Below are 141,142 nucleotides of genomic sequence, written 5' to 3' on the forward strand. Positions count from 1 at the left end.
AGCTCACTACTTCATAAGCAATAATCCCCCTTTCTCCCTCTCTCCCACTCCTGGTAATATAGATTTTTTTTTTTAATGGAGCACCATACTCAGAGATACTATCCTTTGTTTTGTGTTCCAATCTGTTATTTCACTAAAAGATGACATCAAGGGATAGTTTTGGTTCAAGTTTTTTTTTTTTTTAATTAATTTTTATTGTGCTTTAAGTGAAAGTTTACAAATCAGGAGAGTCTCTCATACAAAAATTTACATACACCTTGCTATACATTCCTAATTGCCCCCCCACAATGAGACAGCACAGCTCTTCCCTCCACTCTCTCTCCTCATGTCCATTCAGGTAGCATCTAGCCCCCTCTGCCCTCTCATCTCCCCTCCAGACAGGAGATGCCAACATAGTCTCATGTGTCTACTTGATCCAAGAAGCTCATTCTTCACCAGTATCATTTTCCATCCCATATTCCAGTCTAATCCCTGTCTGAAGAGTTGGCTTTGGGAATGGTTCCTGTCTCAGGCTAACCGAAGGTCTGGGGACCATAACCTCTGGGGTCCTTCCAGTCCCAGTCTGACCATTAAGTCTCATCTTTTTTTTTTTTTTTTTAATTTTTATTGTGCTTTAAGTGAAAGCTTACAAATCAAGTCAGTCTCTCACACAAAAACCCATATACACCTTGCTACACACGCCCAATTTCTCTCCCCCTAATGAGACAGCCTGCTCTTTCCCTCCACTCTCTCTTTTCGTGTCTATTTTGCCAGCTTCTAACCTCCCCCCACCCTCTCATCTCCCCTCCAGGCAGGAGATACCAACATAGCCTCAAGTGTCCACCTGATCCAAGAAGCTCACTCCTCACCAGCATCCCTCTCCAATCCATTGCCCAGTCCAATCCATGTCTGAAGAGTTGGCTTCAGGAATGCTTCCTGTCCTGGGCCAACAGAAGGTCTGGGGGCCATGACCACCGGGGTCCTTCTAGTCTCAGTCAGACCATTAAGTTTGGTCTTATGAGAATTTGGGGTCTGCATCCCACTGATCTTTGGCTCCCTCTGTTGTGTTCCCTGTCAGGGCAGTCATCGGTTGTAGCCAGGCACCATCTAGTTCTGGTCTCAGGGTGATGTATTCTCTGGTTCATGTGGCCCTTTCTGTCTCTTGGGCTTGTAATTGCCTTGTGTCCTTGGCGTTCTTCATTCTCCTTTGATCCAGGTGGGTTGAAGGTCTCGTCTTTTTACAAGAATTTGGGGTCTGCATTCCCCTGCTCTCCTGCTCCCTTGGCGGTTCTCCATTGTGTTCCCTGTCAGGGCAGTCATCGGTTGTGGTCGGGCACCATCCAGTTCTTCTGGTCTCAGGCCGATGTAGTCTCTGGTTTATGTAGTCCTTTCTGTCTCTTAGGCTCATAATTACCTTGTGTCTTTGGTGTTCATTCTTCCTTGCTCCAGGTGGGTTGAGACCAATTGATGAATCTTAGATGGCCACTTGCTAGCGTTTAAGACCCCAGACACCACTCTCCAAAGTGGGATGCAGAATGTTTTCTTAATAGATTTTATTATGCCAATTGACTTAGATGTCCCCTGAATCAGTTCAAGGTTTAAAGAGTATCTCTGGGCCATAGTCTCAGGGAGTCCTCAAGTCTCAACTAGTCCCGTAAGTCTGGACTTTTTAAGAATTTGAGTTTTATTCTGTGTTTTTCTCCCACTGTATCAGCATCCCTGATCAGAACAGTTGGTAGTGGTAGCCAGGTACCATATAGTTCTTGCGGTGTCAAGGTAGATGAGGCCATCGCTCGTGAAGGCTATTAGCCCTGCAGACTAGTTTCTTCTTTGAGATTTTGGTTTCCTTCTTTCTCTTTTGCTCCTAACAAGTAGAGACTAATAGTTGTATCTTAGACCAGCTGTATATTTTCGTAGATGCCATTTATTAGGTTAAGGAAGTTTCTTTCTGTTCTTAGTTTACTAAGAGGTTTTTGTTTTTTTTTTTAATATAAATGGATATGGAATTTTGTCAAATGATTTGCCTGCTTATAATGAGATCATCACATGGTTTTCCTACTTTAGTCTATGTGATGAATTACACTGATTGATTTTTGAATGTTGAATCAGCCTTGCATCTCTGGAATTTACCTCACTTGGTAGTGGTTATTCTTTTCTACATTACTAGATTCAATTTGCTTTTATTTTATTGAGAGGTTTTTCGGACTTGGTCTATGTTTTTCAGGAATATTTGTCCATGGTTTTCTTTTTTCCTAATGTCTTTTTCTGGTTTGTATATCAGGGTAATGCTGGCCTCATAAAATGAACTGGAAAGTGTTCCCTTCTATACTATTTTCTGGAAGAGGTTGTGTAGAATTGGAATTCTTTCTTAAATATTTGGTAGAATTTGGTAGTGAGACTGTCCTGGAGTTTTCTTTCTCAGAAGGTTTTAAACTAGGAATTCACTTCTTTAATATATATAGGACTATCCAGATTATCTATTTCTTCTTGGATGAGTTTTGGTAGTTTGTATATTTCAAGGAATTGGTTTATTTAATCTAAGTTGTCTAATTTGTGGGTACAGAGTTGCTAGTAGGATTCCATTATTACCTTTGTAATGATTATAGGGGCAATAGTTACGTACCCACTTTCATCCCTGATATTGGTAATTTGTGTCTTCTCCTTTTTTCCTCGATCAATCTGACTAGAGATTTATCAATTTTATTGATTTTTTCCAAAAAACCAACTTTTGGTTTCATTTAATTTCTTTCTATTGTTTTTTTGTTTTCAATATCACTGATTTCTGTTCTTTATTCTTTCTTTCTACTTGCCTTGGCTTAATTCGCTCTTCCTTTTCAAGTTTCTAAAGGTGGAAGCTTGTATTGTTGATTTGAGACCTTTATTATTTTCTAATATAAGCATTTAAAGCTATAAAACTTTCTCTTAGCTCTCTTTTAGCTGCATTTCACAAATTTTCATATATTGTACATTAATTTTCATTCAGTTCAAAGTATTTTCTAACTTATCTTGAGACTTCTCTGATCCATGGGTTATTTAGAAGTGTATTGTTTAGTTTACAAATATTTGGGGATTTTCCAGCTATCTTTCAGTTCTTGATTTCTAGTTTAATGCAGTTGTGATCAGAGAACACACTTTGTATGATTTAAATTTGTAAACATTTGTTAGGGACTTTTTTATGGCCCAGAATGTGGTCTGTCTTGGTGATCTTCCCATGTCAACTGTACATTTTCTGATTGCCTTAGGTTAAAGCCAGAAGATAAAGGAAAAAACTTACCAGGAAACTCACCACTGCTCTACTGGTTGTTCTTCAAGTTTGGACTTCCCATCTCAATCTGCTTGCTATCATTTATGTCTCACAGTCCTTAAATAGTTGCTTTTTGTTACTTGTTGAGAGTTTTTAGTTGTAATCACTGGGATAGGCTACAGCAGCCTTACTCTAGCTTGGCTCTCAGTATCTTTTTTTTTTTTTTTATAATTTTAGATTTACAAAAGAGTTGCAAAAATAGTACAGTGTTCCTGTATGCCCTTCACCCAGCTTCCTCTTTTGTTAACATCTTACATAAAGATGGAACACTTATCAAAACTAGGAAATTAACCTTGGCACATCATTATTAACTGAAGTACAGATGTTATATGGATTTCATCAGTTTTCCCACTAATATCCTTTTCCTATTCTGGGATCCAATCCAGGATCCCACATTACATTTACTTGTCACGTCTCCTTAATCTTCTCAGTCTGTAGCAGTTCCTCAGCCTTTCCTTGTTTCCCATGACTCTGACACTTTTGAAGAGCACCAGTCAGTTATTTTGTGGAATGTCTGTCAATTTGGGTTTGTCTGAGGGTTTCTTGTGATCAGATCGAGGTTATTGGGGAAAATATCAGAGAAGTGAGGTCGTGCCTTTCTCAGTGCATCCTATCAGGGGTACCTGATGTCAGTGTGTGTGACTAGTGGTGTTAACCCCGATCACTTGTCTAAGGTGGTATCTGCTGACTTTCGCCTCCGTAAGCTTCCTATTTTACCCTTTGTAGTTATTAAATATTTTGAGGGAGATACTTTGAAAGTATGAAAATATTCTGTTCCTGCTTAAAGTTTAACCCACTTATTTTAGCATCCATTTCAAAAAAAAGAAAAGAAAACCAAACCTATTGCCATTGAGTTGATTCTGATTCACAGTGACCCTGAAGGACAGAGTAGAACTGCTCCATAGGGTTTCCAAGGAGCGGGCTGGTGGATTCGAACCGCTGATCTTTTGGTTTGCTGCCATATCTCTTAACCACTGCACCACCAGGGCAGTGCTTAATAGATTATAGTTATAAGGATGATGATGACCGTGAATTGGATCCCAGAAGAGCACTTGTCAGCCATGTACCCTGGAACTAATTATTTTCTCTTGGAGCCTCACATTTATTGTTCATAAAATGGGGTAATTATATGTCTGCCCTCACTGGGTTATGAAGGTTTTGAAATGAGATGCTGGCAGCAAAACACCCAGCTCATAGTAGGTGTCTTGGGATGGAGCTGTCACGTTACAGGACTGAATTGTGGGATAGAGGACTCTGTGTGCAGGGTGGGAAGTGGCAAGATGTGGCAAGGCAGTGCTCTGAGAGTGCTGGGTAGGAGTAGTCTTAGAGGAATACCTGCAATTGTCTGCCATCAAGAAGCTGGGGGAGGGGTTGTCCCTGGGTTCAGGAAGGGTGTCTAGAAAAATTTTCAAAGTGGCCCAGCTTTCTGGAAGAGATGACTTCAGATAACGCAGCCTTAGAAGACATCATCGGAAGGAACTTGGGGAAAGTGTGGTGGCTGGAACTCAGAAGGGAGGTCATGCAGTTAGGGGCTTACTAGAGGGGCCCTGATGCCGTGGTAGGCTTTGGTGACCACAGCCATGCTTCCAGGCCTGGAGACTGGGCTACCAGGGCATGGCAGGGGGCCTGGATGCCCCTTTTCCTAATGCAAAGGTGTCTGCAGGATTATTCCAGAAACCCTGCCTGGCTGGGTGAAAGGAGCAGGACCCTAGAGTGTGGTGCACGTACATCTATTCTTTCACTCTCTCACTGATTCAGCAAATATTTACTGAATCTCTGCATCAGGCTCTGTGCTAGGCAGTGGGGATATAGGAGAGAACAAAGCAGCTCATGGAGCCCCCAGTCCAGTGAAAGGAGACACAAGAAACAAGTAACCAAATAAACAGGATTGTTCTGGCTATATATTATTACCTAACAACCCCAAAACTTAGTGGGTTAAAACAACAGCCATTTTATTATATCTAATGGATTCTATGGGTCAGGAATCCAGGCAGGGCTTGGTTGGGCAATTCTTCCGCTCTCTGTGGCATCAACTGGGGTCACTCAGTGGGACTGAGCTGGCCAATGGGTGGGTCTTCATTCACATGTGGATGAGAGAAAGGCTGAGCTCGGCTGGAACTGTCAGCCAGAGCGCCTACACATGGCTTTTCCAGCATGGTGGTCTCAGGGTTGTCAGGTACGTTTCATGGTGGCTGCTTCCCCCAGAGCAAGCACCCCAAGAAAACCAGGCAGAGGCTGTATGACCTAGCTTTGGAAGTCACGTAGCCTCACTTGTGCCATCATCTGTTGGTCAGAGTAGTCACAAAAACCCACTCAGTTTCATAAGGAGGGGACACTGACCAATCTTTTGATGGCAGGAGTGTCAAAGAATTTGTGGCCATTTAAAAAAACTGTCACAAGGATAATAAGCTGTTGTAAGTACAACAGGTTCAGAAATGCTAAGAAACTCACCAAAGAACAATTACAAATGTGAATGGTGCTGAGGAGGAGATAAAAAACACATTGAAAGAGAGTGAATGGAGATGGGATAGTCAGATAAGACCTCGGAGGAGGTGACATTTGGCTGAAACCTAATGAAAAGGAGATTTGTGGGGTGTTGAGTTTCATGCAGCAGACACAGCACATGCAAAGGCCCCCAGTCAGGATGACTTGCTAATCCTCAAAATGGGAAGGAAGTATGTTCTCATTCCCCACCCCCAAAATCACCTCCTGGGCTATGACCTTAGCCTAGGAGGCCAGGGCTGAGGGACTATGGGCAAGTCATTTAACCTTTCTGGGCTTCCCTTTTTTTATCTTTACAACCAGAAGGTTGGGTTAAGTGGTATCTAAGGGACCTCCCAAGGAGCCCTGGTGGTACAATGGTTAAGCGCTTGGCTGCTAACTGAAAGGCCGGCAATTTGAACTCACTGGCCGCTCCATGGGAGAAAGATGTGGCAATCTGCTCCTGTAAAGATTATAAAAAAAATACAGACTAGGAAATTCTACGGGGCAGTTCTACTCTGTCATATAGGGTGGTTATGAGTCAGAATTGACTTAACAACATACAACAACGGCAACAACAAGGGATCTCCCAGTCAAACCCTCCTGCTAAATTTTAGAAGCCTCTAGTCCAACCCTGGTAGCATAGTGGTTAAGAGCTACGGCTGCTAACCAAAAGGTAGGCAGTTTGAATCCACCAGGTGCTCCTTGGAAACCATATGGGTCAGTTCCACTCTGTCGTATAGGGTTGCTATGAGTCGGAATCGACTCGACGGCGAAGGTTAAGTCCGACTTAGTAAAAAAAAAATTTTTCTAAATTTTATTTAGTTTATTGTTGTTGAGAATATACACAGCAAAACATACACCAATGCAACAGTTTCCACATGTACAATTTGGTGACATTGATTACATTCGTCGAGTTGTGCAACCATTCTCACCCTCCTTTTCTGAGTTGTTCCTCCTTCACTAAATAAACTCACTGACCTCTAAGGCTCCTATGTAATCTTTTAAGTTGTTGTTGTTGTCAATTTGATCCATATAGATAGTTCTTAAAAGAGCATAATGCTGAACGCAGACATTTTTTACTAGTTAGGCTAAACTATTTGGTTTTAAGATGACTTCAGGGGACATTTTTGCTTTAAGGTTTAAAGATGATCTCAGAGCAACAGTTTCAGGGGTTCAACCACTCTCCCTGGCTCCAGAATGTCTAGAGTCCATGAGAAATTGAAATTCTGTATTTTTCCCCTTTTGATCAGGATTCGGAATCTTTGATCAAAACGTTCAGTAATGGTAGGCAGGCACCATCCAGTTCTTCTGGTCTCATGGCAAAGGAGGCAGCTGTTCATGGAGGCAGTTAGCCACACATTCCATATCCTCCTTTTAGTCCTGACCTTTCTTTCTCTCTTGCTCGAGGTGGAGAGACCAACTATGCCTTGGACAGCTGCTTGGAAGCTTTAAAGACAGGGCCATGTTTCTCGCCAGCGCTAGAGCAGTTCCGGCTCTCCCCGGAAGAGGGCGCCAGTGACCAGAGGAAGGCCGGGGCCAGCACCGTCCGCAAGTGCTGGTGTATGAGGGTGCTCAACTGCCCTGCAGCTCTCCGGTCCACCCAGCTCTTCCCTGCCGCTAGCAGATCCCTGGGCCTTGAGCAAAAGAAAGAAACAGCACCCCAGCATCCCTAGACATAACTCTTCTCTGCCTCCTGTAGCAGTGCCTTTAAGCTGGGACCCTCCACATCCCCTCTGTGTATTCTGGAGTGAATCCAGGTTTTGTGAGGCCTCTAAGTAAAAAGCTTTCGCAAATTTTACAAAAACATATGATTATATGAACACATTGCTAGGGCCCTTTCCAGAGGAGGAGCCTTGAAACTTAAGTTTCAGGATAGGTCGACCTCAGGTTATAATATGCATATTTACGTATTTACTGCCTGTCTTCTTCTATTAGAATGTAAGCTCCAATAGGGCATGGATTTTTATATGAATTGTTATCTCCTGCAGCCCTGACTCCTGCACATAGTGGGAGCTTTATAACTATGTGTTGAGTGAGCTCATTGGGGCTGGTACAGCTTACCAGGTAGAGATGACGGTGGTCTGGCCTGGGGCTGGAGTGGATGGATTCAGGGTAATATCACTGAGTCCTCAACCCATTTTAAAGCTGGAGGTGCCGAGGGGTCAGGGCGGTGAAGCAAGCAGCCCAATTAGAACCTGGGTCTGCCTCCCTCGCTCCCCCTTGGCCTGCAGTTGCCTCCTTCCCCCCACTCCCCTTGCACAAGGGCCTGACGCAACCCTGCACCGGCCTGGGGCGCCCCTCTCCGGGGCAGCGCCAGGAAGGAGGCTTTGCAGGAGGCGATTTTGCAAGAGTGGGGCAGGAAGCGCCAGCTGGGCGGTTCCCGGAAAGATAAGGGCGCCCCCACCCCCGACGCTCCTCCTGGCCTTCAGATTTCCCCTTCCCTTCCCTTTCCCGGACAGCGGTGCCCGGACCCCGGTCCCAGCCTCGCCCAGCCCCGAGCGTGACTCACCTCCTTTCGCTCCTGGCAGCCAGGCTGGGATCTGAGGCACCGCCTGTCGCTGGGGCCTGCCACTGAGAAGCCACGCTGTAGGGGACCTCGGGTAGTGGGGGTGGGGGGCGTCTGGCGGGCAGCTTCTGAGGCTCAATAAAAGTGGCTGGCGTGAAAAAGGCACCTAGAGCTCCCAGAAGGCCAAGTGGGGGGTGCCCCAGCAGCACCCTCTATCAAACCAACTTTGAGGTCTGAGGTGACAAATTGGCTGGTCTAAGGGAGGGTGTGTGTGTGTGTTTGAAGCATCCTTGGCCCTTGGAGTGGGGGGCTCCAGAAATCTGCTCCTGGTGACTCCTGAGACCCCAGAGCAGAATCAGATCTTTCCACAGAGTTTGGTCCCCATCTGGTTCAAGACCTCTGCCTAGCTGTGTGACCATCCTCTCAGAAACAGGGTCTGGCCAAGGACCTCTTAGTGTAGAGAGCCTGGGCTATTTTCATCTTTTCAGATTCTAACCACACCAATCTCTTTGCCATCAAGTCAATTCCAGCTCATAGGAACCCTATAGGACAAAGAACTGCCCCATAGGGTTTCCAAGGCTGTAATCTTTAAAGAAGCAGACTACCACATGTGTCTTCCATGGAGTGGCCAGTATGTTCAAACCCATGACCTTTCAATTAGCAGTCGAGCACTTAATCACTGCGCCATGAGGGCTCCTTTTAAAAAATTCTAGTTACATTTAAAATTAAGCAATGCCAGAATGTGGGTTACAAAAATCATGATATGTGTTGTTTTGCATTTATAGTTTATGCATATGTCTATGTACATATATATTCGTATGTATGTATAAATATAGACTAGACGGCTGCCTTCGAATTGACTCAGACTCATGGTGTCCTTATGTATGACAGAAGGAAATGCTTCCTGGTCCTACATCATCCTCACAATTACATGTTCCAGTCCATCGTTGGGACTGTTGTGCAGTCCATCTCACTGAGGGTTTCTACCACTTCGATGGTCCTCTACTTCACCAAATGTGATGTTTTCCTCTAATAAGTGATCCCTCCAGATGACATGTCCAAAGCAAGCAAGCTGGACAGTGTCCTGTTGTGGTCCATTAGGTTTTTAATGGTTAATTTTCGGAAGTAGGTCACAAGGCCTTCTTAATCTGTTTTAGTCTGGAAGCTCCAGTGAAACCTGTCCACCATGGGTGACCCTGCTGGTAAATATCTGAGGTATGATTTCAGTTGGAGATAAGGTGAAAGACTACATTGAACACTCTCTGGGAACATGAGACCCCTTATAAGCCTGGTTTTTGATAAGCTGAGTCTATGTCCCAGTATGGCCTTGGATGGGTCACCTCACCTCTTTGATGCCTCCCTTTTCTCATCTGATAAGTGGGAATAGCAATGGGCCCACCCTCCTTAAAGGGCTGTTGAGACAATCACCTTAGTAAGGGCTCAAAATGTTTTACTAAATGTCTACTAGGAGCTACCCATGGTGCTAAGTTTTTTATGTACACCGGTTCAATTGATCCTTGAGGTGGAGGTTGACTTTATTCTGAAGCCCATGGTCGGTCAAGACTAAATTCAGAGACTGGGTTCTACCTGACTCCCTACTAAAATGTTAGCTTATTATTATTACATTATTAAAATGACATATAATAGCACCACCCCATAGGGTTGTGAGGATTAAATGAGTTGATAGAGCTTAGTACAGTGTCTAGCACATAAAAGCGCTATATAAATGTTCAATAAAATAAAAAATACGCAGGTGTCTGGCCCACAGCCCTGGAGAGGCAGAGTCCAGTCCTCAGGAAACTTGGTTCTGTTGTTTCTCTGGGTCTCGTGGCCCAGGCCCCGAGGCACCCTGTCCAGAAGGGGTTAAGGTCCTAAAGATTTCCCAAGCAGCGGTTGAAAGGAGCAGGGTTTTGTGACAGACACACACACACAAACACACACAGCCTCTTTCCTCCCTCCCTCGGCGCGTCCTGGAGCCTCTTGTGCAAGCGGCGAGCGCCCGCCCGTTCCCAGGCCCGGCTGCAGCTGCGGGCGGAGGGGCAGGGCGGGGGCGGCGCGCTGTTTGTCTAGCGCGGCGGTGCCAAAGGCGGCGGGTCCCAGACAGCGCGGCGCCTCCGTACACCTGGGGATGCTCAGGTTAAATAGCTCCGCATTCCTCGGGCCCAGCTGATGGAAAAGCTCCCAGGCCGCCGCCGTGCCGGCCTCCAGATGGGCTGGGTCCGGGCCAAAGGGGAAAAGAGGGAAACGTGGAATCCAGAGTGCAACCGAATGGCGTTGGGGAGGTGGCCCAGGCCCCTGCCGCAGCCCCTTCCTCCCCTGGAAAAAGGCCCTACAGTGGAGGAGTACACGCGGGGGGCACGCCCACGTCCCCGTCGTGGGCTTGCAGACCGGACCCACGCGTGGGGCGGGGTGCACACGTGTGCCTCCGAGAACACTCCAAGGACGCACAGACCACAATTAATAACAATAATAATAATTTGTAACTATCAAACATTTCCTGTTAGGCACTGTGCTAAGCGTTTCACTTACTTGGTAAAAAGATCCTATGAGGTTAATTGTATAAAACGGCGGGAGAGAGGAAGAGGAGAGGAGGCAGCACGGGATGTAGGTTACCTACAAATACTGCGTTCTTTGATAAAGTCCGTAAATTGCTTGGGAGGGTGGTGGTATCTGGCTTAATGTTAAAAAATTAGAGTTCAATAAATGATATTATTTTGATCATGGCCTCTTTAGCCTGTTTCATCTGTTGTCAAAAAAAAAAAAACGGGCATCAAAATCCTACCTTTAACCCCACAGGGATCCTTTGGGTAAAGGGTTGAGCCTAGAGTCAGGCTCATGGCGCTAGTTGCTATTTTATTTATTGACAAAATGTAATAATCCTTGCTCTCTGGAAAAAGTTCTTGGCTCTTGCCAGAACTCCGTTTCCTCGTGTAGTACAAGGAAATCGACGTGGCAGGGATAGTTGGTGTCCCCCCCGGGCCTAACATTTGCCGAGACTTGGTATTTCCAACTTTTGAGGAAGGCTTTGCCTGAACACAGCTGCCTCAGGCCTTCTGCCTCCTTCTTCTACCAGCAGAGGTCCAGAAGGGCCCATCTGCAGGACAATTACACACATGGAAACCCTCATGCGTGGGGTTCTGTGGCCCCCAGATGCACAAACCCATCTATGGAGCTAGACCCATTAGGAGATGCCCGCAGCGCGCATTTAGGCAGAACACACAAGCCCAAACAGCTAGAGGTTGTGCACTTACTGCAGAACACACGTGCTCACATTCACCCTTCTGCATACACTTCTATGAGTATCCTCATCCACAATCCCAGGGCTGTACACCAACAGATGACCCAGCCCCAGAGGGGTAACAACCAGTTCACTCACGTCACACAGGCCCAGACACTCAAATGCACACCCCCATGAGTATGCACGCACACACATGTCCAGGCAGATAGGCCCTTGTCAATAGGCCCTTGTCAATGACAACTTTTTCCTGCTGAGGGGCTGGGTATGGGACCAGCCCACCCCTCCTCAGAGCCCACACAGGAACCCCGGGTGAGGGGAGGGGGGGAGAAGAAGGTTGAGCAGCTGGCAGCCAGGCCAGGGTGAGGGGCTGAGCTGGACCCAGAGCAGGTGGCCCAGCAGCTGGGCCCAGTCTGGCCTTGCCAACTTGCTCATTCACTTGGACAAGCTGGGAACCCTAGGGCAGCCTGGGTAAGGCACCTCCTACTGGGGAATGTGACCCTGGGCAAGTCCCTTCTCCCTTGGGTCTTGTTTCCCCCATCTTGGCAAGATAGCAGGTGGTCCACTGACCTGGTTCTCCAACTTAAATGGCGTGTTGAGTACTCCCCAAAGCCACAGGGAGACTTGGCAGGCTAATTTGCATTTTAACAACCTCCCCAGGTGACCCAGATGGCCCAAGGACCACTTTGAGAAATTCTAGAGGATTTAATTTTATGACACTGGGGAGCAGGGAAATGGCCAGTTATACGGGAAAGAATAGACTTTAAAAGACACCGGAAACGCTCATTCAGGTCGCTAAAAAAAAAAAAAAAGTCCAGATGTGGCCCTCCCCATTTCCCTCCCAGACACCAGCGGCAAGGGGGGGTCAGCGGCCAGCCCCCTAGCCCAGGGCCCTCCCCACTCAATTCAAGAAGACAACACAACTTTGTTATCATCTAAAGTGTTTAATTAAAAAAACACCCCCCCACAGAACTATTGTAAAACAATATTCTCAGTCGGTGATCATTGTAATATACAATACAAGCAATAAATTTCCTCAGAAATCTGAGAAGCACCAAACGTGACCATTTTTTAAAATGTCTGCTTTTCAAAAAATAGAAACACACGGGGCGGGAAATTCCATCTCCCCAACGAGTTCCGAGTCTCTGGTGGTTGACAGGCACGGGGGAAAGTTAGCCTGCCCTCTCCGGTCCCCCAGCCCTGGGCCCGACCCAGCAAGCACCGGAGAGCCGCCGATCTCAACCTGGTCCTCCTCTCCAGCTCCGGCGAGGCGCTTAGCGGGGGGACCAGAGAGCACGTCCCCTCTCGCCCTCCGGGGCTGGGGGTCCGCCGCTCCGAGGCGGCGCTTCAGCGACACAAGATGCGATCGTCCGCTGGGACACAGGCAGCCTGCGTAAACGAGAGCGAAGAGGTGAGAAGGGCGGGTTCGAGGGGAAAAGGCTGCAACCGCCGCAGGTCCCTCCCCTTTCCCAGTTCCCGGGGAATCACGCTGTCTGTGCTCTCTTCGGGCACCCCTGCAGCCAGGTTCCCAACAGGAAGGGTGGTCACGGGGCAAGTCCCCGCTCCCTCTGCAGGCCTCGTTTCTCGGTCTCTAGGAGGGGGACGGTCTAGGGCTCCAACTCAGAAGCCTCACCTCGGCCGCCAGGGCGCTCATCTCGCCGTTGAGGGTGCTGAGCGGAGCCCGGGCGGGCAGACCCCGACTTCCGGGGACCCCGACGGCGGACTGCGAGTCCAGCTCCAGCTGCAGGTCCCAGATGTAGTCGATGACGTGCTGGAGGATCTCCACCTTGCTCACCTTGCGGTTCTGGGGCAGGGTGGGCACCAGCTCCTTGAGACGCGAGTAGCAGCCGTTCATGTCGTACAGCAGCACGTTCACCTGCTGCTCGTCCAGCAGGGCGGGGAGGCGCCCCCCAGCGCCGCCGGCGCAGCGCGAGATGGCCACGCTCTGTTCCGACAGGCAGCGAACCACCTCGCCCGCGCCGCCCGCTGCCTTGCCTGCTTTCAGGGCGCAGCTGGGGCCCGCGGCCGCCGAGGCGCTGCCACTGGCGACCTTCATGATCCTGGCGTTGGGCTACGGAGGCAGGGAGGGAGGGAGCGAGCGTGACAGGCTCCGAGCGCGCCGCAGGACGCCGTAGAACGCGAGGCTCCAGCCCCGCCGTCTGGTTTTTATAAAGACACCGCGGCCTCCGGAGGGGCGGGGCCCCGCGTTCAAAAGCAGCCAATGGGAGTCTGGGGGCGTGGCCCCGCGGGCGCTCCTGGGTCCCGCCTCCTGCCCAACGAGTGCACCCTGCGGTGCGCGTTAAAGGGACCCGAGTCCTAAGGCGCGAGCGAGTGGGGAGGGCAGGGCGGCTAATGGAGGCGAAGGCTGCCTTGGGCTCCTTGGGAAGGAGGCAAGACAGGTGAAACATATATTTCGGATAACGATAAAGATCTCAGGAACAATTTTTCCCGTGTTCATTTTTCTCACCTCTTCAACTCAGTTTTATAGATGAGGGAAACTGAGGCTCGGACGGAGAAGTTCGCTCAGCGAGCCCAACAGTAGAGCCCTAGCTTCTGAACCCTCTTGGAAGATTACCTCTCGGACCCTGATCTCCCGCAGATCCGGACCGAAGTTTAAAGTGCCCTCTGCTCCCCGGGGCTGGTCTCCCTTCCCAATTCCCAGAGAAAGTGGCTGCCTAAAGTTCCCCGGGCCAGGACGGCCTACCCAGGTGTTTCGAGGTGGGAGCAATTAATTCCGGAAAGTGTTCCTCCTGGGTTGGGACCCGGCTTCCAGGACCCGAACTAGATGGAAGATAGCGCTCAGTGGAGTGAGGCTCTACCTCCGGGATTCTACCTTGAATTTGCAGCCCCCTGCCAAAAATTCTCTCGATCTGCAGCAACTAATGATTTTTTATTTTTTTCTGTCTTTTTTGCCTGGGATTTTTTTTTTTTTTTTCCTCCAAAGACCTCAGAGCAGGGTCTCCCTCCCACGGCGCAGCAGCTGCAGAGCTCGAGGGCCCCCTCCCCCGTCCGGCTTTCCAGGGCCGGCCTGTATCAGCGTCTAAACAAGCGGCTCAGACCGTTAGACGCCAGGCCTGTGACGTCACCCATTCATAAAACCCGGACGGGCTGTCAGGCTGGCGCCGCGCGGGCGGTCGTCATGGAAACGGCAAACAGGCTCGCAAGTCCCCCCCACCCGGCCCTCCTCACCTGCGGACCCGGCCTACGGCCTGGGAATGTGCTGTTCGCGAGCGCGGCCGCCAGGCAGGGGCCACCTCACCTCCGCGCCCCACACCTGCGACTCTCCCCCACCCTGCCCCACAGCTTGGGCCGCTTGGCCAGTTTCTGCATAGCCCCTTCACGACTCCCCTTGGACCTGGTGTAAAGGGCCCAAGTAATATTCCAGCTCTGCTGCTGGGTAAACTTAGGTGAGTCGTGGACCCTCTCTGAACCCAAAGATCTGCTACCTGATTTTTAGATAATAATACTCATAAATGCGACAATTTCTTGAGTGCGAAACATTTGCCTTTATCATCTCCTGTAATCAGTCCTTCCCACAAGTCTAGCTGTTTGGTCTCCTTATAACAAAGGAAACAGGCTCAAAAATCTGCCAAGAGCTGGAGCTGCTGCAATGCAGTGCACTATTATAACCAAACCAGTTACCAGTGGTGTCTGTTCAGACTCCTGGCGACCCCGCATGTGCCAGAGGAGAACTCTGCTCCACAGGGTTTGCAATGGGTGATTTTTCAGAAGTAGATTACCAGGCCCTTCTTCTGAGGCCCCTTGGGGTGGACTCACCTCCTACCCTCTGGTTAGAGGGACTTTTGCACCACCCAGGGACTTCATTATTGTAATGCTGCCCCTGAGGTATCTGATGGAAGGCAGGCAGTCTGACTACAGCCCTAGACATGCCACAGGTGGGTAACAGATTCAGAGTAGTCATCCAAGGCCACACAGTGTTAGTGGGGGTAAAATACTGTGCTCACAAATGAGAGGGTGATGTTATGGTCTCCTTCTTCCCGCCGCCCCCCCGCCTCAAGCAGTTAATTCACTGGGTATCAGCAGTTTCCATTTTCTCACAAAAGTTTGGGAGAGGGGATAATAAACCAGCCATTGCCTCTACCTCAAACCAGTAAAACCAGTTGCTGTCTAGTAGATTCCAACTCATGGCAACCCATGCGTGCCAGGTCTTCAATGGCTGGTTTTTCAGAAATAGATTGCCAGGCCTCTCTTCTGAAGCACCTCCGGGTAGACTTGAACCTCCAACTTTTAGCGGTGGAGTATGTTAATCATCTGCACTTCCCGGGGACTCCACCTCAAGAAACTTGGAAAACTGGTAAGTGAAACCAGCTTGAAAGGAGAGAGACATCATTAATGAATTAGCTACACTCCCTACCCCCTTACCACACACCCCAAAACTCTCCAAACTCCCCAGGCCTTGTTTAGCAATCCTCTAATGGTGAGAGAGAACGTTTTGTTGTGCAGAAGAATTGCTAAAGAATTGAAAGGACATTGGTCAGCCAGAGGAAATTAGAATACTAATTCATTACCAAGTGTTTATCAATTGACCCAACAATTCTGTTTCCTCTAATAGATTCCAGAGAAACCATTAAAGGCAGGCACAAAGATGTCTGCTCATTGTGGTGCTATTTGCAAGAGGAAAAGTTAAAAACCTAGATGCCGGTGGCATTTATAGACTATGAATGGAATACTAATGTTGTGGATGGCTATGCAGCGGATTGGGAATATGGCTCTGAGAGATACCTAAATCCTACTGTTTGTGAAAAGCTAGCGACAGGCTGGGAGGCACACTAGGACCTCTTGTATGCAAAAAAGCAAACATACTTCTGAGTACATGTGTGTCTGAGAATGAATTTTTAAATGACAAGAGAGAATTATTCTGCAGAAAAGAATCCAAACACAATACTGTGTGATTCCTCTTATATGAAGTTCTAGGACGGGAAAAACTAATTTATGGTGAAAGAAATCAGAGTGGTGGTTGTCTTTGGGAGTGGAAGGTGGGAGTTGCCAGGGAGGGGGAGTGAGAGGGATCTTTCTGGAGTGATGGAGATGTACCATATCATGCTGAGGTGTTGTTTACGTAAGTATATGAGTTAGTTACAACTCATTGAATTGTGTATTTTTGTGCATTTCTTTGTATGTTACTTGAACCTCAATAAAAAATACCAGAAGGCAAAGAATTTCACTTTTATCTTCACATAGGTATTTCATTCTTGTTTTTTAAAAACAGCTTCACCCACTGCCACCTAGTCGATTCTGACTCACAGCTTGAGGTATAATTGACATTCAATAAACCACACATATTTAAAACTGTACAGTTTTATAAATTTTCACATACGAATACACACATGAAACCATCACCAGAATCAAGAAAATGAACATATATTCCATTACTCCCAAAAGTTTCCTTCTACCCCTTTGCAATTCTTTCCCACCTCCCCGCCCCCACAGCCATTGATCTGCTTTCTTTGTAGATTAGTTTGCATTTTCTATAATTTTATATAAATGGCACCATGAAGTATGTACTCTTTTTTTGTAGCCTTTCGAGCTTGGTTTCTTTCACATGACATGATTATTTTGAGATTTACCTATGTTCTGTATATCAATATTCTTTTTATTGCCGAGTAGTATTCCAGTGTATGGATATACCACAATTTGTTATCCATTCACCTGTTGATGGACATTGGGGTTTACAGTTTTTGATGAGTCCAAATAAGGCTGTACAGGTGTACAGGTGTTTATTTGAACCTATGCTTTAATTTCTCTTGGATAAATACCTAGTAGTAGAGTGACTGGGTCATATACAGGTAGTAGGTGTTTGTATAACTTTGGAGTCCCTGGGTGGTGCAAATGATAACACACTCAGCTGCTAACCAAAAAGTTAGAGAGGTTCAAGTCCACCCAGAGGCATCTCAGAAGAAAAGCCTGGTGATCTAAAAAAAAAAAAAAAAATTAGCCGTTGAAAACCTTATGGAGCTGAGACCAGAGGGACCCTGACGGTCATGGTCCCCAGACCCTTTGTTAGCCCAAGATTGGAACCATTCCCAAAATCAACTCTACAGACAGGGATTGGCCTGGACTATAGGATAGACAACGATGCTAGTGAGGAGTGAACTTCATGGCTCGAGTAGACACATGAGACTATGTGGGTGACTCCTGTCTGATGGCGAGATAAGAAGGAAGAGGGGAACAGGAGCTGGCTGAATGGACACGGCAGATACAGGGTGGAGAGGAGTAAGGTGCTGTCTCGTTAAGAGGAGAGCAGCTAGTAGTGCATAGCAAGGTGTGTATAAGTTTTTATATGAGAGACTGGCTTGATTTGTAAATGTTCACCTAAAGCACAATTTAAAAAAAAAACCTTACAGAGCACCAGAAGAACTAGATGGTGCCCAGTTACCACTTCTAACTTCTGATCAGGGCCACAATAGATGGACCCTGACAGAATTGGAGAAAAAAGTGGAACAGAGCTCAAATTATTACAAAGTCCAAACTTACTGGACTAGTTGAAACTAGAGGACTCCCTGAGACTATCGCCCTGAGATACTCTTTAAACCTGGAACCAAAACTATCCCCTGAGGCCACCTTTTAGTGAAATAACAGATTGGCACTCAAAATAAAAGTATTATTCATGAGGATGGTTCTCCATTAAAAAACTATCTATATGAGACCAAAAGGTCAACAATTACTCTAAAGCAAAGATAAGAAGATAAAGGGACAGGGAAACTAGAGCACTGGAAACGGAACAACCAGACACAATTAAAGAGAACGATGACACATTGTCCAAAATGTAACTAATGTCACTGAACAATTTGTATTAAAAATTGTCAAATGAGAATCTAATTGCCTGTGTAAACTTTCACTGAAAACACAGTAAAATATTATTTTAAAAAACTTCATGGAGCACAGTTCTACTCTGACACACACAGGGCCATCATGAGTCAGAATCGGCTTGATGGCAACTGTTCAGTTCTGTGCAGTTTTATCGTATGTGTAGATTTGTGTGACCACCACCATAGTAGTCCAGATACCAAACAGTTCCATCACAATGACCCCTTTTATCTTTTGCCCATTTTTAAAGTTGGATTGTTTGTTTCTTATTATTGAGTTTTGAGAGTTCTTTATATATTCTGAATACAAGTTCTTTATCAGATATATGATTTAAAAAAATATTTTTTCCCAATCTGTATAGTCTTCTCATTCTCTTAGGAGCGTCTTTCAAAAAGCAGACGTTTTTAATTTTGATGTTCAATTTATCAAATTTTTATTGATTTATCTATTTTTTGATGACCTATCTGAGGAATCTTTGCCTAACCTAAGATTACAAAGATTTTCACCTATGTTTTTTAGAAGGCTTATAGTTTTAGGTCTTATACTGAAGTCTATGATTGTTTACATGTAGGTATTTATTGAACGTATTTTTAAACAGAAGTTTATTCACATACTACTTGTGTACTAAAAAGCCAGCTCTATGTGTTTATTATACCTCCCTCTGGACTTGTCTGCTTGCCAGAATGAGGTGGAATGCCAAGGACACTTTTCAGACAAATGTGGAAGAAAGTCAAGAGACAATTAGAGCCCCAAATAGTTAAATGCTGAGATTCCATGTGAAACATTTATGAGCATTCACCCTGTGCCAGGTCCTGTACTAGATACTGGGGAGGCAGAGAGGAATTATTCTCACATGGGAACTATACTGTGAAATTTTCCGGTTAGGTGTCTTACAAACACAAAGAAGGGATGAGTTCTGCCTTAGAGGAAACCAAGGAGGCTTCCTAGAGGAGGTGACTCATTCTCTGGGCGTTCTGTGTGGGAAAGGTACAAAGAGAAATGCCCTGAATGGAGGCCTGTGGCAGGCATGGATGGCTGGACAAATGTAAAGCTTTGATAATTTGGTAAGAAACTGTTGGTTGTGGAATTGTGGAAAGATCTGGGCCTTACGGTCCAACAGCTCAAGATTCAAATCCTTGGTGTCCCATGCACCCTGAAGCAAGACCCTTCAGCTCTCTGAGCCTCTGCGTCCTTTTTGGTAGAAGTTCCTGCCTCCCTAGGTTACTGCAAGGAGTTGATTAGATTAGGTTCCCAAATCACCTACTACGGTCTTGGCACATAGTAGGTGCTCACTAAATAGTGGGCATCTGGTCAAGTCTAACCCAGACCCCTGAGACCCAATTGGTTGTGGCTTTACTTCCAGATGTTTTTACTGAGCCCTGGGGGGGACAAGCTTACACACTCCCTGAAAAGTTCTCTTCCTTGTGTGCGCCCCTCAAACTTCCCAACTGAAACATACCCATCCCAGGCCTATGGGAAAAGGCTGGCCTTGTTTCAGTCCAGAAATTTTTAGTACTCCCAGACACTGCTTTTTATCGCTTACATTTTCAAGGCCTGACAAAGAGTTTAAAAAAGACAGCCTGTTTATGTTGCCAAAAGGGGCATCTTTCTGGCCCGCTCCTTGTAGTGTGAATGGAATGAGCATATTCCTCCTGCCCAGGCCAGCTCAGGAAAACAGACCCCTCTTTTGGTGGCCAGGAAGTTGGGAGGGCTCCTGACCCAGGATTCGTGTTAGTCACCTGTTAGGAAGCCCTTTTCAGATACCTGCCTGATTTTCACAGCTGCTCCCTGGGGCTGGCAGCAGCTATGTTACAATAATGCCCCATTTCACAGATGGGACTACTGGGGCCCAGAGAGGAGAAGGGACTAGCCCTTCATCCCTTTAAATCTTGGCTCTGCCACTGACTGTGCCATAGTTTCCTCATCTATAAACTGGAGCGGATGCTTATCCTTCTTCTTTAGGGTGGTTTCGAGAGTGAAATGTGCCATGCCAAGAGCTGACTGCAGCACCTGGTGGTGAGTGGAAATGACTTTTCCTTGTTTTTTTGTCACCACACACCCCTCTACCTTCTTGGGTGCCTCCTCCTGCCTCCAGGGCTCAGTGCTTAGTCTGTGTCAGGCATGGCTCCAAGTATGAACCCAAGACGGTGAGCTCGAGAGGGCTGGGACCACGGCTGTCTTGTTCGGTGCTGTAACCCAGGGTCTAGTGCGTGCAGGAGGTCCTCAGCAAATATTTGTTGAATAAGAAAAAAAAAAAAAATCCCCTGAAATAAGTAGTAATATTATATCCTCTTTATAGCTGAGGCCACTGAGGCCCAGAGAGGTTGAGTGACGTGCCTCAGATCACACAGCTGGGAGGTGGCCTTGAACCCAGGCAGTCTGGCTTCTAAGGCAGGGGCTGTACGGGGCTAGGAGGCTTGTGTGCATGCCTGGCTACACTGCAGAGTGCCTCCCTGTCAACACATGTTCGTGTCCGACATCTTCCCACTGCCCGGGAGTCTTGGCCTTACAGGCTTCAGGGCGGACCCCCTGTGCCACGTGACCTGCTCTGGCCCTGGCCCGGCAGCTGCTCCCCAGATGTGCCCACAGTGCGGTCTTCCAGCCGCCAGGCCGGCGCCTCTGGGCTGGGGCCGCCTGAGCTGCGGGGGAGAGACCTTTGCCTCTGCCTGTCTCCGCCTCCCCCCTGTAACAGGAGACCACAAGCACTCCCCCTTCTACACTCTGCCCCCAGCACAGTGTGCAGTGTGCCCGGCCTACACTGCACCTCTGCCCATAGCACAGAGAATAAAATCCAAACTCCTCCCCTTGCCCGGGGCCCCTGCCTGGGGCCCCTGCTCACCACCAGCTGCACCTCCTGCCTCCTCTCTCTCCCTCACCTGCCACATGGCTTCCTTTACTAAACCAGCACAGTCCTGCCTCAAGACCTTTGCCCTTGCTGTTCCCTCTGCCTAGAGCACCTATCATCCAGGTCTTTGCAGGACTAGCTGCTTCTCATTCTTCAAGTCTCAGGCCAAATGTCACCTCTTTAGATGCCTTCTCAGACCCCTTTTGGACGTGGCCATTCACTTTGTCTCACACATCCGGGTCTTAACTGTTCAGTGAATTTATGCCATCTGACATGATCTTTTTTTGTGTGTGTCTTGTCCATCTCCCAGGCTTTGAGCTCTAGGAGGGCAGGGGGCATCTCTCTCTTGGTAACTGCTGTGTCCCTAGAGTGAGCACAGGCCTGACCCAGAGAGGGCAAGCGACTTGCCTAAGGTCACACAGCATAGTACTTGGAATAGAGTATTTAGAGTAATACCTGTTGAATTTATGAATTTGTTGCCTTATGGCTCTCAGTATCCTCAGGTACAAAATAGAGACATGTGAACTTAACCCACAGCATTATGAGACTTCAGTACTTAGCACATGGTTATTGTTGTTAGGTGCTGTCAAGTCAGTCTTGACTCATAGCGACCCTTTGTACAACAGAATGAAAACACCGCCCAGTCCTGAGCCATCCTCACAGTTATTATGCTTGAGTCCATCGATGGAAACCCTGGTGGTGTAGTGGGTAAGTGCTACAGCTGCTAACCAAAGGACTGGCAGTTCGAATCTACCAGGTGCTCCCTGGAAACTCTATGGGGCAGTTCTACTCTGTCCTACAGGGTCGCTATGAGTTGGAATCGACTTGATGGCACTGGGTTTGGTTTGGTTTTTTTGAGTCCATCAATGCAGCCACTGTGTCAGTCCATCTCACCGAAGGTCTTCCTTTTTTTCGCTGATCCTCTACTTTACCAAGCATGATGTCCTTCTCCATGGGCTGGTCCCTGTTGATAACATGACCAAAGTACATGAGACAAAGTCTCACCATCCTGTGGGAGCCAGAAAAGACAGCTTTATGTCCTTCCAGGGGTCTCCTTTTCCTGTCCCGTAAACCCAGCAGGAGGCTGTGGATGGGCACATGAAGGTGTGGGGATTTCAAGCTCTCTGCCCCTCACAGGCTGTAAAACCTCTGTCAAGTCCCTTTCCCCTTCTGGACCTCAGTTTCCGCATCTGCAAAATGGGGACTGTTGCCAGCCCTGCATCCCAGTATCTGTGCTGGGCTCCTGAGTTGTTCAGGGGGCATGGAGGCCCAGGCCTGGGCTCACCTCTCGCCTCTCGTCCTGTTTTCCAAAGAGGCCCCAGAACAACAGATGGGAGGCTACAGCCATGGCCATCCAGTCTGGGCTCCTCCCTGGGTCCCCTGCAGATGGAGCAGGGGGGTTGCTTCCTGTGCCTGAACAAAGGGCCACTGCTGCTCAGGGGTCTCATGAGGCCAAAGGAGGGGCAGAGTCAGGGCCCAGGGAGCTCCCTCAGGCCACTCGGCACAGGTGAAACCTGCAGGGCAACACGCTGCTACACACAAATGCACATACGCACACAACCAACAAACCACTTCCATGCAGAGCTGACACAGTGACACAACACGTTAGTACATGCACCCGACAGAACAACATGCTAAAACGTACAACACGGCAACACATCATTATGTAAAGTCAACACACTGACCTCAGCGCACACAACAAAAAACAAATCTGCACAACCAACACACGAACAAAAATAGGGAGCCCAAGGATGTAATACACCAACCAAAGCACCCAATCGTCACACCTAACAGAACCACACCTAAGCAACACACCAACACAATCCCTTTAACAAACATAGATGCATACTCTACACTGCAACACTCAGATATTCACCTAACACAGCACACACTTCTCCTGTGTCCACATTGCTTACACCAAAACACCTGCCACATCAAGACACTGACACACAATGGCCACATCCTTAGAGAAAACAGCCAACATGCAAATCGATACAACTAGCTTTCCCTACACACCACCACAATGCACATAGCCAACCAACACCCACCTTACACCAGTTCAAAGACCCCATAATTCCTCCCACCACCCCCAAAGTCGTTTTAGATGTAGACAAACCTCCTCCCCCCTCAAGAGACACACACAGTTCAGAACCTTGCCTAAGTCCCACGGACACACAACCACACCCACCCAGAATCTGGACCTCTCACACCCACAAACGGGGCAGGGCTCTGCCCAGGGGCATGTGTGGGAGCTGCTCTGACCCCGGCAACCTGAGAAGCTGGTGCTGGAAGCCGGGAATGCCCTGAGGTCCACCGGCTGCACCCTTGGCCAAGACCCACCAAGCCTCAGCTGCAAGGCCTGTGTAGGACCCCTGAGGTGGAGCAAGGGACGCTGGGGCAAGAGGGCTCCAGGCAGGGAGTTTCGGTTTCATATCTCACTGGGAGACAGATGGGCGTTCCAGAGATCCCTCCCAGGAGCAGCCCCCTCCCCTGCCCCTGCAGTGCCCAGCCTAGCCCAGCCTCTTCAGCCCTCTGACTCACCTGCCTCCTGCACACCTGGCTAAGCTCCCCTGCCCCAGGGCCCTGGAACCCGGGGAACCTGCTGAGAGCTCTTCTTTCAGGGCTCCGCCCAGCTCTCTGCTCACCCTGCGGAGCCTGGGGCAGCCCCCACCCGCTAAATTCATCCCAATCCAACATATCCTGTCACCGGTGAGCAGCACCTCCAGCTGCGCCCTCACCTCAGGCTGCAGGTGGGTCTACACTCTTCGAATCCTGTGACTCATGAAAATCTCTTCTTAAATCTTTTTTTTTTTTATTTAAGTATTATTGTTTTTTGCTGACACGAAAGTAGTGTGCTAGTTAAAAGGAAGTTTAGATAGCCCAGAAACACTTAAGGAAGAAAGGGACTCTTCTGGAGAGAGAGCAGAGTGAGGACATGCTGAGAGCCAAAGAGCCCTGGGTTAGCATCCTGGCTCCACAGCTCAGTGATGTGTGTGTGAGTGCCAGTCGCTTCGTCTCCTCATGTCTCAGTTTCCCCATTTGTAATAGCGGGGATGGTAAGGGGCCCCATCTCTATGAAGATTAAATGAGTTAAATCACATAAAGAGCTTAGAGCAGTGGCTGACACAGCACTCAGCCAACGCTAGTCATGGTTACTCTCCGCCCCTCCTGGTAGTGCCAAGCCAGTAGCTGCGGAGTCAGTTCTGACTGGGACGACCCCATGTTTGTCGGGGTAGAACTGTACTCCATCGGGTTTTCAGTGGCTGCTTTTTCAGAAGTAGACCTCCAGGCTTTTCTTCCAAGGCGCCTCTGGGTAGCCTCAAACCTCCAGCCTTTTGTTAGCAGTCAAGGGCATTAACCATTCACACCACCCAGGGACTCCTTTCTAGAGGTTGTTAATTGCTCTCCAGTTCATTTGTGTAGGACAGAGTAGAACTACCCCAGAGGGTTTCCTAGGCTGTAATCACTTTTTTTTTTTTTTAAATCTTTATGGGAGCAGTTCATCAGGTCTTTTCTCCCATGGAGGCTGGTGAGTTCGAACCACTGACCTTTTGATTAGCAGTGAAGAGCTTAACCGTTGCGCCACCAGGGTTCCCTGTTAAATAATTGAATGTATGTTCCACCACTGAATTACAGAACTTTAGAATGATGAAATGCCAACCATTCATCCCATAAACAAGTAATGCCCACCTACTTTGTCCTGAGCACAGTAGGGAAAGAAAGAACAAGAAGCAGGTTTGTACTTTCAAGGAGTCTCAGTTAGCTGGGGTATAACCAAATGGGAATAAACACAGCAGCCATGCACCTCATGGCTGCTGTGTCTGCATGCTGGGGACCCAGAGATGCAGGGGCAAATTAACCAGTGAACAAGGTACACAAGGGCTTGTGTTTACTTATTAATCTATAGTGCACAATTTGACATGGTGAAACAAGTGAAATTGTGCACTACAGATTGGTAAGGAAACACAAGTACACCTGTGTGTACCTTGCTTGTTGGGTGATCCATCCCGGCAGAGATGCCACCAACGTGCAGGTGGCTGCCAGCCCAAGGGGCGCTTTGTAGGACTTAGAAATTGCAACCCCATACTTTGGGTGGATGCAGCCCTCTATGACACTATCTGTAACATTTTTGTGCTGCATACAATCTGCTCGATGGCCCTGCAAACGTGTTCTGAGCCTGGGGAGCTCAGTGTGGTGGGGGAGACAGACTGTAATCAGGCAATCACCTCTGACGAGTACCACTGCTGTGGTAGGGAAGCACAGTAGTGGGAGATGTGGCCCCGGGGAGAGACTACAGGTCAGCTAAGGGAGGTCGGGGAGGTCTTCCTGCAGGAAGAGGCAATATGCCAGCTGAGATGAAAAAAGACACAGAACGGCAAGGCAGATGTTCTTGAGTCCCAGCATTTGCACATCTGGGATGTATGCAAGAGACAACGACATATTAACCTGCAAAAACCTTTAAAGCCTGATAATATAAAATGTTGGTCGAAGATATGGGAAAACAGAAACTTCCCACGGGTGTGTAAACTGGTATGATCACTTGGGAGCTCAATTTGGCAATATTGAGTAAAAGTGAACATTTGAACACCCTATGACCCAGCAATTCACTTCCATGGCCATACCCTGAAAGCCCTGCACACAAAATGCAGAAGAGGTGGGCAAGTGGCTGCCGTACAATAGCAACAAATTGGAAGTACTTATTTGTCCAATAAGAGAAATAAAACGACAGTGGAACAGTATACAACTGTTAATAGAAATAAACTAGACCCATACATATTCTGCTAGATGGAGAATGATAAAAAGGTGTAAATTTTACGACATACACACAAACGATACTATATGTTGTTCATGAATACATTTATTTGTAGTAAAAAAAAAAAAAAGTGCCTCTGAGTCGATTCCGACTCATAGTGACCCTAAAGGACAGAGTAGAACTGCGCCATAGCATTTCCAAGGAGTGGCTGATGGATTTGAAATGCTGACCTTTTGGTTGGCAGCCCAACTACTAACTGCTGTGCCATTAAGGCTCCATTTGTAGAAAACGCACTAAAAAAGAAACGGAAAAAAACATGGCCTGTAAAAAAACATGCCCAAGTCATATTAATAGGGGTGGTGAATTGTTTTGGAGAAAAGGGAAAGGAATCTGGTTAAAAGGAAGACTAGCATTATCCTTAACGTTTTATTCTTTAAAAAAAGGGGTGATAGAGCAAATACAGCAAACTGTCCACAGCTGTCAGCTCTGGGCAGCCGGAATATGGTATTTCTAACACAAATCGCTATATTTCTCTATAATTTTTAAATTTCACAAAATAAAAAGTTAGGCGAGCACCGGGGGCCTTCCAGGCAGAAGGGCCTTCACACAGGTTTGAGGGGTAGAGATGGATGAGGTGCGCAGGGGAACCCCGAAGTGTTCCGAATTGGAGGAAGAGGTGGAGGGTGGTAGGTTCGCAAACTGGCCCTTGAGAGGAGTGGGGTGGGCAGAGCGCCATGGCCGCCCTTTGCTCCAGCAGCCTCGGGCTGTGACTTCGGGCCAAGCCGGGCGGGAGAGGCCCCGAACCCCGGGCTTTGTTCGGGGTCCTCACGGGCCTGAAAGGCGTTCCTGTGCACGGTGCCCCGCCCCTTGGGGGACGCCTTGGGCCGGACCCGCGCCTGCGGCAGATGGGCCGCTCCTGCTTCCCGCGCTCGACCCGTGGGAACCTAGCCAGGACGGCGGGGGCGGGGGCGCCGGGAGCCGCCCCGGGGGACCCTCGCACAGATGGGCCGGGGGCGGCGGCAGATGGGTGCGAGGCCGGCCCAGGGCCGGTAGACAACGGCCGCAGGCAGATGTTCGAGGCCAGATGTTCGCGGGAGGGGGGCCTGGGAAAAACCAGCCCTCTTTACCGCCGCCCTGCCCCTGCGGCTGCTCAGGGCTGGCTGCGAGGAAGGTGAGGCTCGCGTGGCCACCAGCAGGGCCAACTGGAGAGGGGGACCCTGAAGGCAGGGTCTAGGGGTTTCTCTGGTGGGAGTTGTTTTCGTCCTGCCGCCCCTCCCCCAACCTCGACCTTCTGCCATCAGTATCACCATCATCGCAGCAGCAATGCTGGCTGACATTTATGAAGCATTCACCAAGGCTTTACATCATGATCTTATTTAATTCCCGAGGTCACCTCCTGCAGACGGTGCTCTAAGTATCACCTCCAATTTGAGGGACTATGAAAGTGGAGGTCCTGAGCCAGAGGCGACCTGCTCAAAGTCACACAGCAAGTATATATGTGGCAGAGCTGGCTAGGGGCCCAGGATTCTCTCAAAGGCTGTAGGTTCCTGTACACCCTTCCTCCTTTAGCTTCCTGAGTGCTAAACCCTTTACACACCTTCTTCATTCAACAAACATTTGCTGACCACCTACTGTGGGCCTGGCTCTGGGCCAGGGCCGAGAAATTAGTGAAGAGAACAGGTGGAAGTCCATGTCCTGCAGTTTCCACCCTGGGAAGGAGGTGGGCACACAATGAACAGGGTACGTGCAATACGTGTGATTTCATGTAGTCATCAATATTATGGAGAAAAATAAGTCAAGAAAGGGGGTAGGTGGGTTGCAACCTTAAATGGGGAGGGGGAAGTCAGCAAAGGCCTCCCTGAGAAGGTGTTATTTCAATAAATAACTCATTCCTTCACTTCTTTTAGCTATTGGGGAAGGAATATTACAGGCAGAAGGCACAGCCTGTGCAAAGGTACTGAGGCACAGGTGTACCTGGCATGTTCAAGGAGACCTGTATGACAGCAGCCAGGCGAGCAAGGCTGAGGGGAAAGGAAGTGAGGTCAGGGACATGTTGGGTGGGGTGGGGTGAGGGGGCTGGATTATGTAGGGCTACGTAGGCCAAGGTCAAGTCTTTGGCTTTTAGTCTGGATGAGACAGGAGCCATGGGAAGGTTTGGAGCAGAGGAACGTTGTGACCTGACTTGTCGCACTCAGTCTCGACAACCCTGACCCAACTGAGGCAAGGTTATTATCCTTGCTGTGTGTGGGACACTGCCCTTGCCCTCTCAGATCTTGTGTTTCTCCATTGGCACAATGACTACTGTGGTTTAGATCATAGTTTATCTTTGAGTCTCTTGGGTGGGTTTCAAAATTGGGTGAATATGATGCATTTTTCTAGGGAAAGAATCTACATCATCTAACAGGTTGCCAAAAGGACCTGGGAGGGATGTCCAAAGATGTTCATAGCAGCAGTGTTTGTAAGAGCTAACGATTAGAAATTACCTAAATATCCTCCAACAGGAAAATGGTTAAATAAACTATGAAGTACCATGTGGTCGTGGGAATTCCTGAGACAGCAGTTCCACCTTCAGGAAGGTAGCCTAAGGATATACTCCAACACGTGGAAAATGATGTGTGCGCTGGAACGGCAGCTGAGAAGCAACCTGTGAGTTCATCACTAGGGGCTTGGTTGTACGAAGGATGTTCTGTCCACACAAGGAAGTATAAACAGCTGTAAAAGCTAATGAGGAAGCTACCTGGATCCGTACCAGTCACGTGCCAATGCCAAGATTTCCAAAGCATATTGTTAAGTGGGAAAAGAGAAGTTGCAGAGTATAGACTGCTACCACTTGTATTTAAAAAGAAGACGACACTGTATGCATTTGCTTGGATCTGCCCATTCTCTCTAGGAAACTGGTCACAATGGCTGCGTCTGAGGGGGAAGAAGGGAGACTTTAGTACATTTTGAATTTTGTACTATGAGCATGTATTTTCTATTAAAAAAATGAAGGGAGAACACTATGTCCCTGGGAATTTCTCCCACTCTGAGATTCTGTACTTTGGAGACATCTGCAAACAATGAGTTTGTTACTGGGTGGAAACCCCAGCTCCACATGACTCATACTGGGCCGAGGAACGAGAGACTGAGGTGGGAGAACAGGGAAGGCACCTTTATTTCGTTGTACAAGGAAATGGAGTCAGTCGGAGCTGCTGCTGTCAAGACTGCTCGCCAAGGGTGGGCAGACAAGTTACTTTTAAAGGGGTTTACAAGTAGGGAGTTCATCAGCAACATGCTTAATCATACCATGGAGGCGCAACGGGGTTTACGTATAACCTCCCTGCAAAAGCAGGATTCAAATGCAAAGCTGGGGGCAGGGGTGGGAAGCCCAGCAAAGGAAGCAATTTTTCAATACAACACTGTAGGGGAGGAAGCCAGGTAAAGAATACAGCACTGTGGGGGCTCTGTCTCAAGTGGACAAAACTCACCTGGGTGCATGATTGGGCCTGAGCACAGTTACAGCCACCTGGAAGTAGGACAGGCAGGCTTTGAGGTCCTGTCACGGGGCTAGGGGATCAGAGATGGGAGCATTTCCAGAATTCACCTTTTTTCTTTAATAGCTTTATTGAGCTATAATCCACCTATACAATTTACCCATTTAAAGTGTAAAATTCAGCGGTTTTTACTATATTCAGAGTTGTGCAACCATCACCACAATCAATTTTAGAACATTTTCATCACCTCCAGCTGAAACCCCATACCCATCAGCAGACACTCCCCGTTTCCCTCCAGCCTCCCCCTACCCAGCCCCTAAAAAAAAAAAAGCGACCATTAATCTACTTTGTCTCCGTAGATTTGATTGTTCTGGAAATTTCATTTAAATGGTATAGAGTACCATAGAGTCCTCTTTAGTGATTGGCTTCTTTCACTTAGCATAATGTTTTCAAGATTCACCAAAAATTTGCATTTAAATGCACAGAGATGCCAGCAAGCTGAAGTAGTGCTTAACTCTGGGGTTGGGGTGTGGGATCACATGGGGGACTCAGATTGAAGGTGCGCCTTCCTTTTGTTGTTTGACCTTCTGTATCGTTTGCCTTTTCATAATTGTATTCCTTGTATTAAAGGGATTAAAATGGTAACATCATTATAGAGAATTTGGAAATACAGATAAGCCCCAAACAAAATAAAAATCACTCTTAATCCCATAATATGCAGAGGAAAACCCCTGTTTGAATATTTAAGTGCAGAAAGGGGGGGGGGGGCGGGGGCTGGGCCTGGGCAAGGGTGCAGGGAAGGCAGTGGGTGCACTGGGAGCAGGATTTCCAAGATTCCATTTGGGAGGCAATGATTTTGATTCCCTGTTATTTTCTGTAATTGGTAATTGTCCCCTCCTCCCAGAGGTCGGCTGTGAATGCCCTCCCCTCCCCATCCCTTCAGTTATCACCAGGTAAAGGTCATTATTTCTGTATTTACTTGGGAAGTCATTTAGTTCATGGGCATGTTGGTTCCTGGGAGGTATAAACCAAACGGCAGTAATAATTCCAGTGTCAATCAGTTAAGTGCAAGCACAGTGCCTGGCACACAGTAGGTGCTTTACAGAATGCAATAAATACGCAAACTCCATAACTCAAAGAATAAAGATGAGTGCTTAAAATAATGGGTGCTGCATTCATTAATTCATTCCTGAGTTATTTCATTCATTCAATCCAGTTATTAAGTACCTAGTGTCTGCCAGGCTCTGGCCAAGTCCTGGGGAAACAGAGATGAGTAACATTTGGGTCTCGTTCCCTTCCTAGCTTCCTTAGCTAGGGTCATTATCAAATTCAATAATTGTGATGATGATGACAATGATAGAATGTAGTTAAGATTTCAGGCTCCAGGGTGAGGCAACACTGGGTTCAGGTCCTGGGTTTTCTGCTTTTGAGGCTGTGGTGCTTTGTGCAAACAGTAGATTCCTACGCTTCAGTGTTCTGCAGACAGGACCCTAGCAGTGCTGCTCCAAACAGTTGTGGTAGGGGTGCCCTGGACGAGACACCGTGCTCCACCCTGCCTGGTCCAGTGTAAGCCAGAATTGGTGGTGTACCTGAGAGTCCCTTACTAATCCCGCTCTCCATTGTCCAGTACCCCACAGTTCCCCGAGCCAGTTGCAACGTTCCCATGGGAATCCTTTCGGCCACGCTGTGACTCAGGTACCATCACCTCCATTTTGAGGATGAAGAAACTGAGGGTGCAGATTGCTGAGGACAAACAGGGAGTCTGAGGGCGTGGGTGTGATAGCTGTCTGACTCCCAGGACCAAGACGCAAATGGGGCTGGGAGGAGGGACTCTTCTTCCCTCCTTTCCCTGGGAAAATCCAACAGGTGGTGGGGCCAGAGCACTGGGGGCCATTGTGCTGGGCCTGGGAGGGTCGGGAGGCCCAGTGTGTGTCTGGGAGAAGATGGATGTCTTCATTACCATGTGAATCCTGGGAAGCCCGTGACCGGGCTGGGTGGTGGGTGGGCGTGGGCCCTGGGCGGGGGGCTTAGCATTCTCAGGCCAGGACCACACAGCGGCTGGGAAGGGGGTCCCCATGGAATCCTGAGGGATCCCTTTTTTTTTAAACAACAGATAATAGTATTTCCCCTCTTGTTTAAGTTCTTATTTTAGGACATCTCCATCCTGTGGGGCTTGAAGAGACAGATTGAAAACAGTCTTTTTTCCTTCTCAGTTGCAGCTTTCCCACTGATTCCGCCTCAACAGTTGAGTCTGGGCCTTTCACAGCAGAGTGCAAAAATCAGCATCTGCGGGGGTCATTTTTCAGATTCCCTGAATGGCCTTCCATTCACATAAAGTATTTCCTAAGTAAATGTAGGGTGATGAGTGAATAAGTAGCTAAGCAAATTGGGAGGAAAAGGTTTTAGGCTTAAAAATAGAGGCGCATCAGTTTGGCTGGTGCAGAGAGGACTGACAGGTGTTTGGGAAAGAGACTCCACGGTAGACAGAACAATAGTCATCAGCATGACGACAACTACACCAGTGAGTGTGAGTGCTCCATGCGTGCCAGCCACTGTTCTACAGGTTTTATCTCCCATTGACCTCGTGAAGTGGGGTGCTGTTGTTATTCCATTTTCCAGGTGGGGAAACTGAGGCTTCGAATAAGTTGGCTAAGGCTATAGGGCAAGACAATGACAGAGTCAGAATTCCAAACCCAGAGCGTCTCTTTCTGCAGTTTCTCCATGATGCCAGGGAGGCTGGTGGAGACATGGAGGCTGGGGAAGATCCAGGCAGAGAGCACAGACCACCTAACAAGGTCTGGCGTGCGCGCACGCGCGAACACACACACACACACACAAACACACGAACAGAAAGGTCGACAAACAAAGCCTTTGTAAACACAAATGCGATCTCTCTGTCTCCCACACACACATACACATTCATAATTGCACAGATAGAAACTGCTTAAGAGACAGGAGTCGTGCAGAAAGTTGCTCAGCCCCATCCCCGCTTCTCGACATCACACTTTACAAACCCATGCACTGTGTGCAGGAATACACACACACTTCATGGGCGCATTTCCATACTCATACCTCCAACAACTCACTCACAAACACACTTTGAAAACCCATGATCCTAAACACACCATCACCTCACACCCCAACACACATGTTCCTTCTGTCTGACACACGCCCATTGCAGGCACTCGCTCACAGATGTTCTCGTAAATACACATTCTTAAACACACCAAGATAGACACAAATTCATAAGCAGGTGTTCACAAACACAACCAGGTGGAAACACATCTACGACACTGTCGCACTTAAGATCCAACACCCTCACACTTACCCACATGCTTGTATGAAACCAAACACTTCAGAAGATTCTTACAAGACACACTCTCATAAAACTGTAATCATAATCCCACAGAGAACCTCTCAAGCAGAAAGGGTTCAGGTCAGACAAAAAGGGGCTCAGCCCCACCCCCAACTCCACGCCTGAGCGCCTGCATTCCAGCCTTGCCCCCCTGGGTTTTCTCTACCCACCCCACCATCTGTGACATGTGTGTTCTGTGCCTCTGTCTCCCCTCCCCTGCCCTACCAGCAAGGTAGGGCACCTGCCTAAGGTGGACCTTGAATACTGGAGCCTCAGCTGGATCCCCTCCCCTTGCTACCAGGGCAGATCCCAGGGACACAGCTTTGGCGAGGCCCGGGGAAGGAGGGGAGGAAGAGCCCATCACAGACCCCAGCGGGCCCCATCCGCCACGGCGGGGGTCGGCCTTCACATGCAGATGCCTGCTTGGCTCACCTGTTCAGCCTTAAAATGACAAAGAGGTAGGATGCTGTCTGGGTCTTAGGTGGGATGACTACTGATCGAAATGGGAAAAAAGGTTGTTAACTGTGGAAACAGTAGGTTTAAAATAGTTGGCACAGTAGATCTTATTTGGGTTTAAAAAAGCACATAATAAGCATATAAAAAATCTGAACATACCTATGTTTAGGTGTTAATAACAGGAATTCTAGTTTCTGGGAATATGTGGTGTTAATTATCCATTTTTTGCATATATTCTAATCTATTTTTTTTATAAGGTTTCTAGATAATAGAAGGCATTTATAAGGGAACATTAAATGACATAAAAAATGACAAGGGATTCGAATGCTTACAAGTTGGCTTCTCCCCTCGGGGCGCTAGGCTAGGCAGGCAGGCAGGCAGGTGGGGAGGAGCCCAACTAGGTGGCCTCAGGTGAGCCAGGACTTGGGAAGGCTCTTGATTGCTGTGTGACCTTGGGCAGGTCCCTTCTCCTCTCTGGGTCTTTATTTCCTAATGTGTATAATGGAGTCTCTCCACATGGGGGTGATGTGAGCATTAAGGACGTGGTGCGTGTGAACACTTGGAACGTGCTTCGCACACAGCAAATGCTCAATAACGGTAGCTGTTAGTTGGAATCAACTCGATGGTGATGGTTTTTTTTTTTTTTTTTTTTTTTTTAGTAGTAGTGGTAGTATTTCATGAAGGTTCTTGTCCACACTGTCCAGCGCAGATGGGGCACCTCCTGGGTTGGGTGCCTGCAGTGATGGGGACAGAGGAGTCTGAGGCTGGCTCAAGTGCAGATTGACAGGCACATAGGTCTGTGCCTGCACCCCTGTGGGCGCGTCACATGTAGGCTCGGGTACAAGTATGTGCAAACAGATTATAGGCCCTGGAACACCCCGGGGTGGGAAAATGCTGTTTCCACCTCAGTTCTCTATCCCCAGCGCAGTCATCCCCCCTGGTTCCCTTCACTGCAGACCTGCTGGGAATTTAGGCTTCTTTCTGGGGCCGGACCAGACCCAGAGATCTGGAGGTTGCCTTTGGACACTTTTAAGGGTGGAAGTGGTGCATGTTGAACGGTCCCCAAGGAAGAAAAGACCAGTAGGTGGAGCCAGGACACCTGGGTTTGTGGCCCTGCTCTGCTGCTGAGCGACGGCTGGATGACTTTGGGCCCACCCCCTGGCCCACTCCGAGCCCTCAGTCTCTATTGTTCAGCTACCTCCATAGCCCCTGCTCTTCATCACTATCAGAGCACCATCATCACTTGCCTGGTTCCTCATCCTTGGCTTCCTGGCCTTCTCTAGGTCTAATGGTCAGAAAGGACTAGGTCACTTCCTGCTCAGAATGCCCCCTTGGCTCCCCATTGCCTGCAGGAAAAAGCCTAACTGAGCTCCTTTGCCTGGTCCAGGAGGCCTTGTGAAATCTGCTCACCTCTTCACATCTTGGTCTCTCTCCTGTAGGTCTTTTCCCTCACCTCAGTCTGGCACCCCCTTTTCCTGGAAGGAGTGGTGAAGAGTGAGTGAGGGAGGTAAGCTTCCTCTCCTCACCACACTTCCAATGTCCAACAAATCTACATTCAGATCTCATCTCTGCCATTCCCATTGCCAATCTCATCTTTGCCACCCAGGGCGGGTTTCAGACACTCTATGTGTTCTAGAAAATGGTTAATTTTTTTTTTCTCCCCCTAGGGTTGGATTTATTTTTAAATTGTATTTGTTTTTGAAACGTATGTTCCTTTGGCTCAAAATTGAAAAGATACAAAATCTAACAAAGATTACATGTATAGCAAAAAATTCCTCCCAAGCCTCTCAGTTCCTTTGTGTGTTTCTTGCCCCCAAATAGCATCTTTCTTTTTTCACATTTGGATTGTTCCATAAACAGTTATCATCTATTGAGGATGCGCTATATGTGCTTTCCGTGGATTATTTCATGTAATCCTTACAGCTACCCATGAGGTAGATGAGGAAGCTGAGGCTCAGAGACGTGAAGACACTTGCCCCAAGTCACACAGCTGGTAAGCAGTAGACCTAAGATAATGGGCGCCATTTTGAAGTGGCTGCTACGTGCCAGGTGCACACGATTATGCCCTTTATATTCATTCATTCAACAAATACCTGAGAGCCTCCACGTTTCAGGCTCTGGGCCAGGTGCTGGGACTATAGCGGTGGGAGGAGAACAAAGGCTCAGACCTTGCAGAATTTACATCCCTGTGGGGACAGCCTGCGGCTGGGGAGGCGCTACTGTTTGCCTCATTTTCTGGGTAGGAGGAAAACCGAGGAACAGAGAGGGAAAGTGACTTCTCTGAGGTCACACAGTGATAGGAGCTGAGATAATCAGCTCCATTTTACTGATAGGGAAACTGAGGCACAGAGCCGTGAAGCGACTCGCCCAAGGTAAACCTGGCTAGTAATTGGCGGAACCGGGAGCCGAACGCTCTTCCCAGTCTGCCCCACCCCCGGGGCACTAGGCTGGGCGGTGGCGTGGGCCCTCGCCGTGGGCGCGGCTGGGAGACGCCCCTCCCCGACGGCCGGCCCCCTCCCTGGCGTTCGCATTCCTGGCAGCCTTGGCGGTCGTTTCCTGCCTGCGCCGCTGGGCGGGCGGCAGGCCCATCTGGCGGCCCCCACAGGGCGGCGCGGGGAGGCGGCCCAGACTCGCTGGAGCCAGGCGCCGGCTCGGGCCCCCTGCCCGCCTGGAGAGACCAGGTGTGGCCGCGGCGGGGGTGGGGGCGTGGTGCTTTCCTTCCTGACGCACCGGGCAGGATGCAGCCTCCTGCCCCACCTCGGCTCAGCCTCCCTCGAGCCGGCCCGGGATAAGGGGGAGAATTCAAGCAGTGGGAGGGGCAGCGGGCTCCGCCTCTGACCTCCACTCCTTGTGGAAGCCGGGGCAAGTCCCTCACCCCCAATAAAGGAAACCCCTATTTGTACAAGGACGGCTGACCTCTGACCTCCCGGATCTTAGAGGCTCCCACTTTTTGCCCCTCAAGGACCCCAGACAGGTTTGTGGGAGCCTAGAGGCTCCTTTCTTGCCTTACGTCATAACTCTTGACATTATCCGTTTCGAATCCGATTTCCCGATCAGAATCTCAACTTGGGGAGAACCGGCACTTGGCCTCTTGGGTTACCTGCTGTGACAACTTGGACAACTCGAACCTCCTAGGTGGTACCGAGGCCTGATAGAGCGCCTCCAGGCTCTTCCCAGACAGAAAGTTGGATGCGCCCTGGGAGAGAGGCTCTTACACATTTCACAGCTGAAGGAACAGGACAGAGTGGCCAAGACAAACCCAGGCATTTGGGGAACCCAGCGTCGCTATCAGACTCTGAGGTTGCCACCAGAGCCGTGGGGTGGGGGTGGGGGCGTCCCGGGCCGCAAGTCTAAGAGGGGCGCCAGAGGAGGCTGGCCAAGGAGGGGGCGCAAATTTAGAGATTGCCTCTGAGCACTCATTACCCTCCCTACGCCCCTGATTGCCACTCCCCCCCTTCTCCAACGCTGCCCCTAACAAAGGGGCTACCCCAAAGAAAGGGACGTGGTGGACATCATGGTCTTGGAAGCCAAGCCAGTGGGTTCAAATGCCCCCTGGGCACGTACTTACCGTCTCCCTGCGTCAGCTCCCGCATCTGTAAAATCGGTAGTACCTACCTCATAGATTATGACAAATATGCGGACATTTCTAAGATACATAGCATGATGCTAGCACGTCAAAAACAAAATAGTGTACTCGGGCTTAGGAAGGCTGCTTGCTCCCCTTGGAGCCCCGTCCCCTTCTATTACAGTTAAGAGAGATTGAGGCACTGAGAGACCTAACAAACCAAGGGAAAAATGGGGTTTGGAAGCAGTTTCCCAAGAATCCACCCCCACCCTGGGTGAGGCTGTCATCAGGCCCACACAGGGCCCTGCCCAGTCACCTCCGCCTCTCCAGCGTGCAGACCCAATCCGTGCCCGGCCTGGTGCCATTTTTCCATGGGACTCTGACGGTGGCGGTTCACATCTGGAGTCTAGACTCGGTGGCTCTGCGGGCCGGGCCTACCGCCTGGGCTGGGCCACCACTGCCCGCTGTTTGTGCAGCTGAAGCTGGTTAATTGGAATTAGAGTGGCCTCTGTGGTGCCGGCTGGCCGGGTGGGCCCTGGACGGCCGCTGCCGAGGTCTGTAGAACATCTGGCAGGGCCAGGACGGTCATTAGGTGGCAGGCGCCCGGCGCCACCACCACCTCAGCCTCTGCCGGGGGCCAGGGGTGACTCAATGAGGCCTTTGTGGGCCCAGGGCTGCAGAGCCAACTGTGCTGTGTGCCTGGGCCACCCGCCCCATCTGCCTCCCTCAGAAGGGCCTTGTTCCAGGACCACACGGCCTCCCCTCTGGAGGTGGCTGAAACCGGCAGAGATCCAAGAAGCCCCCGAAAGGGACTCCCTGGCCACGAGAAGCCTTTGAGATTTCCTGTTCTTCCTTTCTGTAAAATCTTGGGCCCAGAGAAGGAGGGCATCTGGCTCAGAAAAGCCCAGCACACCAGCCACGGTGATTCGGGTGCAGGGGTCTGGAGGGGAGTGGCATAATACTTGGGAGCTTGAAATTCAGATTGCCTGAGGTCAAGTCGACGTCCACGAACCAGGTGCTTCAATTCCCGCATTCAAACAATGGGACCAACCATAGCACCTACAGCTGAAACCCGTTATTGAGGTGCTGGGTCCAGTAGCAGCACAATACCTATCAGCCAGTGAGAGGATTACAACGATGCTCTTGATTCTCTGCTCATACTTGTCCCTTGGCCACCTCTAAATGGTCTGCAAGCCACTGTTATTCTCAGCCATTGAACCCAAAGCCTTGGCAATGGTGAGCCCCTCTGCCTCAGTTTTCCCAGTGGCCCCAAACCAGAAGGTGTAGGGCCATGCCTACTCTTCACCTGGCCCTATGAGGGTGCTTCTGCATGCCAGAACTGCTGTGCTGGGAAACCCTGGCCCTGCAACCTCCAGCTCTTAGGCCTGGATGGCCTCTCAGAATCACGGAGCTAATCCCTACCTTGTGCCTGTGGACAAACAGGCAGTGGCCCCCCTCCCCCCTCCTCCCCCAAGCCTCTCCAGGGGCTTGGCCCTTATGCTCTGATTAGCCTGGCTGGAAGGTGTGTGGCTCCCAGAATCAGGATCCTTCTAGTTCTGCAGAAGTCATTTTAGGAAGAATTCCAGAAGTGGGCAAATGCGAGTGATGGGGCCTTCATCTCCAGGGCAACCCAGAACCCAGGTCCCTCCAGCTGAAGCCACAAAGACATCCGAACCAGGTTAGCTGGGTCCTGCCAGCCTGGGAAAAATCCAAACTCTTCCCTGGGGCTCACAGGCCCTGCCTATTTCTCTGGCTTTACTGCTGCTGGTCCCTTGCTGAGTCAAATCGGCTTTTGGTACTCGCCCCCAGGCAGGTGGGTGTGTGTGCAGGTGTGTGTATGGGGCACAGAGCACTGCCCAACACCCTCACCGCCCCGAGTGGTGGAAGGTGCTGAGGCAAAACTTGATGGCTGCAGAGAAGAGGGCTTGTGGGCCCCCTCTGCTGGCCCAAGGGCGTTCCTGCGGTGCTGAGCAGGCACACTGGCATGGCACTGGGGTAAGCACTCAGGATGGAGGGGCCCAGAGGTCAGGGCCTCACCCCAGGTTGGGGGACCCTATACTACCCAGGAACGGGCTTGCAGAAAAGTTCCTGGGTGGGAGGGTGAGATCCGTCAAAGCCAATGCCAGATGCTGGATGCTTCCGCAGAGAACCCTCCCAGGAGCGCAGTACCTGCCCCGGCAATGGGAGGGATTTTAATGTGAGACAAAGTCAGTCCACAATACAAAAATCTAAAAATCAGACCCACTTTTCCGGCCACCTGATGCCCGGGGTGGGGGTGGGGGGCTGAGGGCTTGCTTTGCCTGCAGAGGATGGGGAGGGGCAGAGGAAGGCCAGAGGAGGGGAGAGGGAATCAGAGGCCAGAAGCCCCGGCCCTCTCCTGGAGCTGCCGGCTTCCTGTGCCCTCTGCCCTGCAGGCCTATGGCGTTCATCCCCAGCTTGTCTGGTCCGGCCGGTCCTTCGAGGGTCAGGCAACACCGGCATCATTTCTCCTTCTTCTCTGTCTCCTTTGACGCCTCTGCTCCTTCTTTGGATTTTGTCACTGCAGCTGGATTCTTAGGATTTGACTCCTCATAGCTGGTCAAAAAAATAGAACAGTAAAAGCCACCCATTTAGAGGAGGGGAGAGCAGAGTCTTTGTTTCCCCGCACCCCCAAGAAAGCCCTGGGCACACGAGGAAGACCAGGCCTGCGTCCATGGCCCAGCACCTTCTAATACTGGACCGCGCCCCATCACGTGCCCTCCTCAGCCAGGCAGTTCTGCTTTCTCTGTGCCCAGTGGTGCCAAGAGGAATCAAGGGCAGTGGCAAGTGGAGGAGAGGCTGGGCGTGGGCTTGTGGTGACCAACTTCAAGCTTCTTGAACCTTCTGCTGGAGACAGCGGAAAGGGGCAGCCAGGCTGAGGCCGTGTGAGATGGGCTGCCTCCCAGAGCACATGGCGGAAGTCACACAGCTCAGCCCTGGCAGGGGTACTGCTCTGCTGGCAAGTGGCCAAGTGCTACTGTTGAAGGTGAACACCCTGGCTTAGCTATCATTATGGGCTTCATTTACTGAGCTCCTGAGTTCATGTCAAATACATACATTTCCTTATCAGAGCAGCCCCATGGGGCAGGAATGTGCCCACTTATAGATGAAGAGAGGCTCCCAAGGAGGAAAGTGACTTGCTCAAGGTTATACATGTGTGCGCGCGTGCACACACACACACACAGCGAGTAGCAACAACCACTGTGGCACAGGGCTGTCCACATCCACTCACTCATGTGAGCCCCACGTTACTGACAAGGACACTGAGGTTGGGTTGCTCTGCTCTCTGCCCTCTGCCTGGGTGCAGTGACTGCCTGGTGGCTGTGGAGGAGCTGTCTCCGGCCACCCCTTGGGATTGCTCCCTGCCCTGTATACTGGGGCTGGAGGGCTGCCCTACCTTGGGCCCTGGGGCAGGTGGGGGGAAGCGGGCAGGTGGGCACCCGCCGGGCATTACATGGCGCTGGGAATCTGCGGGCGCCGGCGGCGAGGGCCAGCTAGCTTCTGCTGCATGGAGTCGGCCAGGCTGGCTGGGGAGCCCGAGACTGTGGGGAAGTGGGTGAGCCTTGGGGTATGAGGCAAGATTTCCGCCGAGGACTCGTAGCTGTGTGAGAGACAGAGACAGAGAGACAGAGATGGAGGACTAAGGGGAGGATGGAGCGAGACTGCCTTTCCCAGGTGCAGGGTGCAGAGTGCATCTGTTTCTCTCTCTGCACTTTCAGACTTTTTGGGAAGAAGCTGGTGTTAATGTGGAGAAGAAAAGGAAAAGATGCACCTATATAAAAGCACACCGAACAGTTGTGGAAACAAGGAGGCTCTGGGTGCATGTGTGTGGCCGAAGTATCTCTAAGATACACTATCCAGTGGAGAAACAAGACCCAGAGTCCTCTGAGAATGCTCCCAACTAGGCAAGGACAAAGCCGGGGGGTTCTCCCTCTCCCAGCTGAGAACTGTGAAGGATGTTACCTATTTTACAGTAAATAAATGCAGGACAAAAGTGGAGAGCCACTAAAAGGGAAAAGCCAAACAAAGGATGAGGTGGGAAATCAGGGAAGAGAGAGGGACAGAAAGGGAGACCATCTGCTCTGTCACCTCACCCTAAGGACCTCTCGGCTGGGAGGCAGGCAGATGGGGCCAGGTGCCTATATGGCAGAACATTTAGGAAAGCCAAGCATAAGGAGGGTGAAAGGAGCACCCTCTGTTCTAACTGCCTGGGTGGGGGGGGTGGTTTTCAAAGCTTGACCTGATAAGGACCCAACAGGACTGGGCCGTGACCCCACAGGGCAGGGGTAGGCTGAGACTGGAAGTGAGCCAGAGGGTGCGGGAGGGGTAGGCACCAGGCTCAGGTCCCATCCCTGCCCTAAAAGCCCCCCAGGCCTGCCCCAAAGTTCACCTCTCCCGACTTGGCCTGACTTGCCTCCAAGGCTGCAGGGCTCTGCCAGGCCAGGAGGTGCAGCAGGCAGGTTGGGAGCCTGGGGCTTCTGGGCAGGGCAGGGAGGGCAGAGGCAGGAACGGGGGAGGGTGAGTCACAGGTTCCCCCCAGCGGGCACCCAGGTGCACAGGAGGCCCTGGTGGGTGTTTGAGGGACACTTCAGAGACCAGGCAGGTGAAGCTTGGTGGAAGGCCCCTGAGTGGGCAGCTTCAATCACAGTTGGCAGCTATTTCTGGGTCCCTGGCAGGCGGGGTTGGTGGTGCTGGGGAGCAGACACCTGTCGGTGGCACGCAGGCCTTGGGGTATGGGCGGGGCTTGCATAGGGTATGGCAGGTGTGGCCATGGACATGGGGCAGGGGCCTGTGTGTAAGGAAACCAGCTAGCTGTGGGTCACAGCCATAGGGGCAGGCTCTTGTGCAGCCTATACCTAGGGGAACTGAGTCCCTGAATGGGGATGGGGGTACCTGAGGCCCCACAGCTGGGGCTGACACATGACTTCTAATCTGGGCACTTTCCACCACCTGCCCCACCTATTACTCACACCTGAAAGCTGAAGCTCGGGGAGGGAAGGGACGCGGCTGAAGTCACACGGTGGCAGGGCTAGGTCGGGAATCCAGGGCTTCCCAACAGCGGGGCAGCCCTGACAGAAATCTACACCAGCCACCCCTTCTCCAGACACAGCTGGCATTTGGGGGCGGGGGCCACCCAGAGAGCCCTGAGGCCTTGCCCTCCTCTGGCTCCCGGCCCAGGGGAGGGTTCCCACTGGTGCCCACAGGCCAAGCACCCACATGCTGGCAGAGAGGGTGAGGGGTGGGGCTGGTGGTGGGAAACAATGTTCCCCTGGAGACGTGAAAAAACACCGCCTGCAGGCGCCACTAGCTGCCCGCAGGTGCACCTGCGCCCATGCAAACATCTGCCCCCACCTGGCTTTACCTGAACATCTCCGTCACTTCTCCTTTGGCCAGCGCCACCAGGACAGGAAAGCCGATGCAGGCAGGGACCAGGTATAGGAGGGCAGGCTGTCAGAGGACACGAGCTGGTCAGGCACGGGGCCAGAGCTGTGCCCCATCACTCCAACCCTCTCTTGGGCATAGCTACCACCCTGCTTGACAAAGGGAGAGGAAACAGCCCCAATTCACAGAGTGAGCCGGTGGCTGGGCCTGACCCAGTGGCTCCTGGTCCCCAGACCTGGGCTGCTCCCATCGGGGGGTAAGGCAAGAAGCCCAAAGAAACTCAAGCTTACGGGATTTCAACCAGGAGCCCTGGTTTTCAGAGGTCTGGCTGGCAGCACCTGAATCACCTGGGATGGCAGGCTAAAATGTGCAACTTCCAGGGCTCTATGCCCCCAGGCACCGCTTCCCTAGGTCTGGGGTAACGGAAACCTGCATTTTAACCAACACCCCAGGGGATGCTGTTGTCAGATGACGATGATGACGACACAGCTGATCTACACGAGTACCGTGCTGGGGCCTGTGGTAAGGTCACTCAGCTGGTCACCGGCTCTGCTGGGCCAGATGGTCTCGCCCCAGGGCTTTGCTGAGACTCCTGGTGCAGGAGGGCTGGAGGAAAGGTCACACTAACAGCTCCTGTCTGTGGAGCAGTGACTGCTGGGCCTGAGCTCAATACTCCCACTGGTGTTTCACTTCATTTCCGTGTCCCCTGTGAACCCCTCCTTTTGCAGAGGAGGAAGGCTGACAGTTGGGGAGGAGGCGACAGCCCAGGCCTCACAGGTCTAAACGTCAAACTGGGATTGGACTCTAAAAGCTCCCCAGGCTTTCTGCAGCATCGGAAAGATGGACATCATTCCACTGCTCAACCCGCCGTGGCCCCAAGTGCTCCCAATGGCCTGAAAGCCACATTAGGTCCGACTCCTGCCTCCTTCTCCAACCTTACCTGACGTGCCCTGCTCTGGGCAACCTGGCCTACTTTTGGTCCTGTCACCTCTAGCTGCAAGACATTTGCACGTGCAGATTCTGCCGCCTGCACTTTTCTTTCTTCCCACATTTGTGTAGTTTCCTCTTCCTGAGGGCTGTAAGCATACCACTTTATAGGTACCCCAGTCCCAGTGCCTTTATAGGTATTATCCCTGAATAATACCCTATGTATTAGGATCTAGGTTTTACAGATGTGTCACTGAGGTTCAGAGAAGGGAAATGACTTGCCCACAGTCATAAGGGGTACACTGTAAGTGGTTGTGCTGGGATTTGAACCTGGGCTGCTGTGCTTCTCCCACTGTGTCCGGCCTGAGCTATAAGCTAGGCTTTGGGTCAAGAGGAATACAAATCATAGTGACAAAGGTTCAAACTCAAGCCTGTGGGAAGCAAAGTAGTACTCAGAGGAAAATTTATAACCTTAAATACTGTCATGGATTGAATTGTATCCCCCCAAAATATCTGTCAATTTGGCCACAATTTCCATTATTGTGTGATTATCCTCCACTTTGTGATGTGCTGTCAACCCTAACCTCTGCCTGTGGTTAATGAGGCTGGATTAGGGTGGGATGGATTACCCTTACTTAAGTCACCACCCTTACTCAGGTCTCAGCCTGATCCACTGTAAGGGGAGGTTCCCTGGCGTGTGGCCTACATCACCTTTTATCTTACAAGAGATAAAAGGAGAAGTGAGCAGAAGAGAGAGGGACTTCTTACCACCAAGAAAGAAGAGTCAGGAGCAGAGCATGTCCTTTGGACCTGAGCTCCCTGTGCTGAGAAACTTCTAGACCCAGGGGAAGATTGATGACAAGGACCTTCCCCCTCCCAGAGCTGACAGAGACAGAAATCCTTTACCTAGAGCTGGCACCCTGAATTTGGACCTCTAGCCTTCTGAACTTTGAGAGAATATATCCCTGTTTGTTATAGCCTCCCACTTGGGGTATTTCTGTTAAAGCAGCACTAGATAACTAAAACAGTATGTTTATTAGAAGGCAGGAAAAATTTGAAATAATCTAAACTTTCAAATCAAGAAGCTATGAAAAGAACAAAATGTAGAAAAAAATAATGAAAGCAAAAGCGAAACAAATAGAAAATAAAAGGAACTTATTAAAATTAAATTTCTGGAAAGATCTCCTTATCGCATTTTAAAGATGAGGAAACTGAGGATCAGAGCAGAGAGAAAGAGCTGGCCTAAGTTATATGGTTGTCTGGATTTAGATCCAGGTTCTTTTGTCTTTAAACCCAGGGTATCTTCTTTACCAAGGCCAGGTTGGGCAAAATGGAGAGCCTTCCCTGGGGGTGGGGTGGGGTGGGTAGAAGCTTAGGCTCTCCCTTAAAACCTGCTTAACTCAAGGGTGGGCAGCCCTTGAGGGGCTCCAGGGGCCAATGGGAGGGCTCCTTTGGGAACAGTGAGTCCGTATTATCAGAGGGATATGAGCCTGTATTTTTCTCTTTTCTCTCGAGGCCCCAGGCTACCTTTCCAAAGAAAGTCAGTGCCGACAGAGTCTGGGATGTACAGCTTGGTGCAGTGAGGTCAGGACTCCTGGCTTCCTTTCCTGTCTCAGACTTTCTGTGTGACAACGGCTGAACTGCTTTCTTCTCTGGGCTTGTTTCTACTTGTGTACAATGAGGCGCCACACCTGATTATCTCTAAGGGCCTTTCTGGAGGACTGTAGCCCCCTAGAAAGTTTTTTAATTTTAATTTTTGGTGAAAATATATACAACAAAACATACACCAATTCAACAACTTCTGCGTGTACACCTCAATGATTCTGGTTACATTCTTCAAGTTGTGCCGCCTTTCTCAATTATATTTTCTGAATATTTCACCATCAGTAACACAAACTCACTGTCCCTCTAAGCTTCTCATCTGTCCTTTTCAGCTGCTGTTGTCAATGTGATCACATATAAATAATTCCTCAAGAGTATAATGCTTATCAAGCTAAAATATTTGGTTCAAAGATGACTTCAGGAGATAGTTTCCGTTCAAGGTTTACAGATTTTCTCAGGGTAGCAGTTCCAGGGGGATCATCTGGCCTTAATGGCTCTAGAAAGTCTGGATTCCATAATTGGGGTAGGTTTTTGATAGAGGCAACATGGGTTGAAGGTCACACTGACAGAGGTGGCCCTTACCTAAGATAATACTGGCATTGGGACTGTCTGTGTCTTGGAGAGGGAGGAGGACCCATGGTGCAGATTCCCCTTGGGTCCCCAGTTCCCTTCCCAAGAAGGGTTTTCAGGGAGATGCCCAGGGATGACTGGGCGAGATGGGTCAGGCCACTGCTAAGGAGCAGCACATCCCTGCGGCTGGGCATCAGAAATGCAGGACTACAGAGGAGCCCCCCATTGACTTGCTGTGTGACTCAGGGAAGTCCTTTTCTCTATGGCCTGCAGTTGCCCCAGGAAGAGAAGACCCAGCCCCCCAGTCTCAGAGTGTATGAGAGCTGGGAAAGGGATCCTCCTCTGAGTCTAGCCTGGGCTGAAGGCAAGTCCGCCACCTGCTGGCTGCCAGGAGTATGGCTCTGGGCTTGCCATCTAAGGTGGGGCTCAGAGCCCAGAAAAGAACTCCAGAGGCCTCCCAGCCAGTCCTATCCAGTCCCAATCACACTCTGTGACCCTCTTGCCAAGTGCATGTCCTCCACTGCATGCACTGCCCCTGAGAAGGGAACTCATTATTCACGGAGGTTCCATTTATTGGCTAGGGGACCCTGGGCCAATTACCTAATCTTGCTGTGACACTTCGGTACAAAAAGCATGCTATATAAGGAGCCATGGGGTAAGTGCTCAGCTTCTAACCGAAAGGTTGGTGGTTCGACCCCCACCTAGTGGCTTGTGCGGGCAAAGACTTAGTGATCCGCTCCCGTAAAGGTTAAAAACAAAAACAAAAAAACCTCACTGCTAGAAAGCCTAGGGGCAGTTCTCCTCTGTCACACGGGGTTGCCATGTGTTGAAAATCAACTCAATGGCACCTAATAACACAACAACAGGACCTACATCACAGTGGTGTTGTGAGGGCTAAATGTGGTAATGAGCCAAGGGTATGGCACAGAGTGGCACAGAGCAGGTGCTCAACAAACAGTTCTTATGATTAACTCAGAGTCAGCTCGTCTGTGGCTCGTGTGGGTGGGGGCAGGGAGGGAATATAACAACGACAGCTAATATTAATTGGGGCAGGTACGGTTCTAAGTACTTATATTAATTTATTACATCCTCAAACAACCCCAAGGCTATTATTATTTATCCCCGTTTTCATTCATTAATGAAGAAACCAAGCATAGGTTCAGCGACCTGCTCAGAGTCAAACAGCTCTTAACCGGGTGGATCTGCGTTCACCCCCAGGGCTCTGGATCTGGCCTGTCGGGCCTCCAGCCCACACTGCCTCTCCCACGGCCTGCGGTTCAGAGCTCAAGCAGGTTTTCACGCAGACACCGGTTTGAATCCTGGCTCCACCATGTACTTGCCACGTGACACCTGCGCTCCAGTTTCCTCCTGTGTTCACAAGACCCCTCGTGAACTACTGAGCACACAGCCTGACACTGGGAGGTGCTTGACCAACAGCTGTTAGCTGCCTTAGAGTTGCCCCCAACTCACGGTGACCCCATGCACAAGAGAACTAAACGCTGCCTGGTCCTGTGCCATCCCCACGGTCAGTTGCTGATCAGCCCAATGGGACCTACAGAGTTTTCACTGGCTGATTTTTGGACAGAGATTGCCAGGCCTTTCTTTTTAGTCTTAGACTGGACGCTCCACTGAAACCTGCTTAGCACATAGCAACATGTGAGCCTCTGCTGACAGACTAGTGATAGCTGTGTATGAGGTGCACTGACCAGGAACTGAGCCCACGTCTGCCGCATAGAAGAAGAGAATGCCACCACTGAACCACCATTGCCCTCTAACCAAGAGCAGCTCTTATTATTTCCAAATAAAATAAAAACAAACCCACTGCCGTCGAGTCAATTCCAACTCATAGCGACCCTATAGGACACAGCAGAACTGCACCATAGAGTTTCCAACGAGCGCCTGGTGGATTCGAACTGCTGACCTCTTGGTTAGCAGCCGTAGTACTTAACCACTAGGCCACCAGGGTTTCCAGCAGAGTGCAATTCAGTCCACCTGATTCCTTGCCTCTCCTGGTCTTCCCCTCTCCAGGAGGCACTGATGGCTCCCAGGCCATCATCCTTCCACCACCCACTTCAGTCTGTAGCCACTCAGTGCTCACCTTGGTGAACCCCATCTCTCACATGGAGGGGTAGACACTGAACAAAAATATCTAACGCCTACCCCCAACCCCCTTCTTCTTTGTCTGCCCCTACTACCTAGGCTGAGAACCCAAATTCTAGACTGTCTGGCAGCTGGGGTGGCCATGTGAACCAGTCTGGCTCATGACAAGTGGGCAAAAATCTGCTGAGGTTGTTCTGGCAGTTTTTGCCTTTCTGATGAAGGTGACAGGCATGGCTGGTGCCGCTGCTTCCTTCCTGCAATGAAAGGTATGTGCTGCCTGGAGAAGTGGCAGCCACCTTGCAGCAACCAAGAGAACCACAGACAGGCTTGCTCTGACCCCAAGGACCAGCCGCCTACCTACTGGTACTGGCAGTGAATGCAGTGCTGATGTACCAGGTATAGTCCTGCTCACCTGGGCATGCTTGAAGATGTGCATGATAGAGATGGTAAGGCCCAGGCCGAAGATGTAGGCCGCAAAGCTGGTGTAGAAGTAGGTGTGGGTGTTCTTCTTCAAACTGCAGGGAAGATGTGGGGGGAGAGAGGGTTAGACGTGGGGACCACAGGAGCACCATCCCTTCTGAAGGTGTTGAGACTGTGTAGAGTGACTGAGGACCCTGGGCTAGGAGCCTGGCGGTGCGTGCACTCTGGTACTGCCCTCAGCTATGTGCCTTTGGACAAGTCACTCTCTCTCAGCCTCAGTGCACCCATCTGCAAAGTGGGTGAACTACGAGCCCAATTCCCTGGCGGTTGTGAATATCAAACGGCATAACCTGGGACAGTGGCTCTAAGACTTCAGGCAGCATACAAATCACCTGGGAAGCTCTGCGATTCTGATCTAATAGGTCAGGGGTAAGGCCCAAGAACATTTTGAAAAACTAGAGGTGAATCGGGTGAGTCATGCTTTGAGAAACAGTAATGCTGAAACTGCAAAGTCAAGTTCATACTTTTAAGTGTAGCAGATCTGAGAGTTCAGTGCCTGTTGTGGGTACTAAACAGATGCTCACTGATGGATAAAATGCCAGTGGCTTCCTAGAGGCGATTCTAACTAGCATGCATCCAGGTTTAGCTTCAAAGTAGAGGAATCACGTGGCACGTGGCATCCCCATTACAACCTTCCCTGTAGAACGCTGGCTCTGTGACCCCCACATACCCCCAGCACCTGGAACAATGCCCGGAAAGTGGTATGGATTCAGTTAACGCTGTGGACTGAGAACCTCTGGCCTCCTTCTCTCCTTGCCCTGGTACTTCGGGGCCCTGAGCTATAAGCACACTGAGGGGTCTTCTGGTGTGAAGGCTGCGGTACAACTGACTGCCTCGGGGATGCTGCAGGTTCGGGAACTAGCTCTGATGGAAGGGCTTGCTTGCCCTGGAAGCCTGGGCTAGGTGGGAGATCCTGCTTCTGAGGGTGTGGCAGCTGAGCCCATCTCCAGCAAGTGGCCCCACTGGGGGTTCTACTCTTGTGAGTTTATCTTTGTATCATCTCAGAATGGCCTGGAGTAGAGCTGGCTGGCAAAGACATGTCTCTACTTACAAACAGGTCAGTCCCTTCCAAAGGTCAGCCCATGTATCCAGAAGGTCCAAACTGACACTGGAAATAACCAAGATGTATGCAAGTGTGGAAAAGTTATGTTTCATGTGTAGACTTGATTTTGATAATGTTGGTAGTTTCTTGTGACTGTTTTTGGAATTACCAAGTGTGAGAAAATTTAAAAATGTTCATAAACCACCTCAAAATTAAGCACGCCCCCAGCAAGCCCTTCACTGTACTGGCTGAAGATAAAACAATGGCGCACAGTTGCTGGTGTCACCTACTGGTGGCAGGCTCACTGCCCCCCTCTCCTTTGTGCTTATTTTCTAGAAAAGACTGAAAAAAAGTCTGAGTAGGGAGAGGGTGGGGGACAGCCAGGGCACAGATGGTGGGACATGGTGACCTGACCCAGGCTGATAAAACAATGGTGATGAATGACATCAGCTGGGTTTCCAGGAGAAGCTTCTGAGGTCATCCTGTGCTCAGCGCTCTCTCCCTAGATTTTCACGGTAATCCTGAAGTGGGAACTCTTGTTTACCATTAATTTAAGGGTGAGAAGCTTGAGGCTCAAAAAGGTGGGCCACTTGCCAAAGTCACACAGTGAGGAAGCACTATGGGTGTCCCCAGGGCCTTCTGGGGTTCAAGCTCTTGGCCTGTGATTCTTGTTTTTTGGACCCAGGTTCCCTCTTCAAATGGGTGAACACTTAGAACTTCAAAATGTAAAGTGCAGATAAAGTAGCATTGCTCAGGCTGCTGCAGGCAGGGGTGGAAGGCCTGGCTCCCTGGGGTACCTCCTTCGGGCTCCAGGAAGGCTGCTGGAGAATCCCTGCTCAGGGTGAGCCCCGACTCACTGGGGCTGTGGGTGAAGGTCCCAGTTCCAGGTAGCTTACCTGATGTCAAAACGCAGCAGCAAGGCAATGAAGATCCCTGCAGAGGGAAAGCTGCGGTTACAGGGTGTAGGGAAGGCAGTGTCTCAAGGTGGCTTGGAGACAGAGTTCTGTCTGGGCCAGGGAGGAACGGGATAGTGAACACATACCTGAGCAGGCCTTGGTCCCCAACCCGGTGCCCCCAATCATGGGCAGTCATAGGGGAAAGGGTGTGGCTTACACTGCCAACCAGTTAGCAGAAACCCTGTGTATCCACCATCAACAAGACAGTCCCAAGATTTTGCTTTGGGCTGGAACCACACTGATCCAGCATCTCATAGCAGGATACTGCGTCACACTAGGTCAGTCCACCAAATGTTTACTGGGTGCCTACTAAGTACCAGGCACTGTGGGCAATACAGGAGTGAACAAACTCACTGCTCTCACAGAGCTCAGCAGGGGGGCAGACACACAATCAAATAGTAACAGAAATAAATGTAAGGTTACAACTGTGGAAGGACACATCCTATGTCATGGGAAAGTGTCTTAGGGGATGGGACCCAGGAGGGCTTCTTTGAGGAAGTGACACTTCTAGGGAGAGAACAGCACGTGCAAAGATCCTGAGGGAAGAGGGCTCAGGGGGTGTGGCAGAGACAGAGGCGGCTAGTAAGGTTGCAGCCCAGAGCTGGAGATGCAGGGGCTGTACCAGCCATGCAGGGCCCTACAGCAAGAGGACACACTGCAAGAGTTCTAAGTGGGATAACAACTTTAAGTTTAAATAGATTGTGAAAAAAACCCCTGTGACGGCTGCACAGAAGATGGGCGGGAGGGAGAAGGAATAGAAATGAGGAGACAGGAGGCTCTGCAGAGGCTGTCCACCCAACGCACTCTTACTTGTACTTCAAAACCCAGCCCAGACACCCTAGCAGCCTAAGAATCTTCCAGACAGCCAGTTCAGTGTCTGTCTGTTGCACAGACACCCCATCTGTCTGTGTGTCTGTCCCCCTCACTGGTCTTTGGGCTTGGGCAGGGAAGTGGCCCAGTCTCATCCAGCTACAGCAGGTGTTCAAGAACAGAAACATCCAAACAGTGCTGATGAGAAGTACTGACTGGCAACATACGATTACTTTTAAAAAGGGAAAGGAATCTGCCCTCAGTGAAGAGTGTGAGGGGGAATGGGGGTGGTGGAAGGCACAGACACATGCTACCTTTCTGGAAACACGGTAGGAATTCGGTGGCCCCTGGTGGCTGAACTCTATAACTGTTCTCCAACTAATCCAGGGGTCAGAGCTTTCACTCCAGACACCTCATCTGCTCCTCAAACAATGCCCAGCAACCCATTCTTTTTTGAAGACCACCACCGAGGGTCTTCGAGGCTCAATCCACTTACATTTACCATGAATGCTGAAAGGCCTGGCTATCGACAGACTGATCTCACAGAGATTGTTGCAGACATGTCCTGTGCATGCCTCAAGGCCAGGACATGGGGGATTGTTTGCAGGGCACCTGTGACAGGCCCGCCCCTGCAGAATGAGCCGAACACTTTTCTGGAACCACTTTCTTCTGCCTGCTGGAGCTGCCTCCTGGGGAGCCAGTCTCTTTGCCTCAGGGCGCTGTAAGACCTAGAAATGTCTGGGTTCAAGGCCATATGATAACACCCAAGGCCTTTGGCAAATCAAATCACCTCTTGAAGCTCAGTTTCTCATCTGGAAGATGGAAATGCCCTGTCTCATGGGCTGCTAGGAGTAGTAAAGATATAAAAAGCACTAAGTGTAATGCTTGGCACACAAAAGGTGCCTAACAAATGACAGCTGTTGTGACTATCATTACTCTTATTACTGTTATAAAAGCAGTTCTGGTAGACCTGTTTAACTTCTCTGCAGTCAGATCCAGTCTCAGTCCTGGCCCTGTTGCTTACTAGTGTGGGAGCTGTAAGCTCCTTCACTTCTCTAAGCCTCAGTTTCCTCATCAGTAAAACAACCCCTGCTTCACCTATGTGCTTAACACAAAATGAAAGTACCACAAACAGAAGTGCCTGCATAATCCCAGGTTATTAGTAGAATTGTTATTACCTCCTACACTGGAGGAGCCCTGCTGGTGCAGTCATTTAGCATGTTGGCTGCTAACCAAAAGGTCGGCAGTTTGAATCCACCAGCCACTCCTAGGAAACCCTATGGGGCAGTTCTACTGTCCTGTAGGGTCGCATGAGTTGGAATTAACTCGAAGGCAACAAGTCCTACGCTGGAAAGTAAGTTGACTTTTAATGTGTTCCACACTTTCTTCTTTTAAGCAAGCACCAGGGCCGCTTCTAATGCTCTAAGACTCTGGGTCTGGGGAACACGTATGGTGCCAAAGTCTCAGCCACTTCAGCTGCCCCCAGAGGGACAGCTTGATTTGCCTTTATTCTCTCGAGTGGTAGTCTGGGCTGCTGGTGCCTCCTGGCGATGTATGCCCAGAGATACAGGTACACCGATGAGTACCCCTTGCAGACAGGTGTGCCCAAACGCCAGCTCCTACACACAGGCAGGTGTGTGTAAATGGGAGCTCACACACAGGGAGGGGAGGGCGAGGGGATTCTGGCAGTTCTAGCACATTTGAAATACTTGCAAAAACTGGGAAGGAGTGTGTATATGTGTGGGTGTGTGCAAAAGGGGTCAGGTTTCTGTGTGTTGGTCACAGAATTAGCTTCTTCACAGAGTGTATCTCTGTCTAGTCTGTTATTAAACATTAATCTTGATTGTCTCACTAGAAGCTCCGTGGGGACAGCCTTGCTCACTGTTGCCTGCCCACTGCTGTCTGCCCAGTACCCAGCTCAGGGCCCGGCAAAGGGCTGGTGCCCCATAAATCTGTGTTGAGGTTGAATCTTTCACCAAAACCTGGGCTGACCCAGTGTTGCAGTTTGGAGTTGCCCAACCTAACCCTTTTTCCTTCCCCACTAGATAAGACTGTCAGTTTTGAAATACACCCTCCCCCTTGCTCCAGGGAACACCATTTTCTACCCCTTGTGCCATGGCCCCCACCCTGACAGGGTCACCTGGAATGACGACATCTCCGAGTCCCAGCATCGCAAAGTTGTCTGCTTCGAGGCCCTTCTCCAGCAGATCCTGGGGAAACACCACTGCAAGGGGAGGGAGGGGCATGAGGAGTCAGGTGGAGCCCAGCTTACTTCTACTCCTAGGCCCCGCTGTATGGTCTGAAACTCCCACACTTGTCGTTCTGGTGGCGGGTGAGGAGGCCAGAGGATGACGACAGGCTGAAGGGCAATGTTTCCATGGGGAATCAACTGGGTGGAGTAGGGAGGAATCTGGGACCATCTAGGCCATAGGTTTTGATGCCTTGAGATATGACTCACACACCATGCACTTTTCATAGGTATGGGACCCTTTGGTTAAATGGGACTGACGCTAAAGCCCATTATAGACAACATAAGAGAGCCCCATGTGGTGCCGGCATCTAATAGGGTTTCCTTCTCCCTACAATAGGAAATGGACAGATGGTGGCCCTTGCTCTGAAGCAGAGAAAGCCTGGGCTACAGGCTTCTTTCTGTATCTGCAGTGGGGGAAAAGGCCACAGAACTGCAAAGTCCTTGCATAAAGCCCCTTACTCAGAAATCCTGCTGGCCAGCTTGTTTGGATAAGTACACATCAGGGAGAAATGCCTCCCTCTGTGTCCAGTTACAGTAAAAGGCAGTTGTAACTGGATTTCCCCCACAGCACCTCATGAGCAGGAGAGCAGAGCAGTTACAAGCGGGCTTCAGAGTCAGACTGCTGGGGCCTGACCCCTGGCTCTGCCTGTGACTTAGCCCAGGTGCTTACTACATGTCTGGATCGTACACAGAAGTGATCCCGTGCGGCTGTGGTAGGGATTAGCCGACTGGCACACACATTAACTGCTACCCATTCCTTCTTTACTAACCCAGTCCTGATTTGGTTTGAGGCAGCCTTCCTTCCCAGGTGACGGATCAAGCCTGGTCTAAGGCTAACCCAATCAGGACAATCCTGTTCCCTGAATTCCTGGCTTTCCTTGCAGCTAGTTCTGCCCAGTGGGATATAACTGGAAGTCCACTGGGGGTTATGGGTAAGCTTTTACTTCCCTAATGAATGTACAGCTGCTCCTGCCTGCCTGCTTCTTCCTTCCTTGAACACACTGCACAATGATTTCCGGATTTCCTCGTTCTAGCCTCTCAATTCTGTGTTTAATTCTGAGTGACAAAGTATGGTCTCCATTTTACAGATGTGGAAGGCATGGCCCAGGGAGGATAAGTCTCCTCCTCAAGATCACATAGCCAGCAAGTGGCAGAGCTGGGATTCAAGCCCGGGTAGCTTGACTCCCGCACTTGTACACTTAACCACTCTGCTACACTGCGCTGAGCTCTACACTTAGCAGCAGAAGGCAATGGGCCTTCTCCCCACCGAGAAAACAAGATTCCAAGCCCCAGGGGCCAAGTATGAGTGTCATTTCCCACCTCAGAGCCCTCCAATGGCTCACCACTGCCTACTGGGCTGCATCCAAGCTCCTGGGCAAGACATCTCCGCTTTTCCCCAATTCTGGCCTCTGTTCACCTTTCCTTCTAGCCCCCTTCCCTGGTGCTCCCCCAAACTCAGCCACACCCCCCACTTGTCCTCTGCCCTCAGGATCCTCCATTCATTTTCCTGCCTCCGGCCCTTGGCTGAAGCTGCACCCTCCTATTTAAATGCCCATCATGCCCTTGGATGGTGCTAAACACTTATTCATCCTTTGTGACCTATTAGCTGGGTGCTCTGGGATCCCACACACCCTGGGCTCACTCATCAGAGCACGTGGGGAACAGCTGTGGCTCTGGCTTTCCCAGCACCCCATTCCTTTGCTCTAGAGAACCATCCTTCCCTTAAAGACTTGGTTTGGTGGCTGCTAATTCGAGTACTCTGCTCCCAGACCCTGGCAAGGGCAGTGACCCAGGCCTGTCCATCGTAACTCCATCTCCACGGTCGGAGGATTGGCTCTTTAGCCAGCCGGGCCCTTCCATTTATTCAAGCCGAAGCTGGGAGAAAATTGCTTTCCTCTTGGGTCGCTGAGCCGGAATCATAGAATTTGGGAGCAGTTTGTGGCCGTGAGCCCCTCCTGGCTCATAGAGATACCTGTCTGCAGGGGAGGAGAGGGAGACTGTGGGAAAGACACGACTTCTGGACTCTGCAAGGCCCATTTCACCCTGAATGCACACTACCCAGAGCCCATGCCCCCTGGCTCTCACCGCTGACTGCCTTCCAGCAACGTCCTTCCCTTTTCTCTTGAGCCTGTGCCTGAGTCTGTGCCCCTCTCTGAGCCTTGGGATCCCAGGATGTGATTCTTGACTAGTCTAAAGTTTAGGCTCTAAGCTAATGGTTTTCCCATGCGCCTGCTGATGACTTGGGCTTGTGACCCAATTCTGGTCAGTGAGATGTAAGAGAGGCTGCAGGGGACTTCGGGAAAAACATTTCACCCCTTTCTGCCTCCGGACTCGGTTGTGTGGGGCATTAATGCTAGGAATTGTGGCAGCCATCTTGGAACCATGAGGGGATGAGCTTAAGGGACAAGTGGACCTGCTGAGAATGGCAGAGTGGGAGACTGAGGTGACCTTGGTTCTTGGTGATTCCAACAAGGTGCTAATTAACTCACTTCCAAGCTGCTCTACCACTGAGCTTGCTATTGTGTGAGATGACAGAATCTCCCCTTGTGTAAAGGCTCTTGTAGTTGATCTTCTAATACTTATAACCAATGGATACAACTGAAGAACAAAAACAGGGCTGTGGGAGAGGTGTGAGACAGCACACTCAGGTGCTGTGGGGATCCACTGAGGGGAGCTTCAGGTCTCAGAGAGGAAAGCCCCTGTGCTGTGTCCCTTGCCACAAGCTGGGTTGGTTGGGCAGCCGCTCTCTGTCTTACTCCCACTCCAGTTCCTCTCACACCACACTGCACTATGACCAAGAGGCCCGAGGTCAGGGCCTGGGCAGAAGGGTGGCTGCTTGTGGACGTAGCCAGAAGAATCACTGAAGAGAAGACCAGGATGGAGAGCATGGGAGAGCTTGGAGGAGGAAGAGGCGTGTGGAGGAGATGAGGGAGAGGTCCTGATCAAACAGGGGCCATGAGGGGACAAGACAGCTGGGAGTGGAGGCATCACTTACATTTTATTGGTGCCTCAAAGGACTTGGCCACTGTCACCATCACGTTTGTGCCAAATACCTATAAGGAGAAGAGAGGTGTCTGAAGGGTGGTGAGGGGTCGGGTGGGAAAGCATGGTTGTCTCTGGTGACAACTTGAGACCCACAGGGAGTGGGATGGAGAGCTGGGAGAAGCTCTAGACAGATCTGACACCAAGGTTAGGCAGCCACAGATCTTGGTCATATGGACACTTCATGTGGGCTCCCAGTTCTGGGAAACAAAAAAGGGCCATTTGACAGAGCTGGAAAGGGCCTCCAAGTGGCCAAAGCCAGACAGCTTATGTTTGTTCAGGGTTCTGCCCCCTCAAGAGATGAAATCCTCCATCGCTACGCACTCAAGGGGAGAAGAGGCTGCCCGGGGACAGGAAAAGGTGCCTGGGTAAGATTGACTTTGGTCCTGCTCGTGCAGTGAGGCCTAGGCCATGTGCAGCCCTTGTGGGGCCCACTTATTAACATTCTACCACCCTGCCCGAACAATTCGCTCACTGGGGAGACATGGGAGTCAGTAACACCCCTTGTAGAGCCACAGTGAGGATGACATGCGGGCCACTGGAAGGCACTGACATGTGGTAGTCTCTCAGTGGATGCTGGAATCTGCTCTCAGGCCCCATATTACAGACAAGGGCAGCTGGGCCCAGGGAAGACCTGCTCCAGGGTTCCACTTTCAGCCTAAGTAAGCTGACTCCGCCAGACTGCTGTCTCTTGGGAGCAGAAGGGTGCGGGTGCCCTGCCTGACTCACCCAGAAGACGTCGTAGATAAAGAGTCCACCCAGCAGGATGCAGCCGGTGCTGACGTTGTTCAGGTGCAGGAGCTCCACCCCATTGAGGGAAAAGGCCAGGCCAAAGAGGTTGTTGGCGATCCAGTGCTGGGAAAAGGCGGGGGTGAGGCCAGCTAGCTTCCTGCCCATCCCCCCGCACCTGGCTCTTCCCCCCTCTACTGGGGCCTGGGCTACTCACCTTCCTTAGCAGGTACCAGACACCAACGATGCTGCTCAGGCCCAGGCACACCAGGTCCTTGGTGTCAAACTCATAATTGACGATCTCTGGGCAGAGAGGCCCGGTCAGTCCACTCCCCAGGGTAGGGCTGCCTCCCATCCCCCATCAGCCCCTGGGTGGAGGGCACGGCTGTGGCCACTGTCAGAATCCTGCAGGCTGGGTGGACTCAGCCTCAGCCAAGCCAGACGGGTGGGAGTTTCAGGATGAGGAGAGCTCACTGGAGCCATCCCAGCCTCCAATTTCCTAGAGGAGGAACGGAGGCCCAGAGAGGAGACGGGCCTGGCACAGGTCAGTGGGAGGAAGTCTGTGGCGTTGGGAGCACAGGCTCTGGGGACAGACAGACATGGTTTGAATCTGGGCTCTGCCACTTGCAGCTGGGTGATCTTGGGGGAGGCAGCTCCCTCTCTGAGCTTCCATTTCCTTATCTGTAAAAAGGTGGTAACAGAACCCACCTCACAGGGGTGCCTTGGGGAGTAATGGGATGGTCTTTACACAGCGCTCAGCACAGGGCGTGGCACAGAGCAGAGGCCCAATCAGTGCCAGCTGCCACTGCTGCCACTGAGCCCAGGCTTTTAGCAACAGCCCGGTTCATTCTGGAATCTTTCTACTTTGCCATCAAAGGAATAAAAAAGGGTGCTGCTGGCAGCCCTATTCCACTGGAAAAGGAAGAGAAAGGTGCGAGATTGAGGCCAGAGGCCTGGAGAATAGGGAGGAGGCAGCCCGTGAGGCTGCTACTGAGGGAAGCCCTGAAGGTGACATCCTGATGTTAGACCTACTCTTGATAGTTTCTCAATTTCCACATAAGGAGGCCCGGGAGGTGGTGGAAGAGGCCCCGGGGCACATAGTGAAGTCACTTTCAGATTCCAGAGTGTAGCAGACTGGGGGTTGTCCCCAAGTTCGGTTCCCTCCCTCCTCTGTGGTAATAGAACCCTGATGGTGAGAAGCCAACTAGCTAACAGCCACGTTTACAAGCTTCCCTTGCAGCTAAATGGGTGTGATGCACAGACCTCTCCATCCCCTCTGGCTGGAATGTGCTGTGATGGTGTGTCAGCTTGGGCCCCCCAGGGACCTCAAGTATGGCTGAGCACAAGACAGCTTGGGACTCTAAATGTGGTGCCGAGCTGCCTTAGCAAGCTTTGACTTTGACCTTCTAAAATTCAAGACGCATTGACTGGGCACACAAGCACTAGAAGTGCAAAAAGGAAACACACAAAGGCAGCGCTCTCTAGGGACCAGGCTGAATGCGTCAGGGACCAGTAAGAAGAGCCATACGTGTGCAAGGTTAGACTTTCACAGAAGAGACAAACACCTTCCATTTGGTCAAGCCACTGACACTTCTAACTAACCCACAAAGGCCAGGATCTCCCCGATTCCCCAGGGGTTTCATTTTTTTTAAAGTCGTGAAACAATTTTTTTCAAATTTTACATGGTATAGTAATCACACTTCAGGTAATCACAATCCAGTCATGAGCGCCAACATTTCCTGGGTGCAGAATGTGAGCCAGGCCGTGTGCTGCATGCTTTCCACACATCCCTTACTCACCAGTCTAGCGGCAGCCCAATCACGGAGGTACTAGACTATCAATTCTATTTTACAGATAAAACAACAATAACAACAAAAGCCCTGGAGGCTCAGACAGAGCTCAAGTTTCTCGGCAGTGACAGAGCTGGGACAAGGCCCCAGGCATGAGATTCCGGAGCCTACCTTTCCCGTCACCTGCTCTACTGGAGAGTCCCAATGCAGGAGGCCAGGGAGCAGAGGGGAAGACACCCAAGGCCCAGCCCAGGGGCAGCAGGTAGTACTAACCTTCTTTGTTCTCCCCAGAGCCCTGCGTGAAGAGCAACTGGTACTGTCGATTTGGGAAGTTGGCTGGAAAAAACTTATTCATGAAGGGGCTGTAAGGAAAGAAAGACAAAGCAGGTCGGCAAACAGAGCCCCCACGGGCCATTGCACACCCAACACCCCACCCAGGCCCCTGTTTACAGCGGTTCTCTCCTGGCACCCTAGCAGCTGCCCCAGTAGGTAGGCATTACTGTTCCCATTTACAGGTGTGGAAATGAAGGCCCTCAGAGGGTAAGTGACTTGCCCAGGATCACACTGGGAGCCAGTATCTGAGCTGAAACCTGAACCTTGGTCTCTGGACCCCTAGTAAAGCACCCTCTGTCCTGTCTCTTGATTATTACCAGAGAAATACAAAGCAGAAGCAGACTGACTTTCATGTACAATGCAGTTTTTAGGAGAGCGATGGATTCCAAAACCTGGCCCATTATTCTCTGGTCACCACAGGTCCATGTGGGAGAGGGTGGCCGGCCCACCTTGCTTAAGCTCTCCCATCCCCCTCACTTTTGCCAAGCCTGGACAGAACACTGGCCTTGGTGTTAGACAGACAGGCTCGACACCGCACTCTGCCCTTACCAGCTATGAATCTGGTAGTAACAGGGCCCTCTGAGCAAGCCATGATGTCCCTGTTGCGAACACTGGACCTTGGATTCCCTCATGCTGTCTGTCAAGAATGCATATCCCTGGATACCCTTTTTGACTGACCAAGTCAGGGAGCCTGACGGTCACTCTCCACACCATGACCTACTGCACACTCAAATTTGAGAAGCGCTGCTCTCACGCAACAGGTTAGGCTTAGCTGGGCTCGCCCACCAGACGATGACACCTTCATGTTCACTCAGGACCAGCCTAGTCTCAGCTTTGGAAATGTTCTCTCTGATTACCTAGCATACCCCTCTCCCTGGTCACACAGGGAAGACAGGCTTTCTTTTCTGGGCCCTTCTTCAGATCAAGATGAGCAATAGAGCCTCTTGGAGTGCTCTGTGAACTTGGGCGGCCCAGCCCTGAACTCTGCTCTGCCACGTACCAGCTGTGTGGCCCTGGGTAAACCACTTCCCCTCCCTGGGCCTCAGTTTTCTCACCCGTATGTGGGGATAAAAAATACCATCGGCCTCAAAGGCTTGCTGTGAAGATGTAAGAAGGCAGGTGAGATGCCTGGCCCAGCACTGGGCCCACAGCAAGTACATAGGAACTGTGGACTTCTGTCACCAAGACACTCTCATCCACAGCCTGAGCTTCAAAGTCTTATTATACCAGGTCATATTAATAATGACTAATAAGGCAACGGAGCCTTGGTGGTGCTGTGGTTAAGAGCTACGGCTGCAAGCCAAAAGGTCGGCAGCTCAAATCCACCAGCTGCTCCTTAGAAACCCTATGGGGCAGTTCTACTCTGTCCTGTAGGGTCGCCATGAGTCAGAACTGACTCAGTGGCAATAGATTTGATTTTTTGTTAATGAGGCAGGCAAATCCAGGAATGGATCCTCCCAACTGGGACAGGTAAACTGAGGCAAGCCAGGTCATAGCAGTAACAGTGGAGAAAAAGCAGCTCTCTTTCTAAGAATGCAGGGCTTGGAGAAAAAAGATGTGAATACAAGAAGCATTTCCGGGTCTCCATTTCCCCAAGTGTCAGTGAGCCAACTCCTCTGCCTCACAGGGCTGGCGTGTGAATAGACAGTAGGCTTTCTAAATACTCATGTAGGAGGCACACGGAGAGAACTGAGAGCAGGCTTCTGGAGCAGGGTTCTGGGCAGGCAGGAGGCAGCAGATAGGATGGATGAGGCTGGACGCTACTTTCAGCTCAAGCCAAGCCACGTGGGGGTGTCTGAAGCCAGGGAGTATGTGCAGATATGGGTGCAGGCACAGAAGAGGCCTGAGAAGCTTGCCACTTCACCTCAGCGTGGCCTCTTCCTTAGGAGCCTGGTGCTTAGCTTCCTTGCCAGCAGAGTGCAGTGGTTAAGAGCATGGACCCTGGAATCAGACTTCCTGAGTTCAAATCCCAGCTCTGCCACTTACTGGCTGTGTGACCCTGGGAAAGCTGTCTAACTTACCTGTGCAACTGTTCCCTCACCTGGAAAACTACAGGACCTTTCTCACAGTGTTATTAAGAGGATCAAATAAGTGCCTGCACACTGTAAGCTAAATGAGGTTTCTTTTAACTATAGCTTCAACTTCAAGTAGGAAGTTCTAGACTGATGTCTTTGTTATTCTGAGAGAAGAAGGGCTGCTGGGTAATACGGGGAAAGGGTCAAGCAATCTGGCTGGTGTGCCTCTGAGCTTGAGGGCACAGCTGTGCATTACCTCCACAGCCCCTGTGCCAGGCTTGGCGCCTGGGGGCTCCGGGTAAACGCCTGCTGAACGGCTGCAGAGTTCTGCAGCAGCAAGAATCTTTGGCCCTTGAGGGCTCATACGGTGCCCTTCTCCCCTGGGGGTGGAGGAGGAGGTCAGTGGCCTCCTCCTCCCGGGTGGCAGATTTTGGCATTCTGGCCCTTTTTCCCCTCTGAAGGTCAGCTGGGTGGGGCATGAGCTCAGAGGTTGGCATAAGCCAAGGTTTCCTTGGCAGGGGGAAATCAGGGTGGTGGCTTGGGCTCAAATGAGCCTTGGTGAATGAACAAGGTGAAAGCAGGATGCAGCCTGCAGCCTGCCGTCCCCTAATTGCCCCTACTGTGATGCTTTCCCAGAGAGGCTTGAGGTGGGCTGGGGCACAGTGGTGGGGGTAGAAGGGATCCTGAGAGGGCCTCAGCCCTGGGCTGATATGGCTTGGTGCTCAGATCTTTTCAGGGTTCAGCAGGCCTCTGCTCTGTGGATCCTCAGGGGACCACAGGTCTGCTGGGGAGAGGGTGGCTGGCTCGCCCTCCTTCAGCTCTCTCGTCCACCTCACTTTTGCCAAACTGGGACAAAACACTGGAGTCAGACAGACAAGCTCAGAACCTCGGTCTACCTTTAAAAAAAAAAAAGATCCAAACTCTTTGCCATCAAATCGATTATGACTTATGATGGCCCTACTGAAGAGAGTAGAACTGCCCCATAGGGTTTCTCAAGCTGTAATCTTTACGGGAGCAGGCTGCCACATCTTTCTCCCACAGAGCAGCTAGTGGGTTTGAACTGCCAACCTTTCAGTTCACAGCCAAGTACTTAACCACTGCGCCACCAGTGCTCCTTGCACTCTACCCTTACCTGCTGTGAATCCTGGTGGGAACAGAGCCCTGTGAGCTGCAAGGTGCCTGTTTTGAACCTGAGGAAGGTCGGCCTCTCAGTTTGTGGATACAAACAGCTAGTCTAAATTCTAAAACTGTGGAATTTCCACTGAGAAAGTATTTAAGACAACTCAATTTAATTCTTGGATTGACTTTCTAAACAGCATGGTTCAATTATGCCGTTCTCTCCCCTTTTTAACTAAAATTATTGTCATAGGAGTCAGCTCTTTTCCATGTAAATTTTACCATAAAGATTTCATTCATCCAACAGTTTTGGGTCTATATTTGATTTTTTTCAGAGGACAGCTTTGAGCACAGGGAGTAGCCCTCCGTCATCCAGTGGTTTTACAAGGTCCAATTTCTGTTTTTTTAAATTGTCCTTTTGTGCCTTTAAGAGCCAGCCCTATACTTAGGATGGCCTCCTAAACTGAGAGGGAGACTGCTGTGCGTCCTGCCACACATGCCCTGTTAGGGCTGAGCACAGGGTGCAGGGAAAGCAGGGGCCAGGACAATATCAGGACCAGTTTTCCCAATTTTCTGCCCTAAATTTTACCAGGAAATAATAAATTTTAAAACCACGTGCAGTTTTAGCTGCTGTCAGTTTTATTTTCTGTTGATAATTTCTATTAGTAAAAATTATGCATTGGTTAAAAGATACACAACAGTTTCTTGGCTAATCCATGAGAAATTTGGGACGAAGTCCCTTGGCTATTCTAAAAGGAAAAAAGTCTGGTGTTACCCTGACAGGTTCAAAATGCTCTGCTTGGGACTGGACAGAGAGCAGCCCTCCTCTGTAGGGCTTCTGGGGAGATAAGAGATAAAAAAAAAAAAAATTTCCAGCGAGGTAATTCCCCACGCACTGCCTGCCTGTGGCTTTCAAAATACTCTGGGTTCTCTCACTCTGAGGTGGTGGTCAGGCTGTGGGGACAACTGAAGGGTCTCTGACTCCTCACAGATGCTGGGGTGGGACGGGTTGGAGTTGGGAGGACCCTGATCAGCATGGAGAAAGGACGGAGCCCAGTGCCTGGAAGTGACTGCCCTTCCCCTCCCCCCATGACAGGAGAGGGCTATCCGGCAAGGAAGGCGCTTGGGTCCGCCGTGATCTGGCCGGCTGCAAGTCACTGAGGTTCTCTAGGCCTTCTAGCTCACTTGATCCTTACCACCCTCTATGAGGAAGGACTCCTAGCACCTCCGTTTTACAGGTGAGGAAAGTGATGGTCGGAGAGCTTGCATAACTCACACAATTACAGCGCTAGCAGTGCCAGGTCTTCAGCCCAGGGCATCATCCTGCCAGCAGGTCTGCTGGAAGGAGGCTGAACCTACCCTGGCTTTCAACAACTCTCCTAAGTAGATCCTTCTCTTCACCGGCTCTGGGAAGATCCTGACTGTGCCTTCAATGTGCACAGCCCTTCCAGCACATGGCCTGGCTTCTCCCTCCTCCGTGCCTCTTCCAGGTTTCCTACCCTTCAATGCTGAGTTCAAGTAGTGTTCTCTCCTCCTGGCCTTCCCTGTTCTGCTGGCTTTCTCATGGTCTGTGAGTGGTCTCAGCCCGAGATGTACCACCTCCAGGGGTCAGATGGAAACATGTTGGGACCGTTTTGTAGTCATAAGCTGGGAGTAGAGCAGTGGGGGCCCAACTGCCATCTGGTGAGTAGGGCTAGGGATGCCAAATGTCTTGCATGGGACAATCCTGCACAATGGAGAACTGACCTGTCCAAAATGCCAGCAGCGGGCCTCCTGAGGAACGCTAGTCTAGATAGCCTCCCACTGAGCCAAACAGGTTTCCTCATGAGTGTGTGGCAGTGGGAAGGGCATGGGCTTTGGAGCCTTGCAGTCCTGAGTTCGAATTCTGGCTCTCCTGCTTACTGGCTGTATGATCCTAGCAAACTTCTCAACCTCTCTGAGCTTCAGTTCCCCCAACTATACCACAAGATTAAAAGCAAAAACTGACCTTATGGGGATATGTGGCATGCTAACACAGACAATAATATTGATGACAGTAACAATGATAGCTAACCTACCAAACACATCTTGAATGCCAGGTACGGTGCAATGAGCTTTCCACATGACCCTGCAAGGAACATACTATTATTTTCCTCCACGTTTGGCTGAGGAAATTGAGGCCAGAGAGATTAAGTAACTTGCCCATGGTTATAGGGCTATTAAGTGGCAGGGTCTGGCTGCAGAGTCAGGTAGTCAAATTCCAGAGCCCATGTTTTTAACTTCTCACCATTCACCTCTCTCTCATTCTTCAGGGAGACCATGAATAAAGAGCCCAGCTAGGGCTTGGCGCCCAGCAGGCAACGGTAACTGGTAGGTGGCACTGGTGTTGCTCACCTCAGTGCTGTAACAGCTAACAGTGGCCTTTCTGTTTACAAATGGCTTCCCCAACAACTACGGTGGTAGGAAACACCTGCCACATTCTCTCATCATTCCCTGTCAGGAAACTGTGGCCCAGAGAGGTTACAGTTCTTGTCCTAGGTCACGCACAGTGTGACACAGGGGAAAAGATTCCCTTGGGTTTTACAGGCAGGATTCAAACCTGGCTCTGTATGACACCAAAGGTTACGTTCTTATCCAAGACCCTGTACTGGCTCCTGAGAAAGATGCTTCGAAAATGTTGCAGAGAGGTGCCTTCTGACCTGATGGTGTGGGACAGGGCCAGGATCCCCAGCACGAAGAAATACATGGACAGCAAGAGGTTGATGTACTCCTGGGAGAATATCTGAGACAGAAATACAAACAGAAACAGGAAGTCAGGGTTGATGGTGGCTATGAAGAAACTAGAGTCCCATTTCTCTTCTGGAGGTGGTCACAACCCTCTGGAGTTGGGGGACGGTATCACAAAGAATCTCAGACAGTACTGGGGGCCTTCCTAGTTTCTGTGGCTGTGGGAAAAAAGGTGGAAGTCTCAAGCCCCCAGATGCACCTCTCAAAGTTGTCTGTAGGGTTACATTTGGTGGCTCCATATGTGGAGATAGGCAACTATATGCCTGGGCATGTAAGGGGACCACTAGGGTGTGGGGCAGGACTGACGTACGCCATACCAAGAGAATCGTCTGAGCCTCAGAAAACTCATTCTTCCAAGTTTCCTTCCCTTTGCTCAAAAAATCCAGCGAGCACCCCTCCAGAGTGGCCACCAAGGCCCTGAGCATGCTAGTTATGAGTAACCTATGTGCCCTGCTCCATACTCACATCACGCTCTTCTAGGCAACCGCCCCCACAGTGAGGGTGGACACCAGGACAGCAGGCCCTGACAGCTGCTTCTTGGTCCTCAGTTACCATTAGGTGAAGCTGAGAAGTGTTCTTTCACAATGCTCCAAGTGAACCGTCGCGCGTAATTCTGGACCCAGGGGTGGGGGGCACAGGCCACATTAGTCTACAGTTGCTGCATCGCCTCCTGAATTTGTGACTGTGACGCTCTCTGACTGAGAGGGAATAACATGCTGCTGTGCAGGGTGTAGGGGATACCAGGCACTCTGAATTGGGCTGTTACAGCACCTGCTGGAGACCTGTCTGATCACGTCGCTCCGCTGCTCAAAGCCTCTCAACAGCTTCCTTCTGCTCTCCTGAGCAGAGGGCCCATGTCCTTGCCTTGGCCTCTCAGGTCCTCGCGTTGGCCTGTCGCCCTTCTCTGCCTTTGCTCACACCATGCTTGCTCTTGTGCTCCAGAACGCAGCCACATGGGCTTTCTTGCAGGGCTTTGTTTGTGCCACATTCCCTCCTGCGGGAGTCTTGGGCACATACTCTTCCATTGCCTGTCACGTTCTTCTCTCTTCACCTGGGTCACCTGCTCATCCTCCAGCTCTAAGCTCAGAGAAACGGCCCTTGACACGACCGTCCCTCATTAATTCAGCACATACTCACTGACTGCCGGCTAGGTGCCAGGCACTGTGCTTAACACCAGGGGTAGAGCAGGGAATAAGGCAGACAAGGGTCTACCCTCACGGGGCTCATGTGTCATTAGGGGCCAGACTCTGAGAAGAAACAAACATACACTGTCCTGTCAGGTGGTAATGGGTGCAAAGGAGAAAAGCAAAGCAGGGCAAGGGGCAGTGTGACAAGTTTAGATAGGTGGTCAGGGGAAGCCTCCCGATGAGAGGACACTGGAGCAGAACACTAAGTGAAGTAAGGGAGTGCGCCATGTGTGGGTACCTGTGGGAAAACCATTTGAGGCACAAGGAAGACCAAGTGTAAAGGTCCTGAGGTGGGTGAGGTTCTATGTTCAGGGAACAGTGAGAGCCTGTGGGCCTAGAGCTGAGGGAGTGAGGGGAGAGTGCCAGGAGACGAGGCTGGGGAGGTAAGAGGGAGCCAGGCCCTGCAGGGCCTATTTTCACCTGGGTGAAAGGACTTAGGGCAGGACTGTGAGGGATCTGATGGCCTGAGAAGATCCCTCTGCTGCTGTGTAGACTCTAGCAGAGCAGAGTGGAAGCAGAGAGCCTGGTGAAGAGGGCATAGCAGAGGGAGGAAGTGCCTTGGACCGGAAGGAGGTAGGGGAAGTGACAAGCAGCAGTCAGACAGATTCCAGATCTCTGTTCTGGACTTGGAGTTGCAGGATGGACTGAGGGCCTGGATATGAGGGCTGAGAGAAACAGCAGAGAGAAGGATGACTCAGGGGTTTCTGGCTGAGCAGCCAGGTAGATGGAGTGCTGTTGTCTGAGATGGGTAACTGGAGTAGGAATAGGATTCACCCTTGGGTGGTTCTTCTGTTGAGTTTTCCGGGAGCTTCAAACCTTGTATTCACAGTACTTCTCAGAGCTGTAACTTTCCATTTATCTATGTGATTACTTGGTTTCCGTCTCCACCATTCAAAAAGACGTTCCAAGAGGGCAGGATGAGCCATCTACTTTTCTCACTCAAGTGTCCCCAGGGCCTGGCATGTGGCAGACACTCACTAAATAAATACTTACAGAATGATTGAAGACCACATCAGCAGCCTATACTGTGAATACTACAAGAACAGACCCAGGAATATATTTCAGAGGCATATGGATTGTTCTGTGGTGTACCCCTCTCACATGTTCTCTCCATTTGGGCCCTTGGGACAAATTTCCCTCTGGTTTTGACTGTGTGGACTACGAGAACTGTGCTCCAGGACTCACTTTCCTTTCTGCTTTGGCTGCTGGAAAGTCAGAGCCATGCCTATGGCCACCACTGGCAAGAGTACAAGTTTTCAGAGCATGGAGTCTGGGTGCTGTCCTCACCCAAAGCTTCATTTTTTAATCCTATTTTATTTTTTTTCTTCACCCCAATTTCTTCTTTTATTTGTCTGTCTTATGCTGTTGGATTTAATTTTTACAAGCTGCCTCGAAGTGAGCAGATTTAAACGAGGTGGGGCAAAGCAAATGTTACGATTTGAGGCACATGATGAATTCCAGTGTCCCAACTAGGAGGAGGGGAGGAAAGGCGCTGGGTGTGAGCCACTGTGTGAGCCCTTCTTCTATTAAACCAACCAACCAGCTGTCAGTCTGGGGTTCCAGGGGAGCCTGGTGGCTGCGTCGTCCAGGCAGCTGTCTTTCAGAAATCTCGACGTGGATGCTCTTGAGGTACTGGGAGGAGGCAGGCCCTGACCTTTTGCCACAAGGTATGCCAGGGCCTGGGACTTCTTTGCTCAAAAGAGCTGGGGCTTAGCTGCCCAAGAGGAGGAGAGGTTGGGCAACAGGCATCTATCTAGTGCCTTAAATAAAAGCAATCATACCCTCTATCTCAGAAATTCTTTTTTGGGGACTCTAGCCTAAGGAAAGGATCCTGAACACATTTTTATGGTAGAAAAGCTTGGGTCAAGGGACTGGGTGTGTATTCCTGGCACTTAGCACAGTAGAGGCTTGAGAAATAGGTGCCAAAAGCCAAGTCAGGGGCAATGGACTAGCTACACACAGAGCAACTGAGATGTTTCAAAAGTCCCTGGGAGGGGAAGGAAATAAGGAAATGCACAACACAGTTCTATTTATAAAAACCATACTCTCCCTCACACACACGAATGCACTAACACCATACACTGTACAAGGAGACATACATATCCAAGAACATAAATCAAACACATACAGCAGGTGCCTCTGGCAGAGAGGGAAATGGAAGTGGGGATTCGGGGTGCAGGGGAAGAAAGAACCAAGGAGGGGGGCCTGGCATGGACTGATGGTGGTATGCTATGAACAAAGGCATGTGATAAATTCAATTCTGCACTCGAGGTCCAGGAAAACTAAAGAAAAAAAATTTGCTTAAAAAAAAAAAATCAATGAATACTCAAGGTTTTTCGATGCACTCTTATTTATAAGAGTAAAAATCAGAACAACACTTTAAGATGTGTGACACTGTAGGCAAAGCTGTCTGTTCTCTGCTTGTTAATCCTGAAGCCATTAAAAAGAGTATTTCTGATCTAACAATGCAGGAGTGATAGAACAGGAAGTAGGCATTAAAAATTATGTTTTGATTCACTTGCATATTGGTAAAGACTAAAAATTATGATGCTATCCGATGTAGGTGAGACTACGGGGAAGCCAGCATACTCCTGTTAGTGGGAGTGTAAACTGGTACAATCTTTCTGGAGGGCCATCTGGCATTATCTATCCCAATTACAGGGAGTCTCTCGGTGGTGTAAACGGTTAACATGCTTGGCTGCTAACCGCAAGGCTGGAAGTTCAAGTCCACCCAGAGGTGCCTCTGAAGGAAGGTCCAGTGATCTGCTCCTGAACGATCGGCGGTTTAAAACCCTAAGGAGCACAGTTCTACTCTGACCTAGGTGGGATTGCCATGAGTTGGAGCTGACTCGACGGCAACCGTTTTATTGCAAATCACAAATTGCAAATGGAGACGCTGTTTGACCTGGTAATTCCATGGATCAGACACCTGAAAATATGCTAAGACATGTGTATGATGTGCTTGGCAGCATCCACTGTGCTACCCAACACTGGACACCTAAATACCCCTCAGTGGCACATCTGTAAACCAGAGCCACGAGCAGCTGTTAAAAAAAATGACGTAGATCTGACCAGGCTGATATATAGAAATGTCTCTGTGGTAAGAATCACGTCTGATACACATATTTGTGCATATAAACGGGGTGTATGCATGATAGAATGATTCACGAGAAACTGTGTTGGGGAGAGGATTAAGGCTCATTTGTACTTTTCTTTAAGGTTACAAAAAAAAAAAAAATTTTTTTTTTTTTAAAAACCATGTATTTTTGAAATCTACACTAAAAAGTTGTCCTTGAAGCATTTTCAATGACCAGGAAAAAGGTGCTTGTGACATACTATTGGAAAAAAAAAAGATGCAACATTACAGCTATACTGTAACTGTTAAAAATATGTTCATTAAAAGCCTGATAGGAGCTATCCCCAAATATCAATAGTCTCTGTGTTATTTATTTTTCCTCTTTTGGTATGCTTTTCTTGGCGTTTTCTGCATAGATTACTCTTACAATCAGTACAAGTTATATTTAAAAGAAAATGTCTGAGGAGAGTTTGCAGAAACATGAGGAAACACTTATGATGTTGTTAATGTCGAGGGACGAAAGCAGCTATGAGACCAAATACACCACATGGTCACAGCGGCGGAGAAACCATGCAGGGGAAGATGAGTGGAAGACACACCTCCAGAGGGAGACTGTGACTGTCTCTGGTAGAGGGGTTTGGGATGACTGCTGTTTTTCCCTTTTTACTTTTCTGTGTTTTCCAGGTTTTCAACACTGAGCCTGTGTAACTTTTATTGGGAAAATAAACCTCGATAAATTAAAAACAAAACAAAAAAAGCCATTAGTATGGTAGAGACGTGTCTGAGATACAAGCTATACCCCATCCCAACATAAATAGTACAGTGAAACCCAAACAGAAATCACAAAAATGGAACAAAAAACTACACGGAAGAAAAAAATAAAGACCGGTGGGAAAGCATCCCAAACACGAACAGTGGTTGTCTCTGATGGTGGGTCAATGATTAGCTTTTCCCCTGCTCTTTAGTTTCTAGAGAGGAACATGCATGACTCCTGCGATGCGAAAAACAAAACAAAATAAACTTATTTAAACCAAATGACACAACAGGTGGCAAAGGACTTACTTTGAAAAAGAGGTAGAGCCCCAAGAGCGTGCAGCTGGCGATGATGGGGAAGCGCGCGGCGTCCCGGCTGGTGATCGTCTCGGGCATGTCTGAGGGGTTCTAGGGAGAGAAGAGAGAAGGGCATTCTAGAGAACGGTGCTGACCGAGCAGGGGCAACAGTTCCGGCTCCCACGGGCTGGATACTGGTTGGCATTTGGCGCTCTGACAGCTCATTCATCTAAACGGGGAGGGGGGCTCGGCTAGGCGTTTCAGGGAGTCCCGTAGTTTCCCGTCTCAGCGGCTTTTGCTGTTCCCTCTGCCAGAGGGACAAGCTGCTCTGTGCCTGCCTGCCAATCTGTCACTGAGGCGCTCTGGACCTCCAAAGGCCAGCCCAGGGAAGCCCCAGAGCCCGTGTGATCCAGCTGGGGAGAAGAGCCATCACAGGGAGCTGGAGGAAGCAACGATGGAAAGAAAAACTGGAAACTGGTGACAACTCAGCCATGCCAGGCCTCGTGAGAACTATTCCCATTTTCTTATGGATTAATTAGTAAGATAAACTTTTTATTCAGTAGGTAAAGAATGTTATGAACAGAAAGAAACCAACATAAACCTGACAATCCTCAAACTGCACATGGGAAGAGAACCAACTGACAGGAGAAACAAATCTTGACAAATCTTAAATAGAAGAAATTTGACTGGGAAAACTGCACATGGTAAAAAGAAAAGCCACGCTTAAATTTACAACGGCAGGTGCTACAGTTGCCAAGAATACAAGGTGGGCAAAGAGCTGATGGAGGATAAATATTTACATGAAAAACAACTGAATGCAATCAAAATAATTCCAGTATTATAAAAATGGAAAAAACTGAAAATGGAGTAACAGTCCACCATAGGAATTAAATCTGCTCATGCTGATTTAAGTCATCAGTAGCAGTCTGTTTCTGGTTAAAATCTGTACTCAGAAACACTGTGTCAAAAGTTTTCAGGACCACAACGTTCTGCCCGCGCCCTCACTGCTGGACAAAATCCTCAGGGGCCCAGCCCTAAGGTCACTGCCGTGAAGCCCTTCCAGGTTTCCCCATGGGACAAGCCTACTCCCCAAATACACTCCCCACTGCCTTCTATAGATTGAATTCTATTTTAAATCGTAGCTAATAAAAGTCCTTGCAATACCAGATTAGACTTCTGCTCCTGCCGATGAGAAGTTCTCTCCACAATGGCACAGGCTCATCCCAGGCCTGCGATGCTGCCACTGTCGTGCCCTTGGATCAGTTAAGGCACCAGCATCCCCGGGGGACGGCATCATTCATCTGTGGAGTCTCACTAATATTTTCGCTCACAGCTGGCTCTTATCCAACAGGAAAACACCTGCAAGGGGGAAGCTGTCTCGTGAGGGCAGGTGTGGGCCAGTTAGCGGTGGACGGGCCGACGGCGGGAAGGGCGAAGACCAAGGAAGGCACGTGCACAGCCAAGAAGGGCCCGTGCGTGGCCAAGAGAAGCACCTGAGAGCTGTCCTGGTTGGATGCTGTCCTGACTGATGAAGTTGATCCTCAATTCACTTATAAACCACAAAACTGTGAATATGGTCTATGAGTTCTGTGTGGCCAATGCAATGAATTACTGAACCCAGCAGAGAAGCAGACAGTGTTGTGGGGGGACGGCTGGTGCCAGAAATGGTGAAGAAGTTGGAGAGTGGAAGTGCGTCTGGCCTCCACCTCACAGGAACCAGCTTTGTGCTGATCCTGATTCTTACCCCTTAGGAATTTAGGTGAGTTCAGATACTAGATTACAGCGCCCCAGGGTGGAAGGTTGCAAAAGAGGACTGAGATGGGAGCCTAGGGCAGCAAGGCCACGAAATCACCAGTAAGAGGAGGTGTGGGGAACTGGGATGCTCACCCACCCTGGGCTTGAGTACAAACTGGTTGTGAGGTATGGAACCCCTTTTGCAGTGAACAATTTGGCTTTCTGGGCCTGCGAAGAACCACACCTGAGGCCAATGGGTGGGGCTCACCGAACTAAGAGGGATCACCTGGGGCCCAATGCTGACTAAGCCTCAATGGCCTGTGGCGAGGCCTGAGAAGACAAGGCTCACTGGAGCTTCCTGGGCTGAAGAGTGCAGGCACTCTGCTCTTGGAGAACGGCTGTGGATACGGAAGCTCTGTGCTGAAGAACACTGCTCCCCCAACCCGCAAAATCCTTGTTCCAGCCAAGAGGAGCCACGGAGAGAGAGGGAAAGGAGGGGAAGGGAAGCTGGCAACGTAAGAGTGAACATGGATTTCTCACCACGTGTCATGGATTGAATTGTATCCCTCCAAAAATACAGGCATGAATTTGGCTAGGCCACGATTCCCAGTATTGTGTGATTGTCTGCCATTTTGTCATCTGATGTGATTTTCCTATGTGTTGTAAATCCTGCCTCTACGATGCTGATGAGGTGAGATTAGCGGCAGTTATACTAATGCAGCAGGACTCAATCTACAAGATTGGAGTGTGTCTTGAGCCCATCTCCTTTGAGATATAAAAGAGAGAAGGGAGCAGAGAGACAGGGAGACCTCAAACCACCAAGAAAGCAGTGCCGGAAGCACAGCACATCCTTTGGACCCAGGGTCCCTGCGCTGAGAAGTTCCTTAATCAGGGGAAGATTGATGAGAAGGACCTTCCTCCAGAGCTGACACAGAGAGGAAGCTGGAGCTGATGCCCTGAATTTGGACTTCTAGCCTATTAGACTGTGAGAGAATAAACACCTGTTTGTTGAAACCATCCACTTGTGGTATTTCTGTTAGAGTAGCACTAGATAACCAAGATACCATGATACTGTTATTTAAATATGAACACTGATTTCTATGTAGTTTGTTATTTACTGTTCGCTCCATCATGAAAGTGCTATTTACCGTTTGTTATTTACTTTAACAATTAAAATGGCTTTCAGTACTGCCACAGTGCTTCGACTGGATGGCATGAGACAGAGTCAGCATCTGTGGACGGAGTACTGCTACTAGGTGGGGTCCTGTGCGTGTGTGGCAGCTCACGGACCCAGCCTTTCGGGAAGTGCAAGCTGGCAGGATGCATCAAACCATAAGGAGTCCCTGAGTGGTGCAAACGGTTAACGCACTTGAACCCTAACCAAAAGGTTGACGGTTCAAGTCCACCAGAGGCGCCTCAGAAGAAAGGCCTGGCGATCTATTTAAAAAAATCAGTCATTGAAAACCCTATGGAGCACAGTTCTACTAACACACATGGGGTCGCCATGAGTTGGAGTTGACTCCCCAGCAACTGATTTTTTTTTTTTCAATTTCCAAATGGTTATTCTATCAGATTGTTCAAACATTAAATTTATCTGTTTCCAATCCAAAATAGTTACCTGACGTTTACTGTTTTGTGTGTATATGCATGTGTTTACTTTTACCGTATATCTGTTTCCTAAGCTCTTTGGGACGATTTTCTGGGGGCACGCAGACTACCACAATACAAGTCAGGACAGAGCTTGTCTTTCGTGCTGCCAAGGCTGCGCATTTATAACCTTTGGTTTGTTTGGGTCGTGGCTTTTTTTGTTTTTGAAGTCTGTAGTCTTTACTTGTAACAACTATGCTTTTATTTTTTCTATATCCTCTAACTCCAGAGTTTTTTCTCTCCCCTTCTGCCGCCTCTACGTTCACAGCTGAACCATATCATTAGGAAAGGCGCCTGGATGAAAAAGTATCAGGATGGGAGCTCTGACCATTCATTGCAGCTTTTTTTTTTTTTTTTTTTTTAAATCCCTAACTGGAATTTGCACACGCCCAAGGATACAAACAGAAGATTCACAGAACAGGAACTACAAACAGCTCTTAATCATAGGGAAAATGTTGAAACTCACTCTTAAGAGACACTCATAGTATGCTGAGATTCCATTTTTCATCTACCAGAATGGCAAAACCTCACATACTTGATAACATACTAGGTTGGTGCCGCTGCGGGGAGAGGTAATCTCCCACACTGCTGACAGGACAGCAAATTGGTCTTTCCATGGAAAGCAACGTCAAAACCGCAAACTCACATGGTCTGGCCAAGCAGTTTCATTTCTGGGAGTTTTTCTACCGATTCATTCATAAAAAACCCAGTACCGCTGAGTCGATTCCGACTCATAGCGACATTTGTACGTGTGCCAAATGATTAATGCGAAGTATATTCGAGGGTAAGGAGGGCTGGGTGGCACCGTGGTTAAACACCTGGCTGCTACCTGCAAGGCTGGTTGTTAGAACCCAACCAGCAGCTCTGGAGGAGAAAGACCTGGAGATCTATTCCCTAAAAATTAGTCTAGGAAACCCTATGGGGCAATTCCACTCTGTAGCATGGGGCTAGTATGAGTCGGAATTGACTCGACGGCACGTAACAATAGTATATTCAAGGTTATTCGTTGCTCTGTTGACGGCTTGCAGGGTGACTGGGTAAGATATTTGCTTTGAACTTCAGTTTACTCATCTGCCAACTAGGATGACACTCTCTAGCCTTGAAAAAAAAAAAACAAAAAAACCAAGAGCCGTCGAGTTAATTCTGACTCAGCGACCCCATAGCCTTACTCACCTCTAAAAGATCCAATGGGCTCAAACCAAAAGAGATACAGGATGTGCAGAAGCCTGGCAAACTGTAAAGTGCTGTTAACTTCAAGGGACTGTGATTGTCAGGCAGAGGCCCTGAACCAAACCCCAATCCATACGGCTGAGGTGGCCCCAGTCCAGGCCTGGAAGGCGGCTCCCCCTCCCCGGCCCCAGTTGGCAACTCTGTGTGAGTCACTCTCCAGCAGCTCTGTGAAGACATAGGGGTGGGTGGGTGAGCATACTGAGAGCCGGGTATTCTTCCTTCCCTCTTCTCTCCTAGGTCTTGGTTTCTGCTTTTGGCAGCAATGTGCTGTAGGACTCAGGCAAGCTCCTCATCCCCTCTGATCACATCCAAAAATTCAAAATGCTTCCTGTGTAGCAGTACTGAGAACAAAAGTGAGTTAGCTCACAGGCAGGTAGGCAAGGACCTTTATGTGTAAACAGCCTATTACAATACAGTGACACGTGACAAACAGACATGCATACTGATGTGATACACAGTATGAGCCCCGAATGGCAGCTGCTGCCCCTGGACTGGTGTGCCCATTTAGCCTTGTTTGGTTTTATGGGCCTATCTAATCTTTGGCTGAAGGGTGAGCCTCAGGAGTGACTTCATTACTGAGTTAGAAGGGTGTCCTGGGGCCACGCTCTTTGGGTCTCTCCAGTCTCTCTCAGACCAGTAAGTCTGGTCTTTTTCGTGAGTTAGAATTTCGTTCTACATTTTTCTCCAGCTCTGTCTGGGATCCTCTATTGTGATCCCTGTCAGAGCAGCTGGGTGCAGTTCTCATCATTATTGCCTTTTATTATCAGTATCTTTATAAATCAAGACATTGAACATCTGTGAGTGAATATCTGAGCATGACATCAGCAAATTACACGCTGCAACATCGTATGCAGTACATATTACTAATGGTAAAATGCACAATAAACAAACGAAACAAAACACAGATGGTCCTAACTGTGGTTCACTGTACTCGAATACGTTGTAAGTCAGGACTACCTGCACTGTTGCAGGGAAGTGAGGGAATGTCAGTGGCACTAAAGCACATGCCACCTAAGCAAGGCCCTGAAGGTCAAGCACGGGGCCTGAAGTGGGAGAGAGTAACACCCAGACAAGTGCGTACTGAGTTGAGGATGAGGATCTGCTGTGTACCAGGAAGGGAGATGCACACCAGGCAGGGGAGCCGCACATGCAGAGGCGCCAGGGCGTTAATGCACGCACGACATGAGCGGTTTCCTGACAAACCAGTGTTAGGGCTCATTTCCACATACTCCTTTCCGTCCAGCCTAGTGCCCTGGGCAGGAGGAGAACTTGTTCTTAGATGCCAATCTAAGGTTGGACAGATGTCCCACCAGAGGACTCTGGTCTCCTCTGCGGGTGACTATTATAAATATCCAGCGCTGCAATGTTGAGTCAGAACAGGAGACTTTTGAAATCTGACTGACAATAAATAATAATGAAAACATTTAGTGAGAGTTTTCTATGGGCCAGGCACCATTCTAGGTGCTTTACATGATTCTACCCTCATAAAAACCCCATGAAGTAGGTACTTGTAATAGTTCCATTTTACAGATGAAGAAATGGAGGCTCAGAGAGGTGAAATAGCTTGCCTGAGGTCACACAGTTGGTACGTGGCAGAACCAGGGTTCAAGCTGAGGTAGTCTAATTCCAGAGCCCAGACTCTTGGCTACTATTCTCTAACCTACCCCTTACCCATCTGGAAACTTCTACTGAAGGCACAAATTGAGTTAGGATTCTCTACCAATTCAATTTGGATTTTTTAACCAGACGCCCTAATACAACTCCAAAAAAACAAAAAACAAACATGTTGCCGTCGAGCTGATTCTGACTCACAGCGACCCTACAGGACAGAGGAGAACTGCCTTAAATGCAATAGCTCCTGAAACACAAAACATAATTGGGGGAGGGGGAGGAGGGCTGACACAAATAGAAAAAATAAATTTAGCTTCCAAAGACTTTCTGGATATTCAGTTATCAGGGTGGAAGCAAAAGCAGTCAGGGAAGACAGATGCCTAGCTTCAAGCCACTGGCTCAGCTTAAGCTCTGGGAGTCCTGCTTCCAGACCATGCCCTAGAAATGATGTGCAATTTACAAATCCTCCTGTGAACTCTGTCGCCCCAGCTGGAGACCCCAGGGTCTCCTCCCCTCATCACCATATTCACTCACTCAACTCTCCATGATTCTGCTTCATAAACTTCTTGAGCCCCTCTCCCTGGGTCCTTTGCCCCCTACCCCCCCGCCCGCCACGTCTGCACCAGCCTCCCTGCTGTTCTCCTACTGGCCTATCACCTACCCTTCAGGGAGCCCTTCTAAAGCCTATACCTGATGGCATCTCACGCCTGCTTAAATACGTCTGGAGAATGGACTACTACGTGGCTGGTAAACAAGAACCGAGGTCTTCGCTGGTGAGAGTGTAAATGGATACAACCTCTATGGTGGGGAGTTTGGTAAAATTTATCTAAATCCAAAATGCACATAGCCTTTGACCCAGCAAATCTAGTTCACGGAATTTACCCTACAAATACAGACAAGTGTGAAATAACAAGTGTGTAAGGACATTAGTTTCAGCATAGTCTGTGGTAGCAAAAAACTGAAACAGCCTCAATGACCGGTGGAGGACTCCAAAGCAGCGATTCTTCAACCCGAGCACACACCTCGGGGGCTTGTTAAAACGCACATTGCTGGGCCCACCCCCAGAGTTTCGGATTCAGAGTTCGCGTTTCTAACAAGCTCCCCGGTGACACTGCCGCGGCTGCTGCCCAGGGACACACTTTGAGAACCACCGCTGGAAACAAAGAAGGGGGTGGGGGATAGCATACAGCTGTTGCAAAGGACACGAAAACTCGGCATGTACTAATGTGACCCGCTCTCCGACACTTAAGTGAAAAGGCAAGGTGCAAAAAAGGATGGATATATAACAAAACAAAGAGTTCTGTAACAAAAAAGCGGGAAAGCACACGCTTAATTATTTCAGTGGTGCAAACAGTTAACGCACTTGGCTGCTAAGTGAAAGGATGGAAGTTTGAGTCCACCCAGAGGCGCCTTGGAAAAGGCCTAGTGATCTGCTTTAGAAAAATCCAGCCAGTGGAAACCCTGTGGAGCACAGTTCTACTTTGACACACACGGGGTTGCCACGAGTCACTGCTGACTTGACGCCAACTGGGATTTATTTGTATAACAGGCACTGAATCTCTCTAGATGCAGATCTGAAAAAGAGGGAACAGGGGCTGCCTCTGGGGACGGCAAGTGGGCAGCTGGGGCGGGTGGGAGGCTATCACTGCGCACCTTTGTGCCTTCTGAATTCTGCACCGTGGGCATGTGTTGCCTACCCTCCCTGCCACCGAAGAATGAGGGAGATCTATAGGTACCAACACAGAAAAATGACCAAGATTTATTGTTAAAGGGGGAAAAATCACACTGCAGAGCCATGTATGTACTATATAAGCCCACGTGTATAGATATATATGCTCTTACAACAGTAGAAAGTGCACGCGTATATAAACTTTTACAAAAATAGAAGTACGTACGTATACGTACACAGGCAGATATGTAGTTTGTATATAGAAACAAACTGCGGAAGGTTACACAACAAACACAAATTGGGTTACTTCTAATGAGTAGTGCTGAAGCTTTTCCTTTACATGTCTGCATTATTCAATTTTTACAAGGGTATCTTTGTAATTACAAAGGTTAACTGTGGCCTTGCTGTCAGGATTCTGCTCCTTAGAAAGGCCCTAGGCTCCTGAGCATCTCCTTGTCTCTGACATCCAAGCCCCTGTACTGGGCTCATGTCACACTACTCCTGGACACTCCTTGGGGTCCCATGCCTCCCTCTCTTCCTGTTCTGCTTGCTGAGGTCTCACCCATCCCTGCAGAGACAATTGCTGCCTCCTCCAGGAGTGTATCAGTATTCAGCCTAGTTGGCTGGTCACTTGTCTGTTTCTCCTTGGTGACTGTGAGCTCTGGGAGGGCAGGTCTCGGCCTTTTTTGTCCCTGCACCGCTGGTACCCAGCCCGGAGCTGGCACAGAGCAGGCATCCAGTCCTGTTGGCTGAGTGGTTCCTTTGAGTTACAGGCCAAGGGACTCTATACCAACTTGACAGGTAGCTATGGCTCGGGCAGGGATTCAGTGAACAAGATAGTTTCCTCTACTCTCCCCGAGATACTGAGAGATGTAGGTCTCTGGCAGGAAAGGCACTGCTCTAAGGCTGCTTCTCTCAAGGCTATTTCTTCCCAAGGTACTTCTGGATGTTCCACCTTCTCCTCCTCATGATTTCACCCCTTCCCCCCACAAGCGGCCTGTTAGGGATGTGTGGCTTCTTGGTCCCAGGAAGAATTCTGCCCCCACATGCTCCTTCTCAGTTTGTGGTCTAATAATATTGGGAAATCTCCAGAACCCCACATTAACTTTTCCCTTTCCTTGCCAAATGACCAAGGAAATTTGAGAGCAGAAAGAGTCATTTGGCCTGTCCTTTCCCTAGGCCAAAATGCCACTGTGTGGGTCTTTAGAGGTACCTGGTATCAAGGACAGAGCCCTGGACTAGGCACACTTGGTTCTGCTCCTACCTGGCAGTGTGATCTCAGAAGTTATTTGACTCAGTTTCTTCTGCTATATAATGGGGACAACAGAACTGGCTCTGCCTACCACACTCAGTGGTACAAGCATCAAAAAGGATGATAAAGTGCTTTGTTAAGTTTAAAGTGAGCATCATGGTTACTGGTGGGGGAGGCTACTGAGAGTACATAACATTGTGCGCAGCCTTCCAACCCTGCCAGGAAACATGTGGGGAATTATTTGGGCCTACAGTGGATCTAAAGCTCTCGTCTATCATACCCTCTGTTCCAGCGACACCAGGCCTTCCACTAGCTCCTGATCTGCCTTGCATCTTCTTGCCTCCACAACTCTGCTTACTGGTTTCCTCTACTTCAAGGTCAAGCTTACCTCCAACACAAAGCCTCCTGCTTTGCCCAGATGTGCAATCCTGCTCCCTCAACTCCAAGCACGACTTGTACTACTTATATTATCACAGATCTAGTTATTCCTCCCTCATCCAGACCCCTGAATTCCTAGGTGACAGGGCTCTGGTACATTTGTCTTCACAGAAACATTCCCCCAGCAAAGACAATAGTAGGTGTTTAGGGGATTCTGCTGTCTGGAAGGTGTTTTCTGAAGAGATTCCTAACGCATGTGCAGAAGGTGCCAAAGAGAGTTAGTTCTGACAGCCACTCTGATCAAGCTACCCTTGCCTTATGCCATGCTGCCCATCACCTCTTCTGTGCTGGTCTATTTCAGAACTTCTCCCTGCTGGAAGTGTCTCCCTACAGGCATGGTAGGGAGGCTTAAGGTCACTTGAACCCTACTTAGAAGGGGCAGAATAGAAAGGAGAACAGGGTCACCTCTGACCCTAAGCCCCGCCTAACTACTCTTCTTTGCTTCTGACCATCGAGCAAGCCAGCAGCAAGTCCTCTGCTCTTGGGGAAGGATGGAGGCAGGCCTTGGTCATTGCTCAAACTAAGTACTGTTTTGAGAACCCGGGCTTGAAGAGTTTTAAAAGTGGCAGCTGTTTTGTGGGCCTGTCCTCTTTGCGTGAGACAGCTTCCGCTTGGGTCTGCAGGTCTGGGTGGGGGAGGAGCAGTGGGGAAGAGAAGGTGCCAGGAAGTGGGAAGCCACTGGTGCAATGGGTACAGAGACCTTCATATAGGGCAGAAGCAGAGGAGGCAAAGGGTGGAGGTGCTGAAGTCTTCTTAGGTGTCCAATGGGACAGACGACGAGGAAGGCCAGAGATGGGGTCTGGCCCAGTCTCACAGGAGAGGTCAACAGCAGCTAGGCCTAATTTAGCAAAGGGATTTTCTTAGATGGGATGGGGAGAAGAATCACTCGGAGGCAAAGTCAGGGGCTTGGGTAGTAACAGCGTTTGGGCTCAGGCTGGGACAAGATGCAGGTCCAAGATTGGGTAGTAACTGGAGAGAGAAACCAGCAGAAAAAGGGGTTTATGCCTGGTTAAAAAGAGGCACAAAGGTGTCAGGTTCTGAGGGGCTGGCTGACTGGAACTGGTTCCAGAAGGTGTTGTGAAAACCTGGGAGACAGCTGCGGCTATATCCCTGGGTTAATTTAATTTTTTTGAGGCAAAGATAAGTGCCTGATGTGAGGGTTCTGGGACAGCACACACCAGGTCAGCTACACAGAAGTCACAGTTTCAGCTGGGTCTGGATGTCAGAGCTGGCCCTGCGGTGGAGCGAGGCAGCGTTCCTAACTGAGGGATGACAAGGGATTGTACCATTCAGGAGCTCAATGGGGCCAGTGCCTCATCAGTTACAGATCCGGGACCCAGAGTCCGGGATGGGGCAGGTCTGGCTGGGTCCAGGAAGTTTAGAATCCCGAATCCCAGTGTGAGGGTCAGCTGACAGTGATGCCAGCCACGGGCATGGAGCACGGAGAAAGAGGTGGATTTGGGTCCGGGCGGGGAAGATGTCAGTTCGGGGGTTGGTGCCCAGATGCTAGGGATCAAAATTCAACCCGGGATGCGGACCCGGGAGGGTGAGCCGATGATGATCAATGCCGGGAACGGCCAGTGTTCGGGGAGGAGAGGTGCCTGTCCTGTCTACGGCGGGCAGGGGGAGGGTCCATGTCAGCCCCGGGATGATGGGTGGGAAGCCGCCCAGTTTTGCCGCTGACCCTACCTTGCCGTGTGCGCAGCGCACTGAGCGCAGGGCGCCGAAGAAGATGGGCAGCAGCGCCATGAGCAGGAGGCTGCCATAGGCCAGCGCGATGCCCTCAGGCGTGGACGGCGGCCTCGTCGTGCCGTTGGTCGGGCTGCCTGCCTCGGCGCTGCCGTTATGCGGGTCGGGGAGGGCTGAGTCCATGGCGAGGGTTTGCTCAGGGTACGACTCCAGCTACGGGACCTGGAACACAGACGCAAAGCAGGAAACAGGCGCTGCAGGGAAAGCCACGTTCCCCTAAAGAAACAGGAAGTGACGTAAACATCGCCGGCCCGTGCTGCGCAGGCGTCCACGCACTCACACGCGCGCGCGCACGCCTACGTTACCCCGCCCACTCGCCCCCTAGTGGCGGCGGAGGGGTGGGGCGCGGCTGGCTGCTAAGCAACCAGCTAAAACCAAAACCAAAACCAAAACCAAAACCAAAACCGTTGTGGTGGAATGCTTTTGACTGATGGCCACTCCAGGTGTTGCAGAGTGGAACTGCCGCTATAAGGTTTTCAAGGCTGTGACCTTTTGGAAGCAGGTCTCCAGGCTTTCTTCCGAGGTACTTCTGGGTGGGCTCAAGCTGCCGACCTTTTGGTTTGTAGTTAGCAATTAACTATTTGCCCCCCCGGGGACTCCTAAACAACCTGCTAGTGGTAGAGAAAGGAACAGTGGAACACTGCCGCGGGTATCTGCCTGGAGGGAGACCTGAGGGCCCAATCCCCAAGACCCCGTCAGCATCCTTCATCCCAGGCTGCCTTCCTTGCTTCTAAGGAGCATTCTGGCTTTATTTCTTCCAAGACAGATTCGTTCGTTCTGTTGGCAGTCCATGGCATATTCAATATTCTTCGCCAACACCGTAATTCAAAGGCATCAATTCTTCCCTGGTCTTCCTTATTCATTGTCCAGCTTTCCATGCATATGAGGTGTTTGAAAATATCATGGCTTCGGTCAGGCACACCTTAGTCCTCAAAGTGACATCTTTGCTTTTGAACACTTAAAGACGTCTTTTGCAGCAGATTTGCCCAATGCAATGTGTCTTTTGATTTCTTGACTGCTGCTTCCATGGGTGTTGATTGTGGATCCAAGTAAAATGAAATCCTTCACAACTTCAATCTTTTCTCGGTTCATTGTGATGTTGCTTATTGGTACAGTTGTGAGGATTTTTGTTTTATGTTGATGTGTAATCCATACTGAAGGCTGTAGTTTTTGATCTTCATGTAAGTGCTTCAAGTCCTCTTCACTTTCAGCAAGCAAGGCTGTGTCATCTGCATATTGCAGATTGTTAATGAGTCTTTCTGCAATCCTGATGCCGTGTTTTTCTTCATATAGTCCAGCTTCTCTGTTTATTTGCTCAGCGTACAGATTGAATAGGCATGGTGAGAAGATACAACCCTGATGCACACCTTTCCTGACTTTAAACCATGCAGTATCCACTTGGTCTGTTCGAACAACTGCCTTTTGATCTATGTACAGGTTCCTCATGAGCACAATTGAGTGTTCTGGAATTTCCATTCTTCCCAATGTTATCCATAATTTGTTATGATTCACACAGTTGAATGCCTTTACATAGTCAATAAAACACAGGTAAACATCTTTGTGGTATTCTTTGCTTTCAGCCAAGATCCATCTGACATCAGCTATGATATTCCTTGATCCACATCCTCTTCTGAATATGGCTTGAACTTCTGGCGGTTCCCTGTTGATGTACTGCTGCAACTGCTTTTGAATGATCTCCAGCAAAATTTTACTTGTGTGTGGTGTTAATGATATTGTTTGATAATTTCCGCATTCGGTTTAGTCACCTTTCTTTAGAATGAGCACAAATGCGGCTCTCTTCCAGTTGATTGACCAGGTAGCTGTCTTCTAAATTCCTTGGCATAGAAGAGTGAGCACTTCCAGTGCTGTTGAAACATGTCAATTGGTATTCTGTCAATTCCTGGAGCCTTGTTTTTTGCCAACGTCTTCAGTGCTGCTTGGACTTCTCCCTTCAATACTATCGGTTCTTGATCATATGCTACCTCCTGAAATGGTTGAACGTCAACTAGTTCTTTTGGTACAGTGACTCTGTGTATTCCTTCCATCTGCTTTTGATGTTTCCTGTGTCATTCAATATTTTGCCCATAGAATCCTTCAAAATTACAACTCCAGGCTTGAATTTTTTCTTCAGTTCTTCCAGCTTGAGAAATGCCAAGTGTGTTCTTGCCTGTTGGTTTTCCAACTCCAGGTCTTTGCACATTTCGTTATAATATTTTACTTTGTCTTCTCGAGCTGCCCTTTGAAATCTTCTATTCAGTTCTTTTACTTCCTCATTTTTTCCATTCGCTTTAGCTACTCTGTGTTCGAGAGCAAGTTTCAGAGTCTCTTCTGAAGTTCATTTTGGTCTTTTCTTTCTTTCCCATCTTTTTAATGACCTTTTGCTTTCTTCATGGATGATGTTCTTTATGGCTTCCCACAGCTTATCTGGTCTTCAGTCATTAGTGTTCAGTGCATCAAATCTGTTCTTCAGATGGTCTCTAAATTCAGGTGGGAATACTCAAGGTCATATTTTGGCTGTCCTGGACTTGTTTTAATTTCCTTCAGCTTCAACTTGAACTTGCATATGAGCAATTGATGATCTGTTCCACAGTCGTTCCCTGGTTGTGTTATGACTGATGATATTGAGCTTTTCCATCATCTCTTTCCACAGATGTAGTTGATTTGATTCCTGTGTTTTCCATCTGGCAAGGTCCATATGTATAGTCACCGTTTACATAGTTGAAAAAAGGTGTTTGCAGTGAAGAAGCTGTTGGCCCGATTAGGGCCCATGCCCTGGAGCAGTCAAGCCAATGAAAGGTATTCCAAGTCAGAAAGAGAAAGTTTACTAGGAGGTGAGACCAACAGGAAGCCTGACAGCAACGTTGTCTGTCTTCATGGAGTCCTGAAAGATAATTTCTGCATCAGAGCTTATATATCATTTTTGCAAGGGTTAAATAGTGTCTTCAGGCAGGTAGCCCACAGATGGTCAGATGAGTATACATCACAAGACGATTACAAGAAACTCTTTATTAGACTAAAGATATGCATCCCAGACATCTGGACTCTAACTGAGATAAGGAACAAGAAAAAAAGAAGGTTACAGATCGAAAGTGCCAGGCAGCCTTCCTAGCTACTGCCTTGCAGGGTGAAGGCCATCCCCCAAGAGATCAAAGAAAAGGAGGGAGATCAAGGCAGCAGGAGCCAAGAAGGCCCCACACCCCTTTGTAAAGAGACCAGCGGAACTGGTGTAATAAAAAAAGGACACTGAGAGTGTACAAAATACCAAGCAAAAAGAACTTATAGGCTACTTAGAGTATCATTATGGCATTAGTTATGTCAACCTCTCAATTGCCCGTTTTGAAAAGGAGAAAACATGGTTCAGTGTATTAGGGTCACAAAGTTGTTGGTCTTGCAAAAGTCTTATCATGTGATCTCCAGCGTCATTTCTATCACCAAGGCCATATTTTCCAACTACCGATCTGTCTTCGTTGCTTCCAACTTTTGAATTCCAATCACCAGTAATTATCAATGCATCTTGATTGCATGTTTGATCAATTTCAGACTGTAGAAGTTGGTAAAATCTTCAATTTCCTCATCTTTGGCATTAGTGGTTGGTGCATAAATTTGAATAATACTTGTATTAATTGGTCGTCTTGTAGGTGTATGGATATTATCCTATCCCTGACAGCATTGTACTTCAGGATGGATCTTGAAATGTTCTTCTTATTGATGAATGCGATGCCGTTCCTCTTGAATTTGTCATTATAGTAGTGCATTTGATTGTCTAATTCAAAATGGCCAATACCAGTCCATTTCAGCTCACAAATACCTAGATATCAATCTTTTTTTAAAATAATTTTTATTGTGCCTTAAGTGAAAGTTTACAAATCAAGTCAGTCTGTCACATATCAGCTTATATACACCTGATTCCATACTCCCACTTACTCTCCCCCTAATGAGTCAGCCCGCTCCCTCCTTCCAGTCTCTCCTTTTGTGACGGTTTTGCCAGTTTCTAACCCTCCCATCTCCCCTCCAGACAGGAGATGCCAACACAGTCTCAAGTGTCTACCTGATACAAGTAGCTCACTCTTCATCAGCATCTCTCTCCAACCCGTTGCCCAGTCCCTTCCATGTCTGATGAGTTGTCTTCGGGAATGGTTCCTGTCCTGGACCAACAGAAGGTTTGGGGACCATGACCACCGGGATTCTTCTAGTCTCAGTCAGACCATTAAGTCTGATCTTTTTATGAGAATTTGGGGTCTGCATCCCACTGTTCTTCTGCTCCCTCAGGGGTTCTCTGTTGTGTCCCTGTCAGGGCAGTCATCAGTTGTGGCCGGGCACCATCTAGTTCTTCTGGTCTCAGGATGATGTAAGTCTCTGGTTCATGTGGCCCTTTCTGTCTTTTGGGCTCATAGTTATCGCGTGACCTTGGTGTTCTTCATTTTCCTTTGATCCAGGTGGGTTGAGACCTATTGATGCATCTTAGATGACCGCTTGTTAGCATTTAAGACCCCAGATGCCACACTTCAAAGTGGGATGCAGAATGTTTTCATAATAGAGTTTATTTTGCCAATTGACTTAGAAGTCCCCTTAAGCCATAGTCTCTAAACCCCCGCCCTTGCTCCGCTGACCTTCAAAGCATTCAGTTTATCCTGGAAACTTCTTTGCTTTTGGTCCGGTCCAGTTGTAGGATATCAATCTTTATGCATTCTATTTCATTTTCGATGACTTCCAATTTTCCTAGATTCATACTTCATAAATTCCGTGTTCTGATTATTAATGTATTTTGCAGCTGTTTCTTCTCATTTTGAGTTGTGCCACATCAGCAAATTAAGGTCCTGAAAGCTTGTCTTCATCCACATCATTAAGGTCGACTCTACTTTGAGGAGACAGCTCTTCCCCAGTCGTATTTTGAGTGCCTTCCAACCTGAGAGGCTCATCTTCCGGCACTATATCAGACAGCGTTCTGCTGCTATTCATGAAGTTTTCACTGGCCAGTTTTTTCAGAAGTAGACTACCAGGTCCTTCTTCCTCATCTGTCTTAGTCTGGAAGCTCTGCTGAAATCTGTCTACCAAACTTGACCCTGCTGGTACTTGAAATACCAGTGGCAAAGCTTCCAGTATCACAGCAACATGCAAGCCACCACAGTATGACAAACTAACAGATATGTGTCTAAATAATAATTTAGTCTATTTATAAAAGAATGTCTGTATTAAGTATTATACTCTTAAAAAATACCATCTAAATGTGATCAAATTGACAACAGGAACTTGAAAGGTTATATGAGAAGCTTAGGGGGGCAGTGAGTTTGTGTTAATGATGGTGAAATAGTTTGGAAAAGGTTGTCAAGAAAGGCGGCACAACTGGAAGAATATAATCAATGTCATTGAATTGTACATGTAGAAATTGTTGAAGTGGTATATGTTTTGTTGTGTATATTTTCACCAAAAAAAAAAAAAAAAAGAGTTCCAGGTAGAGAGACATGTACAAAGGCCCTAATATAGGGAAGGGCCTGATGGGCTAGGGGGACTGAAAGGTGATCAGTGTGTTTGGAGGGGGCTGATAGCACAAAGTGAGTTCAGATTGTTTGGCAATATTAATTCTGCCTGCTACGGGGAGAGATCAAGATGCATTGATAGTTACTGGCGATTGGAATGCGAAAGTTAGAAACAAAGAAGAAGGATCAGTAGTTGGAAAATATGGCCTTGGTGATAGAAACAATGCTGGAGATCGAATGATAGAATTTTGCAACACCAACAACTTCTTCATTGCAAATGACAACTATACACATGGACCTTGCCAGATGGAACACACAGAAATCAAATTGACTACATCTGTGGAAAGAGACAATGGAAAAGCTCAATATCATCAGTCAGAACAAGGCCGGGGGCCGACGGTGGAACAGACCATCAATTGCTCATATGCAAGTTCAAGCTGAAACTGAAGAAAATCAGAGCAAGTCCACGAGAGCCAAAATATGACCTTGAGTATATCCCACCTGAATTTAGAGACTATCTTGAGAAGAGATTTGATGCATTGAACACTAGTGACCGAAGACCAGACGAGTTGTGGAATGACATCAAGAACATCATCCATGAAGAAAGCAAGAGGTCACTGAAAAGACAGGAAGGAAAGAAGAGACACTGGACCAATGAGCAACATCATGATAAGCGGAGGAAAGATTGAAGTTGTCAAGGATTTCATTTTACTTGGATCCACAATCAACAATTATGGAAGCAGCGGTCAAGAAATCAAAAGACACATTGCATTGGGCAAATCTGCTGCAAAGGATGTCTTTAAAGTGTTGAAGAGCAAAGATGTCACCTTAAAGACTAAGGTGCGCCTGACCCAAGCCATGGTATTTTCAATCACATCATATGCATGTGAAAGCTGGACAAAGAATAAGGAACACCAAAGAAGAGTTGATGCCTTTGAATTGTGGTGTTGGCAAAGAATATTGAATATACCATGGACTGCCAGAAGAACAAATAAATCTGTCTTGGAAGAAGTGCATCCAGAATGCTCCTTAGAGGCAAGGATGGCGGGACTGCGTCTTACATACTTTGGACATGTTGTCAGGAGGGATCAGTCCCTGGAGAAGGACATCATGTTTGGCAGAGTACAGGGTCAGCAGAAAAGAAGAAGACCCTCAATGAGGTGGTTTGACACAGTGGCTGCAACAATGGGCTCAAGCATAACAATGATTGTAAAGATGGCTCAGGACCGGGCAGTGGTGGTTCGTTCTGTTGTGCATGGGGTCGCTATGAGTCGGAAGTGACTTGGTGGCACTTAACAACAAGAACATTCATGAAGAAACATCAGACAAATTCAGGCCGTGGTACAGTCTACAAAGCAACAAGCCTGGACTCTTTGGAAATGTCAGTGCCATTTAAGACACACACACACACACACACACACACACGCACACGCCATGGGGATTATTCTAGATGAAAGGAGACTGAGGAGAAGTGAAAATCTACCCAATGTAACGTGTCATCCTTGACTGGATCCTGGATCAAAATTTTTTTAAAAAAAGAAGAAAATTTTCAGAAAAGTGGAGGAAATTTGCATAGGAATTTTTCATAAGATAATAGTATTGAATCAATGTAGGATGTTTTGGGTATGATATAACGCTGTGGGGCTGTAGAACCTTGCTGTTTAAGGTGTGGTGCCCAGACTAGCATCAGCATCATCACCTGGGAGCCTGTAAGTAATCTAGAATGTCAGGCTTCACCCCAGTTAGTATCTGTCATACCCTGATGTCCCAGAAATTAGGTCTGCATGTGAGAGTCACCAGCAGATCAGTTGTTAGGAGCCCACTTGACCCCATGTTCTTGATTTCAATGAGAGAATGGGCGGGAAAGCAGTACAACTCTTTATAAATGTTTATGTTCCTTTTATCTGCTGGAGTCACAGGGCCTTTGAGTACAGGAATGAATAAATATATTGTTCCATCCACCTGACCTCCTTTTACTCACCCCACAACCCTAGTTAACCCCTACTCATCCCCCAGAACTCAAGTCAAATATCATTTTCTCAGGGAATGAGTGAATGAACCCAAAAGAGCCTCAGGTAACTCTTTCACATTTAGCAAGGTGGTTCTGGCAGTAGGGCTTTACTAAAAGCAAAGAAACATGGAGAAACACTTTCTATGCCCCCTAACTCCTTGCATCAGTCTAGAATCCTCATTTGGGTAAATCGTTCTGGAGGCCAAAACTGCTCATATAAAGAGATATGTGCTTCTAGCCCTGCCTAATACGTTGTTTTGAGCTCCATGATCCTAGCGAAATTCTTACGCAGGCCCATCAGGGGACATGTTCAAGCATTTTCCTACATTTTTTTTTTTTTGGAGAGGGGGAGAGCTGGAAGCTAGAGCAAACCTAGTTTTGTGTCTCTCAGGAATGGATAGATAAAACGTGCTGAATGTACACTATGGGCTTCTAGGCAGCAACCGGAACCAATGACCCAGATGCCTGCTCAGTTAGGTTGACACTGCATCCTGGTTTGGACAGGACCATCATGGTTTATGCCTTTTGTCCGGGCCTAATTCCTAATAAAAGGAGCCCTGGTGGCATAGTGGTTAAAGTACTTGGCTGCTAAGTGAAAGTCAGTGGTTTGAACTCATCAGCCACTCAGAGAGAAAGATGTGTCAGTCTGCTTCTGTAAAGATGTGTCAGTCTGCTTCTGTAAAGATTTACAGCCTTGGAAACCCTATGGAGCAGTTCTGCTCTGTCCTACAGGGCCCCCATGAGTCAGAATTGACTCGACGGCAATGGGTTTGGGTTTGGGTTTGGTTGTTGGTGCAATAGTTAAGCACTTTGCTGCTAACGGAAAAGTTGGTGCTTCACACCCACTCAGCAGCTCCTAGGGAGGAAGACCTGGTGATCTGTTTCCATAAAGACTACAGTCTGGAAAATCCATGGGGCAGTTCTGCTGTGTCGCATGGGGTCGTTAGGAGTTGAAATCGGCTCTACTGCACCTAATAACAACAGTTCTTAACAGAGCCCTTTTCACTCTCGAAAGTGTACCTCTTTGGAAGATCGACTGCAGGGTCACTGTCTTAGGTTAGGTTCCCTAAATGCAGAGCCTGAGATGGGGATTCTTGTTCAAGTGATTTTGGGAGGGCGTGTTCCTAGGAGAAAGGGGATGAGGGAAGACAGGAGATAGAGGCTTGCGTCAGCCTGAGCCCACGGGGAGCTCTGGAGCATGCACTGTGTCACCCTGAGGCAAGTGGTCCAGACTTTTGTATCCCTGTGTCTGTCAGTCATTGGCCACGGTCTAGGGTGTAGAAGGTGAGGGGTAGTCTTCTTGGCTGGTTGGACTACAGGCAACTCTTTAGAGAAGCAGACAGCTGTGAATGGTTTTCAGCCAATACTTACAACCACTGGGGTGATGGGGGGCACTATGTCTGGTAAGGGGGATCTGGGCGGGGTGCCGACAGTATCCATCCCCCTAACTCATCAACAAGTATCCAACCAAACCAAACCCTTTTGCCATTGAGTCGATTCTGACTCAAAGCGACCCTGTAGGACAGAGTGGAACTGCCCCATAGAGTTTCCAAGGAGCACCTGCTGGATTCGAACTGCTGACCTTTTGGCTAGCAGCCGTAGCACTTAACCACTATGCCACCAGGGTTTCCTCAACATGTATAGATCTTCAAAACTCAGAGCTGAGCACAGTGAAAAAAGTGCAATGTGATTTATGCAAATTAGAAGTATGTATCACGTAGCAACATTACAGATGTAAAAATGTGATTTACATATTAAAGAATAAGTACCAACTTACTAGAGAATAAGTATTCATTCTGTTGTACATAGGTCACTGTGCATTGGAACCGATTTGACGGCACCTAACAACAACAACATCAAGCATATTAGAATGCTTGCCTATAGAGGGATAAGAAAGGGAGTGGGAACTAAAACAAACATAACGAACATATTGTTAGCCGCTGTTGTTTCAGTGACTCCATGCACAACAGAAAAAATGTTTATGATCCTGCAACATCATGATTACTGGTATGCTCTAGTCCATCGTTATGGCCACTGTGTATTTTGAGTGCCTTTCATACTAGGGGGATCATCTTTGAACACTATGTTGGACAATCTTCTGTTGTGATCCAACTTAAGATTGCCAGGCCTTTCTTTCTAGTCTGTCTTTAGTCTGGAAGCTCTGCTGAAACCTGTCTACCATGAGTGACCCTACTGGTATTTGAAACACCGGTGGCATAGCTTCCAGCATCATAGCAACACGAAAACCACCACAGTACAACAAGCTGACAGATGGGTGCTGGGTTATAGAATGGGCATATTTTCAACTTTACTAGATATTGTTAAATTGCTTGCCAAATTGGTATACATATTCTACATCTGTGCCGTCCAATAAGGAACCCTGGTGGCGCAACAGTTAGGCAATCGGCTGCTAATTGAGAAGGTGGCGTTCAACCCCGACAGTGGCTGCAGGGGGGATCTGCTCTCATAAAGATTGTTGTTCAGTGCAGTCGGCTTGGTTCCAACTCACAGGAACCCCGTGTACGACAGACTGAAACTCTGCCTGTGCCATCCTCACAGTCGTTGCTGTGGTTGAGCCCCTTGTTGCAGCCACTTTGTCAATCCATCTAGTTGAGGGTCTTCTTTTTCGCTGACCCTCTACTTTATCAAGCATGATGTCGTTCTCCAGGGACTGGTCCCTCCTGATAACTTGTCCAAAATAAGTGAGTCGAAGTCTTGCCATCCTTGCTTCTAAGGAACTTTCTGGCTGTACTTCCTCCAAGACAGGTTTGTTCGTTCTTTTGGCAGTCCACGGAGTAGTCAATATTCTTCACCAACATCATGATTCAAATATATCAGTTCTTCTCCAGCCGTCCTTATCCATTGTCCAGCTTTTGCATGCATATAAGGCGATTCAGAATACCATGACTTGGGTCAGGTGCACCTTAGGCCTCAAAGTGATATCTTTGCTTTTGAACACTTTAACGAGGTCTTTTGCAGCAGATTTGTCCAATGCAACGCATCTTTTGATTTCTTGACTGCTGCTTCCGTGGGTGTTGATTGTGGATCCAAGTAAAATGAAATCCTTGACAACGTCAATATTTTCTCTGTTTATCATGATGTCATTTGTCGGTTTAGTTATGAAGATTCTTGTTTCTTTATGTTAAGGTGTTTACTCATGTTGAAGGCTGTATAGTCTTTGATCTTCCTGAGTAAGTGCTTCAAGTACTCTTCACTTTCAGCAAGCAAGGTTGGGCCAACAGCATATCACAGGTTGTTAAGGAGTCTGCCTCTAACCCTGATGCCACGTTCTTCCTATAGTCTGGCTTCTTGGATTATTTGCTCAGTATACAGATTGAATAAATCTGGTGAAGGGATACAACCCTGATGAACACTTTTTTTTTTATTGTACTTTAGATGAAGGTTTACAGAACAAACTATCTTCACATTTAACGATTAGTATACATATTGTTTCGTGACATTGGTTGCCTACCCCATGACATGTCAACACCGTCTCCTTCTCTACCTTGTGTTCCCTATTACCAGCTTTCTTGTCCCGTTCTACCTTCTTGTCCTTGCCTATGGGCTGGTGTGCCCATTTAGTCTTGTTTTGTTTTACGGGTCTGTCTAATCTTTGGCTGAAGTGACGCACATTTTTTTTCTGATTTTAAACTACGCAATACCACTTGTTATGTCCGAACAACTGCCTCTTAGTCTATGTACAGGTTCTGCAGGAGCACAATTAACTGTTCTGGAATTTCACACTTCCATAAAGAAAAAAAAATCAAAATCCACTTGACAGCACCTGACAACAACAACATATTGATTGCAAGTTGAAATGATAATATTTTGGGTATATTGGGTTAAGAATATATTATTAAAATTAATTTCCACTTGTTTTGACTTTTTAATTGTGGCTGCTGGAGAATTTAAAATTACGTAGGTGGCTCACATCATGTTTCTATATTATACAACTCTGGTCCAGATATTTATTCTTTTTTTGTTCTATGGCACAGATATGTCCCTCTAGGAAGACCCTCAATGAGATGGATTGACACAGTGGCTTCAACAATGGGCTCAAGCATAACAATGATGGTGAGGGTGGTGCAGGACTGGGCAGTGTTTCGTTTTGCTGTGCATAGGGTCGCTATGAGTCAGACTCGACTAGGGCACCTAACAACAACAACAGGTGGCTCTGCAGAAGGCCTGGCAGTTTGCTTCTGTAAAGATTACAACCAAGAAAACCCTACGAAGCAGTTCTACTCCATAACACACGGGGTCACGATGAGTCAGGGGTCAACTCGATAGCAACAATAAGCTATCATTTGCCGTTTAACTTTCTTGATAGTAACTATGTTATGAAGAACTTTCAGATTAAATTTATCAACATTTTTCCTTTTTGGGTCTTTCCTACTCACATTAAAAAAAAGTTGTTGTTATTTGCTGTCAAGTCGATTCTGACTCCTAGTGACCCCGTGTGACAGAGCAGAACGACCCATCGGGTTTCCTAAGCTGTAGTCTTTATGGAAGGAGACTGCCACATCTTTCTCTCACCGATCGGCTCGTGGGTTTGAACTGCCGACCTTTCAGTTAGCAGTCAAGCACTTAACCATTGCGACATCAGGGCTCCTTATGTGTGTATATAAATGCATAGGTTTACATATATTATATATATAATATTTTTATTATGGCAAAATAAACATAACATAAAATTGACCATTTTAGCCATCTTAAAGGGTACATTTTAGTGGCATTTGATACATTCACAATGTGCAGCCATCCACCAGCTAGTTCCATCTTCCAAAACCAAAAACCAAACCCACTGCTGTTGAGTCGATTCCAACTCCTAGTGACCCTGTAGGACAGAGTAGAACTGCCCCATAGGATTTCCAAGGAGTGCCTGGTGGATTCGAACTGCTGACATTTTGGTTAGCAGCCGCAGTACTTAACCACTATGCCACCAGGGTTTCCCCCCTTGCAGTAGTGTCCTACTTTTACCAGCAGAGGGTAGCCTATACCAGTTAACAGACTTAACCCAGACGGTGTGGCTGTGTCCAGATGGGCCCCCAGGACACCGGCTATGGGATGGTCACTGCCTGGTTTATGGAAAAGCAGCTGTCCTGCTCTGGGACTCAAACCTGACCTTTGACTCTGAGGCAGATTCCAGCCACAGAAATCTGGGACCGTCCAAGGCTGCCGCCTTATCCAGGCCACATCATCTCTTCTGGGGTATTTCCACAGCTTCCTAATTGGTCTCCTAGATTTCTCTCCACATCACACCGTTTGCAGTCCTCCAGTGGCTCCCTGTTGCCCTCAAGGCAATTTCATGCTCCTCCCCACGGTGTTTGAGGCCCTGCATGCACTGCCCCTGCCTAGTCATCCAGCTCATTCATTACCACACCCCTCCTTTGCTTCAGGCTCTTTTCTGCCACAGGACCTTTGCATCAGCTCTCCCTCCAGCCTGGTCTTGTCTTTCTCTGCTTTTTGTTAACCTAGCTCCTTCTCACAGGCCTCAGCTTAAATGTCACTTTCTTTGACCACCCTCCCTATTCTTTATCTCAATCATCTTTTAGTAATCTAAGGTACACAGAGGCTAAATAATTTGCCCCAGGTCACACAGCTTGGTTTGCAGCTAATAAAAAAACATTTTTTGAAGGAATGGGTGAGTGATAGAGTTCCTGGAATGTACCGTCCTCCAGGCTTCCCTCATCCTACGCGGCTGTAAACCATAGCATTGGAACTGCTGTCACCTCTGGCCTCTCCATGTAGCTGACTTCCTCTCCATCCCCGGCACTGTGCCCTGCACTTCCACACTCTAAACTACTCACAGGTTCCCAGATCCTTTTCAGAAACCCTGCTTTTGCTCCTGCCCTTCCCTGTGCCTGGAACATTCTTCCAATCCTGAAACTCCCTTATCCTGAAAGGAGCTACGGGGTGGGCCAGTTCCTCAAACCCCTCCTCCCCCCGCCCCTGCCTTGTTTAGAAATAATAGAACGCCAGATTTCATCTGGTCTCTAGCAGCCTTATGGTAGGGGTAGAGGAGGGGGTTGTAGACCAGTATCCTCATCTCTCTGTTGGGGATACTGAGTCCCAGAGAGGATAAGGGACTTGATAAGAGTCAAACAAGGGGTCAGATTCAGAGCTGGGCTAGAATCCAGGTCTCCAGTCTCCCAGCCCAGGGCTCTTTCTACAATGCGGCAGCTCTGTTTGGCATTTCTCAGTTGACAGGGCCAAAAATCCAGTTCTGACTCATGGCGACCCCAAGTATGTCAGAGAAGAACTCTGCTCCACAGGGTTTTCGATGACTGATTTTTTGGAAGTAGATTGCCAGGCCTTTCTTCTGAGGTGCCTCTGGGTAGACTTGAACTTTCAACCTTTTGTTTAGCAGCCAAATTCATGAACTGTTTGTATTACCCAGGAGCTCCAGACAGGGCCTAATCACCCAAAAAGAGCTCCTGTGGGTAGTGTCTGAAACTCTAGCGCTGGAGATCACTTCCTTTCGGGGGGCCGTAAGTGGTGTTGAAAAGGTTTTGGTCTTCAGGGAGCCCTGCTAGTAATGAAAACTGCTGCAGTGAGTCATGTGCTAAGCTTTTGTCAGCTGGTTCCCAGGAAGATGAGCTTGCTGACAGGCTGCCCGGGGTGAGATGGCGTGGGAAGGAGATCCTGGCCGAGGGCTGGAGGAATGTGGGAAGCAGCAAGGCAGGCAGAAAAAAGGGGGTGGAAAGGAGATGACAGCCATGGAAAAGGCAGGGCTGCGGTGAGAGCCTTAGGCTGGGGACTCAGGAAGCTTGGCCTCGCTGCCCATTTGCTGTGTGATGCTGGGCAAGTTTCTTTCCTATTCTGAGCTCTGGTCTGGGTCAGACTTGCTTCTAGGCTTGGGTGTCAGGAAGTTAGTGCCCCAGGTGGTGGTTGCCATGACAACTATCTCTGCAGAGATAGTAACCTTGGGACTGTTGCCATGAATACGGTTACTAGATACAAGAACCCAGTTATTGGCTATCATTGTTCTGCCTTGAGGCAGGTTCCTCCCTTTCACCTCCTTCTATCACCTGCTGAAGTTCAGTGATAGTGGGTAAGATAAATTGACACCCAGGGAGGTGTCAGGAGTCAGAGACCTGTGTTCTAGAGGTGCCTTCTCTTTCTCTGACAGGCTGTGTGACGTTGGGCAAGTCTGTGCTCCTCTCTGGGCCTTAGTTTCCTCATCTGTAAAATGAAGAGGTCACATGAGGCCCTGTTACCTCTAAACTTCTACCAATTTCCCTTTAAATGGGAGACACAACTTTAAGCCAAAGGGCTGTCTCTAGGGATAATAGGAAAGTATTAACAACTGTTACGATCACCACTGACCAATTAGAACAGCCCTGGATGGCCCTGCTATGGCAGGTGTCACTCCTTTAGTGGCTGTAATTGGGGAGATCTGTTGGGGGGTCCACAGTGGCCATTATACTTGGGGGTACTACTTGGAGGGCACTCAGGGCGGGTTAAAAAAACCCACTGCTGTTGAGTTATTAACAATCAATAGGAATATATCTAAATATCTTAACAACTGGTATGGCTATTCCTTTGCATACTGGCTGAGCACCAGCTTTGGTTGTATTTAAAATGGTGAAATTACAGGCACTGTTAGTAGCAGTTGGAGCCCTAGTGGCGCAGCGGTTAAAGTGATCGACTGCTACGTAAAGGTTGGCGGTTTGAAATCACAGCGGCTCCGCGGGAGAAAGATGTGACAGTCTGCTTCTGTAGAGATTTACAGCCTTGGAAACCCTGTGGGGTCGCTATGAGTTGGAATTGACTTGACAACAGTGGGTTTGGGGTTTTATTTGGTGAGTAGCAAGGAGGGATTTTCTGGGCAGAAGGGCTGCTGATTGAAGCTGACATCTCTCAAGCCCAGCCCTGGTCAGGACCTCTGAGTGTAGGATTAGTCCTCCTTCCTGACCACCACACCTCCCTGAGTCAGCTGTGCAGAGTCCCCAGAGAGCAGAGTTTGCCAGAGTCTCCATTCCAGGAGTGGCTGATGCCCAGACAAGTGGGCAGGCACAGCAGGAGCTGGTGGAGCCCAAGGAGGAAGCAGGGAGGCTGGGGATGCCTGCTCCTCCTCTCCCAGGAGACCAGGCCCTGGGCCCATGCCAGCCCCTCAGCCTCGGGGTCAGCCCCCCTCCTCCAGGCTCAGTAGTGCCCCCTCCCCTTGCTTCTCCCAGCAGGACTCCACAAACAGTTTCTCTGGATGGACGTGCTGCTGCCTCCTCCCTGCACACTTTCCATTCCCAGCCCTGAGCCTCAGCCACAGTTCTCAGGAAAATTGGCTGAAAGAGACATTTTCCATGCTCTTGACTCCTCTGCTGGTGACTGTCCCTGCCTCCACTCTCCCCAGCGTCTTCTCCAGCTGGTCACCCCAAACCTGGAAGGAGGGGAAATATTTGGTTAACTGGTTGCTGCTCACTCACTGTTTAATTTTATGTAAGTTATTTCAGCTCCCTGGGCCTCAGTTTCCTAATCTGTGAAATGAGTTAGCTAGCTTGAGAAGCAGGCTCTGGAGTCAGACATTCCTGGCTTAATCCTTAATTCTACTGGTTATTAACTGTTTGACTTTGGACAAGGTAATTAACATCTTGCAACCTCAGTTTTCCTCATCTATAAAATGGGTATTATCTCTTACTGTTGTGAGGATTAATGAAATAACATGAGAAAAGGACTTAATCCAATGCCCTGCACATGCCAAGTTCTCAGTGAATTGTTGTTGTTGTGTGCCATCGAGTCGATTCCAACTCATAGTGACCCTACATGACACAGTGGAACAGCCCCATAGGATTTCCAAGGAGTGGCTGGTGGATTTGAATTGCTGACAACCTTTTGGTTAGCAGCCTGAGTTCTTAACTACTATCTCCACTATTATTTTTTATTAATAGTTATTAATATGTACTAGGTGCCAGGTACTGTGCTAGGTACTTTACACACTCTATTTCTAATCCTTATAACACTGCAAAGTGCTTGTCATCCCCTTCGTAAAGCTTCACAAGGTTCGAAAGCATCGAAAGGTTCACAAAGGTCAAGTGACTTGGCCAAGACCACACAGCTGGTAAGTGGCTGAGCTAGAGGGATTCGAACCCAGATCTGGCTGATTCCAGAGCTCCTGTTCTAACTAAGCCCCAGGTAACTGGAAGAAAACACCTCTCTACCCACAGGCAGAGAAAGAAGAATGGACTAGCCTAGGCTTAGAGTTTAATACAGCTCTTAAAAGCTGTCATTTTGGGCAGCTAGGGGGAGCAATCATTGAGAGGAAAATTGCTAAATTTTATTATAATCAGAGAAATGCGAAGTATGTAATGAGACACCTTCCTTCCCAACTCTCCCCCCAATAGAATGTCAAATGAGAAAAAGACTGGTAATGTCTAAGATGGGTCATGGTGAGGGGAATTGGATACTGTTGGTCTGAATATAAATGAAAACAGCCCTTTTGGAGGGCAATTTGACAGTGTCTGTCAAAAGGCATCTAAAATGCGCTTGCCCTTTGACTCAGTAAATTTGATTTTGGTGATTTTTCCTACATATGCACAAAGCTCTTTGGGTAAGAATATTATTCACTGCCACATTGTTAGTAAGGACAAAACATTCCCACTAACCTAAATGTCCTTCAATAGGTGAAATATACTATGCTACATCCATACTGAAGAAAATCAGAGCAAGTCCACAAGAGCCAAAATATGACCTTGAGTATATCCCACCTGAATTTAGAGACCATCTGAAGTATAGATTTGATGCATTGAACACTAGTGACAGCAGGCCAGACGACTTGTGGAATGACATCAAGGACATCATACATGAAGAAAGCAAGAGGTCGTTGAAAAGACAGGAAAGAAAGAAAAGACCAAGATGGATGTCAGAGGAGACCCTGAAACTTGCTCTCGAACATCGAGCAGCTAAAGCAAAAGGAAGAATTGGTGAAATGAGAGAACTGAACAGAAGATTTCAAAGGGCAGCTCGAGAAAACAAAGTAAAGTATTATAATGACATGTGCGAAGAGCTGGAAGTGGAAAACCAAGAGGGAAGAACACGCTCAGTGTTTCTCAAGCTGAAAGAACTGAACAAAAAATTCAAGCCTCGAGTTGCAGTAGTGAAGGATTCTATAGGGAAAATATTAAACGACGCAGGAAGCATCAAAAGAAGATGGAAGGAATACAGAGTCATTTTACCAAAAAGAATTAGTCAATGTTCAACCATTCCAAGAGGTGGCATATGATCAGGAACCGATGGTACTGAAGGAAGAAGTCCAAGCTGCTCTGAAGGCATTGGTGAAAAACAAGGCTTCAGGAATTGGTGGAATATCAATTGAGATGTTTCAACAAATAGATGCAGTGCTGGAGGTGCTCACTCATCTATGCCGAGGTATATGGAAGACAGCTTCCTGGCCAACTGACTGGAAGAGATCCATATTTATGCCTATTCCCAAGAAAGGTGATCCAACCAAATGTGGAAATTATACAACAATATCATTAATATCACATGCAAGCAAAATTTTGCTGAAGATCATTCAAAAACAGCTGCAGCAGGATATCGACAGGGAACTGCAAGAAATTCAGGCCGGTTTCAGAAGAGGACGTGGAACCAGGGATATCATTGCTGATATCAGATAGATCCTGGTTGAAAGCAGAGAATACCAGAAGGATGTTTACCTGTGTTTTATTGACTATGCAAGGGCATTTGACTGTGTGAATCATAACAAATTATGGATAACATTGCAAAGAATGGGAATTCCAGAACACTTAATTGTGCTCACGAGGAACCTTTACATAGATCAAGAGGCAGTTGTTCAGACAGGACAAGGGGATACTGATTGGTTTAAAGTCAGGAGAGGTGTGCTCCAGGGTTGTATTCTTTCACCATCCGTGTTCAATCTGCAATTGCTAGAACACATAGAGAGAAAATCACTCAGTGTATAGGAGACTTGAATGGCGTTATCAACCACCTTGACCAACTGCACAATATATATTATTTTCAAGTGCACATGGAACATGCATCAAGATAAACCAGATGCTGAAGTATAAAACAAATTTCAATTTTGCAGTAGAATTAAGTTAGAAATCATAAACAGAAATCTATATAAATGTCTCCCTCCAAATATTTGAAAATTAACCTACTTCTAAATAACCTTTGGGAAGAAAAATAAATCACAGGTGGTAATTAGAAAATATTTTGAACTGAATGATTATAGAAACACAACATACCAAAATTTGTGGGATGCAACTAAAGCAGTGCTTAGAGGAAAATTTATAGCTTTAAATGCTTCTACAGGTAGTCCTTGACTTGATATATTTGAGTTATGATGAGCAACACTTATGACCATCATTTCTTAAAAATATCTTATTGCTAGTAAAATGTGCTACATAGAATGTTGCCGCACTTTGTAGTATGCTGACGTTATCGTTCTCAGGTGTTTACTTAGAGATGTTTAATTTTATGATTTACTGTTCAAAACACTGCAGTATAGATTTGGCTTTTTAAACTAAATCAAGGGCTTCAGTTGCTTGTAAACATGTACCCAAACACTGATCGTATTGCTAAAGTTGAGAGGCAGATTTGGGAAGCAATGAGATGTTACCTCAAAATATAAGAAGAAAAAAAAGGACGATACAGACAACCCTCACTAATTTTCTGACTAGAAATGCCATCCCCATTCCCAGGAATAATCCAGATGATCCTGAACCTTCCACAAGTGGAGTTATTACTGTAGCTGACAAAATGCCAATGTCGCCCAACTTTTCTTCATTGTCAGAGTAAATTTTGATGGTTTGTGTGTTTTTTAATGTATGTATGTATTAAAATATATCTGTAAGTTTATCTGTAATGTTTCCAACCCCAAAAGCCAAATAAAGATAGGATTTATAAAGACACTGATAATAAAAGGCAATAACAATGAAAACTATTGACTTATGTCAGAACCGATTTATGATGGAGTCATCAGAACAGAATTCCATTGTAAGTCAGGAACTGTCTGTATTAGGAAAGAAGAAAGGTCTTGAATCAATGATCTAAGTTTCCATCTTAAGAAGCTAGAAAAAGAACAAGAAGATAAACCTCCAAATAACAAGATAAATTTATATGTACTGGCATGGCTAGAAGGTAAGGATAAATTGAGTGAAAAAAGCCAATTACATGTCTCTAACATGTATGGCAGAGACTGCTTGTTCTCCTTCAATTTCCTTTCTTAAGAACAGAACTGATTTTGAGCTGGCACAAAATCAGAATAGAGTACATGTCCTAGGCTCCTTTGTGACCAGCTCTGGCCACCAGAGATATAACGGAGGTAATAGGTGCGTCTTCTGAGAGGTTGTGCCTTTTTTGACTCCTCCCCACTTCCTGCTGGCTGGAACGTGGATGTGGTGGTTGCAGCTTGAACAGCAGGATACAAGGAGCCACGCTGCACCGTGGAATGCCATGCCAGCCTTGGCTTGCCTGCTTCTGGGCTTCTTTTACATGAGAGAAAAACATACTTCTGTCTTGTTTCCATCTCTGCTATTTTGGGTTTCATTCCTTGCGATTGAGCTCATCCCTAACTCATATAACTATGATTCCATTTATGTGAAAAAATCAAACCAACCTCTACATGTGTATCAGATAGGTAATTTTGACTATGTTACAGACACATCCAATTCAATTGGCTTCAGTAGTGATGACATAGTGTCTTACAGAATAGTAAGTCTAGAGACGGGGCAGCTTTGGGACTGGTTAATTCAGTGTCTTGACTTCTTGATTGCCATCCTCTGAGTAGAGCTCCTTGTGACTGCCCGTGGTGCCTACGGTTCTGATGACCAGTGGAGGAAAAGGGACTGTTCCTTCCTGTTGCAGCAATTTTTTTTTAATGGTAAAGAATATTTTTCTAGAATCTTCCGGTCAACCTTCCCTCACATCTCATTGGCCAGAGCTAGGTTTCAGGTCCACCTTTAAACCAATTACTGGTTAATCAGGATTTATTCTTGATCTTGTGGAGAAGAGACCAACAGAGCAAAATGGGTGTTCTGCTAGTGTGTAAGAAAAAGGAAAGTAGCCAAATGTCTGCTATAATGTATATGTCAGTGTGCCATAAAAGCCTGTAAGAATACACCTTAAATTACTAATGGTAGGTATGTCTGGGGAGAGGAATGGGGGCTGGAGGAAGAATGGAACGAGTTCTGTGGCAAAAACTGAGATTGCCTATCCAACAACACTTACCCACTTCTCCTTTGCTCACAGAAGCCATCTTGTTTGGGGACACCAAGAGGATTAATTAATTGACCAAAGCCAGATGAGGCAATCGTATTACTTTTTGCCAGATGGTTGCTTTCTCAGCCTCCCTTGGGACTAAAGGTGGCCATGAAACTCAGTTTGGTCATTGAGATATAAAGGGAAACTGCTGGGAGGAGAGCCCTGGTGGCGTAGTGTTTAAGAGCTCAGCTGCTAACAAAAAGGTCGGCAGTTGGAATCTACCAGCCAATCCTTGGAAATCCTATGGGGCAGTTCTACTCTGTCCTATACGGTCACTATGAGTCGGAATCGACTTGATGGCAACTGGCTGGAAGGAAAACAATTTCCTCCTTGATAAAAAGAAAGCCTCTTTTTGACCTTTCCCTTTCCATTCTGCTTGGAACACAGCGGATGCGATGCTTGGAGTTGTGGCAGCCATCTTGCAACGAGGGAAATGCCTAGAGAATTAAGGAAATGCAGATAGGGTGTCCTGACATTTAGGGCTGATGAGTCAACCCTGAAACCGCCTACCTCTGGACATCTTGTTAGAAAATGTCTTTATAAGGGCTTCTATCATGTGTAGCTGAGGGTATCTTAACAGATAAATGCATTTTTACTTTTTAATTCTTCTCTGTTTTGATTTATTTTTATGATGGAAATATGTTATTTCTGTAATTCAAAGTTCAATTTAAGAATATATACCACTTGGCAATGAAGCTGAAGAAGCACTCTTGGAAAGGCGGGTAGGGGAAGGGGTGAACAAAAAGAACAAGCTGTTCTTTATAATTCAATTCTAATTGCATGTTGTGAAGGGTGACCTTACAGACTGGGAGAAAGGCTGAGAATACATTTCTCTACTGCTGTTTTGAGTTTAGCCCAGAGGTTCCGAACTGTCAGCCTATGGGCAGAATTTGGCTGATGGACATGTTTTGCTTGTCCTGTCCAGGATTTTTAAAAGTTGGAACTAGCAATCATTAGCCTAGCCCTGGTGGTGCAGTGGTTAAGAGGTTGGCTGCTAACCAAAAGGTCAGTAATTCAAATCCAATAGCCGCTCCTTGGAAACCCTATGGGGCAGTTCTACTCTGTCCTATAGGGTTACTATGAGTCAGAATTGACTCAGTGGCAATGGGTTTTTTTTTTAATTTAGAATTAGGAGCCCTGGTGTCACAGAGGTTAAAGCACTTGGCTGCTAATTGAAAGGTTGGTCGTTCAAACCCACCAGCCTCTCTGTGGGAGAAAGATGTGGCAGTCTGCTTTGGCAGATTTACAGCCTTGGAAACCCTATAGAGCAATTTTACTCTGTCCTATAGGGTCGTTCTGAGTCAGAATTCATAGGGTCGTTCTGAGTCGGAATCGATTCAAAGGTAGTAGATTTGGTTTTTTTGGATTTAAGAATTGGCATACCTCACATAAATATCTGGCTTCCTTTGAAAAACCAAAATATCCGGCAGCACTGGGTTTGTATCCTAACAGCAATAATTGGCACCTTAGTTCCATTGGTCCCTTTAGACAGGGCAGGTCCTTCAGTTGGCTGCAGACCTTGATGCTCCCTAATATCCTTTACCCAGCCTACTTCACTGGTTTATATTACCTAGGACTGCAGCGTGAGTTAGTGACCCTTGGTTTAGGTTTTAGAATTGGTGTTCTTGTGTGTGTACAAGCATGTGTGTGCGCCCATGCGTATGTGTGTGATGCACAAGGTGCCTCCCAGACAATTGGCCATGTGAAGAGGTGTCTATCTGCATTCACAAAGTTAAGCACACCATGAAGAGCACTGTATTTGGAGTGGTCACACCCAGTCACTTTCACTCTGGACTCTTCTGTAGGACTGGAAGAGCTAAGGACACCCTGGACTGTCCTGCTGGAATAGCTGGGGTATTCATTCAGTGCCTATATCTCAGATTTGGGGAAATGTGTTGCTGGGGGGGTAGGAATAATTCTGAGGAAAGACCTCCATCTAGGAGCAGAGAGGGGTGTTTTCTGAAAGGTGGATGGAGACTTGCCCAGCAGAGATTTGAAGAAGTTGGTGCTCCTGCAGACAAGCAAGGACTTGAGGAAGGGAGGCAATGTCAGAATCTTGGTACAGCTCCCCAGTGCCCCCAACATCCCACTAGAGGGGCTCCCCTTTAATTTAGGACCTTCTCTACATATTCAAAGAAGGCCTGGTGGTGCAGTGGTTAAGCACTCACCTGCTAACCAGGAGGTCTGCAGTTCGAACCCACCAGCTGCCCCATGGAAGGAAGATGTAGTGGTCTGCTTTTGTAAAGATTACAGCCTTGGAAACTCTACGGGTTCGCTATGAGTCAGAATTGACTCAATGGCAATGGGTTTTTTGGGTCTACATATTCATTAGAACAAGGCCGAAAGGGAAGAGTGAGGAGCTAGCCAGTGCCTTCCTCCATCCCTCACTCTACCCACTGTAGTGGGCAGATAATGGTTCCCCAAAGATATCCTCATACTAGTCCCTGGAACCTGTGAACATGTATGTTACATGGCAAAGGGGAATTAAGGTTATAGATGGAGTTAAGGTTGATAAGCAGGGAGATTATCCTGGATCATCTGGTTGGAGGCAATGTAATTGCAAGGGTGGAAGGGGAAGCAGAAGAGGGAGAACCAGAAAGATGGCATCATGAGGAGGATAGCCTGGTGTTGCTGGCTTTGAAGGTGGAGGAAGGGGGTCATGAGCTAAGGAAGGCAGTTGGCCTGTAGAAGCTGGAAAAGGCAAGGAAATGGATTCTCCTCTAGAGCCTATAGAAGGGAAGGCAGCCCTGGTAACACCTTTCCTTGCTGATGAAGTGAGACCTGTGTCAGACTTCTGTGGAACTTCTGTGGCACATCTGTATTGCTTTAAGGGACTAAGTTTATGGCAATATGTTACAGCAGCAATAGAAAACAATACACGACTAGGCCACCTGGAGGGGCCACGGGTAGGTGTGTTGGCCGACAGCCCCAGCAGAGATCCCAGTTTACCACCAGCATCAAGCTCCAGACACATGAGTGAAGACACCTCCAGACGATTCCAGGCCCCAACTGTCGAGTCACTCCAGTCCTTGAGTCTTCCTAGCTAGGGCCCCAGAGACAAGCTGTACGCACTTTGTCCTGCCCGAATTCATGACAGAAATCCATGAGCGTAATAAGTGTTTTATGTCACTAAGCTTTGGAGTGGTCTGTTATGCAGCAATAGTAACTGAAATAGGCACCCATCAGAAATCCACTGTCCTTTTCTTCTTCGCTGAGGCCCAATTTCTTCGCAGGTAGCTTTCCTCCCTCGTGTGGCCACGTAAGACTCTGTCCTCAGCTCAGGGCAAACCCTGATAAACCTAAGCCAAGGATTGGTTTAAAGGTGGCTGTGTGACCCGATTCTGGCCAAGAAGAACTGAAGGAAATTTTGCTAGAGGACTTCTGGGAAAGAGTTTCCTTGCTGATGAATGAGAAATGCCCAGAAAGAAACAGCTTTCTTGCTTTTATGGGACCTTGTCGTGTCTGCATTTGAGGCTTTGAACTAGAGTGTCCCAAGAATAAGCCGAGACCCAGAGGATGGCAGAGTGGAAAGACAGAAACCTTTACACATATGCTCAAAGAGGTATGTATAATGTTCATAACAGCATGTCTGTAATAGCAAATAATAATAAAAGTTCATCAACGGGAAAAAGGATGAATAAATCTTGTGTGCTCCTACAATGGAATATTATACAGAGATGAAAGGAATGAACTACAATTACATATATCAACATGAATGAATCTCATAAATATAACACTGAATGTAAAAAGCAAACTGTAGACATATCATATATTTAAGTGAAGTTTAAAAGCACGCAATACCGTGCTTCAGAGAACATATGTATGTACAAAGAAGTATAAAGAAATGCCCATGAATACACTAATAGCTACAACTTATTGAGTCTTATTGTGTGCAAAGCATCAGGCTAATAACATGCTGATCTGATTGAATTCTCACACCAACCTGTAGAGAGAGAGAGAGAGAGAGAGAGACTCTTAACATCCCCATTGTCCAGATGAGAAAACTGAGGCCTAGAGAGGTGAAGTAAATTACCCAGTGGCACATAGTGGTACATTCTTAAGTAGTGAAAGTCTTATTTAATCTTACATGATATGAATTATCACCCCAATTCCAAGATGATGGAACTGAGGCCTAGAGAGGTCCCAGGTCACAAAGAGACCAAATGCCCACTGTGGGATTTGAATTCAGCTCTCTTCCGGTTCCGAAGCTTGTGCTTTTCCACCAACACCTTGTTACAACCATGAAGCATGGGAATGTACGTGAACACACACACACACATGCACATTCCAGATAGAACAGGGAAAACTACACGTTGTTGAACCCAAAGCTCCCATCCCATCTTTAATATTATTTTTAACTGAACCCTGAACTAAACAAATTGAAAGTAAACTTGTATATTTTTTCAAGCTGTTGAACTAGAATGTGCAAATATTTTTGAGACAATAACATAGAGAATTCTACCTTCACCTCTTCACTCTTAAATATTTTGATGTGCCTACGGTCATGGTAGAGCTGAGGGACTCTGAGTCTTTATAAAGCAACTGTAGATGAATTTTCCACGATACCTGCCCTTTCCTTCTCTTCTCCCTTCCCCTTCCCACTCTCAGCCAGGGCAGGGACAGGACCAGCTGTGACCCTCTTTATCTCCTTGCCTTCTTTGTACACCTTGTCAATGTTTGCTAAATGAAGGCATGAGACAGGTCCTGTGAGATGTATATTTTCCACCATGGGGGTCCCTGAGTAGAAGCCTCATGCTCCTGGCTGAGAAGCTGAAACTTTCCACCAAGTCTAGTGATCCTGGGTATCCAAGCAGCCTGGCTGAGTGTCTCGGCCTCCAGATCCAGACCGCCCTCATCTGATCTGGACCAGGCACTTTGTGCTCCTCCCCCACGGCAAGGGGGGACCCTCTGCCCTCTAAGAAGACTTGAAGGCCCCTGGGGAGACATTTGCCTTTCCAGGGCTTTATCATTTTTTCCATAACAGTCTCCTCCCTTCAAGGTGGAAAGTCCCAGCTGGTGGCTGTGGACATTCTCAATGTGTGTTTGTTCTCTGCCTTGCCCCAAGCCCTGGCAACAGGGTATAGGGCAAGGACACCTCCCCTTTTATACCAGCCTGTTCCTGACTTTCGGTACTAACAGATGGTGCAATATATAGGAGTCCTTAACACCATGGGACTGGACTTCCCTTGTCTGAATCCTGAATCTGCTATTTGCTAGCTGGGCAACCTCGGCAAGGTATTGAATCTCTCTGTGCTGCAGTTTCTCCACCTGAAAACAGGCATGGTGATTAATAATATTACCATTTTTTTTCCTCTAAATTTTATTTATTTCGTTGTTGTTGAGAATATACACAGCAAAACATACACCGATCCAACAGTTTCTACGTGTACAATTTAGTGACATTGATTACATTGTTCAAGTTGTGCAACCATTCTCACCTTCCTTTTCTGAGTTGTTCCGCCCTCATTAACATAAACTCACTGCCCCCTAAGCTTTCTGTCTAATCTTTTGAGTTGCTGTTGTCAATTTGATCCCATATAGATAGTTCTTAAAAGACCATAATTCTCAAGGCAGACATTTTTCACTAGTTAAGCTAGACTATTCAATTTTAAGGTGACTTCAGGGGATATTTTTGGTTTAGGGTTTAAAGATTACCCCAGGCTAATATTTCAGGGGTTCATCCACCCTCCATGACTCCAGAAAGTCTAGAGTCTATGAAAATTTGAAATTCTGTTCTGCATTTCCCCCCTTCTGATCAGGATTCTTCTATGGACTCTTTGATCAAAGTGTTCAGTAATGGTAGCTGGGCACCACCCAACTCTTCTGGTCTCATGGCAAAGGAGGCAGTTGTTCATGGGGGCAATTAGCCTCACATTCCATATCCTCTTCCTGTTCTGGACTCTCCTTCTTTCTCTGTTGTTCCAGGTGAATAGAGGCCAATTGTACCTTGGATGGCTGCTTGCAAGCTTTTAAGACCCCAGGCACCATGCAACAGACTAGATGGTACAGCCAAAGGACTAAACATGTTATTAGGCCAATCAACTGGGATGTTCCATGAAGCCATGGCCCTAAACCTCCAAACTGAGGAGCCAAATTTCATGAGGTGTTTGGTTGTACATAAGCAGCCTCAGAAGCAACCCTTTTTTTTATTGTCGTTGTAAACACGTCTATAATATTACCAGTTTTGAAGTTTTAATGAATTGATGTCTGAGAAGCACTTATAATAGCTCCTGGTGATGTAACTGTTTGTTGTTGTTATTATTATTATATCAACTTGGGAAATTCATGTCCTCGCTCGGTGCCTCAGTTTCCCCAACTGACCAATAAAGGGAGAAGTCCTTGCCTGTCTCTTGACAATCGATCTGGGTGTAAATCCTGACTACCTTTCTTGCTGTGTGGCCTTGGACAAATGTCTTGGCTTCTTTTAGCCGTAATGTGTTCATCTATCAAATGATATTTTTTAAATAGAGGATTATAGTGGTGATGAAATGAGAAAGTGTGTACCACGCATGTAGCCAGAGAAGGAGCTAAAAAAAAAAAAAAAGTTAACTATTATTATTTTTTTTAATGGAACTTTCTAAACTATAATGGCTGTGTCGCTGGGAGGAGTATTGTGGTTTTCTCACATGCTTTCCCAGCCATGTCTTGGTCACAGCCTCCTAGAAGTAGAGAGGTGAGGACAGAAAGGGCCATTTTACAGATTGGTTTTATCAATCCATTCAATAAGTATTTGCTGATCACTACTGTGAGCCAAGCAGTCTTGTAGGTGCTGGGGACAGAGCAGCACCAAGGGCCCTGCCTTCCTGGAGCTTTCCTTCCTGTGCGGGAGACAGACAATAAACACATGAGTACGTAAGTATTCCATAGGAGTGCAGGTTTAATCCCTTTATTTTACACATGGGGAACCCGAGGCCCAAGGCGGCAAGAGATTTTCCTAAAGTCCTCTAGTGTCAGAGCAGGGCAAGGATGCACAAGCAGGTCTTCAGAGTCTAGGACATCTTATCTTTAACAAGCCCTCTTAAGCCAATGTCTTAAGATGTGGTAGTGGGAATCAATGTTTATTGAATTTTCCGAGACAAAGGAGTTGCAGTATACATCTTCAATCAATTAATTCTCACATCAAACTTCTCAGGGTGAAAATTGGCATGATCCATTTTAGAAATGGGAAAACTAAGGCAAAGAGAGATGGAGGAGAGCAGGGTTTGAACACAGACTCCCTGCTGGTTCAGGGCCTATCCCCAAAGCCACTTTGCTCTTCTGTCTCCATGGCTGCATACCCTTCCCCCAGCACAGTCTGTCTAGACCTTTCATTTTCCCTCCCTTCCATTCTGGTCTGCACTATTCCTTCCACTCTCTGTGTGGCCCGGGGCAAGCCCTCTCCCTCTCTGGCCCTCAGTTTCTCCCATCTGTAAACTGAGGGGCATTGGATTGGATTATCTTCAGGGTCTTACCTGACTGCCCTGATTTTCAGCCTCTCGTCAGTTTGTAATTATTTTCATCACTTTTTGGTTTCCAGTGTGCCTCCAGTGAGCAGCATCCTGCCCCTTCTGGTTTGCCACCATCTCCCCAGAGCCTGGCACTGCACCCTATCCTTAGTAGGCCCTCAATAATATTTGTGGATGAAGGAAGGAGGGAATGGTGGTAAATGTCCTCAGTTTTCTCAAAGCCACCTCCTGTGCTCTCTCCCCAGCCCTTTTTCCTTTCTCAGCCTCTGGGCCTCCCCGCCCTCCCTCATTCTCCCGCCTTCTCTCCCTCTCACCTCCCAGGGCAGGCTCTAGCCCTCCATCCGGCCTGCATTTTCCGGGTTTGATATCATTTTTTCCACTCTCCCGGCTGCTGCCGGCTACCTCTGCCAACTTTCCACAGCTATAGCCCCTCCCCCTCCCATCCGGACGGAAGGCCCAGACACTCAGCTTGGGGTAGGGGAACACTGTCCTCTTCCCCAGGCTGGGGTTGGGGTGGGAGAATATGTGCCATCACTGCCCCACTGGCATGACTCAGGGGTCGTGGCTGGAGGATATGGTTCACCTGTGCTTCAGTCTTCCTTGGCATCACGTTAACAGGCCGGGATCTGGTTGCCCGTGGCTGGGACATGGCTGGGACATGGCCCATGTGTGGGGCTGAAGTGTCTGGCGGGGAACTGGTAGGGGGGCAGGGGTGTCAGGCGTCCGGGACACAATGGCCCAAGCCTTTTACATCTTGTTCTTCCCTCAAAGTAGTGACACCCTTCCCCTCGAGCTGGAAAATCCTGACCTGACCCCCAAGGCCCAGCCCTCTCCCAGCCAAGCAGGGCCCCTCACTGTCTCCTACCTCCCACACAGCCAAGGCAGGTCCAAGGAGGAGGCTGGGCTCTGGCATCTGGTCCTCACTGGCTGAGTGACCCTCTGGTGCTCACTCCCCCTCTCTGGGCTTCAGTTTCCACATCCGGAAAATAAATGAGTTGGACTACATTGAGGGTCCAACCTGGGGATTAATGGGTTGCATTTCAAGGCGTCCATGACCTCTTCTATGCAAAATTGCGCTTGCAAGTTCATTTTCCCAGGACTGTGGATATGTTAGGCATAGACTCTGGTCAAACAAGCCTGGGCTGGAATTCTGGCAGCTTCATTTATAGAGACTGTGTAATCTTGGGAGCATGCCTTCACCGTCCTGCGCCTCAGTTTCCTAATTAGTAAAACGGTGCTAATAGTAACGCCCTCCAGGTGTTGTGAAGATTACATAATACTTATGACAGCTTAGTACACAGAAACGCCAGCTATTACCTTGGCAGGATAAGTTGCCCAAGATTCTTTCCAGATAACATTTTGAGTCCATAATCTAAAAAAACGGGTCAGTGAGAAAACGGGTCACACTGAACCACAATTGTGCCCCACGGTGCCTCTCTCACAGACCTGAGGCAGGGGAATTGCATTATTTACCTCCATACCCAGTGGTTGGGAGAAGGGCCTGAGCACATAATTGGTTCAATTACTTTACTGATTGAACCTGACACTCAGACCAGCAGGCTAACCCCGTCTGCAGCCAGGGAAGATGGGATGAGAAGGCAGGAGGTGGAGACGCTCTGATCTGGTTTATGGTGGAGGCTTCTGAGGGTTGGCCAAAGTCCAAGGACATGAAAAATTTTTACAAAAAGTACCCACTGCGTAAAAAACCCTACTCTGTGCCCAACTTGAGGCTTCGGCTCCATACTCTGCCCAATTGCGTCCCCCTCTGGAGGAGTTCCTGAGGCTGCGGCAAGCGGGCAGGCCCACGATTAGGACTCCACGCAACCAAGCCTTTGCCCCTTGAAGGCATCTGTGGAGTCCAGGATGCACCCCAGTGTCCCTTACGCCCATGAGGACGGGGGGCCTCAGAGCACAGCCAGGTTGTGGCAGGACTTGGAGCGGGCCTTGAGTGCCCGGCGGCGGGCGCTACGGGCTGTCAGTCGTTCCAGGAAGCGGCGAGCGCGCTGGCCGAGGCTGGCCCGCCGTCGGGGCACTGGTGGCTCCCGGGCCGCACTGCCCCGGCGGCGCAAGCGCAGTTGGCGCACCACGCCCTCGAAGAGCTCGGCCACGTTGTGCTGCAGGGTGGCTGACGTCTCGATGAACTTGCAGTCGAACACCACAGCGCAGGCGCGGCCCTCTGGTGGGCGGGGTCAGGTGAGCGGGGCGGAGCCATAGCCGGAAGGCGGAGATAGAGGTAGGAAGAGAAGTATTCAGTCTCGACTCAAGCGGTTTTTCCTGTGCTTGTGTGCGTGTTAGGTAGGCCTTGTGGCTGGTGCCGGGCGCTCAGAGATAAATTAGACCCGGCTTTGAGGAGTTAGTTCACAGGCTTGTGATTGATACTGGAACTGGGCCTAGAAGGATGCGTGGGTGTTCACCTCGGTGGCAGCAGAATGAGGCTGGGAAGACAGGGAGGCTGGGACCAGCAGATAGGGAAGGGCCTTGAATACTAGGTAAGGGGTCTGACCTACTGGGCCTCAGAATTACCTGGGGAAGCTGGTTAAAAGGCAGATTCCTGGGCCCACTCTCAGGGATTCTGATTCAGTACGTCTGGGAAGCGGCATTTTACCAAAAGCTGGAGATTATGTTGCAGTTTCCCGGGATGGCTACCCACTAGGAGGAGACCTTGGTAGCATAGTGGTTAAGTGCTGCGGCTGCTAACCAAAAGGTCGGCAGTTTGAATCCACCAGGTGCTCCTTGGAAACTCTATGGGGCAGTTCTACTCTGTTCTATAGGTCGCTCTGAGTCGGAATCGACTCGACGGCAGTGGGTTTGTCTGGGTTACCCAGTAGGAATAGGGGGGCAGTGGTGGTTCGTAGTAGAATTCTCGCCTTCCATGAGGGATACCCGGGTCCCATTTCTGGCCGAGCGTGCAGCCACCAACTGTCAGTGGAGGCTTGCGTGTTGCTATAATGCTGAACAGGCTTCGGTGGAGCTTCTAGACTAAAAGGGACTGGGAAGAAAGGCCTAGGAACCTACTTCTGAAAAATCAGCCAGTAAAAACCCTGTGGATCACGACGGTCTGATCTCGTTGTACATGGGGTTGCCATGAGTCAGTGGCCGATTTGATGGCAGCTAAGAACAACAAAAGAACAACAATAGCCCACTAACCATTGGCCTTCTATCTCCAGAATACCACTGGGCTGGGAGGCAGGACCCTAGGATCTAGTGCTTACTGGCTGGTAACCCTGTAGAAATGGCTTCCCCTTTCTGGGCCTCAGTTTTCGTATTTGCAAGTTGAAGGAGTTGTACTAACATGAGAACTGATTAAATCTGAGAAGTGTTGGTTTAGATGTTACTCTGTGGGTAGGGCTATTTTAAGATCTTTACGGGCCCCACCTGACATCATATCAAACATATTAAAATGTTTCTCATCCTGCTTTAAATATAATTTATGTGTAACTTTAAAAAAGTTTTCATTTGCAGTTGCTGGCTGACACAGCATTATGCTTTTTAGATAATTAAAGCTTTGTGGATTTTGAATTTAAAAATTTTCACTGTATTTTGGAGCCCATGACTGTTTTTTGTAGGTCTCAAATGTAAGCCCTTGAAAAGCCTGTAAGCACTGGACCTATCATGTCTGGTGGATAAAGTGTCTCTAACCAAGGGCATGGGGGAGCCAGAGGTGATTTTTTTAAGCAAGGAAGTGACTGAGGTCAGATCTGGTTTTGGAAAACCCTGGCAGCTGGTGAAGAGGACCAGTTGAGTGCGGATAGAGAAGTACGGGGGCTGGCCCAGGCTGGAGGAGGTGTCAGGGTAGGGCAGAAGCTGTGGGCCTAGACGGAGTGGGATGTGGGATCAAGGGAGGTGGATCTGACAGGGCTTCCGGACTGATTGCGGCAGGGTGAGGGAGGAGAAAGGAATGGTGCCTAGCTCAGTTTTAGGCGACAGATGCAGAATGCTTATAAAGTCATTACCCAAGTGGTCCAGGAGACAGGCACTGAGATGGACGAGAAGCAGTGACAATGGGGCCTCAAGGAAGACAGAGGAGGGTGGGTGAGGACTCACCTTCCACGGAGACTTCCCGGCAGCGCACCAGGTCCGCTTTGTTGCCCACAAGGATGATGGGCACGTGATCAGCCTGATGTGTGCGTCGCAGCTGAATGCGGAGCTCAGAGGCGCTCTCGAAGCTGCCTCGGTCCGCGATGGAGTACACGATGATGTAGGCACTGCCCACCTGCAGGCACAACTCCTGGCTCCAGCTTTCATCCTGTGGAGGGGAGACCCCAGGCCATCTCCTCAGAGGGTGCCTAGTCCCTGGCTGGGGAAGGTGGGGGCTGGGGTGGGGGAGAGACTGAGGTTTATACTTTGAACACTTTGAGGGACAAATTCTGCCGTAATTCTCTGTGTCACCTTGGGAAAGCCACTGCTCCTCTTTGAGCCTTAGTTTCTCTGCTTGAAAAATTAGGCTAATGACACTGCCTCGCTGCATTCTCTCGTTCATTCATTCCTTCTGTAGGCTGAGTACTGGAGACAAGAGATTGACTTGTGCCCTTGCTTCCCCTGCCTGCTAGGGAGGATTTGGGCATTGTCTATTCAGTTCCTTTGTCTGGTTTCTGAGGAGAATTCTGCCTTCCCAGACGATTCTGTTGGGCTTCACAATCCAGAATTAAGAGAAAAGAGGAAGAGAGAGAAGTAGGACAGGAGACTCACCTCAGGGGGAGGCATTTTTCAGAGGAGTTTTGAAGAGAGATGAAGGAGTAACTGTGGAGTATAAGAAGAGGGAGTAGAAGGAGTGAGAGGCAAGGGGCATTTTAAGAAGTAGGATCTTTTCAAGCTATTTGACCACAGCAAGGAAAAAACTTGAGTAATTTTGATATATCCTTTTGGTGATAATCTTTTGTCAGTGAGAACACTCTGAGACTGGACTCCTTGGGTAACAACTTTATAAATGTTTCATGACACAGGCCCTGTCCCTCATGTAAATGAAGAGTTATAATGTGATAAGTAACATTAAGTATGATAAGCACATTAAGAGAGGCTAGGCAAGTGGCTGGGTGGAGTCATGAGGGTGCAGTGGGGAGGCCAGAAGAAGGCAACCTAGCAGAATGTGGGGGAGCTTCACAGTGGACTTGTTAGTTAGGCTTTAAAGATGAGCCAGATGAACAGGAAAGAAGAAATTCCAGACAAAGGGAACAGCCAGAGCTTTTGGGAGAAGAAGCCAGAAGAGCTTTCTGATATCCAAATAAGATAAATGAATATGAAAGCATCAGATTCATGGTCAACATCATCGTCAAAGAGGGTAGGTTGTCAGTAACCATACTGATCTATTCATAGGCCAGATAACCTTGGACTGCAATCAGACAGACATGGGTTCTCATTCTGGCCTCAATTTGATTGAGGACAGGTTTCTTACTCCCTCTGGGGCTCAGTTTCCCCATATGAAGAGGGAGAGGGTAGGTCTAGACCATTACTTCATTCGTTCTACAAATATTTATAGAAGATTCTCTGCATGTTAGAATCACAAAAGCCAACTGATGCATGAATTGGTGGGTAAGAATCTCTTCGGATTGTGATTAAAATTATAGATCCCAAGACTCTACTTTGAGAGGTTGTGATTCATTACGTCTGGGGCAAGGTCTGAGAATCTGATTTTTAATATTCTCTCCAGGTGCCCCTGGTGGTCACCTGGGTTAGGGCACTCGTGGATGAGCCAAAGGCCTACCCACTCTGTCATATTCTGCCTCTCTGATATCAAAGAATTCCATCGGGTTCAGGATGGAAGGATGGATGCTTATTCCAATGGGGATGCCACTGTTGTAGACCCTCTTCAGGAACTACCTTCACAGCCATTGGTATGGCCCAGCTTCCCCATCTTACTGGTAGGAAAACCAAAGACCAGAGAAGAAGAGATAACTTTCTCAAGGCCATACAGCAAGCTGGGTGCGAGTCCAAGTTCATGCTTTCTAGTCCAGTACTCTTCCCACGTCTTCCAAATGGGACTCCTGGTCTGATCACTTTCCTTATTCACTAGACTCTGCCTCATAGGATTGTCAACTGCATCCAAAAATCAGATCCTCCCTCATCAGCCTCTGGGCTCCATGACAGTTGGGGACATGTCTGCCTTATTCACCACTGTGTCTACAGTGTCCTGGCCCATTATAGATGCTTAGCAAGTATTTCTGAATGAACAAATGAGTGAAGGAATGAAACCTCAGCAGAAGGTTCTGAGGGTGATGCTCCAAACGGGGATAGGGTGGTGCAGTCGTAGTGCATACGTGGGCAGGCTCTAGGGTCTTATAGACCTGGATTTGACTCTTACTTGCTATCTAAGAACTTTGGACACATTATTTAACCTCTCTGAGCTTCAGTTAGAGGTCCCTGGGTGGCACAAGTGGTTTGTGCTCGACCACTAATGGCAAGGTTGGTGGTTTGAACCTGCCCAGAAGTGCCATGGAAGAAAGGCCTGGTGATCTGCTTCAATAAAGATTACAGCCAATTACAAGGCCAAGAGACAGAAAGGGCCACATAAACCAGAGACTACACCAGCCTGAGACCAGAAGAACTAGATGGTGCCCGGCTATAACCGATGACTGGCCTGACAGGGAACACAACAGAGAACCCCTGAGGGAACAGGAGAGCAGTGGGATGCAGACCCCAAATTCTCATAAAAAGACCAGACTTAATGGTCTGACTGAGACTAGAAGGACCCCGGCGGTCACGGCCCCCAGGCCTTCTGTTATCCCAGGACAGGAACCATTCCCGAAGCCAACTCTTCAGACAGGGATTTGACTGGACAATGGGATAGAAAAAGATGCTGGTGAAGAATGAGCTTCTCGGATCAAGTAGACACTTGAGACTATGTTGGCATCTCCTGTCTGGAGGGGAGATGAGAGGGCAGAGGGGGTTAGAAGCTGGTGGAATGGACACTATGAGAGAGAGTGGAGGGAAGGAGCAGGCTGTCTCATTAGAGCGAGAGTGATTAGGAGTATATAGCTAGGTGTATATAAATTTTTGTATGAGAGACTGAGTTGATTTCTAAACTTAAAGCACAATAAAAATTAAAAAAAAAAAAAAAAAGATTACAGCCAAGAAAACCCTGTGGAGCTAAGTTCTACTCTGTAACACATGGGGTCACCATGAGTTGGAATCGAATCAATGGCAGTGGGTTTGGTTTTTGGTTTAAGCTTCAGTCTCCTCATCAGTAGACTGGGAATCAGAACATGCATTGTGTTTTTGTTTTGATTGAGTGTCGGTATATATGTCCAACACTTAGCACAGGAGCTGACACTTAGGAAGAGGGTACTCCTAAATGTCAGCTGCTGTTGGGAAAATCGTCATCTTCATGATTATTATGCTCATCTGGACCTGGGTTTGTTTTTATGCTTGTTAAAAGGAGTTGGCCACATAGCTCCTTCATCCCTTCTCTGTGCCTGTCACTAGAGCTGTCAACCATGCTTGTCAATCACCAACACTGCCCTCCTAAGCCACACCCTGTGGGCAGGCATCCCTGGGCATTAGGAGAGGGGGTCTACCCCTCAGAGAGATGGGATCCCAGGTGAATTTTAGATCCTTCTCTTGGCTTAGATGCATCTCCTTAAAGTTCTACAATGAGCATATATTGCCTGTATAACAAGAAAAAAGAAAACCCAACAAGAAAAGAAAGGAAAAGGAGCCTAATAGGGGCATCTCCCTGGCTGCTACTCTCTTCCTGCTCCGCAAGGGGCTAAGGAAGGACAAGGTAACCTTTGGTTTCCTCTTTTACCAGCTCTCTAGTTATGATTAATAACAATTATCATTACTACAATTCTCCCCCTCTGTTCAGCATTTTTTCATGCTCCAAACTGACCACCTGTGTGCAATTGCACGAGAACTTTGTAAAACCACCTGATGAGGAAGGCAGGAATAATCGACCCCATTTATGAGATGAGAAAACTGAAACCCAGAGCGGGTAAGTCAATTGGACAAAGTCACAAGAACTGGTAAGAAAAAGAAAGGGGTTCAACCTCAGGCATTTGGGTGCCAAATCTAGTGTTCCTTCCTCTGTACAAAGTGGGTGGGTCAGGTGGGAGGAGGGGTCAGTAAGGAGGGGAAGAAGCACATCCTGGCATGGCCACAGGGAAGGAACCAGCAGAGTTAGAAAAGGGGGTCAAAGTCATGAAGTTCTTCTCTCCTTGGCTGGAAAGCTGCTTAGGGGCTGTGGGTTTTGGGGGTACTGGGGATGGCCCCCACCCCATCCCTGGTCTGTGGCATCCCAGGAGGGGATAGGTCAGGTACTAGGCACAGTACCTTGACTCCCCTTGTGCCATACCAGTTTCTCAGCCTCCCAGGTGTCCACGACCACCAGTGTGGTGTCCTCCCCATCCACTGTGAGGGTCCTCTTGTATACATCTTCTGCAAGTGAGGGAAGAGCCAGATTTCAGGGAGGAGGCCAGGGGAGGAAGCTCCCCTGCCTGGTAGGAAGCTCTACCAGGAGCCCATATATCCCCAGCTGCTAGCACAGTGCCTCGCACATAGTCGGTACTTAGGAAGCTTTCGCTGGCTTGGTTGAGTAAGTGTGGGGTGGTGGGGTTAAAGTTAGGCTGGCAATTCTCTTAGTCCTGCTCTGTCCCTGACTGTGGGCTTTAGGCAGATCATATTACCCTCTCCGGGCCTCAGTCTCCCTCTCTGTAACACGTACAGGTGTACATGTGCACACCTTTCATGTGTTCTCACTCTCAGGAGGGTCAAGGCTGGAGAAAGGGCGTGGTTGGAGTGTCTCCACCTTCTCTCTGCTCTTAACTACTCCCCTCTCCACCCACCTGATGTCCTCTCAGCCAGCCCTGCAGGGGCCCACCTTCCTTTCCCGAGTCAGGTCCCCAGACCCTGTCACTCTCTCAGCTCACTGCCTTTCTTGGGAATAAGGGAACCCAGGGCCCAGAACTTGGGGTTTTGGAGCTTCCATTGGGGCAGGATCTTAGTTTTGCTGCCAGCTGTGGTGGCCATGGATGGTGTCTATGGGACTGGGAGCTGGGGCTGGGAGTTCCTGAGCTGGGCAGAAGCCCACCATTTCTTGACACTTTAGAGATTCATGGAACTCAGTATTGCTCCCTTTATGACATGGAAATGAATCATACGCCTGTTATCCACGAGAAATTGGCAAAATCCTTGCTCACTATTCCAGGACTTTCCCTCCCCTAGACCATAGCGCAGATTGTGCCCTGTGCAACTCTTGGGAGCACCACTCACTTCATAATCTATGTGAATGATGGCCCTTGGAGTTGATCAGTGCATAACTTGTACAGCTGTTCTTGGCAGCCCTATGCCCTGGTGACAGGTCTTTCACTCCTTTGGCCACACCACAGCCCAGCCCACAGGGTCTGTACCTCCCAGCTGTTCATGGAGGTCCCGCTCTTGCTTCCCTGCAAAGAGGCTGGCCAGGCTGGTCTTCCCTACACCAGGATCTCCAAGCAGCACCACGCGATAGAGGGCCTCCCAGGAGCCTTCAGAGTCGCTGGATTCAGAGGACCAGTCATTAGGAGCAGGTGATGGGGTCCGAGCAGGAGGGTTGAGGGAGGCTGATTGGCCCAACCGGGCATGCGGGGATTCGGTTGAGAGCTCTGTGCACAGGAGGCCAGGCCGGTGGCCCCGGGGGGAGAGGGGCAGCGGAGTGCTGGCTCGACGTCGCAAGGGGGTCTTTGCTTCCTGCTGGGTGTTCAGTGTCATCCTGGGGGGTGGTGCTTTGCTCTTTCTTTCCTTTCTTCCTTCTTTCCTTTGTGAGCAAGAAGGAGCAACAAATGAGCCAGGTGCCTGAGCCCCTTCCCCTGTAGGGTTCTGGTGAGCTTCTGGGACGGCTTCCTCCAGAGTCCCTCTTCAAATGGGAGAAGAGGGCACCTCTGCTCCTTGGGGTGGGGTTTTCTGGTTTCAGGCCTAGGGAAAACCTGGGATGGGGTGAGTGCGCAAGTTGTGAAGATACACATGCGTGTACACTCAGAGGTCATTTTCTGTGCCTTGGGGATGACCCACCCCGGGATGACACGCAGGCAGAAAGGCAGCACTGAGGTCACACACACACACGCACACGGTGTACACAGGGCTCTCCCTCTTGTTCATGAAGCCCAGGACTGGCAAGTGCCCCCAGTCCAGCTGAAAGGCGCTAGTGCCCCGAATTGCCCCCGTCCGCCCTTCACCAGCGATCTCTTCCCCACCAGGGGAGGGTCGAGAGGGTAGATGGTGAGTGTTGGGGGTGGAGGATGGGTGGGTGGCTCACTTCTGCTGCCGAATCCCACACGGACTGAGGAGGAGGCAGGGCAAAGTGGGTTGGTGCCCCAGAGGGAGAAGGGCCTGGGGGTTCCTTTGGCTGTAACTTTAGAGTCTTGGTGCCATGGGAACAGCATGGCCGGCCCGCCTCCTGCGTGAAAAATTCAGGAGCGGTTGGCTAGCCGGCCTCCAGCTGCTGTCGGGGGCGGGGGCTGCGAGAGGGTCGGGCCCCAGGTTTGGTGACAGGACAGGGTCCTGGTGGGGAGGTAGGAAGCCCGTAGGGCCTGGGAAAAAATTGCCATTCCTGGAGTTTGGGTCCGATCTTTCCCAGCCCGAGGGTCCTGGATGTGAGCTCCCCCGATCGCGGGCGTTCCTTGTCCGAGACTACTAAACCTTCCCGGCCCCAGGTCCGAGGACCTTCAATCCCGGGGAGAGGGTTCGGGGCCCCCTTTGCTCCTGACTGCGCGGCAGCGCCCTCGTGCAGACGCCTGGATAACTCCGCTCCAACTCGACTAACTCAGCGGCGGGTTGCGCGGGGCTTTACCTGGAGGTGGGGAGGGGTTCAGGGTCCGGGCCACCTCCGCTGCGGGTTGCTCCAGTCTGTACCACCCGCCTCAACGCACAGCCGGTCGGGCTTGTCCTGCCCCGCCGCTCTGGCCGGGGGAGGAGCCACCCACCCAGCCCATCCAGCCCCACCCATTAGGACAGCCCCGGGGTACCCGCCCCAAGGCCTCGGTCGCGCGCTGACTTTTCTTAGTGAGCTTAGCTCAGTTGACCTGCCTCAAGTCCAGTCCCGGGGTGGGAGGTGCGAGAGAAGAAGGAAGGATGGGGGTCAGGATTCTTGAGTCTCGACCCCCCTCTGCACCCACACCTATCCACTCCATCGGTGGGTCCCCACCATCTTTAACCCTCACAGTAACCACAAGAGCGGCTTGTTGAATGTTCAGATTCTCAAGTCACACTCTCAAGAGGCGGATTTAGCAGTGCTGGAGCCCGGTATTCAGGAACCCGTCTTAAACAAGTGTCCCACGTGATTCTGATGCGGGTAGTTGGTGGACCTACTTTGAGAAATTCTGCTCTGGGTGGGAGATTAATTTTGGGAAGTGGCTTGCGGGAGGAGGGAGCCCAGGAAGTTTGCACCGAAGAATTCTGAATATCTTATTTTGGCATCATTTGTTCATTCATTCACCAAATACCCTCCCAAAGGTAAGCACCAGTTACGCTGCGGGGCTTTCCTGTGCCCCGGGAGACCACCGCCGTCTCCTCTCTGAGGAATGAATGTTTGCCGAGCACTTGCCCTGTGCCTGGCGTGGTTGTGAGCACTTTGCCTGGACTGATAGCTCGTTTAATCTTCACACAACGCTAAGAGGATGAGCAGACTGAGGTTTCGCCGGCCCGGGGCCCAGGTCTTTGCCTGCTAGCCAGCTGTCCCTTTCCATCATGGTCCGTGGCTCCTGATCTTCCCAGGGATGTGGGAGGAGGAAAGAGACACTGTGATCTCTGTCTGAAGTGGGCTGTAGGGACCTGGTGATGTTGGCCACCATGGGGCCAGCATCCAGGCTTTTTGAGTGGGAGGTGAGGGCTTGCTTTAGGCTATGTGTGGAACCCTTGGAGACCAGGCTGTACCTCTGGATGGGGTTCATTGTCATGGCTGAGGAGGTTCAGGTGTCTAACTCGGAACAATACCCACAGCAGCCTGGCAAACTGGCTCAGCCTCCGCAGGGTCCTGGGCAAACACCTAAACTCCTCATGCCTGGCTTCTGCCCCTGGCCCCACTCTCTGAGCTTCCCTGTCCCACCTGCAAGATGGACTGTGAGCAGAGCAGCACTGTTCATTGTCCAGGATCTAGGTGACTTGGCTTAGAGTCCCAGCTCTACAGCTCAGTTCCTGTGTGGCTTTGGGCAAGTCACTTCCCCTCTTTGCATTTCAGTTTCTTTATTTAAAATCCAAATCTGAATAGGTTACAAGTTTCTTTTGTCTACAATCCCGAAGTCCATACTTGGTATTCACGCTCTGGCTCTTCTGTCCTCTGCAGATTCATTTCAATTTCAACCTCTCCTCCCAGCAGACCCCTTGCTCTGGCCATGCCCCACTCTTCCAGGCACATTCTGATCCTTCTCCCAGGAACGCTCTCTCCCCCACTCATCTTTCCCGATGCAACTCAGATGCCTGTGTCTTAGACACTGTTCTGAACTCTGTACATGTATTATCTCAGTGGCCTTCAGACTTTAGCAATGCATTGGAACCCCCTGGAGGGCATATTAAAACACACCTTGCTGGGACCCACTCTCAGAGCTTCTGAATCAGTAGATTTGGGGTGGGGCTTGAGAATTTGCATTTCTAACAAGATCCAGGCGTTGCTGATGCTGCTTATCTGGGAGCACACTTTGAAAACTATAGTATTTCACTTAAACCCCTACTATCTCCTTTTCAGAGTAGACCTGAATACATGCTTGTTTGAATGGGTTATTGCGTCTGGTCTTGGCTTTTGACACTGGGAAGGGAAACCTCCATTTATTGAGCTTTGCATGGGAGAGTTTTGGCCTTCATTTCATAGATGACAGCCTGGGGCTCAGAGAGATTAAGTGACTCGTCCAAGGTCTCACAGCAATTTGGAGGAGATGCTGAGATTGGACTAGATCTTTCTGAAGCTAAAGCTTTTCTCACTCTCTCGGGTGAAGAAGACGTCCAGTTTCTGACCCCAGGAATTGCCTCAGAAAATTCTGTCCCTGGCTTCAGAGCTCCTCAACCTCCCCAGGGGTGTGGCTGACAAGTCCTTCACAAGCTGGCTGAGATCCAGCCGCGGCTTTGGGACCACACAGTCTCAGACTTCCACTTATGTCTGCTGCCCACAGCCCTGCCTTGATCTGCAGCCCAATAAAGTTTGGGCGGCAGGCAGCAAGGCTCAGAAGGCTGGGCTGCTGTCTCCTGTGTTCTTCCCAGTGGCCTCCCCTGGAGCTCTGTGGCCATGAGACAGCTGCTTCTGTTCATTGTGGCTCTCCTGGTCCTGGGTCATGTGCCGCCAGGTAACATCACCTGTGTGAATGTGTGTGTGTAGTAATGATGAATAGGCTGTTAGGTTCCAGAGGGCTGAGGGGCCTAGACTAGTGTTTAAGCTCTGGCCCTGCCACTGACTTGCTGGGTGGCTTAGACCAAGTGGCTCAATCAGTCTGAGCCTCTGTTTCCTAATCTGTAAAATGGGATTTAGTCAGCAAATAATCCATTTGAGAAATATTAATTATGTGCCAGGTACTGTTACAATTGCTAGACGTCCAGGAGTGGGAGAAAACAAAGCCCTTTCGTGGAGCTGACATTTTGGATGGTGGAAACACAAAATCAGCAGATAAACATATCATCTGTAAGGTGGTGATAAGTGCTAAAAAGAGTAAACGCAGGGCCAGGGGTTAAAGTGGTGGGTGGATGGGGGGCGGTAATGAGAGTGCTGATGGGTGTGGTCAAGGAAGGCTTTGAAAAAGTGATTTTTTAAACTTTTTTAGTTTGGAAAATTTCAAATATACATGAAAACAGAGAGAATAATATAATGAACAAGGGGAGTTTTTTAAAACTTTATTATGGAAAAATTTAAACCTATGCAAAAATAGAGGCTAATGTAAAGAGGTAAGTTTTTAAAAGAAACCTTTTTCTTTTAGAACTTTCAAACACAAATAAAAATAGAAAGTAGTATATAAAGAACCCCCAATCTCAACAACTATCAACTTGAATCAACCCTGTTTCGTTATTCACTGCCTTCCCCCTCCCCTCCAGGGAATTACTTTCAAGTAGACCCCAGATGTCTTATCATTTTATATAAGGTGAATTGGAGCAGAGATCGGAATACAGTGAGGATATTCAAGGGACAATTGTTCCAGGCAGAGGGAGCAGCTAGGTCTGAGGCAGGAAGATGCTAGGCGTGTATGAGGAGCAGCAAGAAGCCCAGTGTGCCTGGAGTGGGCAGCACAAGGAGGAAAGGGGCGGGGGCGGGGTGGGGAGACAAGGGTGGGGATGAGGTCAAAGATATGAGGAGGGGAGAGCAGACCCCACAGGAGAAAATAGCAGTATCTCGAGATTGTTGGGAAGTTCAAATGTGATGCTGTGTTAAAAGCAGTTATCATACTCTTCCAGAATAATAGAAGATTGAGGGACTGCTTCCCATCTCATTCGAGGAGACCAGCGTTATCCTAATACTGAAACCACACAAAGATACTACTAGGAAGGAAAATTACAGACCAATATCCCTCATGAATGTAGATGCCAAAATCCTCAACAAAATATCAGCAAATCGAATCCAACAATGTATAAAAAGAATTATAGACCACGACCAAGTGGATTTATCCCAGATTCACAAGGATCATTCAATTAATGTAATTCATTGTATTAGCAGGTTAAAGAAGAACAATTGTATGATCATATCAATAGATGTAGAAAAAGAGTAGTTATTACAGGAAGTGCCCCCGTTGGGAGTCAGGGTCTTGGTGTCTGGTTCCAGACCCACCACTTACTGGCTAAGAGAGGCTGAGCAAGCTTCTTCCTTCTTTTACCTGTATAATGAGAGTGGACCCTGGTGGCTCCAACTGTCTAAACTGCCAATCTGATCATCTCAGATTCCACCTATTGAGCACTTCCTATGTACCAGGCACTGTGCTAAAATAGTTGACTCCCCTATAAGTGCTGAGTCTTCTAGGTGAGCAATCTGAAGCCAAGGTCACTCAGCTGGTACACGACAGAGCTGGGATTTGATCAGAGGCACTCTGAGCTCAAAACCATACTGTTAGCCATCATACCACATGCCCTCCTGAGAGTGTGGATTCTCTGCCTTGAGAGACTTTCAGGTCAGCACTCTATCATTTGAAGCTTTTCCACCATGGAATGATGGCAGGATGGGCTGTGGAGAGGAAGGAGGGGCTGGATGGCTGAATAAAACCTGTGGATAGGCCCAAGGCATTATTTGGTTTCTGTGGTTAGGCTACAGGACACAGATCAGACCGCCGGATTAGACCATGGGATCTCTTTTAAACCAGGGAGAGGCAGGGAAGCCTTTCCCCTCCACCTTCGCACTCAATCCTAGTTCTGCAAGTAGGGCCTCTGCTTGACTGAGGCCTTCTGTCTGGAAACGTCATCGTAGCAGACACGCCTGTCTAAGTGGTACTAGTCTCTCATCGCTTCCCCACACCCCAATTTAATTGGCCACCACAGCACCCTGCTCGTTTCTTTCAGGGTACTTACCACAAATGCTACTTATATATTTGCTTGATTTTTAACTGCCTTCCTTGCTGGCTGGAAGCTCTTTGAGGTCATGGACCACAGCATCTTGATCATTGTGTCCCATGTTTGTTTAGTTAATAAATGAAAGAGTGGCCCCGCTCCATGCTGTGACCAAAGACCCTTGGAGAGGGTACAGAACCTGATTCCCAAACTCTTACCTTTTCCATGGCTCATGGTTGGAAATTCCTTCACTAAGCCTTCACATTAAGCAGGTCTCTAAGTGGTTAAGAGCTATGGCTGCTAACCAAACTGTTGGCAGTTTGAATCTACCAGCTGATCCTTGGAAGCCCTGTAGGGCAGCTCTACTCTGTCCTACAGTGTCACTAGCAACAGGAATTGACTTGACAGCAATGGGTTTGGTCTCTGTCCTACAGGGTCACTAGGATTAGGAATTGACTTGACAGCAATGGGTTTGGTCTTTTTTTTTTTTTTGGTATGTGTGAAAGGCAGTTTGTGTAATGGTTACAAGTGTAAACTCTGGAGCTAGACTGTCTGGGTTTGAATCCTAGTTCTGCTCCTTAATGGCTGTGACCTTGGGCAAGGTTGTTAACCTCTGTGTACCTCAGTTTCCTTACTTGTAAAGCAAGTGTTGTAATAAGACAGAGTTGTTATGAGTCGGAACCAACTTGAGGGCACACAACAACAACAACGTAACTGTAAAGTGTTGCTATGAAAAGCACTTAGAGTGTGCCTGGTGTTTGGGTTAACCTGGACAAGGATTTAGCTTGTAACCAGCGGTCTAATCTGTGTCCTGTAAGCTAACCTGGAGTGAGATGTGTGGTCTAATTTGTACCTAGTACCAATTTGTACCTGGTGGCCCAGTGGTTAAGCATTTGGCTGCTAACCTAAAAGGTTGGCAGTTCGAATCCACCAGCTACTCCTTGGAAACCCTATGGGGCAGTTCTACTCTGTCTTATACAGTTGCATTGAGTCAGAATAGACTCGATGGCAATGGGTTTGTTTTTTTTTTTTTTTCAGTGGTCTACGAGAAGCCCTGGTGGTGCCATGGTTAAAGCACTTGGTTGCTAATCAAAAAGTTCAGTGGTTCAAATTCACCAGCTGTTCTTTGGGAGAAAAGATGTGGCAGTCTGCTTTTTGTAAAGATTACAGCTTAGAAATCTTTACACAACTAGTATAAATCTTTATACAACTGGTGATCAATGGTCTAACTTGTGACCTGTGGCCTAACCCTTGATCAGTGCTCAAACCTGTGACCATTGGTCTAATCTGCCACCCATGGGTTGCTCTATGTCCTATGGTCGAACAAATGACCAGAGAGCTAACTTGTGACCAGTGATCTAATCTGTGACCTGTGACCTAACCCTTGATCTGTGGTCAAACCTGTGACCAGTTGTCTAACCTATGGTCTTCTGCACAGGGAGAAGTGAATTCAAACGGTGCTGGAAGGGCCAAGGGGCCTGCCGAAATTACTGTACCCGGCAAGAAGCCTACATGCACCTGTGTCCAGATGCTTCCCTGTGCTGTCTCCCCTACACGCTCAAGCCTCCACCGCGCCCCAAGGGTGAATATTCGTAGCTGGTTCTGGGACTGGCTCCCTAGCTTTCCAATAAAACGTATGCTGCCTGGCTGTCTCTTCTTGCTGCCTCCACCACCCCCAGAGGAGGAGGAGCCCTGGGTGAGGAAGTAGATACTTGAGTGGGTAAAGGAAGGTGAGGTGCTTGGGGACAGTGGGTACTAATGACCATTGTAAATGGTTCCAGTCCTGGCTACATCACTTTCTTCTGCCCACCTTCAGAAAAGTTACTTAGCCTCCATAAGTCTCCTCAACCTCCTCATCCGTAAAATGAGGATAATTATAATTTTAGGGAATTAGGACATGACAGAAGGAATGCAAAAAAGAAAGGCAGAGTTAATAATAAGCCCCTGGCATTCAGAATGAGATGTTGCAGCAAGACATTTGGCTTGAAAGGCAAAGCCCTCTTGGGAGTGAAAGGGATTTTCTGTGTTCCTTTATCTCCTATTTTAGCATTTCAAGAATCTACCTAGGTGAACAGGACCATGACATCTTATAAAAGTAAAATTTTCATATAAATAGGAAGGGGAGATAGAGAAAAAGTCCACCTCATCCAGGCCCAAGGCATTGTGGGGACAAGAAGGCAGAGAGAAGAGATGGTGCCAAGGAGGGAGGAGGCAGGCAAACATGCTTTCTAGGTTACTCTCTCTCAGGATTGTGGTTAGCTGAAAATAACAGGAAGCTGGACTTGCAGGGCATTATCTGGAGGTAGGCAGGGCAAGCATCTCTGGGATCCTCTTGGCCTTTCCCTCGGAGTCACAATATAGCTATCAAAACTTCAGGCTCATGTCCTTGTTTAAAGCAGGAAGGGAGGGAAGTGTGGTACCACCTATGTTTCTCCCTTTACCAGGAAAACAAAAACTTTCCCTGCAACTCCCCTTAGCCAACTCCTGCTTACATCTCATTGGCCAGAACTGTGTCACATGACTATTCCTAGATGTAAGGAAGGTTTAGAAAGAAAGTGTTTAGTTTTCCAGAGTTTTATAGCAGGCTTGAGCTTGGGAACAAGGGAGTTGGGCAGACCCTCAGTGTCTGCTCATCTGCTCCCTGAGATTGAGCCCAGAAAGGAGGAGGCACATTGGATAAGCTAAGTGGAATGACAAGGGCAGAAGGGCTCTTGCCCACCGCTCTTTGAGTCTTTCGTGGATGATAGCTGTTCAGGGTGGACCTGGCCTCAGTCCAGGTAAGAGAGGTGAACCTTCACAATCAGGCTATAAGACATTCAAAATATGTATGTCACATCAGAAGGGGTGCTGATGATGTGGCTGGAGCAGGGTCTTGGAGTCTACCTGCCTGGGCAGGTGTTAACCCTTTAGTTCCTGGTATGAGAAGGACCTGGGGGTAGGCGAGAGGCAGCTGGAGTAAAGGAGGGGGGTCCCCCAGGGACTTGGGCAGCAGGTTTTTGCCAACCATGATAGAAGCGTTGAATTATTTTCATAACAAAATGTTCCACCTGAATATTAGTCCTGCTCCTGAACCTCCCTCAATTCCAATCTGGTCTGGATGTTGAGCTGAGAGCCATTGGGCCTGTTTTAGGGCCCACTGTGGTGGGAGCAAGGTGAGCTTGGTGGTCTGGAGGAGGGCTAAGAACCGGTTTGAACTGGTTCAGTCGTGGCCAATGCAGGAAAACTGGTACAGACCTGAATTTTTAAGATAACCAGAAACAGGAAAAATTACACGTGGAAGCCCTAGAATGGGAGACTCAGAATAGGCATAGTGGGCCCTTTTAGGAGCCTAAGGCATGAGATCCGATTATTGGAAGGACTATGGAGAGCAAGACACAGAATCAGAGCGGCCTGGTTGGCCGTCATCTTTGAGCAGGGCACCACTGTTTCTGACTCAGCTCAAAATCAGTAGGGCAAGAGATTTGGTTGCTATGTAACAGATACATTGCCCTTGTTTTCCAAGAGGGAGATTAAGTTTCCAACAAGGCTTCAAACTGTAATTTCTCCCGTTTCAGTTACTGTTCTGGTTCACCCAAATTTTGAAAGTTCGGATCTGTTCTAGTTTTGCTTCCTCGGCCATGACTGAACTGGGAAGAACTGGTTTGAAGCCCTGGCCTGGAGCCTAGAAAGAGGACAGGTAAGAACCCCAGAGAGGTCAACAGAGCCACCGAGAGATGAAGTGAGGTGGCCTTAGCCTAGTATCACCACTAGGCCTCAGTGAGTCAGAGAGACACCTGAGCTGTTTACTAGCAATGGCCATAGCCTGGAAGCCAAAGAACACCTCCAGTGGTAGGCCCAAGTCACCCAGACCCCAGCAGGTGTCCATCAGCACCAGACCCTAAAAACTCCTCAGCCTTACCCCAGCTGCCATATTTGGAGGAGTAGGGAAAGGAGGGATCTGAAAGACTGAGCAATTATACCAGAGACTGCGTCCCTCCAAACACAAGAAACCTCAAGAGAGTACTTGCTTTATTGAATTGGACCAAGCTTTAAGCTGATTGAACTAAATTTAGTCCTGCACCCTGACCCTCTCCTCTTCAGTTGTTTCAGAAGGAAGGAAGAAGCTACATTTTCTTTGGATAGTCTGAGATGTGAGTAACTTTGTGACCCTGTTGCAATGAAGATGGTGATGATTGTGGGGAGTGGGGGGTCAGACAGACTCAAATTCACACTCCAGCTTGGCCATGTACAGGCCGTGTGACTAGGGCAAGTCATGTCCCGTGTCTGGTCCTCAAGTTCCTTCTCTGCAAAATGGGAAGAGTGACAGCTCCTAATGGGGTAGCTGTGGGGTCAAAAACGATCATTGGGCACTTTGTGTGTGTTCTGTAAACAAAAGTGGCTAAAATTGCGACCACTTCTAATGACCAAGAGGTAGGACCCTGGATGCTGACCCTCCTCCTCCTCGTCTTCCTTCTCCTCCTTCTCTTTTTCCGCCTTCTCCTGTCTGCTTTTTTTTCTTCCCTGCACTTTTTTTACAAAATTTGAGACTTCCAGAAAAGCTGCAAATAATCCCCATATACTCTTCATTCAGTTTTCCCAAATATTAACGTTTTATCACTTTTATCTTTTACCTTCTCTCTCTCTAAACACACACGTACACACCTCACAGATTTTCTGAACTGTTTGAAACTAAATTGCAGACGTGATTCCCCTTTTCACCTGAATGCTTCAGTGGATTTATCCTAAAAGCAAAGGAGTTTTCTGATGTAGCCACTGTGCAATTATAAAAATCAGGAAATCAACGGTGATAAAATACCGTTTTTTTTTTTTTTTAAACTTCAGACCTTATTCAGATTTCACCAGCTACTCCAATGAAGTCCTTTATAGCAAAAGAAGATCCCCAGATCCCATGCTGTGTTCAGTGGTGTCTTAGTCATCTAGTGCTGCCATAACAGAAATACCCCAAGTGGATGGCTTTAACAAAGAGAAATTAATTTTCTCACAGTCTAGCAGGTTACAAGTCCAAATTCAGGGCATCAGCTCCAGGGGAAGGCTTTCTTTCTCTGTTGGCTCTGGAGGAAGGTCCTCATCCTCAATCTTCCCATGGTCAAGGAGCTTCTCAGGTGCAGTGACCCCAGGCCCAAAGGACGCGCTCTGCTCCTGGTGCTTTCTTGGTGGTATGAGGCCCCCAACTCTCTGCTTGCTTCCCTTTCATCTCTTGAGAGTTAAAAGGTGGTGCAGGCCACATCACAGGGAAACTCCCTTTACACTGGATCAGGGATGAGACCTGGGCAAGGGTGGTGTTACAATCCCACCCTGATCCTTTTAACCACAGGCAGAGATTATGATCCACAACACATACGAAAATCACAAAATGGAGGACAACCACACGTGGTCTAACCAAGGTGACACACATTTTTGGGGAACACAATTCAATTCATTACAAGTGGTCACATTTGTCTGATTTTCTTTACTGTTGAACAGCCCCTTAGTCTTTCATGACAGTGACATTTTTGAAGAGTCCAGGCCAGTTATTTTGTGGAATGTCCCTCAGTTTGAGTTTGTCTGTTGTTTCCTCAGGATTGGGTTCAGCTGATGCATGTTGGCCAGGGATGCTACAGAGTGATGCAGTGTTCTCTCAGTACATCATGTCAGAGGCAGCCATTGGCCTTCTGAGGGCTAATGCCAAGATGAAACAGACTAGATAGTTTCCTGAAACTTACACCTTGCACATGCATGGTCATTTCCCACCCAGTGTCCGAACAAACCTTCATCGGAGGCTATATCCAACCTTTTAAGTAATAAGAGCAGAGACCCTGAGTGGCACAAACGGTTAAGCTCTTGATTACGAACAGGAAGGCTAGAGGTTTGAGTCTACCCAGAGGTGCCTTGGAAGAAAGGCCTGGAGATCTCCTTCCAAAGCCCTATAAAGTGCAGTTCTATTCTGCAACACATGTGGTTTCCATGAGTCAGAATTGACTCAATAGCAACTGGCTTGGTTTTGAGTAATAAGAATATACCTAACAGGTCAAGGACACGAGGAAATTCTAGGGTGGAAGATTCTCCAAGATACCTCACAATGAGGCTCCCAAGCCCAGAGAAGGAGAGTGACTTGTCCAAGTCCACACAGTCCCCAAGTCCCCAAAGCACAGAACCAGGGCTTGGACTTATGTCTTTGGACCCCAAGTCAGGGCTGCTGCTTGATAGAATGATAGCCACAGATTGGTAGAGTTAGGTCAGTAGTGTGAAGGGAAGCTTCAAGAAGAAGGTGGCTCCCTGGCACTGGAGAAGTGCAAGGTGAGGCCAGGTGAGTGGGGGATGCTAGAGAGGGATTTTTGCTCTGGGTAGGTGCTCAGAAAACTATTTCAGAGCACAGACACCCCCTATAGAATCATCAAATGGCTAAGTAATGTTGTTGTTGCTGGGTACTATCAAGTCGATGCCAACTCATTGTGACTCCATGTGACAGGGTAGAACTGTTCCATATGGTTTTCTTGGCTGTAATCTTTACGGAAACAGATTGTGAAGTCTTTCTCCTTCGGAGCTGCTAGGTGGGTTTGATCCGTCAGCCAAGTGCTCAACCATTTGTGCCAGCGGGGCTCCTTGAGCTAATGATAATAATGATAGTATTATTAAATGCTCACCACTTTATATATACCATCTCGATTAGTTCTCTAAGCTTATTACATTGTTACTCTTGCCTTATCTATGGAGGCGTGGTGGCATAGTGGTTAAGAGCTCAGCTGCTAACAAGAAGATCAGTGGTTCGAATCCACCAGCCACTCCTTGGAAACCCTATGGGGCAGTTCTACTCTGTCCTGTAGGGTTGCGATGAGTTAGAATCGACTCGATAGCAAGGGGTTTGGTTTTGGTTTTTTGCCTTATGTACAAGGCAACTGAGGATCTGAATGGGATTCAACCCCAATTCTCTGGCACCCTGCTTTGTCTTCCAGAGTCACGCTTATTTGTACTTTTAAAATCACATTTTTTTGGACTTAAAACACAAGTTTATTATCCTACAGTTCTGTTGTAAAAAAATCTTTTTTTCTAATTATAAAAATAATAAATGTTTATTGGAGAAAATTTAGAAAACAGAGAAGCATTAATAAGAAAACAAAAATCATTGGTATTTTAATACTGAGAAATACCAACAAATTAAAATATGTAAAATGTGACTTAAAAAATAAAAAAGAATCAATCTGTACATATTGTTCATATTGTGTTGTGTCCTGCTTTTTGCTTGCCAAAACATCATGAACGTTTCCATATGTGTTTAACATAGTCTTCCAAAACAAGATTTTTAGCACTCAAATGCCTTCTGAAAGTTCTTAAGAAAACTTCCGTTTTTTATTACTTGGGTAATATGCTTAGAACATATTGTGGGAAAGTAAGAAAACATAGATAAGCCTCAAAAATCTATCACCCTTTTCCGAACCTCGTTAGCATTTTGTTACATATTCTCTCTCTCTCTCTCTGTTGGCTTGAAGTTCTTTTTTTTCCCCAATAGATTTTAAGCATTTTCATGTGCATCAGAGATTCTTCTACTAGAGGTGCTTCTTATTCTGATCAGGTTGATACTTTTGGGCTTACAAAGAAGGAAAAGGAAGGAAAGTCCAATGATGGATTTTGTAGGGGGTTCAGTGTAGGATTTGGCGCCCGACTTCTACCCCTCACCGCTGCCCGACCTGGGTTTTTGATGGCTGAGTGTCCAGTGATATTGCTTATTATGCCAGGGTTAGGTTTAAGTCTGAGGGCCATGCAGCAATCACATATGCCGCAACCTACCCTTGAAAATTACTCAGCAAGGTGCCTTGCTGGAGACTGATGTACACAGCGACTTTTCCTCCACCAACAGGACACAGCACTTTTCTCTGCTGATATACCAGAGGAAGCGGCTGGTTGTGTCTAGGGGCCATTTTTACAAAAATAAGTATCATTCCACAATGGAAGCAAAATGCAGTGTGATGTCTTCATTGCCACATGCTTTCCCTGCTTGGGAACCAAGACAATTTCCATTTCTCTCTCCCTCAGGCACTGGCTCAAGGAGGGACTCCTCCGGCTTGTTTGGAATGTTATTGCTCATATTTGCCAGTACATATACTTGGCAAAAGACTCATATCCAGAATACATAAAGAAGTCATACATATCAATAAGAAAAAGAAACAAATCCAATGATAAGGTGGGTAAATATTTAAACATATACTTTACAAAATAAGGTACACAAATGGCAATAAACCCATGCAAAGATGGTTAGTTTCAGTTGTAAAAATGGCGCCGACTGTACAAATGGCGCGGCAGCAGAGTCAGACCTCCTTGTCTTACTTCACAAGGAGGGTGGAGAGTCATTATCAGCATCAACAGTCCAAAGCTGATTGCTATGAGGTGGAGGTCAGACATAACTCTGACATCAGCCTTCCTTCCCATGGTACTCTCTGCCTCTTTGCTGTGTTTGATAATTCATCGCAATGGCCATACAGACTTCACAGACTATACTGACAGTTATGGGGTTTATTAGGGAAGTAAAAGGTTACAATTCAGGATCAGGAATGGCTCAGGATACAGTTCTTTGTTCAGGACAGCTTCTCAGCCATGCCTGTAGTGCTCTCTCTCCCTCTCTCAGCCCCTTGACCCCTTGGCCTGGCCTCTGCCCTGCTAAGGAAAGTGTTATGAAGTTCTTTAGCTCTGCTAATAAGTGACTGGAGGCACACTACTCTGCTAGTAAGCCTCAGCCTGAAGGTGCTCAGCTGTCTCACTCCATGGGTCTGCATGCCCTCGGTAGCTGCCTCACTCCGTGGACTGGGAAGCCCACCATACCTTCTCATACTGGTCCTGGTTCTGCTGTCTCTGCTGCTGCCCTTTCTCTGCTACTGCTTCTCGCTGTCTCTTGCCATCTCCAGTGTTACAGCTCTCTCTTTCTCTGTTTGCTGGATCTAGTAGGCCTCAGCTCGGGGACCCCAGGTCCAAAGGATGTCCTCCACTCCTAGCTCCTCTTTCTTGGTGGTAGTGAGGTCCTCGCTTTCTGCCTCTGGGATTGGCTCTCTTTTAAGCCTGACAGGATGGCAAAACTGACCAATTCCCTCATTAGGATTCCATATACCTTATTTGTATGATCCCACCCCCACAGGGGTTCCATGTACCTTATTTGCATTATTAGCAAGCTGGCCAATTCCCTAGGTGGGCCACAAGTACCTTATTTGCATAGTCCCACCCAATCACTTTGTGGGAGTCACAAGACCATGGTGAGAAAGGCCATATAAATTCATCACACCACATCGGTCATCAGGGAAATACAAATTAAAACCACAATGAGATACAACTACACATCCATAGAATGGTTAAAATTAAGAATGACCATAGCAAGGGTTGGTGAGGATATGGAGCAACTGGAATGTAATATATTGCTGGTGGGAACGTAAAGTGGTACAACCACTTTGGAAAAACAGTTGCAGAGTTACTCATAAAATTAAACAGACACTTACCACATGGCCTAGCGATACCATGAGAAATGAAAGCATATGTTTATACAAAGACTTCTATGTCAATGTTTATAGCAGCTTTATTCATTATAGTTCATAGCTGGAAACAAATGTCCAACAGGTGAATGGATAGATTGTGTTATATCCATACAATACTACTCACTAAACAACATCAACAGATTACTGATACACATAACATGACCTAGTCTCAAAACCATTATATTGAGTGAAAGAAGCCAGACACAAAGGAGTACATACTGAATGATTGCATTTATATGAAGTTCGGAAAGACAAAACTAAGTTGAGTTAAAAAGAAAAAAAAAAAAGATTGGCAAAAAAAACCCCAAAAGATCTTATTATTTCTCTTTTTTGAGCATATGTAGTTGAATTTGAGTAAGTTATCTGTGTTCACGATGCAGCTTTTTTTGTCTCACATAGATAATTGAGGGAGAAAGAAGCATTATTTTTCCAGGATTCTGTTAATGGCTGGATCAGTGGTTCTCGAAGGGGAGACACTGCCCTCTGGGGGTTAGTGTGGGAATTTACTGGAGGCATTTTGATTGTCAAAATTTATGGAGTCCCTAAAAAAAAAAAAAAAAGTTTTTTGTTTTTTGAGTGGCGCAAATGGTTAAGTGCTTGGCTACTAGCAGCCAAAAGTTTGCCAGTTTGATGCCACCCAGAGAGGCCTTGCAAGGCAGGCCTGGCAATCTGTTTCCGAAATGTCACAGCCTTGAAAACCCTACAGAGCACAGCAATTCTACTCTGCACACATGGGGTCACTAGGAGTCAGAATGGACAACAGCAACGACCATACTGGAATTCAGTGGATTGGGGATCAGGGATACCAGACAGGCATGCAATGTGTATGACTGTCCCAGAACATGAAGTATTGACCATTTGCCAGACAAAATCCAAATGACCTGCTAGACATTCACGTAGGTTAGGACCCCATTTATAATTTTCTAATCCCAAAATCTAAGACTGTTTTGCAAGTATTTTTTCCTTGGTTTTAATGCACACTGAATTTTCCAAGAATGAAACTAATGTGCAAATCGAGAGACTTAATTTTGGTTAGAACTTTGGCAAGTTGCTCATCATTTTGAAAAACCAGGATACAGACGACAACACCATGAGTGGTATTTGAGTTGCTGACATATCATACCTATTTAAGTCCGCATTTGTAGCTGTTGCCTTCACGCTATGGATAAGTACAAAATCTGTTTCATTATGCTTTTATTGTATTTACACCTTGGAATACATATTATGAATAGTTTTATCCCTCCTCTGTATTATTTCCGGGGCTTAATTTGATTTTTCTTGCAATTATGTGAGTAGGTAGGTTATAATGTTTATGAAGTCCATTTTAGGACAGATGGGGCATTACAAAATATTTATTATCAAAAAGGTCTAATAGGTCCTAGTGAGTATTAAGTTCTCACCAACAGATTAGTGGGACCTCATGAAGTGGTAGAGAGAGGGGTTGAGTCCTCTTCCCCAGAATTCTACCAAGAGGCCCATGATTTGGTGATGTTCATTTCTCTCTAGGCCTAGGGGCTCAGCATTTCATGTGGAGAGGAGAAGACATAGTCCTCCCCCTGAAGTTCATTGTAAGGATATACGGAAATGTAAAAACACATGATATTGTACACGCCCATCTATTTATACTCTTCTAGTCCTGATCACAGCTGGCACTGGCTGAAGTGAGAGTCATATGCAGACCAGGAGACTCCCCTCTTCCATGCCCCGGACATAGCTGATTGGACAAGAGATGGGCACTTCCCCAAGCCAAGCTAATCCCATTGGCTGGTCAGCGACCACATGGGTTGGTACAAAGATAAAAAAAAAAAAAATTTTTTTTTTTATAGGTTGGTTCAAAATGATAAACTTGGATCAATCAGACTCTCTGTTACAAGAATTTGAATTGGGAAATTTAGAGAGAATAGGCTGTTTCTAACTGGAGTTGACTGAACAATTGTGTGGGTGGTGGGAGGAAAGGAAGTGGTAAAACACAAGTTTGAGGAGACAGAAGTTAGAGTAAGTAGAAGTGACTGAAGAGAAGACAGTCTTCTACTTTAACACATAAATTATTCCTGAACTTGTGTTTTAAATCCAAACACTCAAGTATTGTATAATCTACTGTCAGACTTCAGCCACACTGCCATTCTTTCAGTGACTCTAACAAGCCAAACCACCACCCTCCCTCAAGGCTTTTGCATATGCTGTTCACTCTACCTGAAATATTCTCCTGCAAATCCCCTCCCAACTCTTTACACAAATGACTTTCATCCTACAGATCCCAACTTAGATGCTGCCTCCTCAGAGAGAGGGTTATTCTGATATTTCCACAGAGGCCCACTTCCCCTGTGATGCCCCCTGCCCACTGCAGTTATTCTCAATTATGCACTTATTTCTTGTTTAATGCCCTTTCCCTTCACTAACTAGGTTGTAGCCAAATACAGTTTTTAATATTTAGCTCTTTGGCATATAGCCAAAATGTGTATTTATCGTACCTCTATTACATTCTAATAGGGTGGGGTTGTTGTTGTTGTGGTTAGGTGCTGTTGAGTCAGTTCCAACTCATAGCGACCCTATGTACCACAGAACGAAACACTGCCTGGTCCTGCGCCATCCTTACAATCCTTGTTATGCTTGAGCCCATTGTTGCAGCCACTGTGTCAATCCATCTTGTTGAGGGTCTTCTGCTTTTTTGCCGACCCTATACTTTACCAAGCACGATGTCCTTGTCCAGGGACTGATCCTCTTGATAACGTGTCCAAAGTATTTATGACACAGTCTCACCATTTTTGTTTCAAAGGAGCATTCTGGTTGTACTTCGTCCAAGACAGATTTGTTTGTTCTTTTGGTAGTCCATGGTATAGTCTATATTTTTTGCCAATGCCACAATTCAAAAGTGTCAGTTCTTCTTCGGTCTTCCTTATTCATTGTCCAGCTTTCACATGCATATGATGCAATTGAAAATACCCTGGCTTAGGGCATGTGCACCTTAGTCTTCAAGATGACATCTTTGCTTTTCAACACTTTAAAGAAGTCCTTTGCAGCAGATTTGCCTAGTGCAATGTGTCTTTTCATTTCCTGACTGCTGCTTCCATGGGTGTTGATTGTGGATCCAAGTAAAATGAAATCAATATAGTGGGGAGGAGACAACAAATAAAATAAAGAAGAAGTATAATGTACTAAAAAAAGAAAAAAAAATTTTTTTTTAATAGATGATGATAAATACTATAGAAAAGTGCAGGCATGAATGAAAATAAAGGAGAGCAGTTTTTTTTTTTTTTTTTCCTGGGTGGTGCAAACAGTTAAGCATTGGATTCTTAGCGGAAAGGTTGAGGACTGAACTTGTAATGTTTTAGTAGCATCTGAAGTCCTCTAACTTCAGGAAGAGGAAAGAGAACCACAAAACTGATTCCTATGAGGTGGAGGTCAGACATATCTCCACTTTCCAATTTTTTTTTTTATCAATTCTGACACCAGCCATCCCTCCCACGGCACTCTCTACTTCTCTTTGGGGTTTGATAATTTGTTGCAATGGCCAAACAGAGCTCACAGATGAATCATACTTACAGTTAGGTGGTTTATTAAGGAAGTAACAGGGCACAACTCTGGACCAGGATCAACAGGTTACAGCTCAGGATCAGGATTAATATGCTACAACTTGGGATCAGGATCAGGAAGCACATAGGCAAAGTCTGGAAGGCTCCCCTGAAGTGGAGTGCACATCCCTCTTTCTTCAGGACAGGACAGCTCTCTCATCTCCTCTTGGCAGTGCAAGCAAGCAGGCCCTTCTCTCTGTCACGCATGCCCTTTCTCAGCTGGGTGGGCCTCCCTGTCTTCTGCCTCCCTACTGTTGATCTCATTGCTGCTAACTGGCCCAGCTCATAGCCAGTGTAGCAGCTTTGCTCAGCTCCCTTAGCTGCACTCCTAGCAGCAGGTTTCTGCTATCACTACCAACTCCAATGCAGGGCACATTCTGGGCTTCTTGCTGTTTTCAGCATTGTAACCCTTGACCTGTGTTAGAACTCTTGGGAGATTCCTCACCTCCTTTCTCTCTGCTTCTTCTCTCTTTTTGCCTCTCTTGCCTTTTCTCCTTTCCTTCTGAAAACTCTGTGGGGTTGGCTGCATAAATAAGCAAAATAAAAAATGAAAACAAAACAAAACCCATTGCCATCGAGTTGATTCCAACTCATAGTGACCCTATAGGACAGAAAACAATTGCCCCATAGGATTTCCAAGGAGCAACTGGTAGAGTCAAACTACTGACCTTTTGGTTAGCAGCCGAGCTCTTAACCACTGTGCTACCAGGGCTCCATATATAAGCAAACTCTGCCAATTTCCAGGCATGGGCCCCACCTCTGCAGGTCCATGAACTGACTAATCCCCTCAGTGGATCATAGTCACTTCATTTGCATAGTCTATAGTTAACTTCATTTGCATAGTCTATAATATATTATCTAATCCCTGCAGCCCAGGACCTGACAAAGAGTATGAAAGCATCAGATTGTTTACAGCTTACTCAGGAAATGTCAATCAACATGGACAAAAGTAGCGAGCCCTCTGGGGTAGAAAACTAGGGCAAAGGTAACTCCTGAGGGTTTAGGGGAAAATCTCTCAAGCTGTTTTTCCAAAGAAACAAGGCAAAAGGCCACATAAAGGAACTCATTTCACCACGGAAAACAAGCCTCTGAAGACAGGCTTGGTGACCTGCTTCTGATGGGTCATAGCCTTGAAAACCCTATGAAGAAGTTCTACTTTGCACACATGGGGTCACCATGAGTTGGAATTCACTTGATGGCAAGTAACAACAACAGTTTAAAACAGGGTATCCAGAGAAGGCTTCAATGAGAAAGTGATATTTGAACAAAGACCATCCACAGATGTTCCCTTGTGCCTCTTTGTAATTCCTTCCTCATGCCCCTGCTTCCCACTTCTTATTTCACTGCCCCCCAGGTACTAATGTACAGTAACTGTAGATTATGTAGTTTGCATTTTCTAGATTTTTTTTTACAAATAAAGTTATACAGTATACGCTCTTTTTTTTGGCCTGGCTTCTTTCACTCAGCATTGTTCGGAGAATCATCGTGTTGTCGTATCAGTAGTCCATTACTCTTTATTGCTGAGTAGTATTCCATTATACGGATCTATACAATTTGTTATCCATTCACCTGTTGATGGACATTTGGATTGTTTCCAGTTTTTGGCTATTACAAATTAAGTTGTTAGGAGCATTTGTATACAAGTCTTTGTGTGGATATATGTTTTCGTTTGTCCTGGTCAATAAATATCTAGACGTGGAATGGCTGGGTGATATGGTACATGTACATTTAGCTTAACAAATTATTAAATTGTTATCCAGACTGTACCATTTTACTTTACCACCAGCAGTGTATGGAAATTCCAGTTGCCAACACTTGTTCCTTGCCAACACTTGTTATGGTTAATTGTTTTAATTTTAGGTATTCTGATATGCGTGTAGTGGTATTTTATTGCGGCTTTAATTTGCATTTCTCTAATGACTATCAACTTGAGCACTTTTTCATGTGCTTATTTGCCGCATGGGAGCCCTGGTGGCGCAGTGGTGAAGCATTCAGCTGCTAACCAAAAGGTCGACAGTTTGAATCCACCAGTCACCTCTTAGAAGCCCTATGGGGCAGTGCTACTCTGTCCTATCAGTCACTATAATTGGGATTGACTTGAGGGCAATGGGTATTTGCCACATATATATCTCTTTTGGTGAAGTGTTTATTTAAATCTCTTGTTCATTTTGTTATCGGGTTGCTTGTTTTTTTATAATTGAGTTTTGAGAGTTCTTTACATGTTCTGGATAAAAATCCTTTATCAGATATGTGGTTTTCAAATATTTCCTCTTCTAGATCTTTTATCATTGATCAGCTTTCTCATTTTTTTGGTGTTACATTTCTTTAAGGCACTCAATATTCATACTTTAAAAAAGCTTGCTTTTATTATATATTAAGAAAACAAAAATATTTTTAAAATGTGTAAAAGTATTAAAAAAAAAAAGACAACGAACACTTCTATACCTACCATCCAGATTGAAAAATAAAACATCACTATTACCCCTCCCTGATCATGTCCCTTTTTCCCATATTCTCGGAGGTAACCACTATCCTAAATTTGTGTTAATTATTCCCTTTGATTTTATTGACAGTTTTGTTACACATGTTTATGTTCCTAACAAAATATTGATATGTGCACAATTTTGAACAATTTCTTAAAAACTCATGTCAGGATCTTGCTTGGAGTTTCACTGAATCTATAGAACAATTAGTGTGGAATTGACATCCTTAAGATCTTGAGTCTTCTAATTAATTAATCTTCCTATTAATTGAGGGTTTCTATATTGTCTTTCAAAGAAATTTTCTAATTTTTTCCATAAAATTTTTGTTTGAAATATTTACAGGTAGGCTGCTAGAAGTTTGACTGTAACATGTTTAGATTTGATTTTCTTTGTGCCTATCCTATCTGGAGTTCACTAACCTTGAATCTGTGGGTTGATGTCTTTCAAGAATTTTGTAAAAATCTCAGCCATTATCTTTTAAAAATATGTTTTTCTTTCTCATTCCCTCTTTTTTCTCCTTTTGGGACTCTAATTACACAAATGTTGGGCCTTTTGATATTGTTCCATAAGTCTCTCATGCTCTCTTCTCTTTGAATTTCATTCTTTTTTCTCTCTGTGCTCCAATTTGTGTAATTCCTATTGATATGTATTCAAGTTCATGGACTCTTTC

At 48.0% G+C, this 141,142-nt stretch overlaps 4 protein-coding genes and 1 non-coding gene across 12 annotated transcripts; 1 reads left to right on the forward strand and 4 right to left on the reverse strand.

The window, feature by feature from the left end:
- Nucleotides 1-12,438: 12,438 nt before the first annotated feature.
- Nucleotides 12,439-13,658, reverse strand: ID1 (inhibitor of DNA binding 1). The gene is made up of 2 exons (XM_049869798.1): nucleotides 13,142-13,658; nucleotides 12,439-12,897 (listed from the first exon to the last, which is right to left on the reverse strand). Exons 1-2 carry the CDS (start codon nucleotides 13,562-13,564, stop codon nucleotides 12,856-12,858), a joined length of 465 nt encoding a protein of 154 aa, XP_049725755.1. The 5' UTR covers nucleotides 13,565-13,658; the 3' UTR covers nucleotides 12,439-12,855.
- Nucleotides 13,659-29,705: 16,047 nt separating this feature from the next.
- HM13 (histocompatibility minor 13) lies at nucleotides 29,706-81,575 on the reverse strand. Of its 4 annotated transcripts, XR_007515448.1 has the most exons (14): nucleotides 81,296-81,575; nucleotides 70,038-70,136; nucleotides 64,625-64,707; nucleotides 58,756-58,844; nucleotides 56,910-56,995; nucleotides 56,693-56,818; nucleotides 55,917-55,974; nucleotides 52,811-52,894; nucleotides 49,801-49,837; nucleotides 47,795-47,897; nucleotides 42,164-42,249; nucleotides 40,256-40,402; nucleotides 37,100-39,357; nucleotides 29,706-36,829 (listed from the first exon to the last, which is right to left on the reverse strand). XR_007515448.1 is itself a non-coding variant. In XM_049869783.1 (13 exons), exons 1-13 carry the CDS (start codon nucleotides 81,476-81,478, stop codon nucleotides 39,264-39,266), a joined length of 1,275 nt encoding a protein of 424 aa, XP_049725740.1. In that variant the 5' UTR covers nucleotides 81,479-81,575; the 3' UTR covers nucleotides 36,850-39,263. The 4 variants fall into 4 exon arrangements, 1 of the variants encoding a protein (XP_049725740.1); XR_007515450.1 differs by lacking the exon at nucleotides 40,256-40,402 and having other exon boundaries at nucleotides 29,707-36,829; XM_049869783.1 differs by lacking the exon at nucleotides 29,706-36,829 and having other exon boundaries at nucleotides 36,850-39,357.
- On the reverse strand, nucleotides 62,356-62,494 carry LOC126067881 (small Cajal body-specific RNA 11). Its single transcript, XR_007515493.1, has one exon. It is a non-coding gene; the product is annotated as a small Cajal body-specific RNA 11 (non-coding RNA).
- Nucleotides 81,576-108,272: 26,697 nt separating the features above from the next.
- Nucleotides 108,273-120,360, reverse strand: REM1 (RRAD and GEM like GTPase 1). 4 transcript variants are annotated; one of them, XM_049869787.1, is made up of 5 exons: nucleotides 120,266-120,360; nucleotides 118,848-119,233; nucleotides 117,794-117,876; nucleotides 113,551-113,752; nucleotides 108,273-111,682 (listed from the first exon to the last, which is right to left on the reverse strand). In XM_049869787.1, exons 2-5 carry the CDS (start codon nucleotides 119,185-119,187, stop codon nucleotides 111,411-111,413), a joined length of 897 nt encoding a protein of 298 aa, XP_049725744.1. In that variant the 5' UTR covers nucleotides 119,188-119,233; nucleotides 120,266-120,360; the 3' UTR covers nucleotides 108,273-111,410. The 4 variants fall into 4 exon arrangements, with proteins under 4 accessions (XP_049725744.1, XP_049725746.1, XP_049725745.1 ...); XM_049869789.1 differs by having other exon boundaries at nucleotides 118,848-119,391; XM_049869788.1 differs by having other exon boundaries at nucleotides 118,848-119,402.
- Nucleotides 120,361-120,754: 394 nt separating this feature from the next.
- DEFB124 (defensin beta 124) lies at nucleotides 120,755-126,560 on the forward strand. Of its 2 annotated transcripts, none has more exons than XR_007515451.1 (2): nucleotides 120,755-120,927; nucleotides 126,362-126,441. XR_007515451.1 is itself a non-coding variant. In XM_049869802.1 (2 exons), the coding sequence occupies exons 1-2, from the start codon at nucleotides 122,690-122,692 to the stop codon at nucleotides 126,517-126,519; spliced, it is 216 nt and encodes a 71-aa protein (XP_049725759.1). In that variant the 5' UTR covers nucleotides 122,686-122,689; the 3' UTR covers nucleotides 126,520-126,560. The 2 variants fall into 2 exon arrangements, 1 of the variants encoding a protein (XP_049725759.1); XM_049869802.1 differs by lacking the exon at nucleotides 120,755-120,927 and adding an exon at nucleotides 122,686-122,747 and having other exon boundaries at nucleotides 126,362-126,560.
- The last annotated feature ends 14,582 nt before the right edge of the window (nucleotides 126,561-141,142 follow it).

The sequence above is a fragment of the Elephas maximus genome, chromosome 25, assembly GCF_024166365.1.
Source record: "Elephas maximus indicus isolate mEleMax1 chromosome 25, mEleMax1 primary haplotype, whole genome shotgun sequence".
In the NCBI taxonomy this organism is placed as follows: domain Eukaryota; kingdom Metazoa; phylum Chordata; class Mammalia; order Proboscidea; family Elephantidae; genus Elephas; species Elephas maximus.

Excerpts from the sequence above, each read along its gene's own strand:
- HM13 (XM_049869783.1), bottom strand. The coding sequence starts at position 81,478 with ATGGACTCAGCCCTCCCCGACCCGCATAACGGCAGCGCCGAGGCAGGC. Across the intron at positions 56,819-56,909 it reads TCTGGTACCTGCTAAGGAAG|CACTGGATCGCCAACAACCT; the intron begins GTGAGTAGCCCA and ends GCCTTTTCCCAG. Across the intron at positions 39,358-40,255 it reads CCGCAGATTCCCAGCGCCAT|CTATGAGGAGTCAAATCCTA; the intron begins GTAATGCCCGGC and ends TTTTTTGACCAG.
- REM1 (XM_049869787.1), bottom strand. The coding sequence starts at position 119,187 with ATGACACTGAACACCCAGCAGGAAGCAAAGACCCCCTTGCGACGTCGA. Across the intron at positions 117,877-118,847 it reads CCTCCATGAACAGCTGGGAG|AAGATGTATACAAGAGGACC; the intron begins GTACAGACCCTG and ends CCTCACTTGCAG. Across the intron at positions 111,683-113,550 it reads CCGGGAAGTCTCCGTGGAAG|AGGGCCGCGCCTGCGCTGTG; the intron begins GTGAGTCCTCAC and ends CCCGCCCACCAG.
- ID1 (XM_049869798.1), bottom strand. The coding sequence starts at position 13,564 with ATGAAGGTCGCCAGTGGCAGCGCCTCGGCGGCCGCGGGCCCCAGCTGC. Across the intron at positions 12,898-13,141 it reads TGAGCGCCCTGGCGGCCGAG|GCTGCCTGTGTCCCAGCGGA; the intron begins GTGAGGCTTCTG and ends TCGTTTACGCAG.
- DEFB124 (XM_049869802.1), top strand. The coding sequence starts at position 122,690 with ATGAGACAGCTGCTTCTGTTCATTGTGGCTCTCCTGGTCCTGGGTCAT. Across the intron at positions 122,748-126,361 it reads CCTGGGTCATGTGCCGCCAG|GGAGAAGTGAATTCAAACGG; the intron begins GTAACATCACCT and ends TCTTCTGCACAG.